Here is a 144179-nt window from a genome sequence, read left to right as displayed (position 1 = left end):
TTTCCTTTGCCTATACAAACGATCTTTCCTTTTGCTATACAAACGATCATTCCTTTGGCTATACAAACGATCTTCCCTTTAGCTACACAAACGATCTGTCCTTTAGCTATACAACCGATCTTTCCTTTGGCTATACAAACGATCTTTCCTTTAGCTATACAAACGATTTTCCCTTTGGCTATACAAACGATCTTCCCTTGAGCTATCCAAACGATCTCTCCTTTAGCTATACAAACGATCCTTCTTTTGGCTATAGAAACGACCTTTCAGTTAGCTATACAAACGATCTTTCCTTTAGCTATACAAACGATCTTTCGGTTACCTATTCAAACGATCTTTGCTTTGGCTATACAAACGATCTTTCCTTTAGCTATACAAACGATCTTTCGTTTACCTATTCAAACGATATTTCCTTTGGCTATACAAACGATCTTTCATTTTACTATACTAACGATCTTTTCGTTGGCTATAGAAACGATCTTCCCTTTAGCTATACAAACGATCTTTCCTTTAGCTATATAAACGATCTTTCCTTTGGGTATACAAGCGATCATTCCTTTAGCTATACAAACGATCTTTCGTTTGGGTATACAAACGATCTTTCATTTAGCTATACAAACGATCATTCCTGTAGCTATACAAACGATATTTCCTTTGGCTATACAAACGATCTTTCCTTTCGCTATACAAACGATCTTTCCTTTGGCTATACAAACGATCTTCCCTTTAGGTATAGAAACGGTCTTTCGTTTGTCTATGCAAACGATCTTTCCTTTGGCTATACAAACGATCTTCCCTTTAGCTATACGAATGAGCTTTCCTTTGGCTATACAAACGATCTTTAATTTGGCTATACAAACGATCTTCCCTTTACCTATTCAAACGATCTATCTTTTGGCTATGCAAACGATCTTTCCTTCACCTATTCAAACGTTCTTTCCTTTGGCTACACAAACGATCTTTCCTTCAGCTATTCAAACGATCTTTCGTTTGGCTATACAAACGACCTTTCCTTTAGCTATACAAACGATCTTTCCTTTAGCTATACAAACGATCTTTCCTTCAGCTATTCAAACGATCTTTCGTTTGGCTATACAAACGACCTTTCCTTTAGCTATACAAACGATCTTTCGTTTACCTATTCAAACGATATTTCCTTTGGCTATAGAAACGATCTTCCCTGTATCTAAAGAAACGATCTTTCCTTTGCCTATACAAACGATCTTTCCTTTAGCTATACAAACGATCTTTCCTTTGGCAATACAAACGATCTTTCCTTTAGCTATCCAAACGATCTTTCCTGTGGCTATACAAACGATCTTTCATTTAGCTATACAAACGATCTTTCATTTAGCTATACAAACGATCTTTACTTTGGCTATACAAACGATCTTTCCTTTAGCTATACAAACGATCTTTCCTTTAGCTATACAAACGAACTTTCCTTTGGCTATACAAACGATCTTTCCTTTAGCTATACAGACGATCTTTTCTGTAGCTATACAAACGATCTTTCCTTTGGCTATACAAACGATCTTTCCTTTGGCTATACAGACGATCTTTCATGTAGCTATACAAACGATCTTTCCTTTGGCTATACAAACGATCTTCCCTTTAGCTATACGAACGATCTTTCCTTTAGCTATACAAACGATCTTTCGTTTACCTATTCAAACGATCTTTCCTTTGGTTATACAAACGATCTTCCCTTTATCAGATGGAGTCTCAAGTCAGAAGTGAGATGAGACTTTCTCAAGATCAGGATAGACATGCACATACCCCATACATCCAAATTTTCATGACAAGTTAAGGCCTGGAATACTCCAAAGGGACACATGACATGTCGCTTAGTGGAATTAGCTAATGATTTACTCCAGTAATGTTTTCTGAATGCTGCACCTTGTTGTATCACCTGTTTCAACATAACTATAAGATATATACAAACTATGACATTTTAATCCTGAGCAATGCCAGGTATCTCTGCTAGTCAAGCATAAACTCTGGTTTTGAGATTTGTGAGTGAAATTGGTTGGTACAAATCATGCATAAGCCCTTCATATATATATATATATATATATATATATATATGTATATATATATATATGTATATATATATATATATATATATATATATAGCATGGTATAGTTATAAACTGGGCAAATCTTAACCATATTTATATTGGAAGTTGTCACTTGCAAATGTGTATGATTTAGTAACATATACCATGCTTTTGCTAATTATTTTAGGTACCTATGTAACAATGAGCAGCTGGATACTCTCTCAACCCTCCTAACCCTAACCCAATGGGGCATCCGTGTTGTAACAGCTGGAGGTTGAGAAGACTGTGATAGTACTCTGCTGGTACTTACTTTCAGCGAAATAGACTGAAGCTCAGGGATACAATGAACCATCTGCTCCAGGAATGGAACCATAGTTTCATGATGCACCCTGAATACTCTGAAAAACAGGTCTGCTCAGTCAAGCGTGGCTTGCCAACAACAGCATATCTTGATGAACAAGCAAACTAATTAAAGAAAATAAAGAGAAACAACAAAGAGAAATAATTATTATAAACTTTATTTCATTAGAGTCAATGGTAACAAATGATAATGAGATGAATATGAAATGAGTTTATAATCTAAATATGTTTTGTGTTTCCAAATTGGTAAATAGAAAGACATTTTTTAAAGAAGTTATATATATATATATTTATTTAATATACAGTAGTATTTTGTCTCCATGGTCAGCATTTTAAAAAAGTGTTAGTAAACAAGTATGCATATAGTTGAGGAGGGGTTGAGTGTGAAAGATCTCTCTCCTTTTTTTAAATTGATTGTTATCTGCCTGTCCCCATAATCAACAGCTGAAAAATCTGGGAATTACAAGGATGGCAACTTGCATTTAACTTATCCTTTCTTTATTAGGTTCTTTCTTTCTTTTTCTTTTTGTTTGTGGAGAGGTGGGATGGTGAAAGTTCAAATTGATAAATCTAGGACCTCCTTGGTCTAAACTGAAATTTGTTGAGAAGGATGATGAGGGAATAAACAGAAAAAAAATTTACACTAAAATTGCAAATCAATAATAATTTCTAATTTAAGCAACAAGACCGGCAATTTTGTGAGGAGAACTGTTTGTCGATACCACAGACCCCCATATTTAACTGGTGATTTATTCTACCAGCCCTAAAAGGATGAATTGCAAAGGTGACCTTGGTGGGATTTGAACTCGAAATGTGAAAAGCCAGAATGAATAGTGAGGATATTTTATCTGACACTAATGATTCTACCAATCCATCTTATAAAACTGAAAGAAAATTTTTCCTTCCAGATTCAGTTTCAATATATTAAGTTGAATTTGAACCCAAACCAAAGATTTCCGATTCTGCATTACGATTATGACTCAGTTCCATTAATTCAGGGTTTCAAGCTTGAAACTGCTGCCACAACTTATTTTTCCATCCATGTTAAATACAAATCTGGAAATTACAATAATTATTTCTAATTTAGGCCCAAAGCCAGCAGTTTGAGGAAAGGAAATTAGTTGATACCACCAACCCCAGAACTTGGTTGGTACTTTATTTCATAGACCTTAAAATGATTAAAGTCAAAGTTGCCCATGGCAGTATTTGAACTCAGAATGAAATAATGATTCTGCCAGTTTGTTGCTATTTTGATAATTTTGATAATTCTGCCATTCCAGTTAAACAAAAATACCAAGTTACAAATTTAGGGTAAAAAGAAGTGTCAGTTACACAAAGGACAACTGAGCTACTTGGGGTTTGTTGAGCAGAGGATGTTAAGTAACATAACCGAAACCATATGGCAAAGTATCTAATAATAATAATAATAATGGTTTCAAATTTTGGCACAAGGTCAGCAATTTCGGGGAAGTGAGTAGGTCAATTACATTCAAACCCCAGTGTTCAACTGGTACTTATCTTATTGACCCTAAAAGGATGAAAGGCAAAGATGACCTTGATGGAATTTGAACTCAGAACATAAAGATGGACAAAATCTTGCTAAGCATTTTGTCTGGCATGCTAACGAGTCTGTTAACTCGAGAGGAATGTTTAGCAATTGCTTAATAAGATGGAACAATCAGGAGTGTCTCAGAGTTTGTTGTTCTATTGACAAGTTTTTTTTTTTGTGTGTGTTTTGCTATGTTTGGAACATCATTAAAGTGGGCAACACAGAACAGTAGCAAATATATTCCAAATATTTCGGGCAAACGAATATGCCTGTCTCTCAATCTCTATAAAAAGTAACATTTCACTGTGTAGTCTCCAAGTTCAATAATTGAAGGGCTTCGGATATATAAGAGCTGGTCTCAATTGCTGTTACTATTCCAACAACAAATGCTTTCTCAAGAATCACACTGGCGTGTTCTGTGGGAATAGAGAAAAAGACCAAACGACATAAGCAGATAAATACACATAAATAAAAATAGAAATAGCTAAGAGTTGAAAATCAACACAACTAGATATGATATAAATAATAATATTCCAGTTATTGTCCAATCTACATTGAAACACTGAGGTAGAAATAAAGGCACTGGCAACGACCTAGCTTAGAGAAATGACATGTGTAGAAATTGGATTAATCTTTTGGAAGAAAGGTATATCCACAATAAAGCCAGTGATCAATCTTTATGCATTACTGGTACAGGATTCAACTGTCAATCTCTTTTCTTCCCACTCCAGGAAGTAAAAAAAGGTAAAATCTGAATAATAAGATTTGTAAGATTTGAACTTGACTTGCTAGAAATATCAACAATATCTCTTTCAAATCATACCCTACCATAAAAAAAAACAGAAGGATATATTAGATAATGTAAAACAAAAGGCACTCTAATATTTCCATCAGTCTACCATTTTAGACTAGTATTTTAGTTATCAACACTGGAAGGACAAAAGGCAAAGTTAACCTTGGTGGGATTTGAAGCCAGAACTAAGTGTCTGATGCTCTTAAACTCTGCCAATTTCCTAAATAGAACATGGAGCAGTGAAGACTGACAGTAAATACTATTGAGTTCAATTCTTGTTTTCCAATCTGTGCCTTCAAGTTATCTTCAGTAGCTCAGAACTGAAAAATATTTGCTTGAGTGGTTGGCGTTAGGAAGGGCATCCAGCTGTAGAAACTCTGCCAAATTAGATTGGAGCCTGGTGTTGCCATCCGGTTTCACCAGTCCTCAGTCAAATCGTCCAACCCATGCTAGCATGGAAAGCGGACGTTAAACGATGATGATGATGATGATGTGAGACAACAAAAGGACATAGTTCCTTGACCTACTAAACATAATAGTGAAATTCTCCTTCCAACCACACCCAATTGTCTTAACAAAAGAAGTGACAGGCATAAGACAATATCTTAGATATACCAAAAGAAAGGATGGCTCCAAGTGAAATATCTTTAATTACTGGCTTTAATGACCTGCAGCCATAGCAGAAGTAGCTTGAAAGAAATTAAATGCACAAGTGCTTATATTAAACACATAGAAAAGCAAATATGAACTTTACCTTGACAGAGTGCCACAAATTCAGCTAAATTCCTCAGAGCACTTATAACAATATCTGGACTGTCATCACCAAGACACTGAACTAACACAGGTACATATTGGGAACCATTCCTGTACAAAAAAAGGGGAGGGAGGAAGAAATAAGTATAAAAGACTATAAAGGGAAGGTGAGACAGGTAAAATATAAGTGGGGTGATGGAGTGACAGTGATGAAAAATTGAGATGTGGGTAGGTGAAAAGAGGAGTGGGATTGGGTGATAAAAAAGGGGTTAAGAAAATGGCAGTGACAATTTCAGGATTGGTAGGGATTTCAGTATTGAGGGATGTGGCCTTGTGTCTATTGAGCAGTTAAAAAGTATAAAAGAGGGATAGAGATAGGTGTCTTGTTGTGGAAGAGATTCATGGATAACCTGGTTGAAAAAGAGAGAAAGTGAGAGATGGGACTGAGAACCAAGCCTTGGTGAACTTGTGCACTAAATTCATCACTGTGTTCATGGTTAACATTTACCTCACAGCACTCCTGTACATGGTCTGTACAGCTTTTATCTATCCCTAGCTTCTTGTAATTCTTTGATTCTTAAAATAACTTCCAAAATGCGTAATTCTTTAAAATGTCCCCCAGTGTGGGCCGACCAAATGAAGAAAAGGAGCACTTTTAGGATATTCTTCTGCAGGCTACCTCAAAGATGAGTGACATTGACCTCATCTTTTTGGGTGGGATTCCAATGAGCATGTCAGGCAGCAGCCTGGTGTCTTCCATGGAATTGGTTTCCGAAACAAAGCGGGGACAATGCTATAGGAGTTCTGTGATGTGAATAACCTATTGATCTGCAACACCAACTTCAGGAAGCCTGCCAGCCACCAGATGACCTACCAATGAGGGAGGTGGCAGCGGGAAGCATGGTTGCTCCTAAATTCAAAGACCTTCGCTGGAGAAGAATGTAACCCCAACATAGACTAGTCATCAGTGACTTTAGATTCCTGGCCAGAAGGATGCCAAGAAGCAGACCAATCTGGAAAAGAAGGATTTGGAAGGACCCTTCACATGGTCAGAGATTTTGTCAATGGTGTTCCTCAGGTCTTTCAACACCTTGCTCCCTTGATGCAGCCAGGATTCATGAAGAACCAGCTTGCATCCCAAAATGTGTGTGTGTGTGTGTGCAAATCTTTACATAAATAAGAACACAAATGGTGGGGGGTTGAGATACACTATGGCTGTTTCAGACACATTTTTTATTAATGAATAGACCGATTACCTCATGATAAAACAAAACAAAAAAGTTTTCTTCAGGTGAATTAAAAACTTTGAATTTAAAATTTGTTTGAGAAAAATTATCAAGATATAGAATGTTGACCCTCTCATTTTGGCAATAATTGAGAGAGTGCAGTTGCACTGAAGCATAGCCAGCTATCCTATGAGTAAGTGTTGTGAACCTGTTAATAAAGACACTCCTTATTCATATTAAAGAGATGGTGAGAGATCAAGCTTAAGAGAAAGAAGAATAGGGGTGAAGTAGGGGAGACTATCAGTGCAGAATAGCAAAGATTACTAGTGTCAAACTGCGAGATTACAGACTCTCAGAATGGGATCATTTAGAATAATGAACACTTACATACATGTACCTATACAATGTCCATAAATTGTATATGTATATTTATGTATGTGTGTGTATATATACATATATACACACACACACACATATACACACACACTTGTGTTTGTGCACATGATGGCATGTGTGTGTGTGTATATCATCACAATTTGAAAGAGAGTGAGAGGGAAGGAAGGAGAGAGAGAGAGAGAAAGATAGAGAGGAAGAGAGAGAGAAAAATTTAAGAAACTAGAATCTTTTTCTTACGAAGGGTTCTGACGGATACTTCTCATCACCATGGAATAGGCATAGCTGCGACACTCATCATTTAGGTCAGCCATCAGTCTCTTCAAATCAGCCTGGTAAAGAGAACAATCAAATTTTCATAATAATAATAATAATCCTTTCTACGATAGGCAGGAGGTTTGAAACTTTTTGGGGAGGGAGATATGCTGTGATTGAGAAGACCCAGCAACTAAAGTGAGATCCCACTAGCTGAAGGATTGTTCAGGCTCCATGTTTGTGTTGGCAGGGTTTCTAAGGCTGGACGCCCTTCCTAACGTCAAAATATGTATGAGAATATATTTTACACTGACTATTATATGTATATATATGTAGTCTGTATTTGACTGTTAGCATTTATAGTGAATATATTTTACAAAACTAACTATTACATCTACATACATCCAATCCATGTAAATGTGGATTTAAAATGACTACAATGAAGATGATATGGCTGCTATTTCAATATATTTTACATTATTAACTGTTACATATGTAGCAATAATAAATAAATGATAAATGAAAAATACAAATATAAAAGCAATAAGGAAATGAAATTATAATAATGTTCTGTTACCTGGAAATTATCTAAGATGTTAACTTTTCTCTTAGACGCTTCATCTAAATCTTGAAGAACTCCTAAAATTTCTGTAGAGAAGAAAAATATTTAATAATTCAACGAATGGTCAAAACAGGTAGAACTTTAACTATTATTCAATATTATCAACAATTAATTTGCATATTACATAAAGGGTTAAATACGTAAAAACTACAGTCAATAATTCGTTATCAGCAAGCAAATCATTTTATTACCCACAAATTCATAATCACAGTTTTACATTCAATCCTAGTACTTGGTATATTGAGAAAGGATTTTCTACTAAAAGACCTGAGCAAAATTTGGTAAAAACTTGTGTGTGTGTGTGTGTGTGTGAGAGAGTGAGAGAGAGAGAGAGAGAGAGAGAGAGAGAGAGAGAGAGAGAGTGAATCAGAAATGTTCCATAAGATCACTCTCTGTGTAAAGGAGACGACGCTGATAACAATGATTGTTTCTAATTTAAACTAGTATTTTAAGGGATTGGGGTCAGATCTGTTATATCCTGAAAGGATAAATGGCAAAGTTGACTTTGGCAGGATTTGAACTCAGAACATGTACTAGAAGAAATATACAAACAGCAGTTTGTTTAATGATTCAGACAATTAAGTGAGATTTCATTAGTTAAATAAAACGTCTCGACTTTGGTTGGTGAGATAGGAGTATGTTGGTCTCTTAATGAGTACTCAGTCTCTTTATGGCGTGAATCTTTATTGACATAGGTAAAATTTTGTTGTTAGAAAGGTAAAAGGGAGTGGGGGGGGGGTCATTAAAAGGGTCAACATTTATTCAGCCAGGAGTTTGATGCTAAAGGATAATTTTATGGTTAGAAAAAAAAAAAAAAAAAAAAGGTGTGATTACCAGCTTTGGGAGAGTCTTTTGAAAGTCTAGCAAAGAACGGTGCCAACTGATTGAAGCTCCACAGTGAGTTTGTTTGCATATTTACAAGAGGTGGTGTAACTGATGTTTCAGTCTCATCAGCCTCTCCAGTACCCTTGGTCAGTTGTCGTGGCAGAGAAAGTCCAGCCAAGAGAGACTTCAGTACAGATAAGTCTGGATAATAGTTTGACACAACACTGAAAACAAAAAAAAAAAATTTAAATATATAAGAGAAAAAAAAAGCATAAAATATAAATCAATTTAAATTTCTCTTCCTTGATTTTCCTGACAAGAATTCTAATTGATGTTAATGATTTTTCTTCTCATTACACATAATTTCAATTGATTAAAAGTTCTTTGTGATTCACTACTTGTCAACTTTACTATATGTTCTTCATACAGAAGATATCTCTTGGAAATTTTCCCTCAATGTCCATTTTCCATGCTGGCATGGGTTGAATGGCTTTGATCAGAGCTGGTAATCAGGAAGGCGGCATCAGGTTCCAGGTCTGATTTGGCTTGGTCTTTACAACTGGATGCCCTTCCTAACACCAGCCACTGTGCCATTGGGTGTGCCACTGGGTGCTTTTAGCATGGCACCGACACAAGTGCGTTTTATGTGGAGCTAGCACAGGGCTCCTGTAGGCCAATCCTTTTCATCAGGTAGAGTAGTATTAACATGCTGACTGAAATTTAACCAGACATCTTTTATTGACCAGGCAAACATGATAATTATTACACTATACGGTCTCACAATTTCCTTCATCTAAAATTAACCCATTAGCTGCGAGAATAACCTTTTGTTTTTGATTTAGCTGAAACTTTAAGGGTTAGTTGAAACACCAGTTACATTGATTTGAAACCAGAAATGTTATTCCTTTTTATTCAGTAATCAAAAGTATATGTTCGTCTTTTACAGCAGTGAAAATAAAAAGAAAAGGCAATATGGTACATTTTATGGTAATTATTATTGAAAAAATGCTCCTTTATTATATATTTCATATACTATGAGTTAGTAGTCACAACAGCAACAGATTATTTTTTATGATAATCCACAAAACACGAGATACATAATCCAATATCACATTTTTCACATTCAGCTCGAGTTTTTTATTTTCTTAACATGGCAGGTAGGGATTTGGAGGGAGATTTGGCTACTATTTTTAAAAGGTTGAATAACTTTCATGGAGGTTCCCTCATTAGCTTGTTGTGGATATAATTGCTTTACTCCAGGTCAGACCTAGGCTTCGAGACATTTCAGAGCTAAATTTGTATTCTAAAACAGTAATGGGACTCAAAAAAGATTTAACTATTATTGGTCAAGCAACCATTTGAGAATCCCTTTTTGGTTCAATATGTGTAACATTATACAATACTGCACTGGTGACACAACAGAAACACATCTCCAGACATCAACAATGAAACAGTTATTGGTACTCAAGCATGAAAGGGTGCCTCTACATGGTCACCTTGAAAATAACAGCAGCCAAATCTTACTTATGCAACACCGTACTGTCTTTAAAAAATATACACTGAATAATAAATCCATAAATACGATATGCCTGAAAAAGAAATGGAACATCTTTGATCAGAGTTCTAGAAGTGAGCACGGCAGCTAAATAACAACAACAACCACATCTTTTATGACTGTGGTTGTTGTTATTTAGCTGCCGTGCTCACTTCTAGAACTCTGATCAAAGATGTTCCATTTCTTTTTCAGGCATATCGTATTTATGGATTTATTATTCAGTGTATATTTTTTATGAATGTGTCAATGATATGCCTCTATTTCCATCAAATCACACTACGATCTTTAAAAAATGAAGAACACATTTGATAATGTAATTCTAGGTACCTCTAAAAGATTAAAAACTGGTAAGCAGATAGTCTTGGTTGGAGATCTACTCAACCAGGACTGACCTGTGGCCAAACAACCATCAATAAATTAAAAAATTTGTTACTTATCTGGATCTTGATTATTTTCAAATTGGATTGCTATATACAGACAATGTAGAGACACATAAGGTGAACACTGACCTGAGAAGTTCAATATATTTCTGCAAAATATGAACAGCTCTGTTTGGTTCATGAAGCACAAATCTTTGTAGAAACTGGATGAACTTGACAATAATAGAAGATAGATTCTTGTATTCTTGGCCATGGTTCTGTATATATAATAAAATAGAATGAGATGAAGAATGCAGGATATTTCAAATGAGTTAGACGTTTCAGGAAGGTAGCGGCAAGAGTTGATTAAATCAACCCCAGTACCCAACTACCCGTTACTTCAAAAAGTAGGTAGATGTAGTTCACCGAAATATGCAACCAGTAATGGAAGCAAATAGACACTGGATAGAACTGGCCTCCGTCTTCAGGGTGGAGAGATATAAATTAAAACCTAACACTTCCATTATTGTTTGCATATTTTGGTGAACTACATCCACCAACATTATGAAGTAAGTCTGAGATCCCAGAAACAGCTGTCAGACTTATAGCACCATACCTTCTCCCCTTTAATTTTCTGTGTCTTTCTACTCTGTGTAAGTTCATTTCCAGTCTTCTATGAAAATGTTTCTGGCCATGGGGAAATGTAATCTTGCTTGGAAGCAGGTGAGAATTGATGAGAGGAAGGGCATCCATCAAATAGAATCTGCTTCAAGAGATTGCATCTAACCCATGCATGGAAAAGTGGAGATGATGATGATGATGTATATGGTAATAACATTGAAAGAAGATAATATACATATGTAAATGTGTGTCTGCATCTCAGTTTTATGTTTACAGTGGTCTAAGTACTGTTGTTGTTGTGCACGTCCCATAATTTTGTGGTTCAACAAATATGCATCAATAAAATAACTATTGGATCAATATGATTGACTAAAACCCTTGAAAGTGGTGCCCCAGAATGGGTGTGGCAAAAAGACTGAAACTGGTGAAAGAATAAACTATGTGTGTGTATCTTTTCCTGTCCTCATTGTCATTTAATGCCTACTTTCCATGCTGATGTGGGGTGGAAGTTCAGAAGGATCTGATTAGCCAGAGGATGGCATTAAGCCCAATATCTGCTTTGACTAGGTCACTTCGGTTGGATGCCCTTCCTAATGCTTACATCTTTACAAGAATGTACTGGGTGCTTTTGACATCTTCAGGAGTTGATAAAATAAAGTACTAATAAAGTACTGGGGTGATGGTATACACACACACACACACACACACGATCATAAAATCCTCGTGGTTTAAGCTAACCTTGATGAGAGAGAAATATGCTTCCAAGACATCATCCAATGCTGTGTGCTCTTTACGGAATATGTGTGGCTCAAGAAACTCCAACAAACCAAGGACATATGAGAAGAGAAGCAGATAATTACGACTTCTCATTTCTCCAATCGTGAAATGAGTTTTACCCTGAAGGAGTGCAGCAATGAGGGGCAGCTGCCTGGAAAAAGTAGACAAAAACATGTTATATATACAAGGAAGATAGTACAAAAGAAGAAAAAACCAAACTATCAGTAAACAAAAGCAGAGAAGAAAAAAGATGATATTCAAACAATCTTTAGGTCAATCTTGACCAAGCTGACCTATGAACTGACAATCCAGCTATCCCTATTCTGTTTTTTTTTTTCTGTGTGTGTAATTAAGGATACATTAACCGATGAGTACTTTTATTGTTATAATTATTTAAACCCAATTTTGAAGACTACATCACCTAATGTGAGCTTTCATTACACAATAGTATGATTTTAGAGAGATTTACCTGCTATTGCTAGCCAAGTATAAGAAACACATCATAAAGATTCATTCACTTGCTCTAAGATTCAATGTCTAAAATTGGTAACATTAGAAATAAAAACAATTTTATTGTCTTTATTAAGTTAACCTGTTCATAACTATTGTTAATGAAATTCACTGTGTTTCATTAAAAGATGGCCTCAACAGTCAAAAATAGAAATAAAAAAGTAGAACTATAATGGTTTCAGAAAAATTTCAGTGTATAGTGTCACCTTCAGGTAACTACAGTGGATACAAGAGCAACACAATAAACAAACCTCAGAATAAGAAGAGGGTGTTCAGCAGCTAATTTCCTGCTAGCATTGTTAGCATCATACATTCTGTTTTCAGCTGCTTTACCTGGTAAAGCATTTCCAAGGGCAGAGAGCAGACGATGAGATATGTGGTCCAGCTAGAGAGAAGAAAATAACTTATAGAGCAACAAAAATAACGGTAATAATTGTTTCTGACAAAAGCACAAGGCCTGAAATTTGGAGGCGGGAGGGGGAATTGTCAATATTATTGACCCCAGTACTTGACTGGTACTTCATTTCATCAATCCTGAAGGATGAAACTTGACCATGGCACAATTTGAATTCAGAATGAAAAGGGCCATAGAACAGATTCTGTGGAGCATTTTGTCTAATGCCATAAAAATTCTGACAATCCACTATCCTAATAATAATAATAATGGTTTCAAATTTTTCCACAAGGGCAGCAGTTTTGGGGAAAAGGATGAGTCAATTACATTGATTGGTACATATTTTATTGACCTCTAAAAGGATGAAAGGCAAAGTCGACCTCGGTGGAGTTTGAACTCAGAACATAGCAACAGGTGAAATACCGCTTAATGGATTGTCCAGCGCACTAACCATTCTGCCAGCCTGCCACCTTTTCTACTGTAGACTTAGTCGCCTAGGTAGCAGAAGCTATCAACTACTTCTAGTTTCTCCCCCTGGCATGTGATGGAATCAGTTTTCTGTACATCTTCAGTGTTTATTGCCCCTGTGCATCTGCCACACACAAAGACTATCTTCCTGGTTAACCTTCCTCTGATATTGCCGCACCTTTCATGTGTCCATAGCTTACACCAGGTACATTGTATGGAGTTTCTACCCTCGCCTTTTCTACAGATCGAGCAGGGCCATCTACCTGAAGGGGTTTATGATTTGACAGCCTTCCTACTTACTAAGACTTTGGTTTTTGCTAGGTTAATCTTAAGGCCCTTTGATTCTAGACCTTGCTTCCACACCCTAAACTTCATCTCCAGTTCTGGCAGTGACTCGGCTATTAGAGCAAGGTCATCAGCATAGAGGAGCTCCCAGGCGCAGCCTGTCTTGGACTTCTCTGTTTGTGATGGATCTGTAAATATAATTAGAGTCCAGGTATGGACTTTGCTAGGAAGCATCATCATCATCATCACCAGGCTGGTGATGATGATAATGAGCAGCAGCAGCAGCAACGATGATCAGACTTAATGACAACCACATCTTTCAACTTTGTCGTCTCTTTTGTGAGCTACCAACACCAAAGCCGCTGCCACCTGCTGTCCTGCAATTTGAACTCAAAACGTCTACTCCTATCTTACTGTCTTATTTTGGTCATAACAAGTAGACTTCTTTCTCAATGTTCTGCTGACACAGACCTGTGAGAGTGATTGGCAAACCAAGACAGCTTCTTAAATGTATAAATAATTAAATATACTAAAGAATAAAAGTGAAAAAAAACCCCCCAAGTTGAGGGCAGCGTAACTTACCTGACTGGCACATTTTTGTGTGGTTTGTACATCTCCTAACAGTAAACTGGTGTCTTGTAACCAGCTGAGAAGGTAAGGATACTGTAGGTATAGCTCCAGCAGAGTATGTTGGTACAAGTTTGAGAGTGAACTGGAAATGGACATAAAGGCAGAAGAAACAGGTGAGAGATGGATAAACAAACAGAAGATTCACGTCAATATAATATATATATATATATATATATATATATATATATCATTAACCACATATACATTGATATTTCGTCATTTTTGTGGTCTGTTAACATCATGTACCCACCAGGGTTGAAAGCAAGTCACCTAGCCAGCCCATGACTTACATGCTCATGGCGTGTTAAAACAAGTACTGGCATGCTCAGAAATTGCATACCTAAGAGAAAATTTACATATGAAATAAAAGCAGCCCTAGTATAATAAATATTAGTCATCGGCCACGTCAGCGATTTTGATTTATAGAAATAATTAACACTAATCAACCAAGAAAGAAAAAATAACCAGGAGGAGAGAGGATTTGCTTACCTGGAACTGAGAGCATATTTTTCCGTGTGTCTCACCAAACCCTTCAACTTCGTATCACTGTTGCTGAGACAATTCTTCACTAACTCAATACGACAATTGATCACTGATGCAGAGTCATTGGAGACTTTCTGATCAGAAACGTCTTCTCCTTCTTCTGTCTCCTGCAGACAAGATTCACTCGCCTCCTGCACAACATAGTCCACAACTGTACAGATTTGCTCAAGTCTCAACCCAAGAACATCATCTGAAGTGAAACTCTGAATAAAAAGAAAACAAAAAGAAAAATAACATTTTTCAATTTATGGAACAATAATTAATTAAAAGAAAACAATTTTTGAAAGTTATATCAAATTATCAGAAAAGAAAGAAATAATGTCAAATGTACACTTTGAAACTGTAATGTGAAAAATGATTAGTCTTGTAAATGTTACTTTATTTTTATATAAAGTATCCGTCATGTACTGGAGTGAAATAAATTTACTAACACTTTAAACAATTATTATTATTATTATTAAGGAAGCCAACTGGCAGAATCCTTTGCATGCCGGATGAAATATTTAGCAGCATTTCTTTTGGTTTTATGTTCTGAGTTTAAATACCACAGAAGATGACTTTGTCTTTCATCTTTCTGGGGTCAATAAAATAGGTCCCAGTTGAGAACTGGGACTCATGTAATTGACTACCCCAACAATTGCTGGCTTTGTGCCAAAATTTGAAACTATTATTATTACTTCTGCCTCAGTGAAGGTGGAGGTATTGCTTACAGCTGTGGTTTGAGGGGGTGAGGAGCCGACTGGTAGTGAAAAGACAAGAAAGGTAATATGTGCCAATATTTCCCTCAAGTGACTAGTCACTAAAAAGTGCCATTTACGGAGGAGTGATGGAGGGCTGGGTATTAGAGGAATGGGATATGGAGAATGCTTGATGGGGCAGAATGAATTGCAAGTATAACCAGAATGCTTTCAGGGCATCATTTATGCTGTGGTGGGCAGGTCTTCTCAAGCCACAGCAAATAGCCAATCATCTCAGTCATTTGTCATCTTCTCTGCGAGGCTCAGTATCCAGAGATCAGGTCCCACTACTTCTCTGACGTCTTCCTGGCCCTCCCTATTCCACAAGTTCCTTCCACTGTCCTCATCCACATGCATCACATACTTCCGTAGACAAGAGTGAAGTTGATTCAGTTGAAGATTCCAGTCAACACAAAATAGAATAAAGGGGTGTAAAAGTACCAACCTTTTGACCTTTTCTTTCTTGTCCTTGCCACAACTTTGGAATGTGAATACAGGCCCAAAGGAAGTCTAGCACAGAGGTCGGGTCATGCCTGCAACAGAAAACAATACAGAAAACATACACATACACTAAATATGTGTGTGTGTGTGTGTGTGTGTATACATATGCATATAATATATATATATATATATATATATATACACACACACACACACAAATATATATATACACATACAATGTGTGTGTGTGTAGGTGTATCTTTTATCTTTCTTTTACCTGTTTCAGTCATTAGACTGCGACGTTGCTGGGGCACCACCTTGAATTTTTAGTCGAATGAATCAACCCCAGTACTTATTTCTGGTACTTATTTTATTGGTCTCTTTTGCCAAAATGCTAAGTTACAGAGGCATAAACACACCAACACAGACACACATATAGATATATATATATACATATATATACAATGGGCTTATTTCAGTTTCCATCTACCAAATCTACTCATAAAGCTTTGGTCAGCCTGAGGCTCTTAGTAGATGACACTTGCGCAAGGTGCCATGCAATGGGACTGAACTCAGAACCATGTGGTTGGGAAACAAGCTTCTTACCACACAGCTACTACTGCACCTATATATATATATATATATATATATTGTATGCTTCAATCAACACCCACTCTCCCACTCATTACATATATAGAAGTAGAGGTATAAAAAGAATGACAGACTTATGCTGAGATAGTGAAAGACAGATGTACAAGAGTGAGAGACAGCAACACTAAGAGAGGGAACAGTTAAGGGACAATTAAAGGAGTCGGTTATCAAATAAGAAGATCACAGAAAAGGAATGTAAAAGGTGGAACCCCCCCCCCCCCCCACAAAATAGGTGACTTACTTGATGTGTTCGTCAGTCTGCAACAGGTAAGTGATACACCTGTGTAAGGTACCCCAGTGGCTTTGGTGAGTAAGCAGAGCCAAAAGGTATGCCTGCTGTTGACGGGGACGACCTTTAAAGGATTCCTTCACCATGCTGTTGCTTAGGTGACCATCAGAGTAGTTGCTATGCACCGAGTTCATGTCGTTGGTGGTAGATGGCAGCATCTTAGATGATGATGATGATGATGATGATTCGGATTGTTGTTGTTTGGTAAATAGCAGCAACATCTGCAGGTCTGGAGCATTGTGGATGACTTCAGGATCAATGAGTTCCAACCAGTCAACAAACAGCCATGCAGCTGATGATGGCACTGCCAATCTGGGATAGATATTTAAGGGGATAATGTGGGATTAAAACTTGTCACTGCAAATCTGGAGATTATATTTAAGGATAGCACAAATAAGGATCCCAACAAAAGTTAGCCTTTCATTCAGAAAATATAGTTTAACTTACCCCAACTGATTGTCTTTCAACATTCTGCAGGCAACTTTGGTTATGGAACACATCTTCTGAGTTTTTATTTGATTCTTCATACAACATTCAACAACAGACTCAAACAATGGATCTTTCTCTAAACCAAGTTTTTTGAAATCTAGTCAAAAGAAAGCAAGTGAAAATATATATCAAAATCAACCCCATTCTGAGACAGAAGATTACTTTTTGTATAATCAGGTCCCTCACATGCCGACCCCTACACACTCTCCATGTTGTCACATGTCTACTATAGACCTCCATTCCAATTTCTCTCACCATCTCTAAACATCTTCCCTCACACTCGTGAAACACCCTTCTCTATTCCCTCTCTACCACTTATAGTCAGCCCAAATGTACCTTGCAGGGTATGACCCAATACATCTCCAACACCTATTTCTCTTTCTCTCCCTCTCATTTTGTCTCTCTTCTTTGTTTTTCTCCTGGGGTAGATAAGTATTTCCTCTATAGTAAGACACCTACCTCTATCCCTCTATTATACTTTAACCCCCTCAACCGGCACAAGTCACTTCCCTCAGTATCACACCCCCTCCCAGCTAAGGGGTGCAAGTTACTCGGTGACTCTGCTGGTGCTGGTACCACATAAAAAGCACCCAGTACACTCTGCAAAGTGGTTGGCATTAAAAAAGGCATCCAGCCATAAAAACAATGATAAGCAGACAACACAGCCTGGTGCAGTTCTCTGGCTTGCCAGCTTCTGCCAAACCATCCAGCCTATGTCAGCATGGAAGAAGAATATTAAATGATGATGATGATGATGATGATGATGATGAGAAGGAGGATAAGCAATCATCCAATCACCAGTTTGCTTGAGACTCTATTTTAAATTTTTCATCTCATTATCAAAATACTCACCTGATACAGTTTTATCTTCTTCAAGTTCTTTGTTAGAATTGAAGATCTTTGAAGCTACGGTTTGTATTTCTGATGCTCCTGCATGTTGCTTGGAAGAATGGTGACAGTAAGATACCATGTACTGATTAACTACAGCTGCTACTGGAGATCTGTGACCTTTACATAAAGACCAGAGTTGTTCCATCATTTGTCTTAAAGAGTCCTGTAGTTGTCGCTGCAAAGTAAGAAACAAAGAGAGGATGAAACCAATAAACTGTCCACAGTTTGTCTACCCGATGTGAAAGGCCTCTCCGAAAAGATACAAAAGATATGCAGTCCATATGACATCAGGACAGTATTCAAGAGTAATACAACACTTCACAAATATCTCCTTCAAGTAAAACCACCAATAGAAGAGAATATGACCAAAGACTGCATGTACTCCATCCCATGCAGCTGTGGTAGGTTATACAAGGGTGAAACATGCCACCTCCTTAAAATAAGGGTAGAGGAACATTGCAAAGCTGTGTCACGGGGGAGATATTGATAAATCAGGTATAGCTGATCATGTATGGAAAAAGGGAGACCACCTCCCCTTGTGGGATGAAGTTAAAATAACAGACAGAGAACACCACTGGAAAATACGAAAACTAAAAGAAGCAGCACATATGCTAGGACACAACAACCTCCTAAGCAGACCGAGTGCAGATATGAACAACATATGGGAACCGGTATTAAGGAAGGATAGGAGAATATTAGATTTATAAGCCCTAAAATTCACTCCATAATTGCCCACAGCATTCAGTGGTTATGCATAAGGCGTAATGGTTAAGAGCATGGGCTAATAACCCCAAGATTCCAGACAGTGACCTAAATGATGAATGATGATGATGTTGGTGATGATGATGACGACGACAACATCAAAAAATACCTTAGGAATGAGAACCCAGGTTCGAAATTTCCCCAAGACACCTGATGAAGGCTGGAGGGCATATCAGCCGAAACATATTAACAACAAACAAGATGAGGACAAATATACATAATGTACATTGTACATAATTCCTCATCTCTTAAATATAGAACTGTGTTCTTCCTTATTTCAGTCAATTAGGGTCTAATTTGGTTGCCTCTTCTAGCAACTTGAATGACCACACAGGTTCCCTAAATGGCTCTTTATCCAAAATTAAATGTCAACTACGGTAAGTTGAAGTAAAAATCTTGAATGAGAGGCACAACAAATTCAAGACTTAGGTTGCCATGCCAACCTTTGACCTTAAAATTCATATACCAATAATTTTTCACTTCAAACAATTATCCAGAATGCTTCTTGAATTTACAGTAAATTAAACAAACCCAACAAATAAATGATAAAAATTAATGCAATCACCTGATCCCTTACCTGTTTTGCAATGAGCAGCTTCAGTAAAGGGCAAGCTTTGGTTGCTGATTTCAACATCTGTTCAACAAATACTTCTTGTTGAGGAGAGTTCAATATCTGAAAACAAAAAAGAAAAAGGAAGGAATTTGCAACTAAATATTTCACTGGTTTTATTCTTTCAATACAAACCTGCCAAAGACCATCTATAAGTTCCTACTTATCAAAGCACCCACAACTGCCAATATAAAAATCTTGTGATTAAAATAAAGCTGTGATGTAAGATCTCAGTCAATAAACATATATCAAATTGTGTTTCAAACACGAATGCGAGCAATAATTCTTATTTTTTTAAAATTATCTATTTTGCTGCTAAACCTAAGCAAATTTTTTATCATTTTAAGCTGTGAATTTGGGTTTGAGATGAATGGTCATGATAGTGTCAAAATGAACACATGCACACACACACAGAAATATACCATGGTACCTTGAGTGAGTGTCTTCTACGAGAGCCTTGTGAGTGGATTTGGTAGAAAACTGAAAGCTCATATACATATTTGTGCCTTGTGAAATGAAGATTTTTTGTGGCATAAACTGCGATCCCACCGACCTGCCAGGTATGATAAACAATAGCATTGGATGGCAACAGAGAATCATGAGAATCCATGCAAACCACATGACTGAATTATGATGAAGATGATAACAAAAATTTGAAGCCATTGTTGGTATTCTCCACTGAAGACTGTATATTGCTGATGAGCAGATACCATGATGAGTGTTATCCAGGATACAGTGGAAAAGTGAACCACTGAATTTGGTTAAAAAGAGACGATGAGCAATAGCTAGAAGAATATTGAGTGAAACCAAGAAACCAGTTGATCTCACAAGTATCAAGTTTGGTGAGGTTGAGTAAAATAATTTAGCATTGTGTTCGTTGAATATTTTATGGTATCTGTGTGTACGTAAAAAGAACTTATTCCTCACTTCCTTCAAAAAGAATGTAAACAACTTAAGTACAATTTATGTAATAACATGTTCCATGAACAGATGAACAATGTAATTCCTAATGACATTGTATCATATAGGAAGTTAAGAGTTAATGACCAGTTGAATGTTTCAATTTTGTCAAATTTGCTCTGACATGAACGATAAACACAAACCATTCTGTAGGTTATCATCAATCATTATAAAAATATATATTTTCTTTATCTACACACACATACACACAAACATATATATACACATCTATGCACGTACGACACACACACACACACACACACACACATGTAGCAATGTAATGCAACAGAATGCTGCTTACAGTATACAATTCCCATATAATTCTATGAGCATAGACCAAACTCTGTAGGCATTTGTTTCTGAATTACTACAGAAAATGCTGTTTGAAATCTTTATTTGGCTAGAAAGTACCAGTAATTAGAAGAACTCACTACTTACCAAGCTAAGGGCCTTTGTGATATTTAATGCCACTTCATTGCTAGATGTCAAACTCTGAGGAGAAATGGAGAATGTGAAGAATGTGACAAAATGTTACAAATTGAGAAACTGTCACTTACAGAAATACCACAAAGATGAAGTAAATATTTACAAAATATAAAAAGATTTAAACAAAAACACGAATATACCAAGGAAATGATGACAAAAGGTGAGTCTTAGATCTTTAATGTAAATTCATGTAAAAAGGTTCCACAAACTTCCTCCACCCCAAATAAATAATGATGATATTTCTTCCAAATTTTGGCACAAATCTAATAATTTTAGGAGGGGACAATTAAATACATGCCCAATAAACACACACAAATTTATATATGTGTGTACATGAATGGTCTTATGTGCCCATGAGGTTAGATATGTGTATCTGTGTGTATGCACATATAGAACTATGAATGTACTGAGATATGTAAGTTCATACTTTTACAATAATTTGCTTTTGTACTTTTATTTCAATTTTATGAATTTACAACTTATTCTTCTATATTTTCAACATTTTAAAGGATCTTGTGACACATTTTTGTTTGTTCCCATCATATTATTGTATTTTATTCACTATTATTCAATCATTTCTATTTATTTTAAATTATTTTAGTTTACAAAATATCCCTGATTTTTTTCCTCTTATTTTATCTTATTTTAATTTATAATTTTGTGTGACCACCTAATTTAGTGAGGCGTCAGCTTACTGCATTTAGCCAAAGAGAGGGTAAGAGGTTGTTGAACAAATGAACAAACGGAACTATAAATTATGGACAGTAACTTAACGAATTAAAGAAACCACACCTCTTTTTGAGAATGCAGCAAAGACATGTGATTGACTGTTTGAAAAACTTTTTAACTACTTCTCCTCAGTTTGTAACTCAATTGTACATTCTTTGTCCTATAACATTTGATACACAATGCTAAATCAATTTCGATAAGAAGCAGTTGTGTACCTGATGTGGAGACAGATTATCCCCATATTTGCTGGATTTTCTACTTCACAAACACATGTACAGAACCGTGACTATCCATATATTCCATATATTTATTTATTGCATACTGTTCAACGGAAGTTGCTATTGAATTCAGAGTTGTGTGGCATTTGTCATCTTGTCAAAATTGATTCTATTCATTTTGGAAAAGGATGAAGGGAATCATACATTTTTATTAATAAATGTTATTCTGAGCTGAAAATTCTGCTGAGAATGAGACATTGCCTGTCATCCTTTCAGGGTCAATAAAATAATTACCAGTCAGATACTGGGGTTGATGTAACCAACTTCCCTTCCCCTCAAAAACTACTAGCCCTGTGCCAAAATCTGAAACTGGTATCATTAAGTTCTCACCAGTTCTTGGAAATTTATAAAAACAAAGATTACCTTTAATATTTTTTGGTACTGTCCAGCAGCCAAAGAGTTACTGTTCACAGGACTTGAAAGGAATAGCTAAAAATAGAATGAAATGAAAGGTCATTTGTAAGAAGTGGGGTAAGTTACAGAAGAAGGTTATGTGGTAAGTGACACGGTGAAGTTGGGACAGAAGAAATGGCAAAAAAAAAAATGGAAATAAAGCGAAAACCAAAAAAAGGATGTTGAGAAGTAGAAAGGGAAAGAATGGCAATTGAGGTGTTGATGAGGCAAAAGTACAGCGAAATGTAAGGATATTAATCAATGAAGAATGGGTAAGAGGGAAATGAAAAGTTGAAAGATAGAAAGGATCCGAATTTAAAATGGTCATACACATTTCAGGGATAGAACGATCAATAGATAGATCCCTCAGCAATCTATCTTCTAGTCCTGAGTTCATCAGCTCTATATTATGTTCATTAAAAAGATACTTAACTCACAAATGACACTGTCAACCGAGATGTAAAGGGGTACCACAAACAAAGCACAACCTACCTCTCTAAACAGTAGCAACAGTGCTGTACAATTGGATAAGTGGTTCATTAGATTGCAGTGCTGCTAAGGTAAACTTCCATTGTGGATCTGGAGAAGCTACACCAGTATTCAGGTGTGGCACTTTGTGTTTTACAATTGTTTCGGTGCCAATCTGCCTTGCTTTTGGAACTAGATTGTGATTACCAGAGATTAAATGTGCAATGGTTGTAAAACAAACTTGTAGCAATACGTAATAAGAGTTGATGAAAAGAATATTATCCCAAGTCAGTTTATCATAATATATTTATTGCTATTTTAGAGAGAAAAATACAAAATGTGTCAGTCCAATAGAACAAAAAGAGAAAGACCAGCACGGTGCATTCCAGTAGGTTCATCTGGGTCTCACAATGCATGTGGGTGCACAGACCACCAAAATGTTAAACTTATATTATCAGTCATTCCCTTGACTATAACGAAATCATGTAATTGGTAGTATGTGATGTCTTCAATGAAAAGTGTGTTTCATAAATGTGACAATTGTCCAGATTTATCAGTTCTAAAAGATTCGAGGCAGTGGGGATTAAAGAAACACACCTTCCAAGTGTGTTTCAATGGCCATAAAATCTAACTGGTAACAGCAATAGAGCTGAAATTTTCAGAAACTACCCCTCTCGTGGATACTAACAAATTGTGTAAATTTAAAGAAAATCTAAGAACCTTTGTGATAGTTGAAATTCCCTGGAATGACCCTAATGGAATCAGTTAGAGAAAGCATTTTGTTTGCAGTCATGCTTCATCACTTATGACTCTATCAATTTCTATTGCCTTTACTTGTCAATATCATCAGCTGACTGACCACTAACACAATCCAGTCTGTCTGAGTGCTTGTCCAACTCTTTTCCACTACTTATTTGCTATTCTTTTTATAAGCTGTAATCAACGTACTCAAAGCATGACTGATTTTCAATCAACAATTTTGGATTTGTTTGAATTTTTACTGACATCAGTCAAAGAATATGAGATGTAGTTGTTGAGCATCGTTGCTTAGGTTTCTCTTGACACCAACACATTTGTAAGCTGCTTTGATCTGATTCCAAATATTACTACAAGACCCTTGGTCAGTTTGTTGCTGACATGAAAAAACTACAGGTTACATCTTTTCATATTAGGAAACCAAAAAGTTCCAAGTTTGAATCACAGCATAAATCTGGCTACAGAGACTGTTTTCAGTTGAACTCACAAAGTACATTGAGGCAATAACTACCCAGGTGGTTCAAATGTTTGTTAAAGTAATGGTGAACTCAAAAAGGAATATTAGAAAAGGAAGGAAGGCAGAGAAGAGAGAAAGGGTGAAAGCAAGAAGGAAAGGAAAGAAAAAGAAAGAGTGAAAAGGAAGAAAGAAAGAGAGAAAAGATAAAGAAAAGAAGAAAGGATTGAATAAAGGAGGTAAATAAGAGGTTTATATACTAACTTGTTGCAGATATGTTACCATATCTTTAATCTCGGTAGAAAGTGATACTTGACCAGTTTTTGGTGGAGGAGTCCACTCTGATGACTTAGACTCTTCATAGTCCATTGCAAAATCATCTGATCAATGAAAATAAAAACAACAACAACAGTTCACCAGATAATAAAATTAACAAAACAATTACCAGGCAATAAATGACACAAACACAGACGTCCATGCAAAGCACATATTCTTACATTTATTGATCCTGAAAGGATGATAGTCAAAGTGCCCTCACCTTGTGACGATATATGTGTCTCCATGTATATCTATTCAATGCCAGTGAACAGTTGGAAAGAAATCAGCTGACTAAATTTCCCCCACCATCAAGTACTTGATTGATACTTTATTTTATTGGCCGGGGAGGGGAGGGGGATGAAAACAAAATTGATCCTGGTGAAATTTAAACTCAGAATGTAAAGACTAAGAAGAAATACTACAATACATTTTATCTGATGCTTTAATGACTCCATCATTACGATGATGATGATGAGTCCCCTTGTGCCCAGTTTTCCTCTCAGCACACATGAACTCTGCTGTCTATTCACACTAACACTGCACATCCAGTGGAGCATGCTCACTTCATTTCTAGTTTTTGCAGGTCTTCTGCATTCACTCACACATGCAGGTTTGTCACTGCATGTCACTGCATTGGTACTAAGCAGGTAATGCTTCAATGTGGGGAGTCACAGAATGAAGGACTTTACTTGGAAGTAAGGGTTGGCATCAAGAAGGGCACCAAGCCATAGAAAACTGCCTCAAGAAGCCCCATCCGACCCATGGGGGGAGCAGATGAAAAAAATGGACGGGGTGATGATGATTCATTGCTGTTTCTCTGAATTTCTCCCTTGTATACATTCGTTCAAGTAACAGAAATAAATGAATGCACAAAAGTGGGGAAACTCAGAGTAGTGAAGGAGTGACACACCAGTTTGTGCAGCTAAATATATACACATATAGTGTGTGAGTGGGTGTTTTGTTTACAAATGGTAGGAAAACATATTCAATACATGTTTATAGAGTTTCCTTATGACGGAGTACAGTCAACATTAATTTTGTAATAAATTTTACTTCTTTATTTAAAGCTGAGGTGTCTCACTGTCATTATTTGGAGTTTCCCATTTCTAGTTTATGGAGTCACTGTGGAAAACAGGAGAGAGGAGGAGGGGGAGAGGGGGGGAGAGAGAGAGAGAGAGGTACATGAATTGACTGACCTTCTTCATTAGTTGTGGAAGGACTGTTTTCTTTGAGCATCTTGAGAAATATATGACCTCCCTCAGCACCACGAGTGTGTTGGATATCAATGAGCTGCGCTAGGTAACACTTGTCAACACCGGCCTGATCAAGGACCAAGCAATCCATCTTGACAGCGTGGTCAAGATACTTGAGCAGTTTTGTCATGCTGGACACAGGAATACCAAATGATTGCACAAACAAGAAGAGCTGAGCAGGGTCAAGGTCTTGAAGCGCTGCAGACACAGAGAAAAAGAGGATGGTAAATGTTGATGTTTACACACAGAGACACACATGAAGGAGAAAAGAAAGAGGAGATACAAAAGAGAGTAGGAGACAAAAGGAAAAGGGAGAGAAGCGATAAGAGAGTAGGAAGAAAAGACAAGAAAAGAAAGGAGGAAACACAAACAAAAAAAAAGGAGGATGAAAACTAAAAAGAAAGAAACAAAGGCAGAAATAGGAAAAAAATAATAGAGAAGAGGAGGAGATGGCATGAGAGATGACCATTAAGAACATCAAAGTGAAGATGAAGCAACTGACCAGCATCAATAAGTCTCTCGATGCTGGACCTAATCATACGTAGTTTCAACCAGTCTGGGAGTAAAAGAGCCTCTTCTGAAGTGTCAAGGAGGAAGGCATTAGGTGGGCTACCTTCTTCAGGGAACCAAATCTTGAGTAATTCTTCGTAATATGTTTCTCCATCTGATAACAAAATGGCAACAGATTAGCTTAATCTTATATTTATACAAACACACACACACACAACTAGATATTTTGTGCTGAATTATTGGCTGAAAATACAGGCTTGTCTGACCATTATATTATCAAAGGATTGAAACTAATAGTAAATTACATTAAATTTACATATAGGCATAGCTTTCTGGTAAGATGATTGCTTCCCAACCGAACTCAAGACCATGTGGTAACAAAAACAGAACCCTGCCTCTACACAGCCAAGCCTTATTGAGATGAAAACAGTAAATAGGAAGTGAAAAAAGAAAGAGGGAGGGCCATACCTTTAGGTGGCCCATATGTCAGCAAAATTATCATGGCATGTACCACCAGCACAAGCATTGTTGCCGAGTCCCCAGACTCCCACTGAAGTATGATTTGATCCTGAGTGTTAGACTGTTGGAGGAAGCAAACAAACATTCAATTAGTTACAGAAACATGCATTGAGGTTATGATGAAACGAAAGAAGGAAGGAAGGAGGGGGGGATGTCTCCTCCCCTTCATACAAGGAATACTTTGGCTCATAATGCTGCAGGATCAGGGCTGACCTGGGGCTAATATTACCAGAAAGAAAGAAATTTGTACGTATGTAGATGATTAAAGCAATACAATTACTACTTATTGTCTTCAGACAAACGAACGGCATAATTAACAACCAGGATTTGAATGCAGATCATAAACATGCGACTAGACACCACAAAGTACACTGTCCCCTTCATTCCCCAAGATATTTTTTTAATAATTTTTTAATTGTTACTGACTATTTTAATGTAGCCATGTTGGAGCATAGCATTAAAAATATTTCAGTCAATTATATCAACCACAGTAATTTGCCTGGTACTTATTTCATTAACCCTTTAAGCATTTCGATAACTCCCTTACATGTAATGCTCATCCATTCAAATAGCTTTCAGATTTCAAGGATGTGATTGCTTACTTTTATAATGACATTGCTGGGTAGTTGCAAGAGGTCTGATTTAGTTAGTCTGAACACAAAACAGGTAAAATATTTGGGCCTAATATGGCCAGTTTGAATGCTAAAGGGTTAATCTCCGAAGCTACAAATATAAAATAACTGTTAGGAGGTAATTATATTCTTGCATATTTCTGCCTCCATGAGGCCCAATGCTCAAATGGTAAATCTTATGTGCCAGCAGCACAGGTGCCAGTCAGACGGCACTGGTATCAGCCACGACTATGATTTCACTTGGCTCAACAGGTCTTCAAAAGCACAGCATATCGCTCAACATCTGAAGGGGTGTTTTTAATGGACCAGTTACTCAACACTGGCATTGGCCACGACTACAATCTCCCTTGGCTTGACGGGTCTTCTCAAGCACTATATATATATGTGTATATATTTACAATTTCCCATTATCTTCCCCCACCAATCCCCTCCTTTCAGTGCCTTCTCTCTCCTGTGTTGTTCTCCCTCGTTAGCACCTCACCCTCATCACATACCTACCACAACCCCGGCCTCTCTCCTGTATTCCATTCCATCATTTGTCTTGGTCACCTTTATCCACCCCCACCCCACCTTGTTCAAACCTCTGCATCACCCTGCTTATTCTCACCACTCCCAATGTTCCTTAAGGACATGTCTCCACATCTCCACCACCATCATCTCTCACTATTGCTCCCTTTACCTTACTCTGTAAACCATCTTTTCTTTTTCAATTGGAGTATTCATGCATCTACTCTACAACAGGACACCTATCCTTGTTCCTCCATACCTCTAATCTCTCATCAACTCACACAAAGTATATGTGTGCGTGTGTTATATGAGAAGCTTCTGCACAGTTTCCAACTACCAGAATGATGATGATAATAATGGTGGAAATGATAATAACTGAAGAGCTGATGATGGTGAATAAAACAACGATAATAAAGAAGAGAATGACGAAGAAAACAAGATGTCTGTTGTGTGTTCTCACCCAATCGTAAGCATCTTTATCTGGTTCTTTTGCTCTGCGAATATATTTGGTATAAAGAGAGAGAACTGCAGTTAACGTTCGGTTTGCCAGTTCTGGTCTGTCGCTTTCAGGAGGCACCACATGACTCATCACAGTTGTGCGTTCAACAATCAGCTGTGCAACTTCCTACAGGTACAAAAATGCAGAGTTAAACACACCAATATCTCCGAAGCAACTTTCTGCTGCAACGTTACCTGCAATTTTTTCATACATGTATTAAAATAAACTAACAAAAATAGAAATAAACTAACTGAAATCTTTTTGTGATCAAATGAATAAGGAATCATTAAGGAATCAGATTTACTGATTTTTGGAAATGTTAACCAATTTGAAAGTTGTGACATCCATACTATTTTTTCACAGGAATCATGAGGTGTGTTTGTATAACAGAAATAGATACAGCCGAAAATTTAATCAGGTTTCATCAATCATTTTCCACACTTTTTATTTTAATTTAAAAATTTTTTTTATTTATTTATTTTTTAAAATTTTTTTTTTTGTTATTGTAGAAACACTTCTTAACAAATAAATGACTAAATTCAGTTGCTGAAACATCAACCACATCAAATGCACTAATCTGGATTGAGGAGACCTGAAAAAAAACCCCAAAAACAATAGAGAATAAACATTCTACCTCTATGTGTAGATGATTAAAAATTATTTATAACTTTGACCCTTTTGTGTTCCAATATTTCTGTTGGAATATTCTGCTTTTGTTTCAATTCATTTTTAAAATACAGAAAAATATAGTAAAATAACTGTCTTCATCAAGATGATGTTAGGAACATAATTTCATAAAATTTTGATAGAAGGTTTTAATTAAGATAAATTTAAAATGAAAAGTTTGCATCAGAGGATCATGATGGGTTTCAGAGAGAGAGAGAGAGAGGGAGAGAGAGACAAAGAGAGAGAGAGAGAGAGAGAGAGAGAGAGAGAGAGAGAGAGAGAGAGAGAGAGAGATATGGGGGGAGGGGAAAGAAGAGCAATTACTTACAAATGCCAGGTCATCTAAATTCTGTAAACTGACATCTTTAACATGACGGTCTAAGAAGATGACATACGCACTGACCAGAGTTGGATCAGTTTCAACACGACAGGCCTGGAAATACAGAATTAGCATAGGTCAACAAGTTCAAAACAAGGATTGATGGTAGAGTGGTCAAGTGATGGTAAGTTAAAAATGCAGGGACATATTGATTGTAAAAATGTGACAGGTAGCTTCAATATTGATACTTCACAGATAAAACTGAATTGACAGAGTTGGTAGAGCATCAGATGGAATGTTTTGTGCTATTTATTCCAGCTCTCTGAGGTTTGAGTTCAAATCATAGTGAGGTAAATTTTGCTTTGACTCTTGTGGTGTTGATAAAGTGTAGGTGCCACTTAAAAGCACCCAGTCTACACTGTAAAATGGTTGGCGCTTGGAAGGGCATCCAGCTGTAAAAACCTTGCCAAAACTGACCTCGCTTGTGCTTGTGCCATGTAAAAAGCACTAAGTCCATTCTACTGAGTGGTCGGTGTTAGGAAGGGCATCCAGCTGCAGTTGTCTTACCAGAAATATAGTATCAAGGGTGCTTTTCCCTGATACAAACCCAAACTGCATCTTGCCTAAACTAACTCTCTCCCTGATTAGTTGGGCTATGGCCCTCTCCATGACTTTCATCACCTGATCCAAAAATTTGATACCTCTACAATTATTCCTATCTAATGTGTCACCTTTACCTTTGTAGCAGTTGACTATGGTACAGCTACACTTGTCATTGGGTATGATTCCTTCATGTATCACCTGGTTGACTATACGGGTGACTAGACTATAGCCTACACCGCCAGATATTTTAAGCATCTCTACAGTGATTCCTGAGGGGCTGGGAGCTTCCCATGTATATATATATATATATATATATACATACACACATATATATATTTGTGTGTCTGTCTGTCTGTCTCCCCGCTATTGCTTGACAACCGATTCTGGTGTGTTTATGTCCCCGTAACTTAATGGTCTGGCAAAACAGACTGATAGAATAAGTATTAGGCTTACAAAGAATAAGTCTTGGGGGCGGTTTCATCAACTAAAACCCTTTAAGGCAGTGCTCCAGCAAAGCCGTAGTCAAATGACTGAAACAAGAAAAGAATATGGTAACCTACCTGTACATGGCCAAAATCAACTTCGTGGCCTCGTGCTGGACTGAGAAACGATGGACAATGGTAAATGAGACCTACAAACTGATTGAACAAGATTGGACCAGTCCAATGCAGTGGACCAAGCAAGTGGAAAGAAAAGTATGTGGGGCTCAACAAAATGAGATGCACCCTAAAAGGAAACTTACCTTTCGAATTGCATAGCAGGCCTGGGTTCGGAGAGAATCAAACAAAGGCAAACTAGGGAGATAGAGAAGTAACCACTTATGTTGTGGAATCAACTTCAGAAACTGTTCCTCTTGTTCATCCACTTTGATGGGTTCAATCTCAGATGGAGGAATGTGAGACATCGACACAACAAGTGACAGACCCTGTTAATGAATCAGATAATGAGTCAAATAAATAAGCAAACAAACAAACAAAAAAAATTCCAAGTAACAAACTAGAGAAATAAAAATTTTCAGTTTTTTTATATTTAATCATGATCAATCATCCTCATTTAGTTTCTGCTTTCCTTGCAGGCATGGGTTGGATTGTTTAACTGAAACTGGTAAGCCAAAGAAGCTGCACCAGGTTCCAATTTGATCTGACATGGTTTCTATGGCAGGTACTCTTCCTAACACCAGCCACTCCAAGAGTGTAATGGGTGCTTTTTATATACCACTAGCATGGGTGCCAGTTACATGATACCGGCATCAGCCACACCTATGATTTCACTTTGCTTGACAAGTCTTCTCAAGCATGGTATATTGCTAACGGTCTCGGTCACTTAGCATTGGCTCCGTGAGGCCCAATGTCCAAAGGGTGCTTTTCACATGACACTGGTATGGATGCCTGTCATGTGACACCAGCATCAGTCAAGATCATGCTTTCACTCGGCTTGACGGATCTTCTCAAGCACAGTATGCCACCAAAGGTCTTGGTCACTTGTCATTGCCTCCATGAGGCCCAACGTTTGAAGATCATGCTAGAATGAAGGTGGTCTTTCCAGGATATTATCAGTCAATGGTCTGAAGCTCATAGCTTTCATTACAACCGTAGGATAGCTAAGTTTGCTTGTTGATGGACATATATATTTGTGTGTATGTATGGCTGAGAGGCTTGCTTCCTAAGCATCTGGTATTGGGTTCAATTCCAAGGCATGGAACCATGGACAAGTGTTTTCTATTTGACAACAGCTATATGAGTGGATTAGATAACCAGAAAATGAAAGCTTATCAGGCTATAGGATGCAATGTTGTTTGTTTCCAATCTTTTGTGAAAAAACAATGTAAGGCCATCAAGGCTGTAGAAATACCTGCTTCAACAAATTCCATCTGGCCCATGGAAGCATAGAAAATTGGATGTTAAAATGGTGAATTTGAATGAAGGTTTTCTGTTTAAACTTACCTGACTTAACAATATCATTATTGCTTTGAGAAGCAACACCTACCTTGATAGCCAGACTTCGACTTGAAGCTTGACTGGAAGATAGTCTCTTGAAAAAATAGTCCATAACTTCAAAAGTGGTGGTGCTATCACTTGATGGACTGTGCACCAGCATTTGGAGTTTGGCCAGTAGCTGTTCTTGTTTCTTCATTTTCTGAAAAACAGAAAGTATACGGACATTAGCAAAGCATCCTGGCATTGCCCGGGTGTTATGACCTACAACCACATTGTATTATTTGTTCCTTTCTTATAGGCAGAATCAGCACAGCTACTATATAGTGAACTGGATTACTGGTGGAATGAATATTTTATATTTGTTTAAAAGTGAAGGGGGAGGGGTACAATTTGAATGGGTTTTCATGAAAGTGCTTTCAGTTCTTAAGAAGGATCACAAAATTATGTAGCTTGCACCCCTTTTCCAGGTAGAGATGATAATGGTGAACCAGCGGGTTATGAATGAAGTAGCTCATTCTCTGCAGATTAATCATGGTTCTGCCTATCAAATTATCCATGATGAGACTGTGCAAGATGGGTGCTAAGACGGCTTCCTGCAAAGCACAAGCACAAACATCTTGAAGTCTGCCAATGTTTACTCGATTGCTACAAGAATGAGGGCGAGGAAACTTTGAGCAGAATAGTCAGAGGGGATGAAATGTGGGTCCATCATTATGAGGCAGAATCCAAAAGACAGAGTATGGAGTGGAAACATCCTGGCTCGCCAGTGACAAAGAAATTCAAGATTCAGTCTTCCATGGGAAAGGTGTTGCTAACCCTTTTTTGGGACTCAAAAGGGCCTATACTGGAAGACTACCTGGAAAAGGGGTCTACGATCAACAGTGCAAGATACAGTGCTTTGCTGGCCAACAAACTGAAGCCAACAATTTGCACCAAATGCCGAAGCCTATTGTTGGAGAAAGTTCTATGTTGTATGACGATGCATGCCCACACATGCCCAGACCATTGAAACCATTAACTAATTGGGTTGTGAGGTGCTGGAACACCGTGCCTACAGCCTAGATCTTGCTCGCTTCTGACTATCATATCTTTGGACTACTCAAAGATGATTTACGAGGTTGTTGGTTTCCTATGGATGAAGATGCAAAGGAAGCGATGCATAAATGATTGCACAATCAACCAAAAACCTTCTTCTTGGAGGGAATACACAAGCTTGTGGACCGCTGGACCAAGCGCATCGAAGGAGACTATATAGAAAAATGATGTACTTGTTTATCCTCTGCTTTTGTGGAAATACATTGAAAAAACAAGAGTACGCATAATTTTTGACTCTCTCTCATGTATATATATGTATGTGCATATATATATATATATATATATATATATATATATATATATATATATATATATATATACATATACATATATATTTACAGTTGTGGCCAAAAGTTTGGAACATAGACCTGTAAGTTAGAATTTTTATATTAAATGCCCAAATATATACATTGTATATGTTTGAATTGAATTGTACTTGGGTATAACAATTTTAATTTTTTTTAAATGTTCCAAACTTTTGGCCACAACTGTATATATGATAAACTTCCTACAGTTTCCATCTACCAAATCCACTTGGCCAAGGTGCCACTAAACCATGAATCTGTGAAGCAAACTCCTTAATCATACAACCATACTTGCACCTATATAAACAGAATAAAAGTATATTCTTATAAACACTAAATACTGACCCGCTTTTTCTGTTTCTCAGCTTCGAAATCTGCATCGTCATCTTCTGTAGAGTCTTGTGGATCGTGAAGCAGAAACTCACACAAACATTGCACTGGGAGAACATCCAGTGATCCTTCATTGGATTCTACCAACTCAGCCAGCCATGGCATAGATTGTGTAGTACCCTGCATCAGAATTTGTTAAGCAGTTATTAAAGAACATTAAAAAATATAGTATGTCTACTTCAGCATGGTTTCTACAGTTGGATGCCCTTCCTAATGCCAACTACTTTACCAAATGCTGTTTAGGATGCTGCTTTTGTGACAATGACACATGGGGTTGCCCAGTAACTAATCGTCCTCCAAACAAAGAAAAAGACCCCTTGACTGAGTGAGGTTGTAGTAGAGAGGGAAGTGGCTCAACACCAGGTGTTGAGAGGCTAACGTGTAATAGAGGGGACAGGTACAGGAGGGATACGTGTGTGGTTTAGAAGTAGCTGGAAAGTAGACAATGGTGGTGATAAGATGTTATGCATACTCTCAGGATACAAGAAGGTTAGTACAAGAGAGAATGTGGTCAGAGAATCGAAAAGTGGGGGAATAAGAGTTCATTAGAATTAGTGTAGAATGGCAAATGGTTGGAGATGGGGTACAGGTGAACGTAATGAATGAAACAAGGGTGGAGGTGTGGTCAATAGTCCAATATAAAAAAAAACAAAAACCCAGTTCCCAGTCTATATATAGAATATTTAAAATTATACCGCTGTCAAAACAATTTAAAATTTAAAAGACACATGGAAACATAATGTAGAAGTCAAAATAAAAACACTGTTCTGATATTATTTACCTGACGTTGAATTATGTCGAGCAGGAAGTCTGGGTTACGACTTCGGCACAACCGCTGACCAATTTTCAGATTCTGGTTCAAAGTCACGAGCTGCTCAATGACAGTAGAAGGAGGTTTACGTAAAGATCCTCTGTAAAGAACAACAGTGGGAATGGGATGATAACGTTACTATAGCTGTCATATACATGTGATGCTGCATATATACTTTCGTAAGTACATAAGCACACACACACACACACACACACACACACACAAAAAGGTGGGTGTGAGGAACACGTAGCTTTCAGGAGAGAGGGGGTAGGTGGCTTTTCTGCTGTCCCTCACAAAGAAACACTCACACACAGACACACATATATATACATACACATGTCTACTGTACACTATTTTAAACTTGTGATTACCTGTATGTACATTTGTAAATTTGTGTGTGTGTGTGTCACATCCTGTAACTGTCTGTCTCTCTACTTTTGTGGCTTAATTACACCTGACTCATACTAAAATTTATATATTGACATAGGATTGGGGATAGGAATGAGAGCAGAACTAAAACAGGAACTGAACAGGGAATGGAATAAGACATGAAACAGTGCAATGGAAATGGGAACTGGAAATGACCCCTGCTTTTCCAGGTATTACCAGGTAATTCAGTTAGTTACATATATTGTTTAAATGCACATTGTGTATCCTTCACTGATGTATATCAGCAAAGGATGTAAACATTAGCAAGAAAGCCCAAAAGAGAAAGAGAAATGCTTTCTGAATGAAGTCACTTGTGATATTTGTCTCACATGTAATACAGCCCTTCTCTTGTTATTTATCATCATCATCATCGTTTAATGTCCGTCTTCCATGCTGGCACAGGTGGGACAGCATGACAGGAACCAGCCAGTCAAGCAGAAGACTACATCAGGCTTCTGTGACTGTTTTGACATGGTTTTTACAGCTAGATGCCCTTCTTAACACCAACCACCCGACAGAGTGGACTGAGTGCTTTTTATGTGGCATGAGCACCGGCAAGGTCAGTTTTGGCCTGGTTTTTACAGCTGGAAGGGCCTTCCAAATGCCACCCACTTCACAGAAATACAAATGAACTAGTGGTTGGCACACTGAAAACCTATAATCAATGGCATTACTGTTCATCGATTGGGATATAAAAGTATTTAAAATTAAGTAACATATCGATAAAAGAATGAATCCAATGATGGGACGAATCAAAAATGGAAGGAAGGAAGAAAGAGGATAATTAAGAAGGGAACGAACACTTGAAGGAATCAATAGACACGAATAAATAAATGAAACAAAGAAAAGTACAAAAGAACAGAGGAATAAAAATTGAAATGTGGAACTTACGAGACATCCATAGTGGTGAGCTGAGATAGCAGCAAACTGTTTGACTCTGTGATAGTAATTTTACTGGTAGCAGCAGCTAAATGAGACTCAAATTCAAGTATCTCATGTTTCTCTTTTTCATAGAGCTGTAACAACATTATAACACATGTTAGAATACACTTATGTAATTGGCAGTGAGTCCCCTATCTCTCTCTCTCTCTATTTCTGTTCACTAATCCTTCAAAAAAAGATAACTTGGATCTTATTAGATTTATCTTCCTTGGTTACTGTATTAGTATTGCTAACATAATTACTGCGAATATACACATGAAAAATTTGTTTTAATTTTATTTTAATTTAGCAAGGATCATCCGATGCTGGGCTACACTGAGGAAATGACAAGAGACTGGAAGATGTGACGATTTGCTGTATTTGATAAGACACATCAAGCTAAGTAAAATGACTGTCTTCCAAACATACAGGCTTATCCTTTGCAGGTACCAGTGCCACTGCAGTGTAAATGCACCTGTGATGAAGACATGTAAAAAGCACCCAGCGCATTATTAAGTGGTTGGCGTTAGGAAGGGCATCCAGCTATAAAAACTATTCCACAACAGACTGTTGGAGTCCAGATAGCTCCCTGCTAGCCAGCTGTTAGTTTAATATCACCAACTAGTTTTCAGTCGCTTTTAGAATTTAGGTGTCCATGCTGTTGTAAATACACGATCCTGGTTTCCAACTTGTGGATAACTACCTAGTTTCCTCTCACCAAAAAACCCCCAACAATGATGGAGTTTTTTGATGATAAATCAAAGATTAAACAAACCTGCTTTTCATGGTTTTTGATCTCTTCAATATGTTTCTCTTCAGTGGCTGTTGTTGGAGGTGGAAATTTGTAATTGCTGGAAATGAGTTAACAAAAGGGGAAATATTCAAGACAATATTTAACTGTACAAATTGTAATTATTCAATGGCACTGAATAGATATACATGGAGACAGTATCTGGTCCTTAAGTTCCTCTTCACTGCTATAAAGAACCAAATTGCTCTCAACAGTGGCAAAAAAAAAAAAAAACCCACTGGAGAAACCAGCCAAAGATTTCATTACCTTCATGCGTTCAGGATAGCAGATCTGTTTGAAGAAGAAACTTTCTGAGTGATGAAAAACAGAAAGGCTATTGGGAGATGGCTGCAGATTTACCAGGGTGCCAAGGGCTTTTTCCCATTCCAGTTACAAAGACACTGGATATTATCATATGGTGTGAAAGAAAGTAGTAAATCTAGTTGAGTTAATGATTCCTCTTGAAGGTAACATGGACACCACACAGACTTGAAAGTTCAACCGTTATAAAAACCTCCTTACTAATTTTATTATAAAATCGAGAAATAGATGAGCTATATCTATGAATAGTAAGAGCTAGCAAGAAGAGGTATGAGAATATATCAACTATATAGTAAGAGAATCTGATCATATGAATAGTAAAGCCATGGTTAATATAAAAAATTTTTAAATGCAAAAATAACCAATGCATCCACTGTAAAGCAGAAGGAGCCACCTGTCCTTGTTAGGGCAAAGTTAGTTTGTTACTCAAAATTCATGCAAAATAAAAATAAAGCCTGCAATTCAGCTACTGTTCTTGTCAACTTGCCTGAAAATAAAAAATCTGAAACCTGCTACTGTGAAAATCCAAGCATACTATCAGAACGCAAAAACCTTGTCAATTTACTTTAAGAAATAATAATCTAAATTCTGCAAATCTTAATACTGAATTAAAGTTTAAAAGCAAACAAAAAAACTTCAGAAGTTCTTACAACTTTGGTCATCGTAACGCTTTGTTTTCATTTGTTTAATAAAAATTCCTCCTTGGATAATGATTTTGCTTTCATTTGGTGATAGACGACTATCATGCAGAAAATGCCAGCTTCTAAATCCTGTTTTCTGATTAGGTGAAAATCATTAAACTTTAAACCTCAGTAATATTTTTCTGCAATAAGTATGTATGTATGTGCATATGTATGTATGTATGTATGTATGTATGTATGTATATATATATATATATATATATATATATATATATATATATATATATATATGTATGTATGTATGTATGTATGTATGTATGTATGTATGTGTGTGTGTGTATTTATGATGGAGAGCAGAAAAGAGTTCATTTGTCATCAATTATCAACTTGCTTCCTCGCTACATATTCGTCACACCTTTGTTTCCCTTCATGAACACACACACACAAACACACTCTCACCACAACTGAAAAAACGTTTTAAGGCCAAATTGCCTCTTAACAGATTAGTCTTGTGAGCCCCATCTTCTGCTTCCTTTGTTTGAGATGGTGTTTAAGGTCCAGATGCCCTTCTTGTTATCAACTTTTACCTCTTAAAACATGCAGATACACAGTGTATCTCTTCTAAAACTGGGCTGCACACATCGCATTCGCTGTTGTTGCTTTCCCTATTTGTGTAGATAAGAAAAATGAAAAGAAAAGGAAGAACAACTTACTTGGTCATTGCCATTTCCATTAAACATTTCAAAATAGGGTAATTCTCCCAGGCAGTTTGTCCTAAACAGAAAACAAAATTAAAGATAATACACAACAATTTCAGCAGATCACTGACAGAAATCCCAGAAAATCCATGAGGTCAACTGCAAAAGATCTCCATGAATCAGAAAGAATGATCGGAAATGTTGTCCATGAAGACATCCAGTACAAGTTTTAGATGATGGAGAGTGGTCAATCCATGTCAAAAAAAAAAACAAAGGAAAATCATTTGCTCAGATCTAAAAGGTTATCAAAAATGACCAACAATCTTTCACTACTATAAACAGAAGGGATGCCATTTCAGCTAAATCTATATTAAATTGGAGTTTATCATGAACTTACAGACTAAACTGCTCACCATACTGCTTCTTTGGAGGTTTTCTATTTCCCAAGTTGACACCCATAGTTCTCTGAGACAAAACTACAGACTAATGAAACAAATGACTCACCAAAAGTACTGGGATTGAATGCCACAATGATAAGCAACATATTCCAAGCTTTCCAGTAAAGTGCAGATATGGCCAGAGTTGGTGGAGTATATCTGTTGAAAAAGAGTGAATTAAGGTACAAGAAAGGAATATAGAAAATTATAAAATATAGATCTTGGAAATCAACAAATTGAATTTAACAATTTTATCAGTCTTTATTATAGTGTTATATTTCTTCTTGAATTTCTTGGTAGCCTGACATACATACACATGTATAATGCTATAAACAGTTATGCAGAATATATGCAAATAGCATTAAGAAACTGATAGAGGAAAAATACAGTATTAGTCAAGATTAATAACTTGATTTATTCAGACAAGTGTCAGAGGTGGACATATTTTATGACTTATGATCTCATCAGTGACACAGATGTTTTCATATTTGCTAAAGTAGTGATACGAGAATCATTAAGTAAACATACAAAATTATATTAAAGATATTTTACAAACATAACTAAACAGATTTGTTCCTGTTATTCTCTTAAGCTTACTTGTAGAGCTTGATGCAGTCCTCTGGTTTGCCAGCTCCTATCAAATTGTCCAATCCATGTTAGCATGAAAAATGGACATTAAATGATGATGCTGGTGAAAATTTATATAAATTTTTACTTTCCATTTAGCACTATCAACACCTGGTACCTTACTAGGAACACGTTTTGAATGCAATAGTGGTTTCTTATCACTTTCCTTCGTGCTTTTTCGTTTACAAAACATCATTTTTTTGGCTAGATACAGACCAGTTCACGACACCATCTTATATATTCTAAATATAAATGCCAGAACAAATACTACAAAGTATTTTGTTAAACTTGCGAACAATTACATCCCAGCCTCCCGTCTCAATGTTATCCAAGGGAAAGGCAAAAGGGGCCGATACAGCTTGGCACTAGTGACACTGCAACTCATTTCTACAGCCGAGTGAACTGGAACAACATGAAATAAAGTGTCTTGCTCAAGAATTGACCTCACTACCTCATGATTGTGAGCCCAACACTCTAACCACTGAGCGATTCATTTAACATTATCATTTTTTGTCTGCTTTTTCTCTTCTGTTAAAGGTTGGATGAGAGCCAGTGAGGCAGCAAGATGCCAGTCTTCTAACTAACTTGTACCTGCTTTTCATGTAAGGTATTTTCATTCCACAGGCCTTCATACACAAAGAAACATTTTTTATGTTTTCCGTGAAGTTTTCACTGGTCCAGCTAGTGAATGATTAAAAGAAGAAACATAAATAGACATAACCAGTTAACAAGTAATAAATAAATCCAAGTCTCACCCTTTTGGTAAAACAATGTTCTCAGGATGTCGATAGGCACAAAGATTCATTAGAGCATCAACAAATTCTAGACGAGTGACTCGAAGAACTTCAACACCTGAAAAGTGAAAAACAAATGTTGAAAGAACAATAAGGTATAACAAAATAAGTAATGACACCATGAAAACAAAAGTGGATATAGTGTTCTTTAGCTCCATGTCTTCTCTGACTGAGCAGACAAATCAGTTTTGATCAAAGGCACTCTAGCGATGACAATTCCAAATTTTTGTACATCTACAAATACATTTTCCATGTCATTATTTCTTCCTTTTGAAAGACTGTAAGGTTAACTTATATTTTTTTTTTTTGGGGGGGGGGAGGGTTAAATTTAGCTATTTATACTGGATAGGGAGGTAACAATGTAGTGTAACTAGGATTGCACAATACAATGTCTCCTTTTAAGACAGCAGAATGTGATTTGGCTGCTATTTCTAGCAAGTGGAGTACCGACATAATGCATCTGAAACTGCATCCAAAATGCATCCTCCTTTATGGTGTTGCTGTTTCACCCCAGGAAAGCACTAATCTAAAAAAGACCTGTACATTCACACACACAGACACATACACATATACCCACATAGCTAGAATGAGAACTGGTTGGAGAAAGTCCAGGGAGCTACTATCACTGCTGGCAACAAAGAACGAAGGGTAGATTATATGATGCTTATATTAGACCTGCAATGCTGCATGGAAGTGAGAGATGGGCCTTAAATGTAGAGGACTTGAAAAGTAAGAAAGAAAATGAAGTCAGCATGCTCTGATGGATGTGCATTGTGAGCATGCATGAAATAATTAGGACAAAAGCTGGATATAAAAGGAATCAGAAGTTGTGTTCAAGAAAAAAGACTGTGCTGTATAGAGACATGATGTGTATGGGTGAAAACAACTGTATAGAGAAGTGCCAATCACTAAATGTGGCTCGAACTTGCAGCAGAAGAAGACCCCAGGAAGACATGAAATGAAGTGGTTAAGGCCAACCTCAGAACTCTGAACTACAGGGAGGAAATGACAAAAGGCCAGATCGCTGGCAATACAAGGTTCTCAAAAAGACCAGGCTTCGTCAGCAAGACTGGAAGTGCTATGTATTGTGTGCTTCACACACACGTTACAGTGACTCATTCCCTCCTCCCATGCATTAGGCCTACCTCTTCTCCCACCCAGGCTCCTACAGAATACCCAGCCATATCATCCTTCTCTCCTGTCCTTCATCCCTGACAACTGTATCAACCCCACTACTCCAGCTGCTTGCCCTGCACCCACCCACTCTCTTTTCTATCCCCTTGTCTCCCCAACTTGTGCCTCTGCTCATCTACCCTTCAACACAACCTACTTTGGCAGTTTTCCTCTTCATCCTTTCATTCTTTGTCACATCCTATCTGGCAAACTGATTCTTCAACCTACTTAGTGTCTTGTGAGGCCACCTCAGAATCTCTCCCAGCTCTTATTCCTCATTTTCTCTTTCTTTCTCCTTCCCCTATTAGATGTGAGTAGCCATGCAGATCCTCTACAAGAACCTACACTGCCCCCCCCCCCCTCCCCGCAGGGTTTATAGTTATGTCTGCTGCATGGCAAGCTCCATAGTGCAGTGACAAGAATAAAGCACCCAATCCACACTGTAAAGTGACTGCAAGGACTGCATCAAATCCTGTCGAACTGCCAAACCATGCCAGCATGGAGCAGGGATGATGATGATGATGATGATACATACAAACATACACACTCACATGCATCTATACATATGTTTGTGAGTCTTTACTTCTGTGTGTCTCCACACTGACACCATTTGATTGACAGCATCTTCTCAAAACAATATTCTCTGCAGCTCAGTGATTTCAACTTGTGAAGAATAAAAAAAATATCTTGCTTGAAAAACAGTGAGGTGACAGGAAGGTTCTGCTGCTGACTACTGAGACAATAGATTTCTTCCCATCCGGACCAGCAGAGGAAAAGCAGACATAAAAGGGATGAGAAACAAAGCAATATATGTAGAGAGACAAAAAGTGAGTCACTGTAATTGACAGCTTCGACATGGGTTCAAGTTGAGATAAAAAGAGATAATGCAGTGAGCCCCTACATGCAAGGATCTGACCACAAGACCAACAAACAACCATTGCCAAATACTGGTCATATGACTTAAGTAAAAGAAAAGATTAAAAAATTGTGTGTCAATTGAAATGTGAAAACAGAATTTTATGTTTCCTACCTTCCAGTCGAATCATAGCAGCTCTTTTGATCAATTGGTCAGCTAATTCAACAGCATCTGCAGAGCTGAGAGAAAGTTCTCGAGACAAACCTATGACGAGGACACGCATTAGTGTATCTTCAAGAACAGGGACTTCAGAAGCAATGCGGAGCATTAAGCTGTGGAAAGAGAGAGAGAGAGAGATAATTGTTAAGATAGGAATAATTGAGTACAAAGAAGATGCATAAATGGATGTCTAGTGTTTGAACAAATTGTTTCCAAGTGTGAAAGTGAAGAGGCACACATGAGTGAACTAGAGACAGAGAGACAGAGAGATGGTGAGTGTGTGTGTGTGTGTGTGTGGACTACACACACATATGTCTACCTAAATCTGACTTTCTATGCTCACAGCATAAGAGATGTTTTGATTATTACCCATAAAAGTATGGTAGATATTAAAACAATGATAGTGGTGGTGGTGGTGATGAGGTTAATGACTAAAATAAATCAATTGCAAAATCACAGTTAACACACCAAGCTTTAGAGAGATTTTATCTGGCAAAAAGGATCCTCATTCACCTCTACTGAAGCTCCCCAATCAGATGCACTTTTCCATGCTTCCAGCAGAAAATTAAACACCACACACACAATTGAAATGCTTAATAACAAGAAAGAGGGAAAAAAAAGACAAAAAACAATCCAATGAAAAATATATCACAAATTTTTTTAAGACCAGTGGACGAAAATCTTACTAGAAAAAAAAAAAAACAATGGCTGACAACAGGAAGAGCATCTTGTCATAGAATACTGCCTCAATCAGTCTTGTCCACTCCATACTAGCACAGAAAAAGTATATGAAATGATAATGAAGATGAAAGAAGAGTTCATATTGTGTGTGTGTGTGTGTGTGTGTGTGTGTGTGTGTGTGTGTGTGAGAGTGAAAGAAGTAGTTTACAGTGATGCCTGCTTTTACAGAACTATTACTTCATCGCATGTGTGTTGTTGACACAGTGCTTAACCGGAAAAAGACTTTGCTATAAAAGAAGCATACTCTTACCAAAAATAGGGTTAGGTCGGAAAAATGGGTCAATCGATTGTTGCAAATACTACTTACGCACGGTCAGACTCCAGGGGCCAGTTGTCTTTGTTGTGGTAATGCTCAGTACTTTCCATAAACAAGACTTTATGTAAACTGAAATCAAATGAGATCTTCATAATAATAGGAAAACAAGACTAAAGAGCCGCAACATGGCCATGTTGGAATGTTAGCGATTCATTACCAAATACATGGCATCCCAAAAATCTTATTCATGCACTGCACAAGGAGACAGGGAACCACTTTAATATTTCAAAGCCAATTTTAAAATATATTACGGTATTCCTTTTCTATATACTCTTAGCTAAAAACTTCTTGGTTGTACCCTGACATGGCACAAAACCAAACTGCATCTTATCTGATTCTCTTCCTAATCAATTCTGCAAATACATTTTCTGTTACTTTTACAATCAAATCAATCAGTTTGATATGTCTGTAGTTGGTTCTTTATAAAACATCCTTAACTGCTGTAGTAGTTGACTGTTGATGGCTATAACCAATCAGTTGGTATGATACCTATGTATCATACTTGATAGATTATGTGAGAGATTAGCTTGAGTCTTAATTGCCACATATCTTCAGCATCTCAATGGAATTGTAACTTTCTCCCATCTTCATGTCCTTCATGGCCACTCTGACCATATAACTGTCCACTTCAACAGCTGGTTCCCTCTATAAGTAGTTCTTCTTCTTCTCACAACATTTTCAAGCCTAAGATGACCAAAGTGGAATTTGATTTCAGAAGGCAAAGCATCAGAACAAAAAACACAAACCATTTGTTTGATGTTCTAACAACAAGAACAACAATAATAATAGTTTTTTGATTTAGGCACAAGACCAGCAGGTCTTAAAGTGCTGGAACAGGTCGTATAAGGCCTTTCCACTGATTCTGCCATTCCACCACCCACCAATTCAATAATACCAACCCACTCCCATCCTAATCATAATAATGCTTTCTACTATGGACACAAGGCTTAAAATTTTTTTTTTTGGGGGGGGGGGGGGCTACTCGATTACATTGACCCTAGTGTGTCACTAGTACTTATTTTATCGACCCTGAAAGAATGAAAAGCAGAGTCAACCTCAGTAGAATTTGAACTCAGACAAAATGCCACTAAGCATTCTGCTAGTCATGCTAACAATTCTGCCATCTAACCACCCTAGTTACAACAACAAAAGATAAAATTATGCAAGAGTTCTGAATTCAAGGATAAAAAAGCAGTCATTACCAGTGAACATATTCATGTGGTTTCATTTCAACTATACTTGGTACAACAGTGTGAAGCCACCACACACTGTCTCGTTGAATAAGTGTTACCTGCTGCTGATATTGGTGAAGAATTTCCAAATCTGAAAATTATAAATGAAAAAAAAAAAAAAAAAAAATACCAAAGACATCATCATCATCATCATCATCATTCTTATATCCACTTTCTGCCACATTCAGTAATTTGGTGTAGATGAATGGCTTGTAACTGGATGAGTTTAGCGAAGAATTAAGCATAGATGTAGTTCAAGGCTCAGTCCACAGTTCCCCCCTATTTATTATAGACCTACAGGCCATCATAGAAGAATTCAAGACTAGATGCCCTTGGGAACACGTATATGCTGATGACCTAGCTCTCATAGCTGAATCTATAAGAAAATTAGAGAGGAAATTCTGAGCATGGAAGCCTTAGCAAAGGTTCTAGTCAGTAAGAAAGAAGATAGGAGTCTGATATCTTCAGGGAAATAGCCTTGCTCACTATGAAGTAATGAAATAGGTATAAATTCCATAAACTGTACCCAATGTAAACGATAGACATGCAAGAAATGTAGTGGAATCAAAGGTAGACTAGCAGAGAACTTAAGCTTTGCATATTAAAGATGCACTAGAGTAGTATGTATTAAGAACATACCAGAAATAGATGATTTTGAATTCTAGGATGACTCACTAGAAATATGCTGTGTCTAGGGAGAGTCATACTGTCTTAATAATGCCTTATTATCTAACACACTCACTGATTTGATTTCCACTCATTTATTATTTATATTTTTGCTTTCAAAGCTGTTGTTGCTTTTGCAACCTTGTCAATCATCCTATTTTTCAGTGTAATAACTTTACTAACCTTTACGATCACCACGGGCCAAATTGCCAAAAGCTTCTCTCACTGAAGGTGTGATTCCGACCAAGATGGTCAAAGTGATAAGATCAGTTATTGCCAAAACATACCGCTCCTAAGAAAAAAAAAATTATATATATATATATATATATATATATGAGGTACTTTTGGTGAAGCATTTAAAGAGATTTGTGTAAGGCTGGAACAACGAAAGAATCACAAGCTAAACTACAAAAGGGAAAAGAAAAAACAAATGATACAGTGATCAGATATATCTGCTGAACATTAGCTCACTCGCTCCCTCCCTCAAATCAGCATTGCCTGAACAGGTGCACAGTGTGCCCCACGTCAGGTATCAAAGTGATCACAGAGCAATGGGAAATGAAATATTTTGTTCAGAGACACAACGCACCGCCCAGTCTAGGAATTGAAACCAGGATGTCACAGTTGTCACTGCAACACCCTAACCATCATATATACAGGGTGTCCCAAAAATAAGGCAACCAAAGTTTCGGGCTTTAATAACTATCAATAAATGTGATAAGATATGAAAAATATACATCATTATAAAAGCTTAGTGTGTCTTCTTTTTCTTTAAGACTAAATAAACTCAGATATATAAATTAGATAATGGCTAGAGACTGAAACATAATTATAATCTTCCACAAAGGAGGTGAAAGTAATACAGTTTTAGCAAAAAGCTTAAGATTAACAGAACAGTCTGGAAAATTGTCAAGAAATTTCAAGAGACTGGTTCCACCAGTGATTGAACTGGACGTGAGTGAAAAAGAAGTGCGCAGACACCTCAGAGAAAACGTATGGTGATATTCTCATTATTCTGTCAGAAAACTGGCTGCCACAGCAAAAATAAGCTGACCATCAATGCATTGAGTGCTGAAGGAGGATCTCAAGACCTACTCCTACAAGATGATCTGCCATCATGAGCTCACACAAGTTTATAAGGCCATGAGACTGGAGAGAAGTCATCTTATCTTGTGTCAGGTAGCTGAAGGCATGGGCCCAATTTGTTTTGGCAAATTGGAAAAAGTTGGTTGCCCTAATTAATTAGGTAAGGAGAGAGAGAGTTTTAATTAAAACTTTATTACAAGTTTTATTCAGTTGTTACACCCTATTCTCCCCATTCTGAAGTTCCATGCCTCCCACAAAATATCCTTCCTCACACTAGTGGAGCATATACCCCTGTTTGAGAAACACTGCAGAGTAGATGGAAACTGTATAGAAGCCCATCATACACAAGTACATCTGAGTAAATTGATGCATACAAGGGAGTTAACTATCTAGAGAGACATAACTCTGATAAACTTGGCTATTCGATAATAATAGTGGTTCATAAGATGAGCAGCAGACCAAGAACAGAGGTTAACATAATTAATACCATTGAAGGTAGTGCCGTACATGACTTCTGTATAGAAATATTGAAACCAGTAAGAGAATAATGGAATAAAAGAATACTTACTTTAAATGCTTGATCCATATCAAGAAATTTAGTCTCAGTTCGTTTTTGCATCAGACCCAAACAGAAAGCCACAAAGTTCAAATCATGCCTCAATGAACGAACTATTTCCCTAAATAGAGCCCTTAATGCTCTTAGGTAGTCTTCTTTATTAACCAACAGGTCCTGGAAGATTTCAGCAAGGATCTGTAGGAGAGATATGCAAAAGACATTAGGAACATCAGATGAGGAGGAGAGAAAAAACAAAATAGTGATATTAGTAACAAAGATAATGATTGTGATGATATTGGTGCTGATGATGGGAATTGTGGTGGTGGTGATGTTGGCTAGGATGATGCTGATGTTGATTACAGTGGTGACAGTAATGATGCTGTTGGCTATGGCAACGGTAGTGATGGTGATGGTGGTGATCACGAAGAAGATAACAGGCAGTGGTGAGTTGGTGTCCAGCTCAGGTCAGACTTGATCAAGCAAACACATCCCATCTTTCACGGACTTTTGTTGTTCTTTTGGAAGTATTATGGCTGTCATTTAATGTAAGTATGACAGCTACTTGATTCAGGTTCAGCAAACACAGAAGCTCCTGGTGGTGATGATGATGATGATGTTAAAATCAGCCGTGACCGAGCAGACGTAGGAGTCTAAGATACTGCAACCTTATCTCACTCCGTCACCTCAGACACAGTGCAACCAGCATGGAATATAGACATGACGATGACGACGATTATGACGATACTTACTCTAGCAGATGTTTCTGGAGAACTTTGACATATTACACCAAGTAAAGCCATGTTGTTAGGGTTACGAGCACTGGACAACTCATTGTAGATGGTCTGGGTTAATATCATACGTAAATTTTCAGAGTTTTGGGAGAGAAGTTCTCTGTAATTATATCAAAAAAAAAAAAAAAAAAGAAATATAATTATTTCAAACATTGGCACAGTATTATGGAGTGATTACAGTCAGGCAAATTAACCCCAGTGTACTTTATCCCTTTTACTGATTTCAACCATCAGGCTATGATTATGTTGGAACTTAAATTTCAAGGGCTTAATTGATCATATCAACCCTGCAATGATTATTTCAGTCTGGTACTTATTTTATATTTCATTGATCTACATTCATCAAACAGCCAAGTCACATCGTTTGGTTCAACAATAACTTTATATCAATAAAAACAGAGACAAACACACACACAAGAAACCTCTACACAAATATTACCCATTTCAGAATTAGAATCCTAATTATGCAATGTCAATGTATGGTATAATGTACACCACAAAATCACCATGAACCAAAAACCCCTAAAAAGGTTTAACTCTAAAGAACTATCAATGACTTGTAGGTATATGGTATTTCGTTATGCAACTACAATATACTATAAAGTATATTAAATGTTTTTTATGAGTCAACACCACATCCTGCTGTTTTAGCAGTGCACTTTACATTATTTTGTTAAGGTTATTTCTACAGATATAAATTATAGCCAGCACTGATTTTTTGCTACAATATTTCATATCAAGATGTAAACATTGAGACTGAAGATAAAAATGAGTAATGAGTGTATATGCCATATTTCAGGGGTTTTTTGCCCCTTCATCAGCACCCATCTAACCCATTCTTGCCTCTGAACACATTGCTTACATAGCCACCGCATACAGCAGTGTTAAGCTATTGGATTTACCAATTTACATATGAAACACATTCCTGGAGATGCTACGTAAATATTAATGATTTGTAGGTACGTGGTATTTTGTTATGCAACCATACAATATAAATAATATACTGTATAAATAATGTAAAAAGCACTGCTAATGCAGTAGAACATGGGGTTGACTTATAAACATTTAATATACAAGGTGTCCCAAAAGTCGCTGAGAGATTTCAATTTTCAATAGCTAAATCATGAGTGCAACACTAACCACTTGGCCACACATTTTATCCACTCAGACATGTCCTGGGTAACATGTACTGAATTAAGCACAAATTTTTTAAAAAATAAAAATAAATTATTTTCATTTTTGCCACACAAATTCTCACAAATCAGAAACTCAAAAAGTGAGAACTACTACGTAAATTGTTTTATATTTTACCAAACTCCTTCAAAATCATAATATTAAAAAGAATTGAAAAACACAGGCAACTGGAGCCTCTACTTGGTGTCTCAACTTGTAAATAGCAGTCAAGTGTCCCTCAAACCAGACCCAAAGAGCCTGTTGAATGATGTGTTCTTGGGTTTCCTTCACGTAGGAAAAAGACAAGTCATGGATGGAAAACCTCTGACTGTAGGTCCATAAGTGGGCTCAATCAGAAGTGTTTTAGGGATATGCCACAAGAACTCATAACAAATATAATCAGGGAATGAGTTAATGAAAAGAAAAAGTCTTACCGCAGACTTGAAAGGTAATGGTTAATTAGAGGTTTAGTTTTCAGTCGAATTTTGGTTAGTTGAACAATAGTCTCCACATCCATGGAAGATGATTGGTCACAATTGAGACAGACAGAAAGTAGAAGGTCTTGAGCTGATCTAGACAACTGTAATGGGAGAAAATGTAAAAATATTTTTTAGTCATATTTCACAAAGGATAACAGATTAAATTACAAACTGTTTAAGTTTAGCAAAACCTTTGGGATTCCATCAAGAGTTAAGTCAAAACTCTTCATGGAATCCCATCTCTTGTCTGCTGGGGCTTAGTTTTGTCTTTTTCACAGTAGTGACAAACCAGATGTGACACCTCTCATAACAGAAAGCTGTTGCTGTATTTTTTTACCAAACCAGCCACTCTGAAGAGTGCAGTCTTAAGATAATCACCTGATTATTAAATATACTGTGTAACTGATTGGTAAGATCAGTTGAAATGGATCTAGAATATTATATATATCTTAATATAGCCTCTTCCATATGTAGCCATCAGCACTTCTTTATACATCTGTCCTCATCCATCCACATGACAATACCAGTACAATCTCACCTGCACACCCCATAAGATGCTTCTTATACCCAATTTTTATCAACATATTTGTGCTTTGTCATATATGCATGCTGACATTTTAATCTAGCAAAGCATGAAAATTCACACAACCAACCTTTGGATTTTGTAGCCACATTTCTAGACGCTGTGCTGCAGTAAGACGGATCTCCCCAGAACCACAAGTGACTGTCATAAGCCGGATTAGGTTGCGTGTTGAACCATCCATTGGCTGACGTTTGTTCAGTTGTTCTCTCACAATTTCAAGGACATCTGATTCTATCATCTCTTGCTGGTAAACGTATCTAAGGTAAAAAGCAAAGAAGTTGGAAAATGAAAATAAAAAAAATATATCCCAGGGGAACTAATCACAGTCTGCATCAACGAAAAATTTAGTAAAGTTTTGCAAATTTGAACATGGTTGTATGTCATGGGCAGACAAGAGTTTTAAGCAAAGCCTTTCACCAAAGACAGAAAAGAAAAGATTTCTCTCCAAACAAAAGATTAGCTGGAATTTTCAATACTCACATTCTGTCTCAGCATATAAACTTAACCAAATTTGAAAACTTTGTAAATATCTATGAGAATATCTTCATCTGTACTACTCATAATTATGTGACAGATAATTTGCCATTTAATGAAAAGAATACACAAAATGGAGAAATATAACTGCATTCTAAAAATATCTGAGATGTCTTGCATTCACACTTCACTAACAACCTTAAATAGAGATGAAACCTTCACATTAGAGTCTAAACTGGAAATAAAATGCACACAAATGAATACCTAGAACAAGGTCAAAGATCAAGATGAAAATCACACACACATCAATACCTTAATAAGGTTAAATACTACGACACCAAGGTCAAAGTTACAGACATACCTTCAAAGCTCAAAGTTTAATGTCTTACTATAAGTCGAAACCAATCACATTTCTCACCTGCGGGTTATCGGAGAGTTATCAGCATCCCAGAAGCCAGATTTGAAGCTGTCACTATCAATACTTTTGTCTTCTTCTTCACACACACTCAATGATGGACTTGCTGAGGAGGGGGGAAAACATATTAATAGATTGCTTAATTATTAATTTACATTTGTTTTGTGATAATTTAAGGTATTGTGCTGTTGTTTCTGATGAAAAATTGCATCAGATTTATTCTGCATTTGTTTACTTTTAAAATTAAGAAATACAAAGTTACACAAAAAAAAAAAAAAAACAGAATTAAAGGGAAAATTATGAAACATAAAAAACAATGCTTAAATGTCTGAGGTAAGAACAAGATTACAACTTTGTGTGACCATCACTGATATAAAGTGCTGTAGCATGGTCTTAAACCTGATAGCTAAAATAAAGTGAAGAACTAATTAACTTCACTTTTACAGAGGAGAAATACTTCAATATTTATATTAACACTACATATTGATCTGTTCGATCTTTCATTGTCAAATGATCGATTGAATCTGTCACCCGGTTTAACACCACCATCAGGTCTTTGGGTGCAAGCATTTGAAGATACCTTTCTCTCCCCAACCAGATTTACAGGCCCTGAGGCAGGACTGTGGGCACTGCCCTTCCTCCTGTTGAAGTGGAAAAAAGTTGAAGAACCATGTGGTTGGGAAGCAAACTTCGTACCACACAGCCATACTTGAGCATTCTAAAGTAAAAAAAAATGAATCATTTTTTATCTTTGATGCTTTCTACAAAGTCAACTTGATATTCGTTTGTAAAGTAACTTACAACTTCCAGACTGTTCTCCAGATTTTGAACCTTCAATATTTGACAATAATCTGTTTTTTGTGGGAGTCTTTGTGTTAAATGCTGTGAGTATATTATCGACAAATGTTTTGCACTCTTCTTTGTCCACCCAGTTATGTTCACCGAGGGAGTCTTCTACATAAACCTGAACAGACAAAAAAAAAAAAATCAAAATAAATTTAGTGAAAAATAAGTAAATCTGAGAAGCTAAGATTTTCTTCTAAAGAACATTTTTTTTTTGATAAAATGCTATTTCAGTAGAATAGTCTGAGCATTTAGAAAATTGAATGTGCCTCAACTGGAATAGATAAACCACTATTTCATTTAGAGAGAAAAACAAAGCATGGAATAAATAGATGTTATGATTTTTCAGACAGAAGGCTTTCATTTTTTACCCTGTTTGTGAAGGGTCAAAAGGCACATGATAGCCTCTATCTGTACCCTTGACCTGCTGGAAATAGCAATCAAATCTTCTTCAAATCACACCCTAACATCTTAAAAAATGAAGGACTCATTGGTCAATGAAGTCCGAGACATGAAAAGATGACCACAGCTGAGTGTCTCTGATCATAAGTCTGCATGGTTAGGACTCAACAACAACAACAATAACCGATTGGTCATTGACATAGAGAGACTATACATTCATCACTAAAGCTTGATAAAACAGTAGTGACCAATGCAGCTGACCAATGTTAGCTATTTTCAGCCAATGTCCTGGTCAACAATATTCCGGTGTATTCGTCTGGACATGGTGAAGTGAAAAAATCAATGCTACAGTTTGAACCATTGAGGCTTTGGCTGGAAGGCTGACACGTCATCACCATCCTCAGCTGTATGATCACCATTATTGGTCAAAGGTCAGCAGATCATAAACTCATCAAGTCATATCACTACCCTTATTGGAGTGGTCTTCAACTCACCAAACTGTGTCATCAATGTTGTGGGGGGTCAGTACTTCACTGACCCACCCAGCGGCAGCAGCAGCCACCATTGCCACCACCAAACTGTTGTTTCAAGCCATTTTAGTTGATTATATTGACACCTGTGCTTTGTTAAGATTTTATAAACCGTCAGAGGTTTATAAAGGCAAAGCTGACCTGAATGGAACTGAAATTCAGAATAGAGAGAGACCTTACCAGATTTTCTTCTCGGAGGTTCTCTGCCAATGCTGCCAACTCACCCCCATCACACTATCTGTCTTTCCATTCTATGATGGGTAGATAAGTGTGCAATACAACATATTGTCACCCCTCTCGACTGAGCTACCAACAAGGGAGACATGACATGTTAGAAATAGCAGCTAAATCTCCTCTAAAAATTACAGCTTAACATCTTTAAAAAAAAAAAGGATACTGGGGTAACATAGTTCAAGGTACACTACAGCTGAAAAAAAAAGTGGGATAACCCTGGCTGGAATAGATTTTGAGCACCAGTCCATTTGATCAGGGAATAACGAAAGAGCTAAACAACAATAATTCCTTTTCCTCTCAATTTTGTATAATCTTATCTGTATAATCCAACATCCTCAGTGATTTGACGTTACCACTTCCAGAAGTTATTTTATCCCCCAATAAGCTAAAAAGACTGCCAAAAAGTCAATGTTCACAGTAGAAATGCTGGGCCCAGTTTACCTTGACAAAATCATCTGGCCAGTTGTCATCTTCGCTGTAAGCTGCCATCAAAATGTTACATGCTAGAACTGAAACCAATGGATTGCCTTTTGCTTTGAAATTGATGGACACATCACGCTTTAACAAACTGCAGAAAGCCTGAAAATATAAATAAATACAAAAATGAATGTGTAATTTTTCTTTGGGTTTTTTTTTCTTTTTCTTTTTGAAGAAAAAAACTGAAGGGAAAAATACAAATGACATTCAACTAAATTCTATCATTCAATAATAGCTGTAAAATAGTGTGTGGAGTTGTGTCTCTTTATGACAAAAAAGGTACCTTAGTCATTTACTAAATATAGAATTCAATAAAATAAGTACTAGATTCAATACAACCAATTAAACACGTGAAGACAGTACTCTAAGATGGCCATAGAACAACGACTAAAACCAGTAAAAGAATAAGAGAATATTCCAGAAGAGATTAACCTTTTGCTTTTTCTCACCAAAAGATAAACGAAGTAAGCCAAGTGTGTCTCTTCGTGTTAACTCACCTCTGTCACAAGTTCACTGAGAAAGATACTTGGTTTTACTCTGACCAGGTATATTAAGCTGAGGTAGAGGCACGGATCTGGTTTGGATCGGTTAGCACGGAGAGATTTAACTGCGCCACAGAGTAGTCCATCCACCCTCTCCATATCACTGTCAAGAGCATCTTGAACTTCTGTGAGAAAGTCAGCAGCATCCACTGAAAGCAAAGATGTTAGAAAGAATTAAATTAGGTCAAAATGTTGGTCATAATTACTGCTCGTTACCATCGGCGTCTTCATCGTTTTCTACATAAATTTTCAGCTCACAGCTAGCATCACCATACAGGAGCCTCTATATAGGCACTCAACATACTAGAAACAGCAACTAAATCTCCTTCAGCACAAACCTTACTATCTATATCTATAAAATTCACTGTGTGTGTGTGAGTGTTTCCTCTATGTACAGCCAAACTGCTGGATCAATCAGTACCAAATTTGGCATGAAGGTTTTCCATTACTTGGGGAAGGTTTGCGGGGGGGGGGGGGGGGGTCAAATTTTGGCCCATGTCCATACCCTCCATGGTAATCTTTCGTTACGAGAGCAGAAATTGAAAGAGAGTCAAAAGTGAAAGATGGAAGTGTGTGTGTGAGAGAGAGAGAGAGAGAGAGAGAGTGAGTGCCACTTACGCATACATAACAACACACATCTTCAATCAATCTCTCTCTCTCTCTCTCACACACACACACACACGTACAAAAAAGATGTACGCATATGTATTTATGTATGTACATGTATATGAAAGATAGTGTGTGTGTGTGAGAGAGTGTGAGTGCCACTTATATATGCATGACAACACACACCTTCATTCACACACACACACACACACACACAAAAGAGATGTATGCATGTACGTGTATATGAAAGATGTGTATGAAAGAGAGAGAGAGTGAGTGCCACTTACACATACATGCAATAAATATACATGACAACATACTTCCTACCTGGCCAGCCCCTGTCAACTGTCCCCCCATGCATGTATGGAAGATGGACATTAAACAATGATGATGATGACGATGAAAGAGGAAAAGGCAATATCTAAAAGGTACTGACCTTCAATGGCAGATTCTTCATATAATGGCACTTGGACAATGGAAGAAGTTTTTTTATCCAAATCTGAAGGACGTCCAAGAGGTGTGAAAGTAGCACCAAGGAGTTTTGGTTTTTTAGCCAAGCTAACTGGCACTGCTGCACCGGGTTCACGCTTTCGGTCTGGATTTGACAAGCTTGATTTCTTTCCAGCACTGCTGGAACATACTCTGAGCTCAGTTTCAGATGAAGACTTGCTCTGTTTACCTAAAGCTATGAAATCTCCTGGTGGAGGGAGGGCTGAAAATAGATAAATAAAACGTTTGTCATTTAATAAAACAATGATAATATTTTGTAAAATAATGTCATATATATATTTATGTCAAAGCCAACAGGAAGCGGTCCAGCTTCCTAGGGCTAAATAGCAGTAGTATATTCCCTTATTGGGACTGTCACGTTAAGTCGACAGTATACAACTACTTTATATATATATATATAGTTTTCAATGTGTGTGTTTGCAACATAAGCTGTATTATTGTGATCACCTTGGGAAAGAGTTTTTCTTACATAACACTAATTGGCTGATAACATTATGCAGAAAATACAGAAATATACAAAACTTAAGCATTTCTCAGATCTCTTCTCTCCACCTACCCTCTTCCCCCAAGATCGATTCTTCCTCAATACACATTACTTTTCAGCACCCGCGTACGTACGTACGTACGTATTCATGCATGCATGTATACATACACATGAGGGGAGGGGCTGAAAAGTTCATGGCTTTAGAGTTATCGTGAAAGGTCCGGCTGGAGGCAGAACCTTCCAAGTTCTTTTACAGGGCTTAGAAAAACTGAAAGACCACAGCAATAAGTGTGTGGATCTGAGAGGGGAATATGTTGAATAAAATCATCACGAACTGATCCTCCTGTATTTTCTTTTACATATAATATATACATACACACACACACACACACACACATATATATATATATATATATATATATATAGGTAATCTTCAAGTTTAGGGGGATAAAAAATAAATAAAAATATTCAATTGAAGTAACTGAACGTCTTACCAGTATTCTCCGTACATCTCTGTTTATAAATAAATCACACGCGTGATTTGATTGACGTTAGGATTAGGGTGTGATTTATTTACAAACAGCTAGAAGAAAACGGATAATACTGGTAAGTCGTTCAGTTATTTCCCTTGAATATTTTTTTTTATCCCCCTAAACTTGAAGATTACCATATATATATATATATATATATATATATATATATATATATATATATATATATATATATAATGCATGTCAACTTACGCAGAAATACAGCAATATAAAATCACATGTGGACCCTTATGTTTACATGTATAACTATAAATATGTATAACTATAAATGCAAATATCAATTAAACAGGATGAAAGAGTCCGCTCGAATATTCTGCAATAAAGTTGATGATATGATTTTAATATTCGGAGCTTGAGACATAGTCATAAAAAACAGAGCTTGTTTATAAAGCTTACAAGCTGAAATGTCTACACTTCAATATGCAATCATAACATTTTAGTTTATGAATGATAGTTTTCACACTTTAAATGTTATGAACTCACCAGGATGGGGACGGGGGAAATAGTGAAAAACACAGAAACGAATAAAGTTATATATTGTGAATATATATTTCAAGATAAGTATCACAGAAAAACAAACTAATGAAGAATTTCAGGACAACAATTACCTTTGCTTTTGCCCCTTTTGCTGCTACCAGGCTTCATTGTCTGTTAATAAAGTGATTTTCACAAGAAGAAGAAAAAAAACTCCTAGCTATATATATATATAAATATATTTATATATATACAGGGAGAAAGAGAGAAGGAGAGAGATTAAATAATTAATGATGCATATACGACAATCTGTGTTTGAGGAAGAAGAAATATCTTTTCTACGTTAAGAAGCATCAATTGAGAAATAAGAGTTTCGTTTTAAGGGACATAATTGTTGTCACGGCTTAAACATCGGTGAAGCAGCAAAATAGTTGAATATCGAAATCTAATGTCAGAATTTAATTACAGAAGTGTGACGAAAGAACTCTGGCCGAAATATGATTAATGTAATGTAATGTAATATAAAGCTGAAGCAAATTAACACCAAATATACAGTGCGTGTGTTTTTATTGGCTAAACTGGCAATATGACCATCCCCAAATACAACAGTTTTTGGAAATAATATAATTGTTGCTGTTGTTTAGCCGGAAGTGAAAGTAAACAATTAACCATTTTGATTGAACAAGCTATGATCAAAGACGTTCTGTCCGTGACTTTCTGTTTACCCCCAAATGAAGTCTATAGGATTTACATGAAGACCGTAGACGTTACTTATTTGATTTGATGTGGATGTAACGGCTGTTGTTAGCAAGGTCGATCGACCACGCTGAGGTTATCTCGTGTATTTCCAAGTTTATTGTTGTGGTTAACATTCAGTTTGCAGTCATAAAATGGTGAAAGTAAATTGTCTTCAAAAAATGAAATCATACTGCGATAGAAATCGGAAGTGACAACTGTGGCTCCCCGTCAATTTGTGTAAACAATGAATGTGACATAACCCAATATTTATAATTACGTATATTTAATACAGCATGAAGGTAGCGAGCTGGCAGAATCGTTAAGTATGCCGGGCGAAATGCTATGCGGTAGTTCGTCTGCCGCTACGTTTTGAGTTTTAATTCCACCGAGGTCGACTTTGCCCTTCGTTCTTTCGGGGTCGATAAATTAAGTACCAGTCAAGTACTAGGGTCGATGTAATCGACTATCCCCCTCCCCCAAAATTCCAGGCCTTGTGCCTATAGTAGAAAGGATATTTGATACAGCTTTAAAACCGTACATATATTTTATATAAGATGAAAACGATGACATTTACGGGAAAGTATGACAGTGATGCATGGAATGAGATTTGGGAATAGTTTCACACGATGTCTAAACTCTAAATTTGTTTCGCCACTCATGCTCATGAAGATATCATCCGGCGATCTTTCGGTACGAGTTCCTAATTATCGGCCTTTTCCAAAGATCGCCCTATCGCCCTTTTCCGTAACACCCGCACGATCTTCACATGGGAGTTTTAAGCAGTTGGCGAAAAGACGGCGCACCAGCAACAGTCCCTCTTCCAACATGAAACAGCTTTTGGTTTTTCACCACCAACTTCGTGCATCTAAATCTGAGTTATATCGGCTCTCGATTTGGCACCTCTTGAACAGCCTATTTTATTTATGCTAACTTCGCTCCGTGAAATTCTGGTTGACATCAGCCATAACTTTGCTTCATAAGGAACAGCATAGTTTCGTTTAAGCTAGCTCCGTTTCCTACTAGCTTATGACGACTTCCAACTGAATCTATTGTTCAAACATACATACAGGCTTCACTCTTTTTACTTGTTAACTCTTGTAATAATTTAATAAATTGAATAATTTGTTTAAAAACTGTCTTCTGATATTCCATTATACATGCTTCTTAAAAGTACATTTACTGGACTTTTTCACGAATACTTCCATGCTTTAAATTAGTGACCACTCTCATCAAACCTGCAATAGATCATGGAACTAAAACCAATTGGTTTTAGTTCCATGATCTGGTTTTTGACATGCATAATGAAAATGCAGACACGTTTCAGTATTGTTAAACTTTCGCAGTGAAAAGTTCAGGTATTGTCTATATTTCGCTGAGGAGCTCTAATAAGCCTGAAACATGTCAGTATCCGCCACCATTCTTGCCAAAGTTAATGTAGACATATTTAATATAGTGAGCATCAAAAATCTAATCGGAAATATTTATGGAGTGAAGAAAAGGCGACATTAGTTTTTCACTTTCTCCCTCCGGACTCAGAAGCCCTAAAAATGGTCATAGGTGCAGCCTTCCTTTTATGACTAAGCCATTAAAAAAAAAAAGATCTTTTCTCCTTTGATAGATTCAGCCATCAGCTACCACAGAATCTTATTTATATGTATTTGTCGCATTAGTGTGTCAGATGAAATAAATATTTATAAATTTAATTACATTACACAATTAAACGGATTAAAAATACTCAAATGAGCACAAAATTATCTTTATAAAATAAAATTGATAAAATACTTTTTTAATTAACATCAGAAACATAAGTAATTGTTTATCAAGTTGCGTTATTTCATTTTTTTCTGAAGTCGAGAATCCATAGAAAAAAACAAAAGAGAGAAAGAAAGAAGGATTGTTATGTCACGCTATTTGAGGCTGATCGATCACCCTTTCTCTTGAAAAGGCTATCATGAAATAGTGAGTAGCTGCTGAGAATGCAGATAAAGAGTGGGAGAAGATAAAAAGATGTAAAAACGAGTGAAGGAAAAGGAAGGTTAAAAAACTCGGAGATAAAGAAAGAGATTTGGCAGAACGGGGTTAAAAAAGGAAATATTAAGGTCTTGTGAGATATTGAGAGAGAGAGAGAGAGAGACTAATGTAGAGTATGTTGGAGAGATCGCGATTAGCAGTATGAGGAGAAAGAAGGGTTAAAAGGAAAGAGTTTTAAAAAAGGAGAAAGGAGGATTTAAGAAGATATGGAAAAAGGAGGAGGAAGAATTTAATAAGAAAAACAGAAAGGGAATATAAGAAAAAGGAGTGAACGAGTTAAATAAAAGAATAGTTGTCAGATGAGAATGAGCAAGGGAGAGAAAGAGAGAGAAAAGTTAAAAAAAAACAGGACGAGTTGTTAGATAAAAACATGGAGAGTAAACAATTAAAAACGAAAGGTGTGAAATTCATAAGAGAGGAGGTGTTTAAAGAAAGGAGGGAAGATTGCTTTTTGATAGAAAGAGCTAATGTTACTGTTTTGTCCTAAGTCGACCTGAACGAACAGGTTTTGATTTGGGATTTCCAACAAATATCATGTTTTCTTTTCTAGACCAAAATATTGAACGTATCCTTCCCTTTTAAGGCAACAGGGTGTGATCTGAGGATGATTTTTTTATTGGCATTTCTAGGAGGTTAGGCGACCACACAACGAATCCTACCATTACAATGAAAGGTATGACGAAGATAAGAAATCGTATAAACAAGAAAAGAGGATACATTAGAAGAGAGAAAGAGTAAGTACGAGAGGAAGAAGCATTGGAGAGAAAGAAGCTATATTGAAAGAAAATGATAATGCACTTGTGTGTGCATAAAGGAGAAAAGATTTCAAGCGGAACAGGAGTGGAAGAAAGAGTGAGATTAAAGAGAGTTGGGGGAAAGCGATAAAATGAAAAAAAGCGAGAGTGAGGAAGAACTGTTCCTAAGCAGAGGAGTAGTGGGAGGAAGAGTAGGAGTAAGGTACAGTAAAGAGAGAGAGAGTGTGTGTGTAAAGAAAAAGGAAAAGAGGGAACAGGTTTGAGAGAGAGGGTGGCAGCTCAGTTTTAATCTTGATTAAATCGGAAATCAGCCCAGTTTGCAAAATGTCAACAATTGCGACCACTCTTGCTGTGGTTGGCTTCACAACAAACGTTTGAAACGAAGGAAAAGCCACCAACCATTTCTACCTTTCCTTGCTCTACACAAAAGAAAAACAATCTAAATATTACATCAGGGATCTTTACATACCTAGCAGTTCAGTTATTTCTCTGCTTCACTTATTTTTTCAGCTTGCCCACCCGGACTATTTGTTCTATGAAAAAATAAATCATACTATTATTTGATGTTCGAACCCCGATCGTGGGGTTTAATCATACCGTCAGTCATAATAAATGATTTGTTTAAATTAATTACCTGTGCGAGAGAAAATAAAATATTTTCGAAACCACCTGAAAGGCAATTCTTACTTTAATTGGGACCATTCAACCGCTTCGCCTTATTTTCATTAAATATATTTTTATCAACATTACCCACCAAAAAGTATAATTGAACGTTGTTGTTGTTCCTGTTATACTTTACTATTATAAATCGCTAACTTTACTACAGAAGCAACAAGGAAATCGTTTAAAAAAATCTACCAAATTGTTTTCTATTTCTCAATACGTCTGTCTATCTACCACTCAATATATTTAATTGATATAAAAGTCGGAAATTATACCAAGGTAAGTGCTAAACCCCTTCTGTATCAGTCTTATTTCAATGCAGTTTAAGAAATTTATAAAATTGCTCAATATATATTAGATATTGTTTTAAAAAATTAATCAGCGATGTGATTTTATGATTTTGTTTTATTTCTGCACCGTTGTTAAACTAGTTGCTTATCTCACTTTGATACAGATCAAATGCTTGCCAACTATGACCATCTCATCGATTTTTATTTTCAAGTAATCTCTTCCTCAGACTACAATAGCCAACATGTCTTATTCTTTTTATGGGCAGTTTACCTGCTATCGATAGCAGGTCGAGTAGTCACGTAGGGAAAGGACGGCTCTGATTGAGCAAACCGATGAGGTCATATGATTAGAGACATTCCAGCGATGACCTTCCTGTCATACAATTGGTAGGACATTGTTTAATGTATCCCTTTTTTTAAGACACAAGGGTGATGCAATTTGAGGGATTTTTGCCTGCAATTTCTAGCTGATTGAACGACCACCTAGACTCTAGGTCCCAGAGGCTTCCTCGTTGACTCATTAACTTAGTTTCCGTCCTGCTCGGTTGGTCAAAGAAACGAGAGTAGAAATATATTCTTGGTTGATGGTTTGTTTCATCGGTTCAGCAGAGGTGCCAACACCCAGCCTTCACCAGAAGGACCATATATGACAAAAAGAAGGAAAAAACCCTATTAAATATAAGCCCCGTCCCAAAGGGCTAGCAATAGGACGGGGTGACCTTATCACTTTGTTTTTGTTATTTGAAAACATTTTGTTCGCTAAATAAAAAAAACTAAAAAAAACTCGGTGTGTGTGCATATCAAAAGCGGAAGGAAATCCGTACAGATGTGTTGTGATAAGATGGGATTTTCTGTTATAGTGAAGGTGTGGTTCGCGTGTGTGTGTGTGCATATATAGATATATGCACACACACACACACACACACACACATACTATATATATATATATATATATATATATATATATATATATATATATATACACATATACTATATATATATATATATATATATATATATATATATATATACACATAAAAATCAAAATAAGCAAAACGGATTTTAAAGATTGCTTATTTTGATTTTTTGATCACCTTGCTTTTAGAATGGTTTTTGGATAATACCATACTATATTCTGGTGCCTAAACATAAGTACCATATTCAATTTTGAATCTAAATCTAAATCTATATACACACATACTATATATATATATATATATATATATATATATATATATATATACTACATATATATATATACTACATATATATATATACTATATATATATATATATATATATATATATATATATACTACATATATATATATACTACATATATATATATACTATATATATATATATATATATATATATATATATATATATATATACTACATATATATATATATACTACATATATATATATACTACATATATATATATACTATATATATATATATATATATATATATATATATATACTACATATATATATATACTATATATATATATATATATATATATATATATATATATATATATATATATATATATATATATATACTACATATATATATATATACTACATATATATATATATACTACATATATATATATATACTACATATATATATATATACTACATATATATATATATACTACATATATATATATATACTACATATATATATATATATACTACATATATATATATATATACTACATATATATATATATATACTACATATATATATATATATACTACATATATATATATATACTACATATATATATATATATGTATACATATATATATATACATACATATATATATATACTACATATATCTATATATGTATACATATATATATATACATACATATATATATATACATACATATATATATATATATATATATATATATATATATATATATATATATATATATATATATATATATTGTAGTTTCAGCTGAGAGCTGCGGCCATGCTGATTGCACCGCCGTTTTGCTACACTGTCATTACTGAGAGCCTCCTCCAATATGTGGCACTTGGTGAGGAATAGCGTTTGATGTAGATACCCTCATTTGCACCTCTTGCTGTGAGGTAGGTTCATCTGGGACTCTCGACAGGAAGAGGTCTAGTCTTGATTTAAAACTGCCTACATCCACATTGTGCAGGTTCCTCAGGCTCTTTGAGAGAATATTAAAAAACTGTGGGCCCCTGAAACCCAGGTTGTTGCAGTAACTGTTCCTGAGGCGCAATGGTGTTGCTGGGATCTTTGGCCCTATGCAGTGTCGTCCCGTTCTGGCATTGGTGTAGCTTTCAGTCCCAAAATTTGGCCCATTTCCTTCCAGGATCTTCCAGATGTATATTACTGCATACCTCTCCCGCCTTCGCTCCAGGGAGTAGAGTCTTAGCTGTTTCAGCCTTTCCCAGTAGCTGAGGAGTTGCAAAGAGACAATCTTCTTTGTGAATCTTCGTTGGATTACTTCAAGGTCCGTTGGATTACTTCAAGCACCATCTGAACGTGGTCGATGCCAATGTCACCTGACTGGCTCCCTTGCTGGTGGCATTGTAAAAAAGCACCCACTACACTCTCGGAGTGGTTGGCGTTAGGAAGGGCATCCAGCTGTAGAAACTTTGCCAGATCAGATTGAAGCCTGGTGCAACCTTCTGGCTTGCCAGCCCCCAGTCAAACTGTCCAACCCATGCCAGCATGGAAATTGGATGTTAAACTACGATGATGATGATGATGATGATGATGATGATATATATATGTATATATATATATATGTGTGTATATATATACATATATGTATATCTATATATATATATATATATATATATATATATATATACTTTATTTAAAAGCAAACCCTAACCCTAACCCTAAAGCATATTACTCTACCTCTGGTATTTGAGTACTCTTTTTTCCACCTTGTTGCACATTTCATGTGCTTACTCCGGTATATATATATATATATATATATATATATATATATATATATATATATATATATATATATATACATACACGTATATGTATATATCTATAAATACAAGTTATCTGATGGATGTCTGTTTGTGTCAAATTGCCGTCTACACTTGTTAACAAATTTTCATGAAACTTTGCGAACATGTTCAAATAACATCCAGTTTGTTACTAGGCTCATTGAAGGTTAATAAAAATCTATAACTGGATGGCTAGGGCCCCTAGGAGGGGTCTACATATATCACCAATATATTTTCCTTTAACAGCCAACGGAAATAACCCATTCATTTTACTTTGATCACCCTAAACACTACCAACCTCAAAGTTAATGACCAAAGGATGAAAATTGACAACAGGTGGATCGTGCCTTACAACCCATTGCTGTCTAAAACCTTGCAGGCCCATATTAATTTTGAGTCATGTAACTCTATAAAATGTTTCAAATATGTATGTAAATACATCAATTAGGGCTCAGATATGGTAGTTTTGGGACTTGAACAAGAGGACAGGCAGGCAGAGGAAATTCAGCAATTTAAGATGGGCAGGTATATTTCCTCTAACGAGGGCTTCGGAATCCAATCTCTCTGTACATCTTGAAACTGGCCATGCAATGGGACTGAACCTGGAATCATGTGGTTGGTAAGCAAGCTACTTACCACACAGCCATGCCTGCACCTATATGAATATTATATATATATATATATATATATATATATATATATATATATATATATATATATATATATGTGTGTGTGTGTGTGTGTATTATGTGTATATGTATGTATATTATGTGTATATATATATGTATGTATATTATGTGTGTTTATATATATTTGTGTATATATATATTTGTGTATATATGTATACTATGTGTGTATATATATATATTATGTATATGTATATATTATGTATATATTATGTATATTGTAAATATTATATATATTATATATGCATATATATGTGGAGGCGTAATGGCCAGGTGGTTGGGGCAGCGGTCGTAGGATCGCAGTTTCGATTCCCAGACCAGGCGTTGTGTTTATTGAGGATAGTGGCGAACCCTGCTGTACTTTTTCACCACATCTTTCTCTCACTCTTTTTTTCCTGTTTTTGTTGTACCTATATTTCAAAGGTCCAGCCTTGTTACACTCTGTGTCACACTAAATCTCCCTGAGAAATACATCAAGGTCACACATGTCTGTGGAGTACTCAGCCACTTGCACATTAATTTCACGTGCAGGCTGTTTCGTTGATCGGATCAACTGGAACCCTCGTCGTTGAAACGACGGAGTGTCACGACGTATATATATTCCTTTTTCTTTTATTTGTTTAAGTCATTTAACTGCAGCCATGCAAATATGTAGATATATTTATGCGTGCGTGTGTCTATGTATATATATATGATATCTATATATGTTGTTTTTAGTTGGGCTATCAGGCTGTAATGTGCCTGAGTAGAAACGTCTGCTGGTGCACAACCTATCAGCGAGAGACAACCGCGAGTAGAACTGTGTGGACGCAATAACCTAATTGTTTGTTATCTATTCGACACCTTAGTAGATGTAATAAGGTTGAATCTAATCAATAAAGGATAAGTAATAGAAGAATGTACGTTACTATTCCCAATGTAAGGATGGTACATGATCAAAGAAAATCAGGAACATTAAGGCAAGATCAACAAATCTTGACCTTACAAGGCATTCTCGATTTCATTATCAGTAAAACTGTCCTAGCTTGCGTTTAAAATTATTGATATTTTGTGTGGCTTTGAGATCTTCAGGCAAACCATTGTATGCAGAACATGCAACAAAATTCAATATGTTCTCCAATCTATTTAGAATAATCCTATCGATGAATAATCTATTCGGATTTCTATTTTCTCTACCGTTTACTTCGAAGTTGCTAGTTTTCCTGGATAAGAACAACACATACATATCAAGTTGGCGTTCATGAGAAAATAACGATAGCTTTTTCGCATTGATTTGAAAGGTGTGAATGAGTGAGTAAGAGAGAGAGAGAGAGAGATCTAGTGGAAAGATATGTGTGGACTTCAGCCCCTCATTCAACTCGTTCTTGGGATAAACCGTCATGGGAAATACCGTACTATTCTTTTGTATTATTAGTGGTCGGGTAAGGTGGCGAGCTGGCAGAAACGTTAGCGTGCCGGTTGAAATGCTTGGCAGTATTTCGTCTGCCGCTACGTTCTAAGTTCAAATTCCGCCGAGGTCGACTTTGCCTTTCATCCTTTCGGGGTCGATTAAATAAATACCAGTTACGCACTGGGGTCGATATAATCGACTTAATCCGTTTGTCTGTCCTTGTTTGTCCACTCTGTGTGTAGCCCCTTGTGGGCAGTAAAGAAATAGGTATTTCGTCTGTCTTTATGTTCTGAGTTCAAATTCCGCCGAGGTCGACTTTTGCCTTTCATCCTTTCGGGGTCAATAAATTAAGTACCAGTTGCGTACTGGGTCGATCTTATCGACTGGCTCCCTCCCACAAAATTTCGGGCCTTGTGCCTAGAGTAAAAAAGAATTATTAGTAGTCATGTTTACTGTGCGACTATTATTATTCTGAAATACTGACAGTAACATTCGCGGTCTCTGTATTCGAAAATGGGGGATTCTGTAAAAAGAAAAAACAAAAAAAACAAAACAAAGGGGGTGTGGTCCACATTCTTTACATCCACCGCAGTATTTAGTTGCAGTCCTTTATGTTTTGAGTTCAAATCCTTTCACAGTTTGCTTTGTCTATATTCCTTCTGGAGGTCAATATAATAAAATACAAGTGAAGTACTGCCTTATATAAAGAATCCAAGATATAGAACCGACAGAGAGTCGGGAAAATGCCTTGTGGTGTTTAGCTACAGCTCTTTACATTCTGGGTTCAAATCCCTACAAAATCTACTTTGCGTTTCATTCCTCTGAGATCGAACTGCTGTACCCTTCTCTTTCCCTATGGGACATGGAAAGCTATTCTAAAATTCCTCTGGTGTAATGACATACTAGTCAAGTACTGCGGCGGATGTTTGTGTGTGTGCATTTGTGCTCATGTAAAGCAGCCAAGATATGAATGGAGTTATAATAGAAGACCAGGCAGAGGCTACCTTTCTGGCTTGTCGGCAGTGGTTGAATTCAAAAGCGTGCAACAGCGTCATTAAGAGAAAATATGACATAGAAATTTAGGTTGGTGTTCTAACATTTGTGCAAAATGATATGACACTTCACATTACACAAACTATTCAAACCAGTGAGAGAGCCTCAACAGAAATAACAGCCAAATCTGCCTCAAACACCACCTCACCATCTTTAAAAAATGAAATGACATTGCATAATATTCTCATGGGTACATTGTCTACGTCTGCCAGGGTGAGGTAAGACAGGATGATCACTGCTAGAATAACTCTGAATATAGTGCTGTATGGTCAGGGCAGATCTTGGTCTAAATAGGACAACACGAAACGACACACTGGATAAATTGTCTTGGAATAAAAGACAAGATTGTCACGGCTAGAATGCCTTTTCATAGTGGGTCCGTCTGTTTTCTCAACCATTTTCGTTTTCTATAGCAAATGGAATATAATATATAATCGATTTAATTGACCTTGGTATATTATTGCTACTTATTTTTAGTGATATCCATATCAGTGAAATAGGTAAGAGCAATATACTGTACATATATTTATGGATGAATGTATTGAATATATACGTGAATTTGAGAACATGCTTTGAGCTGCAGATTAGTTATAGTTCAGTTCAGTCCATTATCACTGAAGATTTGGGTATGAGATGCGTGTCTGCTAAGTTTGTGCCAAAACTGTTTTCAGCTGACCAAAAAGACACTTGAGTTTCAGTTGCACAAGATTTCCTTTGATTGTGTCGAGAACAATGAAAACTTTTTGAAAACTTTGCATAGGCATCTGAGCAGGTATCACCAAGCTTTTGGCAAAATTTGATGCAGATTCTCTGTTCAGCTTTCTCCGTCATGGTCAATGCGATGATCACATGTTACACACGTTCCTTCCAAGCACTGCTGAAAGCAGTGGAAGTGAGCTAGAACATCAAAACTTACATCTACAAAGTGTACTCGACCATATTTATTGTTGTTATGTGTTTCATTTCCTTAACATCAATAATTTCATTCATATTCTAACATATTTCTACTACATGTTAGCAACATTTCTACATGTTTTTGCCATTTGATGCAAATGTCTCCATATTTCTGGGCAGAAGTAGCTCTTCACAATTAAGCCATTTGGAAGAAACAACATTATACAAATATATTATGTGGTGAAAATTTTTCCAAATGTTTCTGCTACTTCATAGTAACAGCTCTACTTCATAGTAACACCACTTTCCCATACATTTGTCACTTCTAAAAGAAAAAAGAAAAAGAAAAGTGGGTTGTGGGGTATCCTTGAATTTACACCATTAGTTTCATTTACCTGAAATATTCAGATGCAGATGGAAATCCATTGTAGACTAAAATGTTCTTTTGTTGCTGTGGATTCATTTAGTACTTTGTACTGCATTTCTAATTGTTTCTCATGTTAATTTTTTTCTTTTTTCAATATATTAAAATTCTTTGTTGCTATTGTTAATTTTTAAATAATTCTGTTGTTTTTTAAGATGATGATTGTGTGTGTGTGTGTGTGTGTGTGTGTGTGTGTGTGTGTGTGTGTGTGTGTGTGTGTGTGTGTGTGTGTGTGTGTGTGTGTGTGTGTGTGTGTGTGTGAGAGAGAGAGAGAGAGAGAGATGATTCTGTTTAGGCATTGTGATACAAATAACCAATTGTTTGAACTAGATATTCATAAACCTTAGAATAAGTGAGTCCAGTGTAATATTAATTATCAAATGACAAGGGAACAAAAATTTCATAAGCAACTTCATTAGCTTACAGCTGTTTCTAAGAAGCAGTGCACTCTGAGCTGAATGCTTGTGCAAGAACCTTAGAGTTCCCTTGAGTTTATTTTGGAAAGCATTGAAATACATAGAAATGATTATCTTCAGAAATAAGTTATATACTATACTCTACACTGCATCAAGTTCTTTTTCTCCTATTCAATAATCCCAATGGATACATTTATACACACCTTTGGATATATTTGCCTATACATATTGTATGTATGTATAAATATATGCATACACATGTGTATAAATCTGCTTAAAGTGTTATAATCCTATTTCTGTCAAGGTTTTCTACTTTCAACAATTCCTATAAAGTAGTAACAATGTAAGCTACACCTCACGATTAGTCCAACCTTGGTTTGTTTCTATTTAGTGTGTCCAGTATTAATTTAAAATAAAGTTTTGAACATTGTTTTATTATTACTTGGTAGTTAGACTGATCTTGGCTCTGTGGGATTTCTCGATTGGTTCTAGGAAGTGGTTCTTTCTCTCTGACAATATCGCATATGGCTATACTATGTGTACTTATGTTTTTCTCATCCCATTTTCCCCCATTCTTTTTGCTTATAAACCTTCACTCATTTTGTAATTTGCCTTTGTAAGGCCCCTTCAGCTGTTGCCCTTGTAGCAAATAAATGAAATCATCATTATTATTGATGTGGAATTAATTGCTGGCCTTGTGCCTAAATTAGAAATTATTCTTACCATTATCATTTGCTTTGCTCTGAGAATTCTCAATGTTTTGCTCTGAGAATTCTCAATGTTTTGCAAGTGTAACTAAAAGAATTTTCCTTTTCGATATTATTTCAAGCAGAGACTGTTATCAAATATTTTTGAAAGTCTATTCTGTACTGGGATTAGGCAACAAGGCTGTTTTTTTGTTTTTTTAATTTTCTTTTCTTTTACTGTATAACTGTAATGCAAAAATGGTTTCTCATTTTTTTCTGGATACACTCCCAAAACAAATAATATTGAGTAAACAGCTACCAAAAACAAACTAAAATCAAAACATGTTAATGAACCAACAAAAACAAAGCAAGTGGCCATCTATCTGGTAGACTTGCAAGGCCCCTCTTCCAAAATTTACTTGTCTGTGATGAAAAATACTTCTCCAGTACTGTTCTGACCTCATCTACAGAATTCATATTTTTTGTGTCCAAATGATTTTGAAGACTGCGGAATAAATGATAATCTGATGGGGCAGTGTCTGACAAATATGATGGGTGGGGCATCGTTTCCCATTCAAACTGCTCCAGCCTTTGGAATGTCATCCTTGCTGTATGTGGCCAAGTATTTTCTTGATGGAAGAACACCTTTCTTCTTGAAACCAAAGATGGTCGTTTTTCATCTAGTACTGACTTAAACCGCTCAAATTGCTTGCAGTAGATCTCTTTTGTTATTGTTTGACACTTTATCCAACATGATTCTGACCATCTGGATGTTGTGTAGGAGGCAGCAAACCATTTGTGAAAGACACATGTGATAGTCTGACGTTGTAGCCTGGAAGAGATTTGCCTCTCTTCCATCAAAATCTATAGAAGGAGCCTCAATAGGGTTGCTAAATCTGCCAGCAGAAATAGCATCCAAACTGATGACTTTTATATCAGTCAATACAGCCTGATCAATACAGCCATAGTCAATATGGCTTATAGTTGATAAAGCCATTGTTGATATGGCCATAGTTGATACAACTGCATATTAACATAACCTGCTGTTGATATAGATCATGGTTGATATGGCCATGATCGATACAGACCAGAGGTTGATGTAGCTCATCTCAGAGGCCAGCTTATGTTGCTGGACAATTAAATAGACCAACATTGACAAGTTTCAGTAAAACTCTTGCCACTAGTTCATATAAGAGAACAAGACTGGACATGTTTCCAGAAAAATTATCCTAGTGACGTGATTAAAGCAATGGACACGCACAACATCATATCGTTGTTATGTAAACAAAGTAGAGTGTTACTTTGGTTCAAGAATTGATTGTCAATGAGTGATTGCTAAATGATTTCACCAGCCAATTTCTGTTAATGTTCAAGTGAGTTTTAATCCCCCACTCCTTACTTAATGATAAGTATCAGCTGGTGGAGTTTACCACAGAATGGTTAAGTTTCTAATTTTTTTAACTCATAGTTTCTCAAAGGTCATGTCATCTATGTTGGACAACCTTCTCCCTCAATAATTTTACTAAGCAATTTGTCAATTTGTCTGTCATGGGTGGAGGATAAATTGCTATATTTAGTAAAATTAAAATGGTTTCTAACTTTTTAAACTTATCAAATATCAGAGTGAAGAAAGAAAAATTCCATGGAGTCAGAATCTATACTTGTCTTTTCATTAATAAACTCAGAATGTAAAAAGCTGGAAGGAAAACTGCAAAGCAATTTTTCTGAAGCAATAATAATGACTCTTTTCCATTTCCAGTGAATTACTAATAAATTATTTTAAGACACCATCTTCGAATTAACAGATGACAATATATTTAATACTTGGAACATTAAGTAACTAAAGTAGTACCAAACATTGGGGTGAGAAGAAAATAATATTAGTTGATGATGAATATTTTTTTTTTTTTTTTTTTTTTTTTTTGGTAAATGTAGGAGAGAAATCCAAAGATTTGCTCTTATTGGAGTTCATTACATTAAGTCCAGTTTCAATTTAGCTTAGGCTTAAATTTAAATCCTGCATTGTGAGATTCATAAGGCAGTAAGCCTCAGTGAGTGTAATTGATTTGTGACAGTTCCTTCTGCTTCTAGTGATTTTGTGCATTTGAGGTTTTCCTGGAATTTCTGAGGCCATGTGTTTTTGGGCCAGCCTTGCCCCATTTTCTTTCTTCCAGTGTCTACATCATTACAGTTTTTGTATGTTGAAGGATTTGCAGATGCAAAATATGACTTGCCAGGAGAAACCAATGCAATGCCTGGGATTTACTTTGCAAAAGAATTTCTTTATTTGTGACTCTGTATTGCTAAATGACTTTAAGGATCTTTCATTGCTGGAATGTTTTTGAAATCCCTTATAGATGGATGATTGTTAGTTATTGTAAGATTTTTACAAAACTGGCTTACTAACCTGATACCACCTTCCTCCATTTTCAGCTAGTAAAGGTGCATGGCTCAGTGGTTAGAGCATTGGCTTCACAGTCATGAGGTAGTGAATTCAATTCCTGGACTGGGGTGTGTGTTGTGTTCTTGAGTTGCAGCACCACTGGTGCCAAGCTGTATCAGCCTTTGCCCTTCCCTTGGATAACATTGGTTCCATGGAGAGGGGAGGCTGGTATGCAGGGGTGGACTGCTGGTCTTCCATAAACAACCTTACCCGGACTTGTGCCTCGGAAGGTAACTTTCCAGGTGAAGTCCCTTAGTCATTCATAACCAAAGGAGCTTTTTTTTTTTACCCTTTTACCCATTTTCAACTATGTTTGGGACCAGCTATGACTGAGTCCAGCCAGTTACTGATGAATAAATGACGGAAATGCTAAATAAATATACAGCAATTAATATTTTTGGATGTGTAAAAGAGAGTTTTGAGGTACCTGTTGCATAATGAATTATAGTTAATTAGATGAATGATTAGGATATTAAAATCCTTAAATTAGGATCAGATATGTGGTGAAAGAATTTTACTCATTGGTTGCTATTTTATATCATATATATTTTATATATCATATACATTTTATATCATATATATTATATATCATTTATCAGTTAATGAAAGAAAAAAAAACTAGTCATTAGTTGATATTCTTGATCTGCCTGTTAGTGTAGCAAAGTTTATAAAGAGAGCATTGGATCTTTGTGCTGTTATCCATTCCCAGTTGAAGTATATTCACTTCTTTTATGCTACTTGTTCTCCTGAGTAAACCATCTCTCATTGTCTCTACTTCTACCTTTCAGCAATTGTTTCTTTGCAAATAATATGGTTTTGTTTCCTTTTTGTCTTTTTTTTCTGAATATCTTTCTGGTTTTCATTCTACACTTTCTTTCAATTCTTCTTTTTTATTTGTCTATTTTTTTATTTTTTGCTATCTTTTCTTTCTTTTTGTTCTGATTCCTCTTTTGTCATTGATATTTTGGTTTTTAACATATTACATTTTATTAGAACATTTAAATACAAAGAAATGGGGGAAAGAAGAGAGAAAAGAAAAGAAAGAAAAGGTAAAAAAGGGAAGAGCAAGCAGTGGAAGGTGGAGGGGAGGGGGTGATGGGCCACAAATGCAAGAACAATTGGGGGCTCAGCTGCACTCCGTGGTAATGTTTTCTCTGTGCTTTTTACATTTTGTTTTTTGTTTTTTCTCCCCCTTTTACTTTATATATATTTCAAAACCTTTCTTTTTTCTATCCCTGTCTTTCTATATTGGACCATGTCTGTTTTTTTTTTTTTAGGGTCTGATATTCAGTGGTTATTTACAAGATTACCCCTAATATTAGTAACACTCTCTGGGTATTGTACCTTCTCAATCCTATTCTGTACATATACTATTTTATCCTTATACCCTGCTCGGGCTAGTACTGGGTTGTAATATTTAGCATACATGTTAAATATCTGTTCATCCTTGGATAGTCTGGATATTCTGTTTTTTGACCCTTCTCAGGACACTTCGCAGTATATGTTCTGGAGGGTTAGATCTGCAGCTCACATATTTTAAGTTTTCATTTTGCTTATGGAATAGTTAGAACTTTCTGTTGTTGAGGCTAAGCTTTACATCCACGAATTTTACAACTTTATGATTTTTTTTTTTAAATTTTTATTTCCAATCCAAAGTTCCTAAAAAATTTAAAAAGTTTTTTTCTGACATTTTTCTATTTCTACATTACTACATTTTGTACTGTAACAAATGTGTTGTCTCTATTTGCTGACATTTACCAATGGTTTCCCCTATTGTGCTGATAAGTCCTTTTTCTACCATTAATAAAACTGTTGAGCTACACACACATGCACAAACACACTTGCTGGTTTTAGTCATTCGGGTACTTCTTGCAAGTGTTTAGTTGATTATATCGATCCCAGTATGTAGTATGAGGTGGTATCAAAATGTTCTTGGGCTAGTTCTGTAGCACGCCAACAGATGGCAGCACATGGTTGCATGCACAGTGAGAACTAGCAGTGACCTTCGTGAGGGAGTGTGCTGAGTGACATCGCTGTGTTTACTTTGCATGTTATGAAATTTGTCTTTTTGTGATCCTGTGTCTGCTGTAGTCTGTGATTTTTCCATGGACAGGAAGCTGGAACAAAAAGCCAACGTGAAATTTTGCGCTAAAGTTGGGAAATCTGCTTCATTGACATTGAGCATGTTTTGGCAAGATTACAGCAACGAAACAGCAGTCATCACAATGGAAGAGGCCTTTATCTCCATGACCAAAGAAGGAAGGCACCACAGAGCTGCAACTCAGTCAAGAGCATGCTCATTGTTTTTTTTTTGACATCTGTGGTACTGTGCATGAAGAATTCATCCCCACTGGGCCGGACCATCGATTGAGAGTTCTACTGTGATGTTTTGAAGTATCTGAGAGAGAACATTTGATGAAAGTAGTTGGATCTGTGGAGCCTGGAGAATTGGATTTTTTGACAATGCACCCTGTCACTGAGATCTCCTTACTTGTAAGTTTCTCACCAAAAGCAACATGGTATCACTTTCACACCTGTCCTATTTGCAAGATTTAGCACCTGTAAACTTCAATCTCTTCTCCAAGATGAAAATACAGCTTAAAGGTTTCTGTTGTTAAGATCCAGAGTGAATTGCAGAAGGTCCTTGACTTGCTTTTGGAAAATGACGTGAAGGCCAGATTCCAAAAATGGCAGGAACACCGGGACTGGTGTATTGCTGCACAAGGTGACTATTTTGGAGGAGATGATGTTAAAATTTAGGTAAACAAGTTGGTTTTTTATTAACTAGTCTTGGAACTTTAATACCACTCCATATGTATCTGAAATTTATCTTTCTCAACCTCAGAAAGTTGACAGACAAGGATGTAATCAGGTACAAAATCAAAAAATTTGTCCATTACTCAGTAGCACAGCCGTGGCTATATGATAAAAAGTTTGCTTCTGAACCACATGGTTCTGGGTTCAATCCCATTTCATGACACCTTGAGCAATTGTCTCCTTCTATAAGCCTTGGACCACCCAAAGCCTCTTGAGTGGATTTGGTAGATGGAAACTGAAAGAAGTCTGTTGTATATATGTGTGTGTGTTGTATCTGTGTTTGTCCCCCACTACAACTTGACAACTGGTGTTCATGTGTTTATATCCCATACTTTAACAGTCTGGCAAAAGAGACCAACAGAATAAAAAAAAAGTACTGGAGTCAATTCATTTGTCTAAAAACACTTCAAGGTGGTGCCCCAGGCTGACCATAGTCTAATGACTAAAACAAATGAAAGATTATATATATATATATATATATATATATATATATATATATATATTATTGAAATTGTTATATTATTGAAGCTGAAACTGAGAGTTTGTCTCATAACTCCAGTCTCATATCTCTGTGATATCCACGAGAAAATTTTCCAACTTGGTATTGGTTGTGCTGATCTCTGATTGTGGAGGGAATGTGTAGAAGGGGTAGACCCAGAAAGATGGGTGAAGTGATGAGAAAGGACCTTCAGACTTTAGGCCTCACAGAGGAGATGACAAGGGACCAAGATTTCTGGCAGTTTGCTGTGCTTGAGAAGATATGTCAGGCTAAATAAAATCATGGCCATCCATACATATAGGAATGGAAAAGGCAAATAAAAACTATATATGTTGCATAGCCAAACAGTGTATGATTACCTTTGAGTTGTTTGTATATATCATTGCATGAAGACAAGTAAATGATTCAACAATTCAGCCACAGTCTGAATGGTAGGTAAAAAAAAAATAAATAAATAAATAAATAAAATCAAATGACCAATGAGATCAATTGTTAGTAAGCAAGTAGCCATAAAAGGCAAAAGAGTGGGTGTTTTTACAGATGGTAGTTTACCAAAGGTGAAAAAGGCTATGCAGTAGGGAGGGAGAGGTGGGGAGGGCAAAAGAGAATGAGGGATAAGAGAGTCTGGAGGTGGGGGCAGTAAAATCATTAACTTTGGCCTGGAAGAGATAATAGAAGATATACAAAATTGAGTGAACATTAAGCTGCAGTGATAGTGTGCAACGGCTAAGATAGGTAATTTATAGTAACATTCTGAACAAAAGAGTAATAAATGATAGGAATAGAACTGCTCGAAAAAGTACATAAACATAAAAAAAAACAATGAAAAATAAGACATGATCAAAAATTAGGCCAGTGGAAATAATAATGTAAAAAATGTTGCGGTTGGGTGAGAGGGGAGATATATAAAAAGAAGATAAAATGGTAAGCAGGATGAATATATAAAAATTGCATACTACATCTAAAATTCATGAAGTTGACTTTCAAATGCATAAATATATATATATATATATATATATATATATATATATCATCATCATCATCATCATCATCATCGTTTAACGTCCGCTTTCCATGCTAGCATGGGTTGGACGATTTGACTGAGGACTGGTGAACCAGATGGCTACACCAGGCTCCAATCTGATCTGGCAGAGTTTCTACAGCTGGATGCCCTTCCTAACGCCAACCACTCCGAGAGTGTAGTGGATGCTTTTTACGTGCTAGTCACACGGTACTGGCAATATATATATATATATATATATATATATATATATAATGAATAAACATTTAAATGCCATCCTCAGAAGATTACACGAGAAACAAGTCAATGTCAACAAAGAAAACTGTAGTTCAAAAGACTTCGAGCATCACACTTTTAGGCTGTGTAATATCAGCAGAAGGAGTTAAACCTGCAAAAGAACTCACAGAATCAGGGCATTAAATCAGCTGAAAAATGCCGAGGAACTGTGATCCTTTCTTGGACTAATCAGTTACTTTGGACAATTCATTTCAAATTTCAGTGAGAAAACAAATAGCATGCAGAAACTAATTACTGCTGATCATTTTCAGTGGATAGCTAAGTTCCAACTTGAACATCAGGTTCAGCATTGAGTGTTCTTTCAAACAGGCTAACAAGGATCACATACAATGCGCACCTTTTGTACCAACAACTGACTTTGAAGTCTCCCTGCTGATTTTCTCTTTGATAGTTTTGTAATAACTATTCGGAGAATTTCACTCTTGATGCTGTGTGTTTGAGGAGAGATGTTTGCCCAGTACTCATGCCATAGTTCACTTAACCACCTTACATTAGGGTTGTGATGTTTGTTTACATTCCAGATACTTCCCCAGAATGATTCCAAATGGCCCTGGGAAGGGGCATTTTTTACTTTAACTGTCTGGCTATTCATGGAGTAGTATAATGCCTGCAGATTCAGTGCAAACTTGTTGTTGATTGTTCTCTGTGTTGGTTCTCTTCTGTAACAAAGTTTCCCACTGCTCACAGCTCATGTTTAAAGACAATTAGTTTACTCTTCAGTGTTTCTTGCCAACAGTCCCTGTAGAGCCTGGATAATTTACAATAGAGTTGTAGCTGGTGGTGTGTGAACTTTCTATTGTCCTTGCAGTCCAGTTATCCAACATTTTCCCTTAGCCTGTTCATCTCTCTTTTCAGGGAATTCATCCATGCTGATTGTTTCAGCTTTTCAATGTGGTCAATTTTTTTCACATGGCCAGACAATTAAAGTCAAAAGGGAGAAATAACTGTAACCTGGAACATGATTGAGAGCCACCACATGTGTCTATAGTGTTCATAGCCCAGAACTCTGGTTGTGTGTTTGTCTGGAAATACCTTATCCCCTACCAAAACCTAAAATGCATATCTATATACATGTGTGTGTGTATGTGTGTATTCGGCACATTTGAGTACACACAATCTAATGATACAAACGTGTGTGTTAGGATCTCACACAGATAACGAGCTAAACTAAGATTATCAATGCAATGAATAAACAAAAACTCACTCAAGTGGTCTTTAATTAAAAAAAAAAAACAAACTCCAAGAAGGTCAGCTGATAGAATTTGTTGGAAAATATAAATGATGCAGAAATAGTAGGTTTGTTTTTATAACCATCTGGTGAAAGCAATAGGCATTTTTCAATTTCATTTGATTCCTTTAGCAAAGTATATTCCACTCAGCTATGCTTTAGAACACAACATATGTGCATGTTGTACATGTTCTATCATCGGTGTATTATTTAACATATGTGTAGGATTATGTCCCAACAAACACAACACATGTATATGGACGTGTGTGTATTCGTATTTGTTCTTGCATATATTATATATTCATTATATGACATAATGTGTACGTATATGTTTTGTGTATGTGTGCAGTTACGTTACAAATACATTACATGCATATGTACATATCAGTATGTGTATGTGTTCTCTTATATATATATATACATACATATATATATATATATATATATATATATATATATATATATATATATATATATATATATATATATATATATAACATATATTTGTGTTTATGTGCACTGAAGTCCCATCAGATATAAACTCATTTATATATTTGAATATGCTGTTTATTATATTATGTATTATATATGTGTACATGCAAATATATGTTTGTGTCTATAGTGCGGTTACGTCCCAACGTAGTACATGTTTATACATGTGTTTATAAATGTATGTTTCTGCATATTTTTATGTTTACTTACGTTCCAACAGACACATGTAAATCTGTGTTGGTAAATTTTCTTCCCTATGTGTATTTATATAACGTGTAATATCTGTGCTTCTGAAAAATACACGCATTTGTATCACAACACCCATGTTTATATAGGTAGGCGTATGGTATAAATATATGTGTGTATAATATATGAATGTATGAACATGTGTAAATTACTCCTACATATGTACTCTGTATGTATGTGTGTACGTATGTATGTATATAAAGGGGTATATCCTTTCTTTTTCCTTCCTCATTTTGCTCGAAGTCCAATCTTTTCTTATCGCTGCCTTCTCTTTCTACATTTCTTTTTATCTGAGTATAATTTATAAAACGAGGTTTATCCAAACCAATTTCCAATCCATTCCTTCTCTCACTTCTCTCTGTACACACACAAACACACATACATCGTTGACAGGGTGTTGATTATTAAAAAAAAGTATCAAACACTTATAATATACAAATTTGTAGTCCCCCTGGGATTAGTTAAGTGATGTAGACACCTGACGAGAACCCCGATAAGGTTCGAAAATCGTCTAAGGTTGTTCCTAATTTTTTCCAATCTACAGAGAAATGTTTGTATTTCTCCTACGTAGGTTCACAAATAAATGGTCCTATATAACCTGTCGCATTGTAAAGCATGTATCATCACTGGACTTTGCTAGAAATGGCAGACAGATCTCTCTTCACTTACACCTTTCTGTCTTTAAAACAAAGGAACAATACATTATTGTATCGTATACCCTATATACACTTTTCACGTATAAAAGACTGGGGTGAGATCATGCTCGAAGACCCTCGATTGTAAGTTTGCTCCTTCAGGGCTGATCTGGGACAAAACAACCACCACCACCACCATTACTGTCTTTCTCACCAACGTTACCTATTACCTCTTTTGCTACCACAAATGTCTGTTAAAACTACCACTTCAAATTCTAGCGATATTGCTACCAATAATGCTGATACTAAACAGTACTACTGTTATTTTTATTAGTGTCAACACTGCCATCAACACCACCTCCACCATATTTATCTTTATCACCAACGTTACCATTGACACACTCCACCGCCACCGCCACAATATTACCTTCGCATCTCTCGCAAACCCCCAGAACGTTCGAGTTCTTCCTTATATATTTTTCCACTTGCATCGTCGAGTGCTGAAGATCGAAACCACCGTTTCCATAACTCCTCCCACCGTTTCTTATTCTTCTCATTCTCCTCCTCTGGTACTTCACCTCCTTCCTACTCCTTCTCCTCCCGTGGTTTTTCCCTTCCTTCTTTTTTTTCCTCACTCATCTTCTTGGTGCTTCTCCCTTGTCTTTCTTCTTTCCCCCCTCCTCCTCCCCTTCCTCCCACTGCTCACTGTTGCTGTCGTTTCCATTCAACCAAGCTGCAAAACCGATTTTCGACCAGAAGAACCAACTTCGTTTTCACGGCACTCACAAAACGCCTGCTGTCTGCTCCATTGGCTTTCCGTATTCTTGGGGCTGAAAAAACTGTCTATGCTCTTACTCACAGCCACAAACACGCATGCAGACACCTGCAGCATGCATAGCTTGTTGCGTATATAATTTTACATCAAATCTACAAACACCACTCACACCCTGTACATAGTCATTCGCATTCACGTCTATATGGACACTCGAGACACACACAGACGGGTGGCATCCGTAATCACACAGCATATGCATGTTATACGGTCATCATACACACAGATACAATAGACACAAACGCACATAACCACCCACCGACACGCAAACAAAATTACTCTCTCTCTCTCGCACACACACACACACGCATACATGTTGACGTCACCTACCCACGTAGAAGCAGTGATGCCGTTTACATAGTCACATGTACACGTACACACATACGCACTCACATACGTGTACATACAAATCTACATTAACATAGTCCAACATAAACCCATATTGGCATGCACGTATATACACATACGAAAAATCCCATACACATATGCATACACACAATAGCACATTGATGCCAACTACATAATCACACATGAATCACAGATATATACACACATACACAAATCTGGATTAACGCTAGCCACATAGTTATACACACACATCTACATACATAAACTCATGTGCACACACCTATATACACGTTGATGTCACATAGTTATACATGTACAACCACAACTTCCTTAGCCCTCTCATATTATATACACCAATAAACATAGTCTCGCAGACTAGGCTGATGGAGATCCACAAGGACTTGCCATCCTGGAAGTTTTTTGCTTCTTTGCGGTCAACCTGACAACCCAGTAAGATGTCTTCAATTCTTTCTATTTTTCCACCCTTTTTTATCAGACAGCATGTTATCGATTATTATTGATGGTTGAAAGTGGCCAGAAAATAACAACTTCCCAGTTCTTTAGCTCCTCATTCCTCTAAGAAAAATCTTCAATCATTTCATATATATATATATATATATACACACACAGACACACACACACACACACATATACACGCGTGCGAGTTGTCCAAGTGACCATAACTCAGAGAAAAGGTGTACTCGTATATCTGTCAATAGAGTGGGTTCTATTGACAGATATATGAGTATATACATGTGTATATATATATATATATATATATATATATATCACTAAATGTGACTAGGATGTTAAACACCTACATTGCTAGAAATACAAGCTAAAATGCTCTGATGCTGTAGTTAACACACATGAATGAAAACACACTAACAGGGACCTGAATTGTCCAAAAAATGCTGATTGAGAATTTTTCAGACAATTGGGGCCCCTATTAGTGTATGTTTTCATTCATGTGTATCGATGCAGCAGTAGAACATTTTAAACTTTTTTTTCTAGCAATATAGGTGTTTCTTAACATCCTAGTCACATTTAGTAACAATAATAATTCTCCTTTTTGGTGAAACATTGCAACCTGCTGTTTATATTAATTTTATATGTATATATGTATGTAAGTATGTATGTGTGTATGTATGTATGTATGTATGAATGAATGAATGTATGTATGTATTCTAGAAGTGTAGATAATTTTAATAAATCAAAGATATATGTTGTATGGTATTTGATATACCTGTATTTCTTTCTCTCTCAACAGACATACCAGGCTCTTTGGGTTGTACTAGTCCCCTCCCCCTAACACACATATGCATTACAGTTAGTTATGGCTGGCCAGACAGTTACCATAGGTTTCGCACCTGTTATGCTCTTAGCAATATTGGCAACTCATCAGACCTGCTAGGCGGAGGCACATAGTCTCAGATTTTTTGGAGTTTGCTTTTTTTGAACTTATGAACAATTGACTGATATATTCATAAAATCTTATTTTGCGAATTGTGTGTAACACCAGTTAAATCAATGCTGTTATTCTGTATAACTCGCGTCCTTTGCAAACTGTTGCAAATATATTTACAAGTATGACACATGTACTAATCTGAGGCACTGCCAGTGCCTCTCTTCTCCATACTTACCTCAACTCCAGCCTTGTGTCATAGGAATCTTTCTATTTTCACCCCCATCTGTCGCTCTTGTGACAAGGGGAGATTGTCAAAACTGTCCAATGCTACTGGATAGTATGGGTGTATGCAATGTATGTTTGTTTATGTTTGTATATATGTCTGTGTGTGTATATCTATATATATTTATTAGCTCACACATACATAATTGATAGAAGGTACAAAATGACTCAAAAGCACTTTCCAAGTTAGATATTGCATCTATCATTTGCTCACCATGCCTTTCTCTCTCTCTCTCTTTCTATCTGTCTGTCTCTCTATGTATGTGTGTACATATATATATGCATATATATATATGTACATATATATAGATAGATAGATAGATAGATATACAGATGTATAATGTTTGTGTGTATGTGTGTTTATAATACAAACATGGTAGTGACATTTGTATCATATACACAAATGCAAATCTGTTTTTTATTGATATGAGATTTATATCAATATAAATCTTGCATTCAAAACAGCTGGAAAGCTATATGTATCTACTCTGTTTCATGCTTATAGTTTTATTTGGAAAAAAAAAATGTTCTGGCTTTATCTATGTTGTCTTGTGGGTTTTTTTGTTTTGTTTTCTCATCATTATTTGAATCCTTCCTCTGAGAAAGGAGCTCATTTTAAACAAAGATACAAAGCTCCATTGTTTGGATGTAGATAAAAACAAATTCACATTTTAAGCGTGACAAAAGTCTTGCAAATTTTTACTGTTCCACTTATTGATTGTATTTGCAATGTGCAAATTGGCTGCTTGATTTCTTTTTCTGCAAACCCTAGCTTATCCAGACTGTCACTTAGGCAAATGCATTGGTGTGCTTATGTCGAGACATATCAATGTGGTACTTCATTGTTTTGAGTTTAAACTGTAACCAGATTCAGATGTTCACTTTCTTCAATGCACGTTCATTAAAATTAAGGACCACTAATATTTTAAGATCGATTCTAAATGGACTCTATATTGTCTCTATACACATCATCCTTTGATAAAGCAAAATGAAAAGAAAAGCAGAAGAAGGAAACGCAGTTGTCTTGTGCTGAGATGAAATTGGCGAAGGAGCATGAAGTGCCTCCATATGCGAAATTTGTTGAAAAGTGGGTGAAAATGGTGAGGATGCCACGAGTGAATGAATGGGTCCCATTCTCAGTGTGCAGAGACTGGTTTTTAAATATGTCCATCATTGTCTATGGGGAAGAAAGAAAACTCATGGATGCAAAACTCTTTAATTTTCTTATTAACAAAGAGTGCTTTCAATGGAAACAAATTTCTCTGATATTTTCGTTGGGTATCCGGTATTTGTCAGATTAAAAGCCACAGCCTTACGTGGATGGTTCTACTTTTGTGTATACTATCTTTTTTCTCATTTCATTTGAAATCTGCATCTGTCCCCATACAATTCTTATAAACTGTCCTCGCATCTGTCGCCTCCTTTACTGGCTGCATATGTTATCAAATTCCAGCGTTCACTCTGATATTGACAGCAACAGCTGGATGCCTAAACTTCCCATCCATCTTCTTTCCTGCAGTCTCTCTCTTTCTCTCATTTATTTGACAAACCAGCTTTATTTTACTTTCAAATGAATGCAAATAATGGGTCCTGTTTAAATATATATCTTTCATTTTTATGAGACAAAGTGGGTGTTAAACACAATTTATCTGGGTTGTGATTTTTAATTTTGCCATTCCTGATATATCTTGAACTGAGATGGGGAAGGTGTGATATGAGGGAGATTTGGCTGTTGTTTTTGGCAGGTAGAGCAAACACTCCTTCCCATTGACTGATTCATATTGGATTTGGTGAACTTGAAGGCATTCCTGTCATGATCAGCCTGTCTGTTTTTTTTTTCCAGACAGAGTGTCTAAAATCATATTGTATGGTGAGAAATATTTAGCTGCTATTTTAGACAAGTCAAAAGAGCTTGATCTGATTTTGTTGAAGATAATAATCTTTGGAGACGCTAAAGATAATCACAACATATTGCTTTTGTGTTACTGATTTCTTCAACGCTTCTATGAACCTGACGAGATGTTATCACTCCCAACCACTGTGTATGTGTGTGTGTGGTGATTGCTCCATCTTCACAGATGACTGCTGTCTGCTTGTGCTTCCTTGTTGTCAGTAGCATTTCTGACGCTCTGTCCATGACCTCTCAGACAACTGTTCAGTCTTGTTGCTGACCTGCATGGTCACAAATGTAACTTACTGTGTGCTTCCAGCTGGTTAGGTCTACACATGTTGCCACTCTTCCAATGCCATATAACTTACAGTGAGTAGAATGATCAATGAAGTCATCATAAAGAGAATCTATATTTACTGAATTACCATGAGAAATGCTTGTGCAAGAGAAATACCACTCTCTGAGACTCAGCGATTAGTACCTAGTGACCAGTAATCATGTGGAATTGGAGATTTTACATCAGTGTCCCTTTCCCAGAAGGTTCTTATGACAACAGTTAGGGTCCCTCACTCCTGGTGGGTTTACTGCATGCTCTAACACCAACCAAGAGGTTTTTTGTCTCAATGCATTCAAATGAATTGTCATTACATATGCTAGTTAATCCATAACTGGGACTCTGACAGGTGCTATGGAGTTAAACGCAAATTCCGACATGTTTTGGTTATTTCTCCAAAAACAATGTTGCTACACTCAAAATAGGCATTATGGTTGGATGATAATTATTATGATTATTAGAATTACTATTAATAGAAGGTAAAAGACTTGCTATATTGTCAGCGTTTTGATCAGTTATAGAATTTAAACCTTGTTCCAAATGATTATCAATAACGTTGATTTCACTATACATATTATCAGTTCTACAACTATTCATAGATTTAGAATTTAGATATTCTCTAATTCCCTGTTTATTTTGTGCTGCAATAATCTCAGCTAAATTTCTCGTGCTTGAATATGATGGTTGTTGATTCAGGACCATTCCATCGATCTAAATGCACATCAGCATTACATTGTCCAATGTACAAAATCTTTATCGGTCAACATTTCGTAGTGAGTTCATTGACCATTTAAAGCAGTGGGGTGTGAGTCTCGCTGGTCTGGTTGTTATTGTTTTTGTGGTGAGTGACCACGTTTGGCGATATTCAAAGTGAACCATGCAAATTGTATTTTCCTCTTGTATCTGTTGTTATTGGTGGTCAACTCTCCACTCCGTGTAAGGACAGATTGCACAGACTTAGGATGAAAGGCATTCCACTCATGACCATCCCCTTCTTTTACTTGGTGTAGTGTGCAGCAGAGTCGAACAACGACATTGTAAACTTAATATGTTGTGTCCCTAAAGCTCTCTCTCTCTCTCTCTCCCATTCTCTCTCTCTCTCTTTCTCTCTCTCTCTCCATTCTCTCTCTTAATGTAGTGGTGTGTAGATGTGTGTATAAATCTGTGTGTGCTTATCTTGACGATTTCGTTGCACACTCCCTTTCCATATGTTCTCTGCTGTTCTTCTTGCTGCTGCTAAAATTGCGTTACTTCGTTACCATGGTGATCAAAACACCACCATCTGATTCTCTCTTCCCTTTATCATCATCATCATCGTAGTCAAGGTGTGGTGATTGGAAGGATTAACTCTTACGTAATGCACACATGCATGCGTGTGTGTGTGTGCATGCTTGTGTGACAACGTTAATAAATTATGAGTTGTCATTCGGCCTTCGTAACATCGCTTACCTCCTCTCCTCACTACACACACACACACACACACACACACACACACAATCACTCATATAAACCTACAGGACATATATAATTGAATGTCCTCTGCTCATATTTCCAACATAAAGTTGCCTCCATATCGATACTATAAATCTACGCTGTATAAACATTATGCACTTTTTAAAAGCATCATATTGAATAAATATGTGTGTATGCGTGTGTGTGTAAATATACATATGTATTTATGTATGTGTATGTATATATATATATATATATATATATATATATATATGTATATATAAATATATATGCATGTATACATATATGTATGTATGTGTACATAATATATAATTATAAGCATGTTTGTGGGTGTATATATAGATATATTTGCATCCATAATAGATATACATATGTGTTTGCACATGCGCGCGTGCACACAGTCACGTCCACACATTCCAGCTGTTTCTTCAGTTATAGCGAAATTGTTAATTGTATCTATTATAAGAGTTTACGTAATTGTGTTGTGAAATTTTTTTTTTTTCATCCTATTCATTTTATAAAAAAAACATCTTTGAATAATCTTCATTGAATAAAACCTAATTTTCATTCATTCGTGAACGTTTCGTTTTCAAAATTGCGATCGTCTATAAAACCTAACTATACTCTCTCTCTCTCTCTCTCCATCGTGTTTACTTTCCCATGCTTCTGTTGTTGAGTTTGATAATGATGTCATCTCTTCGTCTCAGATATCAAAATGACAACAGTTAACTCCACTTCCAGTCTTGCACAGTATATTGTTGATGCTGGTCTTGTTTTAAGCACATTTAATATTTTCGTTGCCTTAGTGATCAACGTAGTCCATGAATGAAGGCTGTCACTTCTATTTATTCGTCAGAAATAGTGCTTGGGCATCTACGGCTGCATTGACATATTTATGCACACTCCTTATTTAGTCTCAAACATGTTCCAGTCATACACATGACCATCTCGTCTTTTTAGTGTATCTCGGGCCTACACTATGTGCATGTTGTATCTGTTTTTCTTTTTTTTTTTTTTTTAAAGATGGTGGAATGTGATTTGCAAGAGATTAGGCTGTTTATGGCCAACTGGCCAAGTGACCAGGTAGAGTTAGGCCTATAAATGTGTGTGAGAGAGAGAGGGGCAGGGGCATTTATTTCGATGTGTTTATCAGAAAAAGCTGTTAACTTCCTTTCCTATAAATATATTGCATAAACTACACACACACACCACATATTGTGTATACTTTACTGTATGGAAAAGTACTTTACTGTATGGAAAAGTACTTTACTGTATGGGAAAGTACTTTACTGTATGGGAAAGTACTTTACTGTATGGGAAAGTACTTTACTGTATGGGAAAGTACTTTACTGTATGGGAAAGTACTTTACTGTATGGGAAAGTACTTTACTGTATGGGAAAGTACTTTACTGTATGGGAAAGTACTTTACTGTATGGGAAAGTACTTTACTGTATGTACTTTACTGTATGTACTTTACTGTATGTACTTTACTGTATGTACTTTACTGTATGTACTTTACTGTATGTACTTTACTGTATGTACTTTACTGTATGGGAAAGTACTTTACTGTATGGGAAAGTACTTTACTGTATGGGAAAGTACTTTACTGTATGGGAAAGTACTTTACTGTATGGGAAAGTACTTTACTGTATGGGAAAGTACTTTACTGTATGGGAAAGTACTTTGCTGTATGGGAAAGTACTTTGCTGTATGGGAAAGTACTTTGCTGTATGGGAAAGTGCTTTGCTGTATGGGAAAGTGCTTTGCTGCATGGGAAAGTGCTTTGCTGCATGGGAAAGTGCTTTGCTGTATGGGAAAGTACTTTACTGTATGGGAAAGTACTTTACTGTATGGGAAAGTACTTTGCTGTATGGGAAAGTACTTTACTGTATGGGAAAGTACTTTACTGTATGGGAAAGTACTTTACTGTATGGGAAAGTACTTTGCTGTATGGGAAAGTACTTTGCTGTATGGGAAAGTACTTTGCTGTATGGGAAAGTACTTTGCTGCATGGGAAAGTGCTTTGCTGTATGGGAACGTGCTTTGCTGTATGGGAAAGTGCTTTGCTGTATGGGAAAGTGCTTTGCTGTATGGGAAAGTGCTTTGCTGCATGGGAAAGTGCTTTGCTGCATGGGAAAGTGCTTTGCTGCATGGGAAAGTGCTTTGCTGCATGGGAAAGTGCTTTGCTGCATGGGAAAGTGCTTTGCTGCAAGGGAAAGTGCTTTGCTGTACGGGAAGGTCCTTTACTGTACGGGAAGGTCCTTTACTGTATGGGAAAATGCAATATTGCTAAGTTGGCAAATCTCTGCCAAGCGTTCCTACACTGGATGGCAGTTGTGACACTTGTCACGCCTCAGATGACAGAGAAATTATTAAAGATGAACTAATTTACTATGCAGAAGAGAGATTTCTCTACGTTTATAGTTTAATAAACATGGTTTTCAACTCGTTTTACAAATCTCTCCCGACTGATTCGACTTTGCTTTTCATCTTTCAGGAATCAATAAAATAATCACCATTAAGTACTGAGCTTTGTATATAACTTCATCTCCTTTGGACACATTTGTGGCTTTGTGTCTGTGTCAGAAATCATTATGTTGTTCTTGTTGCTGTTTCATCCTTAGGTCAACTCAGATGTTTGGTCAAAGGTCTCTGTCTTGAATGCCTCCCCCCCTCTGCCCTTTTTTTTTTTTGGCATGCACAGTATATCTACATTATCTCATGTTAATGTGTTTTTATTTTTTTAGATAATTTTTGCTTTTATCATATTTGTGAGAAAAGAACAGCATTGATGAGTGGGAGTATCTTCAAACTAAAGACATTGCCTAAATACTTGCAATAAACATGGACCCCCCCTAAAGGCACCCGAGGTGTCAGGTGGTTACGTTAACCTGGGTGGTAGGGTAGATTTGCAAGAGATTTGGGGTACTATTTGTGGCAGGCTGGAAACCACCTAGAAGCTCACTTGTTGACTTGTAGAAAAACACTAAAATGGTAGAGTGGTAGAAACAGTTGCTGTGTTAGAGTTTAAATGTAGAGCCCCTCTAGTGCATGGTTACATTTCAAAGTTCAAATTCTGCCAAAGTTGACTTTACCTGTTATTCATCTGGATTGATGAACTAAATCTCTAAATATACGTTGGAGTTGATTCCATTTACTTTTAAATTTATGTCTGTTTGCCTGAGTTAGAAATCTCTCAAACAATTGAGTGATCTGTCGTATGACAATCATTGCATTCTGCTGAGGTTGGGGCAAGAGCATATGATGCTGTTGAGGAGATGCTTGGTGTGAGCAAAGAACAATTGCATAGTCTGTTCTGGAAGACTTTCAGGTCAGTAATTTTGGACAACTTTTAGAAATCCCTGACTTGTGTTACTTGGGTGGGAGGACATTACCAGTTTCAGCTAAACTTTAATGGTATGTGTATAATGTGCACAGAGTAATTATTATTATTATTATTATTAGAGTATAAAAAATAATGCTTTGCTGTATTTGTTCAATTCTTGCTGAGGTCAACTGGGCCTTTTATCTTTCTGGGATTGATGAAATAAAGTACCAATCCAGTATTGGGGTTGATACGATTGACAAACTCTGCTCTCTTCAAAATTGCTGGTCTTGTACCTAAATTAGAAATCATTGTTATAATTAACCCTTTAGCATTTAAACTGGCCATATCCAGTCAAAGTAATCTACCTGTTTTATCTTCAAACTGGCCAGATCCAGCCTCTCACACCTACCCTACAATATTATTCTAAAAATAAACAATTGTGTCATTGAAATCTCAAAGCTATAAAAGCTAATTCACGACTAATTCAAAACATTGTAAATAAATAATCATTACATTTGACAGAATAATCCGAATGCTGAAGGGTGAAAAGTGGTGACATAAGAATTAGCAAAACATTAAATGAAATGTTTGATACATCAGTTTTGAACCTCCAGGAACCCCCGAAAGCAAAATGCTCCCCCTCAACCCCGCTCTTTTTTCTTCCCTTACATCCCTGTGGGATTAGTTGACTGTTCTCCTCCTGTGAGGATGTTGTGAGGTTAAATTCTGTTTGAATTGACTTCACTTTTCATCTTTTCTAAAATAGAAAAAAAAGAAAATCTATTCAAATTCTTGTTCAATTTAATCAACTTTTCCTTCTCACCTCTTCGTTGATCTTGTAGCAATATTAAATTATTGTTGTTGCTGCAGTTATTATTAACTCCTAATCCATATGTATCTTTCGATGGAGTAGAAAGAGAAATAAATTGAGAGAGAAAGATTGTGTGGGAGTGACAAAGAAAGTGTGTGTGTGTGTGTGTGTGTGTGTGTGTGTGTGTGTGTGTGTGTGTGTGTGTGTGTGTGTGTGTGTGTGAGAGAGAGAGAGAGAAAGATCTGAAGAAAAATCTTTGACTGAAAGAAATCATTAAAACTGACTGATGACATATTAGATTAACAGTAACGAAGACTAAAGCCACAATCACAGGCTGCATAGAGATTGATGTGATTTCAGTTTCATAATGGAAAATACTCATGTAAATGCTGTTGCTACTGACAGTGGTGATGATGATGATGATGGTTGCCGCATGTTACATATGTTACTGACAATTTTGCTTTCATGTGTCGTTAATTACCATTTTTATAACAGCCAAACTTCAAGTTAGCTACAATCCTACAAAATCATAGATTGGTAAATATCTGTGCTGGAATTTATGTAATTATTTAGCAAGGGGGGGGGGTCAACTTTGATCCAAGATGTTTGCCCATCCTGTATATTTTTCTCTTTTTTGATATAATGCATTATCCAACATCTTTTTCTTAAGATGTTAAAGTGTGATTTTGAGGGAAATTTGGCTGCCATATCTAACGACTTAAAGTGTCATTATTGGTTTTGGATGGTTATAGTTGTTGTTTCTGTTGAGCCTCAGATGAGCCCTAATTCAGTTGAGACAAGTGTTTCCCATCTAATAAATACTCTTCATTTAAATGCATTATAAAAAAATTTTAAATCAATGAATTCGACAAAGCTGGCAAGAGTAAGTTATCTTCTGATAACAGATTATTGGTTGTTGTTCGATGTAGATTCAGCTGTTATTTCTAGTAGATCAAAAGATTATGTAGAGGCTTGCTCATTTTCTAAGTATACATTTTAATGTCTGTCATAGTGGCTACAAGAAAGAATTTTCTTGAAAAGTCAATAGTTTTATTGTACCTGTTTGCTATTGCTAATTTTGTTTCATAAATAATTCACTAGGAACATCAGAATTTTTCTCTTTTTGATTTTTAGTAAAAGAGACACATAAAGTGTGGACATTACATAAATATATTAATAGAGTTTTATGTTTACAAAGGCTTTTGTTACTAGTCAAGACGTGTGAATTGATGTTCCATATGACATTTGGTTTTATATACATACATACATATATATATATATATATATATATATATATATATATATATATATCATTATTTGCCACTTTTCCTATGCTGGCAGGGGTTGGACTGCCCACATATATTAGTAACAGACTCAGCTCTGTATGACTTACACTTTCATGAGCATATCAGTCAGGAGAAAAATGAAAGACAAATTCACGATGGTTTCTAGATGTTAGGCCTCTCTTTGTCAGCTCAAGTCATGGAGTGTTAATGATGTGGAAGTAAACCGGCTATTTTCTTAGTTCTTAGACCCACATACTCACACAGGATGTTGGTAGGATGCTGGCACAAAAACAGGGCTGAGGTCACTGACCTCATCAGACTACTTGTCCTGGATACTCTAAAGAACATCCTCCACCCCCACCCCCACTGCTCAGCACATTGATAATCTCAGAAAATTTTTCAACTCACTAAATACCATGTGAGACCCTACCACATATCTATTGTGTAAGCAGAAGATTCCCCTGAGATGTTTTCCCTTTAACCAAATTGTGGAAATTCATAATCAACATCACTTCTCTATCTGTGTCATCATCATCATTGTCATCACTTGATGTTCGTTTTTCCATGCTGGCATGTTTTGGACAGTTTGAAAGGTTCCGTTTTGGCTTGGTTTCTACAGCTTGATATGCTTCCTAATGCCAACCACATTACAGAGTGTGCTGGGTGCTTTTTATGTGGTACTTTGGTTTTAGGATACCAATTCTGTTATGGTGGGCAGGTCTTCTTGAATACAACAATGTGCTACATATCTTAGTCCTCCTTTATCTCCCTCCCTTGTAAGGCCTAGCATTTTGAGATTGGCCTTCAATACTTTTTCCCATCTCTTCCTGGGTCTCCTTCCCTCTTCCACAACTTGCCTCCATTTTAAATAACCAGAATCTGTTTATGCAACCATCCTAACTATTCTTCTCTCAATACCTTAGTGCTCTGTCACACGTGTACACTGACATTGCACATCCAGTGGAGCATACTAGCTTCATTCCTCTCTAGTTTTCATATATACAGGAAAAGAATTTGATTTACAAGAATTTATCAATATTTTTAAATGGTAAGCTCTATTTTTGTAAACCCTTTCAAATACCTTTTTTTAAAATTTTTTTGTCTTTTATCTTTCTTTTCAAAAAAGTGAAAAACTGAAGAAAAAAAGACTAATTCTTATTTTGGGAATATCTTCAAGTATTTTATCTATTATCTATTTTTACCTACTCTTCTAAATCCTTATATAATGTAATTTATTTTCTGGTGTGCTCTACACTCATAGAGGAACAACGTTTCTGAAACTGCTGTCTATGGATGTAGAGAGAGTAGGTACTGAAATTAAATTATCAAAAATAAAGAAAAAGAAATATGTTATTTTGTAATTATTTTACTCTGAAAAGTGAATGAAAGAACAGCATAGAGCTTTCCAGCAAAGTTTCCTTTGCAATGAGTAAATAACAGCCACTGGAAAAGGAATTACATATACAGCAGAGAGACTGCCCTCTGGATGGTTTTCTGCTAATTGCTAAATGATAGTGACACATTTGATTCCCAATTTGTGTATTTTTTCTGATGTGTCTAATTTTTCTGTGTATCCTTTATTTATCTAGTAGTACTCACTTGCTCAGTAAATATTTCTTTGACCATAATTATTTTTTTTTAATTGTTTTAATGTATTGGTCATGGTTTCTTGCACAACTGCTTCTTTCAGTGTCGTTGATATCAACATCAGGTCTCATATTAATCATCCTGTATCATGGAAACAGTTGTATTTCAGTTTCATATATTTTCCTTCTGAGGCCAATTGACAATTAAATCAGCTGAAATATGCAGACAGTTATATAAATGGACTCTAATGTTGTTACACCCCAAATTATTGTTTTACAACCGTGGTTCTCAATCGCTTTTATCCTTATGGACTCCTTTGATTCCTATTTTACTTGGGTGGACCTTCATAACCTGTTGATGTTTAACCCTTTAGCATTTAATCTAACCATATCCAGTCCATATATTCTACTTGTTTTATGCTTAAACTAGCCAGAACTGGCCTCTCAAACCTACCTTCCAATGCCACCATAAAAATAAGCAATCACATCATCAAAATCTCAAAGCTATGAAATAATGCAGGATTCAAAATAATGTGAATAAATAAACATTAAAGTTGACAGGATAATTTCAGTATTAAAGGGTTAAAAAATCCTTTTATATTTATAGAATTGAATATTATTAGGAATTGTATAAAAAAAAAGAATTGTTGAAAAATAATGTGTTCTGTAAAATTGTAACTGATTTTATGGACTCCCAAGGGTCATACGGACCTTGGTTGAAATACACTGGTTTACAAGCATAGAGACGGTGGATTGGTAGTGGAGCATTGGATAAAATATTTTGTGATAATCCCCTCCCTATGTGCTCTGTGTTCAAATCCAGTCCAGGTTCATTTTTGCCTTTAATCTCTTGATAAAGTTTGGTGTGCTAATATAGTTAACTGTAACTGGCATCACAGTTTGTAGCTGTTACTTATATCAGAAACCATTGTTGTTGTTGTTGGGTGTTAGCATTAGTGGAGCATTAACCCAAAGGCTGAGCAATGCAGTCTTAATTTTAACCTGTGGTTTCGAGTTCAAATATCACCTTTGTTCCTCAGTTTCATAGTGGAGTTGTAAAATTATTGAAGTAGCAGACTAAGATGTCTTGTATTTAGTTGCATAACCTTTGCTTTTTGAGTTCAAATTCTGTTAATGTTCACTTTTATTTCTATCATCCCAAGGTCGATGAAAGGGCCAGTCAGTCTCATCAACTATGCCCCCTCCCCCAACATGTGACTTTGTACCAGGCCACTGCAAGATATTGTTGTTGTTTTTATTATCATCTAAGGCGGTGAGTTGGCAGAATTGTTAGTGGCATTTTATGTCTTTATGTTCTGAGTTATAATTCTGCCAAGGTCAACTTTACCATTCATCCTTTAGGGGTTGATATAATAAGTAATATATGTGCACTGGGATCAATGTAATTGACTAGCCCCCTCCCTCAAAATTTTCGATCTTGTACCTATATTAGAAGAGATTATTATTAAAGAGAATATCTTAATGTATTGCTGATTCATCACTTGGGGTAACATCTTCAGATTGACCAAATGAACACCAATCTTTCACTGTCAACTCTGTTTCTTCTGGTTGAGAATTAATCGCTTTACCTTGCAGCACTGCACTACTCTCTCTCTCTCTCTCTCTCTCTCTCTCTCTCTCTCTCTCTCTCTCTCTCTCTCCTCTCTCTCTCTCTCTCTCTCTCTCTTTTCCCTCTTTATGTATTACTTTTTTTGTCTGTCTTTGCCTACCTCTCTCTCTTACATTCTCACAGATTGGAAAGAGGGAATGGTGAATAATTATAAATAATTTACTGTTTATTGGAAGAGTGCCAGTCAACTTTATGGTTGTGTGGGTGAAGATATTTTACAGGTCACTCAGTCCAAAGGAGGTTGTTTATTTGTTTGTGTGTATGTATTCAGGTTGTACAGAAATGATTGCTTTTGGCTTTTTTCTCTTACCATAAAACCATTTTTGAGTCTAAAGCAAGTTGAATACACACATTCATGTAATCATGTAAAGTGTGTTTGTGTGCCTGCCTGTCTGCATGCACATTCTTGTGTACAATTATGACAACTTGTCTCATTGTTTTTCATACATTTTGAATTCCTATTATGACAACCACTAAATTATTTTGTTTCATCCGAGTACCTTGTTGATAGGGTCTCTATTTTTTGTGTAAGGAAGAAAAACAGTTGAAGTACAAAAAAGGATATGTATTTGCTATTTATTTCCCAAGTGACTCAAAACATGTTTAGAGAATTCCTTTCTATCCATTTCCATACATTCTGATGGACTTTTTATAATAACATCAGGAATTGACTTTTTCTCCATATTGACGATGCACAATATACAAAATCAGACTGTTGGAACTTCTTGTGATTTATATCCTAGTTCTTGCCTCTTCAGTTATTGTTACAACTGTATTTTGAGGGTTACTAAGGCTTCATCCTAAATTCTAACAGATAAGTGAATGAAAATATAGTTTAGTTGGTAGCCAAAAGCTTACTGAATCTCTTGATACCCCATATGTCAAAAATGGCAACTCAGTTTTGAAATGCATAAGGAATAACACACACACACACACACACACACACACACACACACAAACTCTCTTTTATATATATAAGATAACTGGATCTGATAAGACAAGACTTCTCAGCCAGACTTGAGTCTTGGACACTTTTGGCAAGGAGGGACAAAGAAAAGCTAAAATAGCAAAAATTGAGGAAGCTCGTGATGTGTTCTGGGTGGGCAGAAAATAACACAAATAGTTTCATACAATGGTTTGAATTTTATTGGCTGTAGTGGTTTGGGAGTAGAATCCTTTGTCTCGAGACAGATAAGATATCAAGTAACAAGTGTTAATTGAAAGGAAACTGTCAGGATGGGGGGGGGGGGGGTAAAGTGTAGAGGGGTGAAGAAGGCGCATTTATGGTTTTCTGGAGTTAATTAAATAAACAGAATTTATCTGCTTAATCAGTTGATGTGATGACAAGCAAGTCTGATCACCTGATCCAAATATCTCTAATCATGTGTTTCAAATTAAGATTAATACTGTCTTGACAAAAAACAACAAGCATGTTTCATTTCAAAACATGCTAACTTTCATTGTGTGTGTGTGTGTGTGTGTGTGTGTGTGTGTGTGTGTGTGTGTGTGTGTGCATGCATACATATGTGTCTGTATGTGATTTTTCTTTATTTCATCAGCAGAAAGAGTTGTCATTTCTATTTCTTCCATGTAATAATAGTAATTGTTTCCAATTTAAGGACAAGGCCAGCAATTTCAAGGATGTGGGAATATTTGATTAAATTAACCCCAACACGTGACTGGTATTTTATTAAGTTCAGAAAAATGAAAAGCAGAGTTGATTTAAGTGAGATTTAAATTCAAAATGTAGAGATCCGGAACAAATTACCAGAAGGGATTGTCTCCTGTGCTCCAACAATTTTGTCAATCTACTTCCCTCCTTAAATAATCATGATAATGTTGATTTCTAACTTCTGCATGGCTGCAAATTTAGGAAGGAATGTTGGTGAGTATATAATCTCCAGTAAATGTCTGAATTTGTCATGCTTGGAATCACTGAGAATGCTGAAGAGTCTCACGAAAGGGAAAGACAAATCTGAAGGAGGGTGCTGTATTGATATTCTCTCAATCAATTAGGTGCCTTAATTTCAGTTTTGTGGGTGGGGTAGAAAAAACAGAATATGTAATAAGCTGTGTAAAAGATCATTATCATCATTTAATGGTCATTCTCCATGCTGGCATGGGTGGGATGGTTTGACAGGAGCAGGCCAGGCTGGAGAGGTGCTTGGACTCCATTTGTCTGTTTTGGTATGGTGTCTATGGCTGGGTGCCCTTCCTAATGCCAACCACTCTGCAGAGTGTGGACTGGGTGCTTTTAATGTGGCACTGGCATGGGTGTTTTACATGGCAGTGGCATAGGCACTTTTATATGATCCTGGAATGAGTGTTTTTACGTGGCACCATGGGTACTTTTACATGGCATTGACACATGTGCTTTTACGTGGCACCGACATCTGTGAACCCACACCACTAGGACTTCTCAGCTGAGAGAAGGATGTAGAGGACAATTCTGATCACAGGAAATAGAGGAGTCTTCAGGTTAAGGAATGCATTCAAGTGGGTAGGAACAAAAGATTGAATATGTCATCAGTCTTCCCCTTACAGGTCATCAGTGTACAGAAGCTTAATATCATCTCTATTGACTGTTTCTGATGTCTATATATGTGTGCATGAAGAGTAGAAACCAGCTCTGTCTCGTCTCACTCATTTCCACACAATTCTTTTTTAGTTCTGCTACATTTCTTTCTCTCCCTCTTTCCTTTTTCCTTCATTCCTTCCATTCTTTATGTTTCTTGTGACAATTTCTCTTTCGTCTGCTTCCTATTTTGTTCTGCTTTATTTTCATTGTAAATTCTTCCCTTGCTTTTTAAATTCTTAATATCAAATAATTAACAGGACAAATAATTAATAGAATAAAAAAACCCATCTTTACTTATGTTTCTGTAAGTTTCAGATGCATTTTATCGCATTGCTGCCATCCATTTTTTTGCATTTGTTGATATTATAGTGTTCTAGTGAAGTTAGTTGACTGGAAGATTTCATGAGTACATATGTAGACTTGTGCATTGTTTTGGGTCTTGTTAAAATTGCACCAGTTTTGTTTCTTTTTAGTATCTGCTGGTGTTACCCGAAAGATTTTGTTCTACTCTTTAGTTTCCAGGGTCATTGCACACAGTCTCAGTCAGATTAGTAACCAGTAAACAATACTAAGTGCTTTTTAATCATGCTATTTAGAAACCACTTGTTGTCATGTAACATTAAAACACAGGATTATCCTCGCTATATTAATGACTTAAATAGCATTGTAATAATAATTGCAATCTTGATGTTACAAAGAATAGAAATTATATGAATCTTTTCCTTCCTCCCACATACTCTGTGTGTTTGCATACGTGTCTGTGTGGACTTAATATCTACTTTTCTATGTAGTGTATTTGCGATAGAAATACAATCCAACCTGAAACTATTCAATCCAAATCCATTTTTTTAATACCTTTTTCTTGTGTTTATTGTTTAATCAAAAACCCAAACAAAAGAGGTACTATGTGAGTTTTATTTGCATGCCACTTGCCTAGCAGGTATATACAACAAAGACCATACTTGCCTTGCTCTCCTCTGGTTGTTGCATGTCCTCTCAAGTTTGACACTTGTTACACATTCTGTATAACTCAAAGGTCATATAGAGGAATAATAAAAAAAAAATCCACTTTATGATCTCTCATATGATATTACTGATTGTAGGGCTTGCTAAAGACTAACTCTATAGCACAGTGATATTGAAGCTTATTAACCCAACTTGTCAAAATTTTAGTTTCTGTAATAATTATGTTATTGGAGTATATATATGTATTTTGGTTTTAGGTAAACACTTAGAGATAGGTTTTTTTTATAACATGACATTGCAGGGAGATTTTTTTTCCAAGACCCATCAACTATTACCTAAAACCTTGAGTACTTCACAGGTTTGCTAGCACAGTTACACTAGATAAGTGATACATTATCATGCGATATCTGCATTGATTGAAACAACTTAACAGTCAGCAATTATGTGATGTCTAATGTCTATCTGGATCTCTGGTGTCCAACCATCTAGGAGTCTGTAATCATGTGATGTCTTTTTTTGTGTGTGTGAGGAGCACTAAGTCAGACAAGTGTCAACTATATCTAAGAAAAGTAGTTTCTTGACTTGCTAGAAAAACCACCCTAATCATACCCATACCATTACAATTCTGCATTATGTCTATAAGTTGATCAACCGCATAGAGTCTACATCCTTACGTGTTATTGCTGTGTTGAATGCAAGCTATTGTTTGTGTTGTGTGTGTCTTGATAAATAATTATACCTGTTACGTCTCTCAAAGCATTCGCCATAGCTTGCTGAAAGATAGCTCTTGCTGTTTTTGTACCATGTGGTAGATGCAGCCATCTCAATAAGTCAAGTGGGGTACGAACAGTCATTATTTCCTGGGCCTCATCTAATATTTCAATTTGATAGTATGTTCCAACCAAATCAATTTTTGCAAAATATTTCATACATGCTAACTTGGAGGGGTGATTAGGATTATATGTTTGCTATACTTGACTGTATGTATGTATGAGAAAGGTTTGTTTTATGTAAGTGTATATATATATAGACTATAGCTTCATGTGTGTATAGGTGTAGATTACAAGTTTTTATGTGTTGTATTGGTGTATATGTTTCAATAAATCCTCAAGTGGTCATGATCAAGTTATGAACTGATGATTATTGTTTTATTTCAACATCTATTGGAATATCTCAGACACTTCCTCTTCAGACATTATGCAATCTCCAAAGAGAGAGAAAGAGAGAGAGAGAGAGAGAGAGAGAGAGAGAGAGAGAGAGAGAGAGAGAGAGAGAGACATGCACACATTTAAAAAATCTTTTATCTTTGGATATTCACACTTCACTTATTAAATACCTTGAGTAATCATTAATTAATATTCTCTATCCACCACAGTTATTATTTGCTGTCTAGCTCTATCCAGTTCTTTCAAGGAGGTGAGGTGAAGGAGGAGCAGACATTATTGTTTTTTTTTTATATTTTGCTTTGTGTTCTGACCATTTTTTTTTTATCTTTTCTTTATTTTGTCTCCCAGTGGTAATACAAAAGTATATTTTCAGAGAATGTTATTATTGTTGTTGCTGTTAGGTGGGATAATTGATGCTGTGTTAACCAAGACTATTTTTTGCAATTTGTTCTTGTATTACCTCCTCATTGATTATTGCACTTGTGGCAAATAATTATTAATTTTGGGCAGTTGATTGGTAAAATCATTCTAGCATCAGACAAAATGTCTTGAGACCTCATTTGTACCAGTTTTTTACATTCTGTTCAACTTCTGCCAAGGTTGATTTTTGCCTTTCACCCTTTGGAGTTAATAAGATAAAGCATTGGTCAAGTTCTGTGGTCAGTGATATCAACTTATCTCATCCTCTCAAGATTGCTGGCCTTGTACCTAAATGAGAAATTATTATTATTATTATTTGTAGCTCCATATCTATGTTATTAGAAGTAACAATAATGCTGAAAGGTATATGAGGGTAGCATGTATGTTCTGGTGAAATGGCCCAGCTTACTCTCAATATTCAACTGTAGGCTGTAGATGGAAACTAGGAGAGAAAGGGAGATATAGAAAGACAGAGTGAACCTAGTGTGTATTGGCCTTCTCTTGTTTGCCTTAGGTGGCTGTTCCCCCTATTAGGACTTTAAAAAAATGACATCCTTGAAAATTATTCTTTTGGACCATTTCGATATTTTTATTATCTTCTCCCACATTGTGTAACTTGCCTTGTCCTCATCTTATGGTCAATAAAGAAATTATATGATAAATCATTATTATAATAAAAAAATAAAAAAAGAATTGTTTCAGTAATTTTATTTTTATTATATGCTTTTCACTACACAACTGACTTCAGCAGTGAGCCTTGAGTATGGTCAGTTTTTGTTTTCTATTGCCTGTACTTATGTATGAGTTCTACTAACAGGACAAACTTGATTGCAATATTTCATGGTAATTTCTTTGATAAGCTCAAGGCTATACCTTTTTATTGACTGGTTAACTTATATATTTGAGCAGTGCTCAAACTCTAGTTTCATGACATTATTTAGAGTTGTTATCAAATTATCCAAACAGTGGGTTATTTGGAAATCTAGAATCATTGTTTGTAAGAGTATTAAAAAAATTTTGGTATAATTTGCAGCAAATTTCTGTTAGAGGATGTAACAAGGGCTCTCATGTTGCAGCTCCCTTTCAAGACATTAAACATGAAGCCTAGATTGCATAGATACCACCCATTTGTTTCCCATGCTATCAACTATTTCTCTTCATCTCTACTAAATTCTATACAGTCTCTGTCATCTTAATTCAGATAAACACATATCACAAATGCATAGCTAAAATATTGTACAGTTTGATTTACTTTTTGTGACCAAAATCCATGAATCAGATTGTATTTACCAAACTGACTCTGGCTTGGACATTCTTCTACAATCCTCATCATCATTGCAAAACTTCAGACATATCATCAAAATGGTTGGATAACAAACTGAAGTGTGTGTGGGGGGGGGGGGGAGAGAGGTTTCTTTGATTACAACCTTCTACAATATATTAAAGATTTTTTTTTTTAAATGAGCCAATGAATAAACTTTTATGCTGTCCTTCAGTCTTCTAGAAATAGTAACCAAATCACCTTTAAATAACAGGCTACTCTCTTAAAAGGAAAACATTGTGAGTATAGGTCTACTGGATCAAGACTAACCTGGAGCTAAAGAACAACAGCTAATAAGTTATAGTTTGTGAAACATGGGGTTTTCTTCCACAAAGCATGTGTGGTGTATTGGATTTCCAGCTTCCCATATACTCAGCTATATTCATAGAATAGGCTAAGGGTGTTGAACATATAAGTGTTTGTTCTAAGCCCAGAATCAGTTAACTTCATATCACTGGCTGAGTTTGAAGAATTCTTTGGGTGATTTCTAACCATTTCACATTATAGGTATGTTAAAGCAAGGTTGACTGACAATATAATAGGGAAACAGGTAGGGGTAAAAACCCTTTTGGTCTCGAATGATCATGGGATTGCACCTAGAAAGTTCCCTTCCAAGATACAAATCCAGGCAAGGTTGTTTATGGAGGACCAGCAATCGCCCATGCATGCCAGCCTCCCCTCTCCACACCACCGATGTTGTCCGAGGGAAAAGGCAAAAGGGGCCAGTATAGCTTGGCACCAGTGAGGTTGCAACTCGTTTCTACAGCTGAGTGAACTGGAGCAGCATGAAATAAAGTGTCTTGCTCAAGAACACAACACAGCCTGGTCCAGGAATCGAACTCACTACCTCATGATTGTGAGCCTGATGCTCTTACCACTGAGTCATGTGCCTTCACTGACAGTATATAGCAGTAGCAACAACAACAAAAGCTTTATAGCCACTCTCCTCTATATCAGATGTTCTAACAACAACTCTTTGAAGTGCTTAAATCACAAGGAGAAATATGTTTTTGTGAAATTTATCAACATTTCAACAATGCAGGGCCTAAAAGTCTGAAAATGATGCTTCCAATTGGTGAAAAAGTGTTAAAGACAAATGAAAGAACAAAAGACAATGTCTTTGCTTGTTTGTCTCCATAGTAAATTTCAGAAAAATAATTATTTGAACTTAGACAACTATCATTTTAAAATAAAGTAATTAAAATATAACGAACAAAACAAAATAACAAATTCCATTATGTGTAATTACTCTTAATGTCTCAAGTTTTATTTGAAACTACTCACTAAAACTTTGTCTGCAAATACATTCTTTTAATTATTTTAATGAGATTTTTAAGTTGAAATTGTAACAATTTCTCAACTTGCCATTCTTTTGAGTCACATTGACTCCTGGTAATAATTATTCTGAAAGCTTGCTTTACATCTATATTGCAGTAATCAAGCATGTTTTTCCTTGGTATTATTTTTTTTTTTTAACATTGAATCAAGTTGGTGTAGACGATGGCCTTGTGGTTGAGAAGTTCACTTCATAATCACATTGTTCTAAGTTGGATCCACTTTGCAATATCTTCGACAGATATTTGGGTTAACTCATGACTGGAATGTGATAAAAGGAACTTGTGAGAAATCCTGTGTGTGTGATATCTTTTACACATTGGCAAAATAAAAAAAATAAAAAATGAAAAAAAACAGTGCTTTTTGAATATAAAAAAAAAGTGGTGATATTTGTTGTGTGTCAGGTGATCTCTTGCTGCTCTAACCACCATAAATGTAGTGAAGCAATGGTTGGCCTTGTTGGAAACCTGCAATCACGATATTAAATGTTATTCAGTAATCACAATATTTAAATGTCTTGCATTATTGTCTTTCATCAATCATTACTTTTCCAGATAGGATTTGGAAGCTGTTTTTATCGTGAGTTAGACAAACTTGGACAGAGTTAGATTTACATGATTTGCTACATTGTGGTGGTGGTAGCAGGAGGAGGCAGTACGAATGGAGTTTGAGTTCATGATTCATGTATGTGGTTAACAGTTGGACATACCTGACAGAGTGCTTGTGTATTATACCATATTGCAACAAGGAGGTCTCTATGTTGTCATTCAACCTGCCAGAATCAGCAGCCAAATTTTCAAATCGTAAATCTATCCTTGTTAAATGAAGAAGGCTACATTTGACAATGATGTAGTTCCTGATGTACAAACAGACAGGATGATTGTGGTTGGAGCATCTTTGGTCACTGGTCTGCTCAAACAGAGTTGACCTAGTGCTAAACAACGTTAATCAATGAACAATAAGATAAAGAAGAGAAGTATATCTGGCAATGAAGATGAATTACAAGTAGAATGATAAATTGGCCAACCCTATGCCATATTTGATTTGAGCCAGGTTGAAAAACTATTTTGGAAAATATAAACAACAGAATTGTATATATGTTTATTTATGTTTGGCATAAAACAGAGATTGTACCCGTGAGCCACAGTTTCATTCTGCCAGCACTTCAGTCATCTTTACAAATCAGTAGGTTTGGAGAACTCATCCTTCCAGAGTAACAACATTGTGACTGGTAGCGTCACTGTACAAGGCTTATACGGCTCTCACCAACCACTTGTCTATGCCTAGTTTCTGCATTGACCACCAGATAAGGGATCAGGGGACCCTGTCAAAGGCTTTCTCCAAGTCAACAAAAACCAGGTACAGATGTTTATCTTTGGCTAGGTATGTCTCCTGCAGCTGCCTTACCAGAAATATAGCATCAGTGGTGCTTCTGCCTGGCACAAAACCAAACTGCGTCTCATCTAAACTGACTCTCTCCCTAATTAGTTGGGCCTCTCCGCAACTCTCATCTCCTGATCCAACAATTTGATACCTCTGTAATTATTTCTAAGGCATCACCTTTACCTTTGTAGCAGTTGACTATGCTGCTGCTACAGCAGTCATTGGGTATGACTTCTTCATTAATCACCTGATTTACAATATGAGTGACTAGACCATAACCCACACCACCAGATATTTTAAGCATCTCAGTGGTGATTCTTGAGGAGCTGAGGGGCTTTCTCTGTCTTCATATCCTTAATTGCTTTATCTACTAGGGTACTGTTGATTCAGGTAGCTGGTCCCTCAATTGGATAATAAAATATCTTTATCATTCTTAATTTATTTGTCTCTATTTCTATTTTTATCTTTTGCAGGTAAGTCAAAGTGGTTTTGAAATCCATTTGGTAAGTCAGCCATTTTCAGTTTTCCTCAACTCTGATCTCTTTCCATTCATCCAGCCTCTCCTCTCACTGCTTTCAGAGATTTTCTGTATTTAATGAAAACTGACACGAACGTTTAATATACTGATTTGGTTTCACTGAATGTTCCACTGTGTCCAACCATAAATCTGGCAACAGTTCATCACTCAATAAGAATAATGCATGATATATAACATTTCCTTGCTGTGAACAGGAGTTACCTTTTCTTGAAAATTTAATTAACCACTGCTTATACTATTTACTACAGGTGGAGGTGTGTATTCTTGCAGCTGTTGTTATTGCTGCTGTTGTTACCTCTGTTAGCTTATTTAGTACATACATATATATATATATATATATATGTAAATATTGCTTGGTCTTTATATATTATTCATAGCATAAATGTGTGTGTGCTTGTCTTTGTGTTTGTGACTCCCACAAAATAAGTACATTATTCCTTTCCCAGCTTCTTTTAATGGTGATTGTTGCAGCTAGTGAATAAATACTTCCCAGAAATGGATATTTTTGATACTGGAATTACAATATTCATTAATGATAATTTTTTGTTCATATCAACTGCCAGAAAATTAAAATGTATAACCAACTACGTGGTTCTAAGTCCAGTCCCACTGTGTGACACCTTGGGTGAGTGTCTTCTACTATAGCCTCAGGTTGACCAAAGCCTTGTGAGTAGATCTGGGAGACGGAAACTGAAAGAAGCCCATCATATATATATATATATATATATATCAGTGTTTGTCCCACCCCCCAACATTTGACAACTGGTGCTGGTGTGTTTATGTCCCTGTAACTTAGTGATTTGGCAAAAAAAACCGATAGAATGAATATGATGCTTATAAAAAAAATAAGTACTGGGATTGATACATTTGCCTAAAGATTCTTCAGTGCTCTTTAGCTCCAAGTTGCTTCTGATCAAGCAAACCTATCATAAAAGTGATTCTGGCTATGACCATCTTATCTTTTCTTTTTTAGATAGAGAGCATTATCAACATGTTCTTTTCTTAAACAGCAAAGCGTTGTTTGAGGAGGATTGCTTGCTCTTTCTACCTAGTTTAGCAGCCATATAGAAGTTTCTTCATCTCCTTGTATTATTTGTCTTTTATCAGATCTACTTTTACTTCTGTGTGTTCCTATGTCACATTCTGTGGATATTTCTAGTTGCCAATCTATATTGAATTGTTGGCACTGATGCAAATAGCTACATTAACAATGTATGATGTGTTACTACATGTAACTACAACAACAAATTGTAAATTGATGTTGTTGCAAAAGACTATCTTTATGAACACTTATGTAAGAATGTGGCAATGGTGCATGGCTGTGAAATGGGGGTAAGACAGATAGGGGTGGTACTGTAGAGTAGAAATTTCAAAAAGTGTTGATATTCCATGGCAAGCAAATATGGGACCAAAACTACTAATGATTGACAATTATTACTGATGAATGACAATTATTACTGATGAATGATAATTATTATTGTTGTTTGATGATTATTACTGGACATTGCTGTCTGTTACTCATGATTGTCAGTAATGTTTTTGAACAAAGGAATTGTCTGGTTTTTCTGGATGTAGTGTTATTGTGTGGTATGAATGTCTTTGGCTTGATGTGTGCATGAAAAATTACTCTTTGATAAATTCTGGGTTAATTCTAATTTTATAGATCTATGATGAAATGTGTTCTAACTATATACATTACATCTTTACTTTTTTAGACATTTTGTTTTCTTTTTTAGACATTTTGTTTTCTTTTTTAGACATTTAGGGCTAGTGTATTTTTTTAGTTAGTTGAACGTGATTTAAAAGTATTTCAGCTGCTGTTTCTAGACAGTCAAGCATCCATGCAAGGGCTTTCTTGCTGGTTTGTGTTGTTAATGTTGTCATTAGTGTTACCCTGGTGAAGTAGACTTGTGACCAGCATTCTGAGACCACCCCAGCCTTTTACAGACATAGTATCTCTCACAGCTTTTTGAACAGGCACATCATTTCCCTACATGTCATTGGAAGCGAGTAACAGGGCTGGCATGAAAAGAGTGCCTATCCATAAAACTCTGTCTCAGAAAGTCCTACACTACCCATGAGAATTGAAACTGTATTCTTGAGTTAACTTATTTATCGATATCATATTCCATGTACATACGAATATTTGGTTACAGGAGTCCAATGGACCAATTATCAGTTTATTGCATGAACAATGGAATGCATACATCATTCAGATGGAACAAACATCAAATAACAATTTTATTTGAAAGCATTAGCTAATACCAAAAGTGCATTGCAGTCATTTTGCATCCTATGTAGAGCCCATATGCAAGGTACTACGTACTCCTTTCATTGCATGCACACACCTATGCTAACAAGGAAGCTGTAAATATGAGCCAACAAGGATATAAATAGTTGTTCAACCCTGTTAGAAATAATAGCCAAATCTCCCTTAAATCACACTCTATTAAAAACGATGAATGTACTGTCTGGAAAAAAAAAATCAAAGATGGGACAGTTACAACAAGAATACTTTAGGTCAAAGGTCTGCTCGGTCTAAACTGACCTCAGGCTATTACAACTAGATTTAGAATTCTTATTAGTTGCCCTCTACAGGGAAAATTTAGCTTCTGAAAAGGAGATAACCAGGCCCTAGTTGGAGATAGGGAAGGGGACTCTTAAGACCTTGTATTTAGAGGAGATGGCCAACAACTGTTTATTTAAGCAAAAATTCACTTGCCACTCTGCATATAACAGAACTCCCTCCCATCACAGTCAGCCATGTTTTTGTAGGTTTCTTTTTCTTTTCTTTCTTTTTTTGTAAAATGTATTTGTGTTTGTTTGAGATAGTTACTGTTGCCCCTTCAATAGGGCAGGGTTATTAGCGGGTGTGGAGTAGGGGAGGATGTGTGAAGAATGGATAAAAGGAATGACACCTGTAAATGTGTAGCAATCAACTAGAAAAAAAGTTTACATTCCCTTGCTACCATTTACAGGAGTAAGTCTGACCCCTTAGCTAATTCTCTTCTCTTGCTCATCCCTTTCCCCCTCACTTTTGAAATTGTGGTAGGTGGAGGGGTTGGAGTATCAGAGAGACAATGGTGGTTGTGAGAGGGTAGTATCTGAAAGGATGGATTTACTTGCTTTTGTTTTGATGGAGTGGAGCGTGGTGGTAGGTTGTAGCAATGGACTGAACTACTCAACTAATACATGGTCGCCAACATACATGATGATACGAACCCATTTTTTCAAGAAGGGAGAGGGGCTGCATCACACTTCCTCCCACTCCAGCTATACTTACCCCCTCCATAGTGTAGACAAAGCCCATAGGTAATTAGCAGGTGAGTCAGAAGTAAATTTACTGAGATTTATTTTATTGGCTCCTTCACTCCATCCCTCCCAAACACTGACCATCTCCTTCACCCTCTGACCATCATTCTATCCAAACACTGATGTGGCATTTCACTCTTTCCTTCCCATTGGGGTGTGGATGTGGAGGGGTTGTGTTCAGTCCTTAATAATTTTTGGCCATAAACCAGGGTCATGTCTTTTGGTCATATAACATTCTTTTATTATTATATTTAAAACTAGCAGAGATACCCGGCATTGCTCAGGATTAAAATGGCATAGAATATCTTGTTAAACGTGACAAAAATGTTTCACTATGTTCAGTATTTACTATCATTCATTTGTTCTGAATTCAAATCATACCAAAGTAGACTTAGTCTTTGGTGTGTGTGTGTGTGTTTTGCTATTCATAAGCATGAGTGTTTTTTTTAAATATATCTTTACGGTAAAGGAAGGAGGCAAGTCTGTTGAGTCTGAACGAGACCTGTAGTTATGGACTTGCAGTCCCAACTAACCGCCTCATACACAAGGAGGCCTGTATGTGACCACACTATCTGCTAAATAGCAGCCAAATCTGTCCCAAGTCACAACCTGGTGTCTCAAAAATTGCAGTGATATGGATAATGTAATGATGGGTGTACACTGGATAATTGGTCACCTGATTTCACACCACCCCCTTGTCTTTGGATGCTTTTAGTAGATTCTATTCTTTCTGTTGCATGTTATTGTGGCCAGGTCTTCAATCTAAGGATAATCTTTGATCTGAGAGTAACTCCATTTTGTCCTCCCACCTATTACAGATGCCTTGAGATTGGTAATGATACTGTCCTTCCTTTTCTGAGTGATAAAAGAAAAATAATTTTCAGAAGTAGTTCTGAATGCACTTAATGAAAAAATAAAGATGAGACAGTCTTCACAAGAACATCTTTGATCACCATTTTGCTTGATTAATCGAGGTTGACCTGGGCTTTAGCTCATAAAACAGAGTGTATAGTTATTGTATCTTTTGTTTTTCCTACTGTGCAGTCACAGTTCCCATAAAGTACTAACAATGTTTATTCATTATTACTAATTTGGTTATTAATAGTCAATCATCTTGCTTTGTTCAAGTCAATATTGCTTCCATCAATCATTTCATATGAAGTGGCAAGAAAGTCCTGCCATTAGAGATTCATAAAATATAAAGAGATCTATGTCTGTTTGTCAGTTTACCTACCAATCAATATATCTGTATATCAATCTATCTAACCAGCTTTCAATCAGCCTCTCTGTCTCTCTGCTTGACTGTCTGTCAAAATCTATGTATCTCAGTCCACTATCCTAGTCAATCTATCTAACAATCAATCTATGTTTGTTGATCATGCGATCTGAAGAAACACCAACCTTTGAAATGAAATGTTCCCAAATCAATGTCTTGTTTATTCTACCTTTCATTTGGTTTTCAGACTTATCTGGGACTACATTATCATGCAATGTGTCCTTTCCTTTTAAGCTGAGATTTTGACTGTGGATTCTTGTAGCTTGTGTGTGTGTGTGAGAGAGAGAAAGAGGGAGAGAGAAGACTTGTTGATAGATTTGTAATGCACAAACAAGAGGCCAAATTCTGCAACAATTATTGTTTTGTATTTTGGTGTAAGGCTGGTACTTGTCCAGTTGGAAGTGTCTATTTGTTGTCATAAATACAAAACCCAAATAAATACTAGCTTCATGTATAGATTTATGCTCAACTCAATTTATGCCAACCACAAACATCAAGTTAACATCAATTAAGCAATGACACACATCATTACAACACAATTCTGCTTTTTTACTTGTCTCTCTCTATCTCTCTCCGAGACCTTGAATACTATAAAACACCCATGCATTAAAATAGCTGTGAAAAATAATCTTTTCTGCTAGCTTACCTGTGTTAACGATTCTACTCACATTTGATATATTCAGTTAAATTATACTTCTCCTGCTGTGCTAACCAATTCCAGCATTTAGGCCGTTCCAAAATACACTGCATTGTAAAAGGTATTCAACTACACACAGCTATCATATTCCAATCTGAAAGATCAATCCCAAAATGACAATATATGCATGCTGTGTTCTTAAGACAAACAAGATCAAAAGCATATCAGTTTGACTGTATAACTCTACCATAATTATTTCACTACAGCACTTTACCCACACCTACACAACAGCAACCACTGCAAATGACATAATTGGTAGAGCAGTTTATGCCTTACCAATCTACCAAAATAGATATAAAATTAGACATCTTTCACTCAGATTAAGTTTGACATCAAATAACTTCACATGAAATACTCTCTGTTTCTGTCTCTCTCTTTATATATGTTTTATATTAACATAAATGATTCTCATACGTGAAAACGTTTTTAATGTTTATAACACATTAACATCTTCAAACATATCTAGTCTTGCTGTTGAAGAAGAATATTGGATTATATTCAGTTTTATTACAAAATGATTTTCCAATCATTAAAAGTATGTCAGCTCTGATCAATTTGTCTTTTTATTCCTGTGATAGAGTATATGTTACCTAATGCAGCCTTCCTTTTTGTTGGTGCTTAAAATGTCAATTCAACTGGAATTAAATCGACAAATGATCAAAAACATTCAAGTCATAAGCCTCTGTCTTATTTTCAACCGTGGCATATTGGGAACAACGTTTTCCGATATTTACTTCCTTTATTAAGACACACATGGTTACCCAACCTGAGGGAAGTGCAAGAAAAGGAGAGAGAGTGGGAGGTGGCAGGATAGAGATGGTGGCAAAATGCTGGGCATACTCACAAGGAACGAGGATCAGAATATAAATGGGATGGTTGAGTCGAGGAAGAGAGAGATGTATAGATGGTGGTATATATATGTGTATATATATATGTGTGTATGTGTATATACATGTACATATATATATATATGTATATTCCTGTTGTAATGGTGCAATAACAAGTGAGAAAATATTTTTGGAATGATGGGGAATATGTTGATGGTCAATAGTCAACAAAATCAATAGGAAAACTTTTGTAGTTGAGCCCCACCAGATGATAGTATTGTCTAATGCCTGGGGATGGGGATGGGGCAGAAGCTAATAAAGAAGAGACAAAAATGTAAAGTAGAGGCATGCAAAACAAAATTGCTGTTGCCATGGTGAATTTTAAAGTGAAGATAAATGAATAATAAAACCAAATGTAATCAGCAAATAACCCCCAAAATAATCTTGTAAATTTATAAATAAATATAACACTGAATTATAATCTTGTTGGGGCAGAGACTTTTCTGTAAGTGTAATATGTAAAAATAAGTTTGTGTTAGGAGTGGTGTTAGGGTTAGGGGTCAGGGTTTTTACTGAATGTGTGCTAATCTCTTTGAAAACAAACATTTTGCTGTATCTTTGGGCGGGGGGGGGGATACAAAACGAAAACAGATACAAAAATGAAAGAAACAAATAATAATAATAATAATAATCCTTTCCACTGAAGGCAGAAGGCTTGAGATTTTACTTCTTTCCTCATTGCTTCCTGCAACTCATCTAAAATCTTCTGATCTTCCTCACTCGTCGGTGCCAGTTGTCCCCTCCTCGTTGGTAGCACTATTATTATTTTTTCCTTCAGATTCTTCTTTGGTTCGAGATGCATCTCTGGTGTTGTTGTTTCTCTTCCCCACTGCCTGGTCTGTCCTTCCCCAGTTCTTTTGTGATCTCTTCTGCTTCCAATTCTGTCGTCCACTTTCTTCTCCTAACAGCATTAGCTTCATCAATTAATCTCTGCTCAGTCACTTTAAACATTATTATTATTATTATTTATTGTCGTTGTACAACTTCTAATGCTGGAGATGTACTATGGTGTCAGCTGTTCACTGCCAGTGAACTAAGGTAACACCTCTTATTTTTCGAGCACCATCTGGAATATTCGGACAATTCCAAGCAGTGCTGTTTTCTGCAAGTGTTCCACCCTTATTGCAGCCCCTATTTGTTCCATGTACTTCTCAAGATTGTTGCTCACTGTTCCCAGGGCTCCGACAATTATTGGTACTACTACCACCTTTTTCATCGACTACAACTGCTTAACCTCCCAAGCTAACCTGTCATATCTTTCGACTTTTCTTTCTTCCTTATCGCATACCTTGTTGTCAGTTGGGCATGCTATATCTATGATCCAGCATTGTTTGCTTTCTTTTTCAATTAACACTATAGTAGTAGTAGTAGTAGTAGTAGTAGTAGTACCCTTGTAAAAAGTTATTGTATTCTTAGTAACATTCGTGTTGAAGTTAAGTTTATAGGTGACATTGTTCCAAACTGCTGTGAGGGTTATCAAGTTACCACTAACTTTGTACCATTCTGTTGTGTGTGCTGCCTAGCTGCCCTATTCACCAGATCAATAATTCCAACTGTAATACAAGTCTGCTGTGTGGGAGGGCGACTAATTGTGGGGTAGATGGGTGGGGGTGGGGGGGTTCTTTTCAGTTCACTTTTGTTCAGACTCATTTTTGGGGTTTGTTTTGATGGTCTTATATAATTAACATGACTTTATACATACTTGCTTATATATATATATATATATATATATATATACACACACACATATATATAAATACATACACACATATATATATATACACACATATATATACATACTTATATATATATACATATACACACATATATATATAAATATATGTGTGTGTATGTATGTATATATAACAAATTAGAAGCAGTATTAGTAATGTAAACATTATCGATCGCACATACACAATGTTTGTATTTTGTTCATTCACCAAATTCATGGTGAGATAGTGTTTGGTGAGAGACTCCTTTGTGACACTGGATGTTAAAATACCTGAAGGTCAAAGACCAAATGAGACAACTTGCCTCAGAACAAATCAAAAATGGTGGATACTGGTACTTCACCATTATTGTGCCCTTATCCACACCATGCACCTGGTTCTTTATTTCTCAGCGTTCTTGTGAAATAGAATCTTGCCTCTGTTTCTATTCTGAATTGCACTTCAGCTGTGCCATATTTTTTTCCATGGGTAATGTGGGTCTTGTGTTCTCACACATACCAAAGCACTTGTGTATTTGTATCTTAGTTACAATGCAATTTTGTTCTAGGGCAGTGGTGCATAACTTTGCGTCTTGGAGTGTTTTGTATTACATCAGGTGGAGAGGGAAAACCTGTTTAATTGTGAAAATTTAATGTCCTGGCCATAACAAAGTCTCAGAAAAAGCAATTGAGATATGATGATCTAAAGTGTAAAATACAATGACTGTGGTTATTGAAAAAAGGTGATTATTATATTGTTATTGTCGGAGCTTTGGGTTGAAGAGATTGAAGAGATTGGGGTAAAGACAGAGCTTTTGAAGAAAATACTTTTGCTTGGAACTGCATGACTCTTCAAGAGATCTGAAGGGAAAGCATTGCCTTATTCCACTGGCTGCAGACAGCTGACACCTTGTTACGTTCTCCAGCAAAGTTTCTGTGTTAAACATAAATAATAATAATAATTATACAGACATGTATGTGATCATGTATACACATATACGCAGAATACATTCCCAGCAACCTATCATCAGCTGTTGGTGTTAGTAATCCAGAGCAAAAGAAACAGAAGATTAACTCCTCTATCTTTCTAATCCACCTGAAATCTAACTCGTTAATTCCTGACATATTTTTAATGAGTCTCTCCTTCTTTTTCCCCCTCATATATTATTCATATATTTTGATATCAGCTGTTTTACCAAAACTGCCATTATCACTCTCATATCTTTTGAAAATTGATTTTCCTTTTTATATATTTTTACTTTTGCTTTTTAGTTTATTGAGTAAAAATGAAGTTTTCCAAAATTGGAGTTTTATCACAAAGCTTTCTCTTCTTTCTTTTTTCTCTTTCTTTATATATTCTGAGACTGTAATTTTCTAAAAATTCTAGTTTTGCTGGTTGACGAAACCTAATCAGTGCAGGTTATAAAATTATTCACATTTAAATTATTTTGCATATTGCTATTTTACTAGTGTACTACTCGTTAAAAGTAACGAGGCTTATGTCTGCCTCGGAAATTCTTAAAGGGTTTCCTTCAAACCTTGCTTCAGTTTTTTTCTTGTGTTTCATTTTGCCTTCTTGTTAATCTTTTCCCCCAACTCATTTCATTACATCTTCTTTTCCTCTCTCTATATTTCCTTTGCCTTTTTCTCTCACTGACAATCTTCCTTTTTTTCATTCCCAACATCTCTCTCTCTCTCTCTCATGTATGAATTTCCTTCTTCTCTCTCACTCTTTCTCTATTACCCTGTTATTCTATCCTATTCACTCTCCAACTCTCCCTCTCTATTATAGAGTTTTCTTGCCTTTCTTTCTCTCTTACTTGTGCTTTCTCTCCCTCATTCTTTATTCCATTCCTCCCTATATTTTACTGTCTGCTCGTCAACCCTTTTTTATGGTTGTACCTGTTATAAACCTGGGATACATAGAACCAAGACAGTCATATAGTAATGGCTATTAATTCTTCTCACGGAGTAGACTGCAATATGTGTAACTACCAGTAAAGTAAATCCAAAAACCTGGTCTTCAGCAATCCAGCAGTACTAGTAATAATGTCCACCAGTATTTGGCTGTTGCCTTTGTCTCCATATCGCAAATGCTTCAGATTGTGAGATCAGTGTTGATTGAAAGATAAAAAGAACAGACCAAAATACCAACTGGGATTGTTATTGTCTTTCATGTTCTTGGATTCTTTGATATTGATTCATTGAAGCCAGCTCTGATCCAACTTATTTTATGATCAAACTTATTCTATCCATAACTCTCCTATTTTTTTGCTCTAGCCTAATTCAATGTGTCCTTTTTTTTTAAGATGGTAGAGTGTGATCTGAGGGATATTTGGCTGTTGTGTCTTGTAGGATGCTTGACCACTCAAATGAGTGGTTTCCAACCTTTTAACAATGCAACCCATTTCGACTAATCAGTTTTCCTGTGTGGACCCCTTTTTTAGTATATTCCAGTGAGGCTTAGTTAACATTTCATCCTCTTTCAGTGTGTGTGTGTGTATTTAAGCATATATTTCCTCTTCTTCCATTCTTCCACCATTAACACAATCATTACAGAGAGAGAGTCTATCCAATCCAGTCCAACAAGAAATAGTGGGTTTTTTTCAATTAGTTAAATTGTAGCCTCCTCCCTCTTTCTGTCCCCTTTTTTTATTTCTAATACACTGCAATCCTCATTCTGCTTTCTCTTTCTCCCCCCCCCCCGATTCCCCTCTTACTCTCTCTTTCTTTCTCTGGATTAGTGATTTTCTGTGCACCTTGTTACTATCATTACAATCATCATCATCGTCATCATCATCATCATTGTCATCATAGCTTTGTTACAACCATCAACATCATCTTAGCATAATCTGCATCATCAACTCCATCATCATCATCATCATCACCACCAGCAACAATCATCATCATCATCAACACAATATCCTTATCAGTAACAGCGTAACTGGCCTACATATGTATATATAATCATTAACGATATTGTTAATTAATCTTCTGGTCACTGTAACCAGGTGAAGGTTACAACAGTATTGAGATCAGATGAAATCCAATCAGATTAGGATTTTATTTGGCAGTCAGGGCTTCACCTCCTCTCACCTTGCTCTCTCTCTCTCTTCACTTAGATTCTGGTGATATTGCTGCTTCACCTTCCTACAGCATTCACTCATGCAACTGTTATTTTTTAAATCCAGGTCAGAACTGATTGAACTGTGTGCAAATCCATTTGCCACTAGGGGACAATGCCACACATTCAAATATGCCTCCGAAAACCAATTGAGTCTAATGACTGTGAGAAATGTTATCATGTAACTGTTGGCCAAACCAAGTTATATGGAGATGCAGTCAACCACACAGCTAGTTGGCAGCCGACAGATCCTTTGCTATTACGACCTGAGGACTATTGCATGTTCTGACAATATGGTGGTTAATTGAATTGAGAGCAGAAGGATGAGGGCAATCTATATCATGAAAATGGTTGAATACACTGAAGTCATATCATATTGTAATAGTTATTTGTTAAGTCCCAGGTCAACCTCAGTTGAGTAGTCTTATGGTTAGTCATTCCAACCATGACTATCTTATATTTTATTCAAACAGTGCATCTTGGAATACATTATCCAATGTGTCACACGGTATTTTTGTTCTTGCTTTTTTTTTTAATCTGTAGAGTGTGATTTGAGGGAAATTTGGCTGTTATTTCTAGCCACTTGAGTGACCAGTTAAAGGTTCCTTTACTGGTTTGTAACAACTGATCTAAGTCTGTTGTGTGTTATTGAGAAGACAATTTAGAAACCACAGAAGCAACAACAACAGATAATGCTTTGTATTCTGGGAGATTAAACTAATTAACCTATTTTGAGATCTATTCTAGGAGTGATAGATTTTTGCATGGAAAGATTATTTGTGTGTGTACACACACACATCATCATCTCATCATTTAACATCCACCTTCCATGCTGGCAAGGGTTGGATGGTTTGACAGGAGCTGGTAAGCCAGAGGACTGTGCCAAGCTCTACTGTTTACTTTGTCATGGTCTCTATGGCTGGATGCCCTTCTTAATGCCAACCACTTTATTGAGTGGACCGGGTGCTTTTTACATGGCACCAGCACTAGCAAGGTCACCAAGTAAGTTGCAAGACAAAAATCCCTTAACTGAGAATGGGAGCAGAATTGAGGGAGATAGCTTTGTACCAGAAGATGAGAGGTTAGTGTATGGCAGAGGGATAGAAACAGGTATCATACTATAAGTTCCTGGAAGACAGTGTCACTCCTGGAAATGTGGAGAAAATTTATCAGCTTTGGCATGAGGATCATTGGAGGACAATCAATGATTTTACTGATGTTGTTGGTCTGTCGTATGCCTGAGCACCATGCAAGCAATCTTAACATCTGAATTGAACCAGCGGCATGTCTCTGCCAAATTTGCTCCCTGCCTGACCACAGAAAGAACATGCCATTGAGGACCCATCCTTCATGTCGAGGATCATCATCAGTGACAAGAGTTGGGTCTATGAGTGCGACCCTGAGACAAAGCAGCAATCGTCACAATGGAAGACCCCTTAAGCTCCATGACCGAAGAATGCATGACAGTGCCACTGCTCAATCAAGAGTGTGTTCATCATTTTTTTCAACATCCGCAGTATTGTGCATCAAGAATTTGCCCCCCCCCTTCCCTGGGCCAGACCATCAATCGAGAGTTCTACTGTGATGTTTTGAAGTGTTTGAAGGCAAAACATTAGGTGAAAGCAACCGGATCTGTGGAGTGCAAGGAATTGAATTTTTCCTGATAACAATGTCACTGAGCTTTTCTCACTGATGAGTTTCTTGCCAAAAACAACATGGTATCACTTCCACACCCACCCTTTTCACCTGATTTAGCATCTGTGGACTTCCATCTTTTCCCCAAGATGAAAGTGCAGCTCAGAGGTCACCGTTTTAACACTGTTGTCCAAATCCAGAGCAATTGGAGAAGCTCTTTGATTCATTTGTAGAAAAAGACTTCCAGGCCAGATTCCAAAAGTGACAGGAATACTGGGACTGGTGTATCGCTGTGCTCGGTGACTATTTTGAAAGAGATGATGCTATAACTTTGGTAAATAAGTTATTTTGTTTTTTTATTAAACATAATTAAGTCCAGGAACTTTTGAGAATTACCTTCACGTCAGCCTGATTGCTTGAACCCTAGTTGACTTTCACCTTTTTAACTCATAGACTTTCTCTAGGGTTCAGGTCAGGTGAATTATTTGGCCCACTGATGTGAGGATTAGTAAACCAAGCAGTGGTTGGTTTGACATTCTGTGCAGGCGTTGAATCCTCTTAAAATCGGAATTCAGCAGCATCAAACAGCTTGTTGGTTGCTTCAAGAGGTTTTGATAAACCATTGTGTTGATTGTGATTCAGATTAAACACAATGGTCCAGTACATGCGTATAACATTGCACCCAAACTGTCACTGACTGGAACTTCGAATCGCTGAGGTTGAAGAGTTTGGAGGAGGGCTGCAGAGGCACAGAACTAGGATTTTTATGCATCTAGGGCTACATTATTCAGTGCCTCACACACACCATTTTATAGATGGTAGTCTGTAATCTGAGAGAGATTTGGCTACAGTGTTTTTCTTTTTTTCATATTAAGCAAACATTCTCTTCTTGGTTTGACCCTGGTTGGTTCTGAGCAAAGAAAATACCCGATCCAACTGTATCAAGCAGTTATCTTATCTTTCTGTATCCTCAACTTTTAAATGGTTACATTCCTATTGTATATTGTTTCATAATACTGTGTACATTTTTTTTTTTTGTTCTTAGGTCAGTAAGTGTTATTTCTTATTTGATTCTGTGTAGAAATCAACGGTAATAACTACTATTCCCTTCAAACTTTGACCTGGACCTATTTTCCATTACATTTCACACAGATTCAGTTTGCTGAGTTGCTGAAGCAGAAATATCATTATAGCAAATATTCTGCTCAATACCACAGATTTGCTTATCAGATGCTTGACCTTAACCACTTGAACATGGTTGACAATATGTACAACTCTAATTATGAACAGGAGTAGTGGGGGAGCATCATAGCCATGCGTTGAGAGGGATTGTTTGGGGATTTAAATAAATGTAACAAAAGCAAAGTTTGAAAGAAATATTAGCCATTTTCCATACATATTCTAAGGGAAGCCAATAACAGTTGCTACCCAAGGACAACAATAATCTATTACACAGAGTAAGCCAGATGCATACAAGTTGACCAACCTTATTCAATAATTAGATTTCTTTTTTTTCTATACTTTTTTGGTTGCAAATTCATAAATGAAGAATATTCTTTCTTTCTTTCTTTCTTTCTGCCGATTGTCTCAAGGTCTTCTTCAGATCCCGTATAATTAGCCGCATCATCTCATCATCTTTTTGTAAACAAGCATCAGCATCATTAAAGTGCTCACTGTTGTCCTACTGATATCTCTCTCTCTTTAAAACTTGAAATTCCAAGTAATTTCATCACTCCTTACTTCTATTGTACTTCTACTCTGTGTGTGTGTGTGTGTGTGTGTGTGTACGTGTGTGTGTGTGTGTGCATGTGTGTACGTGTGTGTGTGTGTGTGTGTGTGTGTGTGTGTCTCTCTCTCTCTCTCTCACATACACCATATCTCTGAATGTGTGTGTACCTACCTCTATTTACAGCTCTCTCTCTACTCATTTCTCCTTCCCTCCCTTCTTCCCCTCTCTATCTATTTTCACTTCTCTCTTTCCAAGTCTATCTTTATATCCATTTGTGTATACCTAACTCTCTCTTTCTCTCTCGGGTCTGTTTCCATGTCTCTCTAATAATATCGTCTGCCTGTATATCTTATTCGTTTTTTACTACTCCCTGTCTCTCTTTCTTCCTCCCCCTCTCTCTCTGTATGTATATATATATATATATATACACACACACACACACACTATCCTTATTTTCTTCACTTTCTTTTCTTTCTCCCACTCTTATGCTCTCTCTCTCTCTCTCTCTCTCTCTTTCTTTCATACATTCTCTCTCTGAATGGTGTATTTTCATTCCTTCCTTTTCCTACTTTCTCTTCAGTTGTGTCGTTAATAAAGTCAATACAGAAATATAGATCTGATCGATTAGCTCTGTCCCACCACACACAGAGACACCTATCTACCCAACGGAAAGATGGAGTTAAACTGTAATGTCGTTGTTCGCTATCGAGCTTATTACTGCTACTCCCACTACCACCACCACTGCCACCACCACCACCACCAACACCACCACTCCCACTACCACCACCACTCCTACCACTATTTCATCTGATAAACTGAAAATGCCTCCCTTTCATGTAACATGTGGTTCATTTTGGTATCATATCTGCAAAACTGACTGCATTTGGTGTGTGCATGTAATGCAATGGTGTCAATATGCCAATAGTGATGCTGTTGATGATGAAAGTGTGTGTAGAATATGTTAATGGTGATGATGATGCTGTGTTCATATGATGATGATGATGTACATGTGTGTCTGGGTATAATAGTAATGTCAGTAATGATGGTGTTGATGGTGACACAAATGCAAACATATAATCAGTGGTTGTGTGTGTATCTGTCTGTTTGTCTGTCTGATAACGAAGGCAGCTATTCACAATATAAAACCAAAAAATAAAAATTCAGTTGCCACTAATTGAAACTGAGATGGTGCAGGGTAGCACCTACATTGCTAGAAATAAGAGTTAAAAAAACCCTGAGAGCCACAAGGAAGCACATATTCATTCACTGACAGGGGAGATAACCACCCCACAGAAAACAAGATCACTCTACTAGTCTCGTTTTGCTTAAAATTAAATCTCATCTGTGGTGACGATTCCATCACTGGATGGTTTGGCTAGATCCTGCCTGTCAGTACATAAGTATTTACTTACCATATGAATCAATGGCTGACTCAGCAACAGACCCTCACTGTTTTCATTCCATTCCATCCACATTTATGTTATGAATTTTTTTTTTTTTTTTTTGCGGTTCGTTTCAATCACTGTTGGTAATGACCATATAAGGAAGACAGAATAAATAAAATCAGCAAAAACATGCCATCCATTGTTTGTCACTAATGAAGAATACATTACATCCGCTTGCATTGGAGACCAAGAGAGAGATTGATCTGGTTGTTAGAGAAACCTGGGCCATGATTTGTTGGGGGAGTATCTGACTTGTCTGTCAATAAAGGTGATGGATCGCTCTATAATGTGTGTGTGTGTGTGTGTGTGTGTGTGTGTGCACATTGCAATTGTTTTTTTATGGTAGTCAGAATAATGGAAAGCCTTCAGAGTCCTTCCCTTAGTCAAGGTTCTGACACGACCAATGTTCATTTTGAGGGCTTCGAAGAAAACCCGAGCAAAGTTCTCAGAAGGAAGAACTGGTTAGAGTGGTTAGTGAAGGGAATAAATGGGGGACACACACACACTATGAATAACAAAACAAGAAGAGTGGGTCACAAGTGCTTGAGCAGATGTGACGTGAGACTAACCAAAATGAGTTGAGGCAACTGTACCAGCTGCAGAGAAAGTAGAGAGAAGAGACAGGACATCTGTAAGTTAAAGATATTGTTGTTGTCTTCATTATTGAAATCCTTTGTAGTTTATCTTAGGGTATTCCCAGTCAGCTCCATCACCCATTGGCAATTTTGTTTCTATATCAGTCAGTGTTTTTTGCTAATTGTTCAGCATTTTTAATATTTTTTTTTCACTTTCTCCACATTTGTTTTGATTATATTAAATCAGATCTACTTTTGGTGTGATTTTGTGTATTTTTGGTGCCTAAGTAGTAATAAGATGAGATATGTAAACAATATATGTATGTGAGCATTCTTTTTTCCTGGAACATATGGCAACCATCAATGATATGCAATGAACAGTAGAGATGTAGATTCCACCAGCTGAATGCATGTAACTAATCTAAAAGAGTAGTAACTACAAATAAAAAAAATAAATAAAACTGGTCAATGTGGACTTTTTAATTTTTACCATAGCCAACTTCTCAAATGCCAGTATCACAATAGAATATTGTGTAAAGTGGTTGAATGATATAAAGGGCAGCCAGTTCTAAGAATTATAGTCCCCTCCTCCACAATAACAAAGATGGCCAGTTCTCACCATTGCTGTTAACCAATCCAACCCATTCCTAAGCCATTGCTATTCCTACACTGGTCAAATATCAGCCCTTTAAAGCATTTGATTATGCATTCAAAAGGGTTGGGAGTTGAAGTAGGGAAGCATAATTTCATATTTTGAAAAGGATGGAAGAGAGAAACTAGATGGAAAATCTTTGGTAAAATGTTTCAAAGAAAGAAAGAATCCTAGTGAAATCTTTTTTTACAAACTACACAACAACTATAACAGTCCAATTGATGAATAATAATCCTGTTAAAGCTGTTATCAGTATTTTAGTATTAATCCATTTGAGATATAAAACTTTCCATAACTATATCCATAAATAAATGAAATTTCCCTCAAATTATAGAAACAGTCCAACTGAAAATTTAATTAGCTTTAATGAAACATTTGCAATATTCAATAAGTTCATTTAGATGTACATACATGCACTGAAAAAATAATCCACAACAAAAAATAGAAATCAACTTTTAATTAGTATTTTCAATAAATATAATTAATTCAAGCAAGTGTACCAATTTCCCATTCAGAAATAGGTTTTGTATCCATTGAAAAGAAATTCATATTTTTATCGATCGATCAGCCAAGGCAAAGTTGTTAGAGCAAGGAATAAGACTGTCTTGCAATATTCAATCCATCCTGTGCCTGAGTCTAAATTCTACAGACGTCAACTTTGCACTTTTATCTTTTCAGGGTTAATAAATAAAACGAATCAACCCCAGTACTTATCCTTTTTAAGGCCTCTTGCTTATTCTATTAATCTCTTTTGCCAAACCGCTAAGTACAAGATGTAAACACACCAATATCAGTTGTCACGTGGTACCGGAGGACAAATGCGGACACAAAGATACATACACATAAATAAAAAAGAAGATACCATAGCTTTAGAATTGTAATGAATTTCAAATCAAGAGGACACTTGGCAACCAAAGACTCAACTTTGTACTTTTGTGTAAGATATCCTCAAGATATCACACTGATATTATTTGATATTGTTCTAGAGAACATTTCATTTTTCAACTTTTCTTCTTTAATGGTGGTGGTGGGGTGTCTTTATTGTTAAAACTGAATACAAAATTAATTAGATTTGGATGTAGAATAACTTATTGAATAATTTATTTATGATCAGAACTGTGAAGCCTAAAATAAAAAAGAAATATGGAAAATAATTCTTTCTACTACATGTACAAAGCCTGAATATTTTGAAGTAGGATCTAATTGATTACATTGACCCCAGCGTTCAACTGATACTTATTTTTATCAACCCCCAAAAGATGAAAGGCAAGGTCAGCCTTGGCAGAATTTGAACTCAGAACATAAATCTGGAAGAAATGCTGTGAAGCATTTTGTCCTGTGTGCTAATGATTCTGCAAGTTCGCTGCCTTAAGAAAAGCGAAGAGGATGAAGAGAAATATGAATTACTTTTAGGAACATTTTCATTATTTCCTATCCGATATTTATGAGATGTTGTGTACTAATATTGGCCAATCCACTTTCGTTATTGACCTTAATCCAGCAAGTTCAATAACTTCATTAAGTCTTACATCACATTTGCTAGAACTTTATTATCTTCACAAACCAACAAGGGAACCAGTATGTGATCATTCAGCCTGCAGAAGTAACAATCAAATTCCCTCACTGCATCCTACCATTCTAAAGAGAAACTGGGATGGTCACAACTGGGATGGTCACAACTGGAATGGCTCTGGTCATAGGTCTCTTCAGTCAAGGATGACCTTGAGCTAAACAACAACATCAACAATAACTGAACATTCAATTGCAAAATGGGTTTTCACTTTCAACCTTAGATACAAGAGATAGATACAATGTTCAGATCCAAAGGGATAGATACAAGGTTCAAATCCCTTTATTGATCATATTTCTCTTGTCTGTCTTATACAAAATTCTTACAATATCCTGTTAAATCTATGACTGATGGGAAATACCCAGGCCCACTTTAATTAATAGTAAAGTTGATACTAATGGATTTGATGAGCCAAGAAATAAAGGTGGCTAATTGGCAGAACCATTACAATATTGGCCAAAAGGCTTTACAGTATTTATTCCAGCTCTCTGCAGTCTGAGTCGAAATGCTACTGAGATGACCTTTGCCCTTCGTCCTTTTGGAGTCAATGAAATAAAATACCAGTCCAGAACGGTACGTTGGTGGAATGGTTAGAGTTGGGCAAAATGCTTTGTAGGATTAATGTTATTACATTCTGTTGCAAGCACTGGGTCATGTCTTTTGTTTGAGAATTATACCCTTCTTTCTCCTCACCAAGTCTCTGGGGCCATGGAAAGTAAAGGGTCATGGGAACTACCCTTCTTTCCTTGACCAAGCAGTAAAGAAGTAATTCAATTTCATCTGAAGTGAAGTGAAAAGAGAAAAACATTCTCTAAATGGTTAATTCTGGTTTGCTCTTTGGTAACCATAGAGACAACTCCAGATATGTTTCACTCAGACCTCTTCACTCAAATATAGTGTACTGATACTTGCCAGACTTTAGAATGACTGAAGAGTTGGAGTGAATAAACATTGGCAGGTAAATATGTGAGAATTTAAATGAATGACTGCAGGAAAATTAGTCAAGGACCATCTTCTGCATGGAAAATGCTTATTTAAGCCATATTTAATGGGTGTTTCTTTTTTCTTTTGCAACTGTCTTATATTTTAATTATTTTAATTATTTTAATTATTTCAGATAGGTCCTTGTAATAGCTGGCACCCTTTAAATCTATGTTTCTGTCTCTATTTCCATCCTGATGTCTGCTGTAGTGACTAAAATCCTATCAAATGCCTGCTTTTTATTTTCATTTGCAGATGACAAACAACACGACTGCTCTCTTCCCCGAAGCAATACCTTCAAACATTTCTAGTGTCCCTCTTACTATGTTCGTTAGCACAGTGGCAGCAGCAGCAAAGACAACCACCACAACCTCCACCACAACAGCAGCAGCAGCAGCAGCAACAACAACGACTACAACAGCAGCATCAGCAACAACAACAATAGCAGCAGCAGTAGCAGTAGCTGCAGCAGCATCCGTACCAGCTGTGCTACCAAACTTCAATGCAACAACAACCAGTGTTACCCCAGAAAGAATGAGCACCCCCGATTCCCTTATAAGCAACACCACTGACAACGTCACTCGGTTACAGCCATTAATCTTTCTCCAGACAACTGCTGCTCAAGGAATCGCAGGCACGTTTGCCTTTGCATCTATTTTAATTACTGTTTATCAGGTAAGCCGAACTAACCCCTTCATTTCCTTACGTGTGCCCCTTTTCAATTATATCATCAACATCATCATCATCATCATCATCATCATTTTTATGTCAGCTTTTCCCATCAGTGAACTGAAATTTCTTCAGACAACAAAGGCGTTCTCTGATGTTGGTTCTTTCTTGTTTTGAAGTCAGGCAATTTATTCCACTTTGCACATTGAACCATCAAGTGGGACATTTTGGGAGATAGTAGCGAAAAATCACCAATGCTCAATCAGTATCACTGCAACGATATGCAGAAACAAACACATGCACATTCACACACATGCTTGCATGTGCATTCCCGCCCCATAAGTAATTGGTGAATCACAGGCCATAGTACAAGACAGTATGCTGTGAGACTGAATTCAAAACCTCATGCAAATTTTTCTAACTACACATCTATGGCTGTCCTTGTGTTATAATAATCATTGTTATCATTTTAAATTGTAGTTGCTAGAGTGGAGGAAAGAATGCTTTGTGATATTTGTTCTGGTTCTCTGTACTCTGAGTTCAAATACCATCAACTACCCTGTCAGAGCCAATAAATGAAGTCCATTGATGGATTCCTCTCTCTCTCTCTCTCCCCCCCCCCCTCCCCCCTCTCTCTCTCCTTCCCCCTCTCTCTCTCCTCCCTCTCTCAGAAATCAACTCACATGGCTCTGGTCAACCCGAGGCTATAGTTGAAGACACTTGCCCTAGGTACCATACAGTGGGACTGAACTCAGAACCATGTGGTTAAGAAGCAAGCTTCTTACCACACAGTCACACCTGTTTATAATATCAAGTTAATATTTATAATTTAGTGGTATCGTCTTACATAAATTTTCTGATACAGTTATTTACATACTAAAGGAGATAAGAAGTGATTCTAGAAAGATAGGAACCAGCAAAACAGGTGTGGACCTTGGAAGCCTAATCCCAAGTAATTCATTAAGGAGGGCAGTAACTACCAAAAGGAATTGATACTGAGGGGGAAAGTCTTGTCAGAAGCCACCTTTCTAATGTTGGAGGCTTGATGATATAAGGGACCCGTTCAAGCCTGTGAAAAAATTGGTGATGGGGAGGGGGGGGTTAGTTGTGAAATGTTGGAACATAAGTGTAAAGGGTAGTACATCATCATCGCAAATGTATAGACGTGTGAGTTCAAGTCTCATGCATATGGAAAAACCCATTTTTAACATAGGTGCAAGCATGGCTGTGTGGTAAGAAGCTTGCTTCCCAACCACATGGTTCCAAGTTCAGTCCCACTGCATGGCACCTTGGGGAAGTGTCTTCTACGATAGCTTTGGGCTGACCAAGGCCTTGTGAGTGGATTTGGTAGGTGGAAACTGAAAGAAGCCCGTCATATATTTATATATGTATATATAAAACAAATGATAAAAACGAACAATAAAAACGAACCATAAAAACGAACCATAAAAACGAACCATAAAAACGAACCATAAAAACGAACGATATATATATATATATATATATATATATATATATATATATATATATATATACCTACCAAACCACTCACAAGTAAAAAACAAAAGATAAAAAAGATATGTGACCAGATAACTAGGACCATGAAAGAATGTGAGATGCTTTAAGATCCATTGAAACCATGGAAACCGGAAAAGAAAGGACATAAAATGATAACAACAACTGTGTGTGTAATGAGGAAGACAGAGGGAGAGAGAGAGAGAAAGAAATTTAAAATCACATTGTTAAATGGCTACTGTGATTAGAATGAGGAAATTGTGTTGGTATAAATTGAGAACAATTCACTTGCAAAACAAGTTAAATTATGAAATGTATATTAATATGTATGATGTTCATAATTAAGATGATGATGATGATAATAATATGTATGTATGTGTGTCCGTGTGTTTATGTATACCTGTGTGTATTCATTCATTCAAGTCCAACTTGTTTGACAAGTTACTTGATCTGAAATCATGTGCGTAAATAGAATCCGTCCCAACTTTTGAAAGTAGCTATTTAAAACAGACACACATATATATCATTATCACCTTTTATTTTACTTTGTCATAGCATTATTTGTGTGTGTGTGAGAGAGAGAGAAATAATGACTATATGTGTGTGTGTATGTATGAATGAATGAGGAATAATTATATATATATATATATCCATTATAGCCAATCTTGCCAATTGGTTTTGTATTAGGGGTTCAAAATGATGTTAGGTAACAACCCAATTATGAATACTTGTGCTCTTCAGAATTGGCTGTTATGGAAGCAAATATGGCAGCTGCTCTCTATTGTTGGAGGTGAAGACACATCCAACTTGTGGTTGCTATAGAAAAAGACGATGAAATGAATTAAGCAAGGGTTAAGTTAAGAGTTTTGTACAAGTGATTCAAACCAAATGTGTTTCTTCAGAACCAAATGCAACAACCATAAGTCCTCTTTCAGCATCCTGGAGAGATGAAAGGTCACAACACTAGCCAAACCTGTTTGGTTGCTAAAAGAAAGCATTATGGAATACAACAAAAAGTGGAAGATATTAGAGAAATGCAAGACTTACTTCAATAGCAGCAGGAAGTGCAGATTATGCCTAGCTGAGAAGAGAGCCATATTAAAGAACTCTCAACGGCCAGGCATCTGTCTACACAGCAGAAGTGAAATTTTTAGTCCCTACCCACATGAAAGGAAGTATATTTTATCATACCCATGTGCTCCATAACTGCCAGTTCCCTAACTTTGGCTCTTTCCCTACCAATACCTGGGAACCTGATAAAGAGTTTAACCAAAACATACACAAACATACTTACAGGCACATACATACCTGAACATGGGTGGACATCCATTCAATATCCTCATATTGTAACCTTACACAAATATTCCAAAGAATTTAGCCAAAACATAATCAAAATATACACAAACGAACACACAGGTAATTATGCAACCTTTGGGCATCGCCCACCCTGAGAAACGCTACACATCTGCTTCCACACATCCCAACCATACAAGAATACCAACCCTTAATCCATACATGCATTTCTCATATGCACTCTTCCAGGCAGCTCTTCTTGCCTTGCAACACCTCAGGGGCCCAGTTTTGGTACCAAGGGACATAACTCTTAACCATTGCTCAGTTTGTTTTATCATCTTTTTTCATAGCAACCACAAACCAGATATGTCTTTTCACCTCCAACAGTAGAGAGCAGTTGCTATCTTTTGTTCCATAACTGCCAACTCTGAAGAGCACAGGGTTACATAATCAGGATGTTACCTAACATCCTGTTGAACCATTAGTGCAAAACTGATTGGAGATAAATAATAGAAAATGGAATGAATAAATAATAGAAAATGGAATGAATGGTGTTCTTTATTTAAAATCACTACAGTTGGTTTGACATATTTTTACACTTGTAGTACATACATTGGTGATATCATTATCATACATCCAAGGTGTAAATGCGCGTCTTCTGACAATTATTTAAGTAAGTCTCTCGTTAAGATACTACTGTCATTTCACTCCATGTGAGAATAAATATATATAAATGAACTGGTCTGTTGAGTGTTGTCCTTGTCTGACCCCAGGCCTACACTGATCTAGCAAACCTTTGATCAAGACATGATCATTCCAGCATTTTCTATATCTAAATCTACACTATTCAATATATTTCCTTTTCTTTTAAGACTGTATGGTGTAATTCGAGAGAGATTTAGCTGCTGTTTCTTGATCAAATGACTGAGGTTTCATGGGTTGATTAACTTTATTTTGTATAAGAGAGCAGTGTTACAGAGTCTGAACTATTAATCCCTTGGCTGGTCTTCTAATATCTTACAATGTTTTTTGGATCAATTCAGTATTGGCACAATCTTTAGTTTGTTACTAGTTCTGTATTGATCTCATTTACTGATGGTTTGGTAGAATCAGTTGAGCAACAAACAAAATGCATAGTGATATCTTGTAGCATCCATTTATATTGTGGATTTGAACCTCATCAAGGTCAATTTCACTTTTCGTCCAGCTTGTTAAAATAAAGTAGCCATTAACTCCTGGAGTCAACTAGATATACCTGTTCTTTTCTCTCTAGCTCTGACTTTGTGCCTATGTCTGGAATCAATATATTGATTTCCATGTTAATTTATGTTCTACATTGAAGGCTGTGTTAAAATATGAAAATCTATCCAAAAACTGCAGCTGTTTTACAACCAATACATAAGCTGATTATTGACAGCCATTAGGGACAAATATTGTGTGCATGGACAAACAGTGTCTCAGTGCACAAAGTTGATTTCTACTGTACTTGGCAGTCGATGTCAGCTTACAACCAGGATACTACACTGGAAAATATATATTCCTTTGATCTGAAAGCTTAAGGTGCATGTACATATTCTAGATTTCAATTAGAACAAGGTTGTGGTACAATATAGCAGGAAAGGAACAAGTTGAGGAGGCATTGCATGGTTGTTTGGTCTAAAGAAATAATGAATTTGTTGCTAAAGGGGATTTTGTTCCTTCTTTTGTTCTCTGCACCACTTTGCCCACTGGAAACACAGTTTGTGGATTCAGTTAATAAATTCCCTTTCATCTCCCTCCCAGTCTCATCACTTGTCTTTCTGTTTTTTCATTTCAGATATATCTCCACTTACGTTACTATTCTTGTCCCAATGAACAACTATGGATTGTACGTATCCTCTTCATTGTTCCTATCTACTCCTTTGACTCCTTCCTCAGTCTTATGTTCTTCAATAATGACAGCTATTATGTCTACGTAGACAGTATAAAGTATTGTTATGAAGGTGAGTTTTTTTTTCTTTCATGTTTATTAAATTATGTGATTCATTTTGATTGAAGCGTCTTTTTGTTTGCCTTCCTTGTTTCTTTATTATTATTGTTATTTGGGATCTGTGTTTCTTGATTTAAAGTTTTGCTTTTCTATATGTAAATTCAACTTAAAATACAGGCTTGTGTGGAGACGTGTCCACACAAAGAGTAACAATGGAATCAATCTTCACTTTTGAAGTGGCATATATGTACCCTGTGTGTGTGTGAATACCTGTCATGGCTATCCCTCAAGGTTGAGGATGATGGTCTTTTTTTTTGTTTTGTTTTTTATAGTTATTGATGGATTCTGAGATGATTGATGAGTACAATTCTTACTTGGAAGTTTCTTCTACAAGTGGGACAGGTTGTTCCAGATAGAAAGATCCTTTCTGGGGTGTTGTCTGTCCTTTCTGCATCTCCTCCTTTCTTCTTGTTCACCATTCCCACTTGTCTCAAAAGTTATTAGTCCCTCTTTGATGATGGATCTTCTTCATTTATCCAAATTTTGGTCTGGGGCTGATGGAGTTGATTTGAAGGCTTCACCCGGTTTTCCATCTGGTCCTGCAGCTTTGTTATTTTTTAAGCCTTTCAGGGCTTCTCTGACTTAAAGTCAAGGATTTGCTGAGGGAATGTTCCATTGATTGTTTTAGGATGTTGTTTATTACATGTTGGTCAAAGTTGACAGGTCGGTTCAGCAAATCCACCTGGCACCGATAGCAACATCAAATTTAAAGATGGGATTAATGGGTTTACCATCTTTTCGGGAGGAATCACACATCAAAGGATCAAAGATGACCTTACTAGCATTGGTATCTGTTGAATTCCATGAGCTTTTTTTTTCCCTCCACCATTAAATTTTTTTAGGTATCAAGTGATTCTTTGAATGGCAGCTTTGCATTCTCAGGACTTTTTCTTCCTTTTTCCAGACTGTTGATCCTTTTGTAGATCAGTGAGGCATTCCTTTTATTGTCGATGAGTTGTTGATGTTGTTCTCATTTTTGTTGAAGCAGTCTTCATATTTCCTGGTCTTGAAACCAAGTGTTTCTTTGCTGGTGGTGATGATAGAGTTTTTCAACTTGTTCCAGTGTTCTTCAACAGTCTGTGGTGAATTTTGGGGTAGATGTTCTTGGGGATATTGCTGGAATTTCTTGCTGCTATTCTGATTTTGGTGTTTCCTTTTTCATCAACTCTTTCATTTTCATAGAGGAGGAGATGAGATGAGGGTCTGTGGTCTGTCCAACATCCATTTGCACCTCTGATGGCTCAGGTCTTCAGCACGTCTTGAGTCTTCAGTCACAGGATCATATAATGACATAGTCAATCAGGTGCCAGTGTTTTCAGCATGGATGTTACTATGAAGTTCTGTACTTGTTTTTCTGATCAAATAAGGTGTTGGTAATCACCATATCATGCTTAGCACATTTACCAATTCCTTATTTTTTGATCGTTCCAGCCTAGAGCCTGTGATCTTTTCTGACTCTGGCATTAAATTCACCAAGTTGTACCATCTCGTCTTCTATGTATTTGTAGCATTCTGGAACTTCTGTTGTCGTGCAGCAAGGTTCAAGTACCATAATAGGTGTCTCTATGTTTCTCTTCAGAATATCCTGTCACAAATATCAGCTTTTCTCTCACACATTCTCTTCTTTTTTTAAAAAAAAAAAAGGAAAGATACACTAAGGAATGTAATCTAAGTTACCAATTGGGATGGTCATATCTGAAAATGCTTTTGATATGATTACTGGTTCAGTGGTTCCAGCTATATACACATACCGTCTCTAAACAGCAGTAGATCCTACTACAGTTTTATCTCATTATCCAATGTCACTCAACCTGCAAGAAATAGCAGCCAATCATTTATTTTCCTAACTAATTTTCTACATCAACTTTGCAAGTTATTGTGAAGTCTGCTTTGCTGTGATCAGTTGGACAAAATGACTAAATCTTTTCTGGATTTGTCTCCTTTGTATTGCTGGAATATTTAGATATTAACCATTCACTAATATTATTGCACCTCTCTCTTTTCGTCTCTCCTTCTCTTTCACTTTTAGACATTTTTCCCTGTTGCACTCCTTTTGTCTCTCTTGCTTTCCTCCACTTCTCTTCTTTCTCCACTTCTCCTGACTCTTTTTATCTATTTCCCCCTCTTTCATCTCTCTCTTTCCTTTACTCACTTTACTCCTCTCTATCCATTTTTTATCTTTTTCTAATTCTATTCACTCTTTTCAAGGTCATTTTCTTTTCTCCTCATACTCACTCCTCCTCCTCCCTTTCTAATTCACTGTATCTCTCTTTCACTCACTCCACTTTTCTCTCTCTCTCTCAGCTTCATTTACCATATCCTTCTCAAACCTCATCCCAATACTATATAAGCTAATCACTCAATTCAATAAAACCACTTCTGCTGTACAACATTTCCATCTTTCCATCTGACTTAACACTGATATTTTTGCCACTTGCTCTGTCTGACATTAAACATCTCACCCCCCCCCCCCCCAACTGCTCTCTCTTTCTCTTTCTCTCTCTCTCTCTCTCTCTCTCTCTCTCTCTCTCTCTCTCTCTCTCTCTCTCTCTTTCCTTGCTTAAATGAATCACAAAGAAAAAAATTTCCTCCACAATACTCTGAACAAATCCACTAAGAATCTCTTAAATGGGCTGATTGGACAAGAGTAACAGGGATGGAGGCTGACTGGTGTGGTTTACCTTGATATACCTACACTCCACAATGCAACACTATATCCCTATTTCTCACAGTTTTTCATCCACAGTGTGTTGGTGTTCTCTTTGTCTTCAATGCCAGAATTGCAACATCAGAAACTTTAAAGACACTGTGTTCTTCATTTGAACATTTCCATTTCTGAACCCTGTACGTCCCATACTTAGCTCTGGACAGAGTATTGGAAACTGCTTGTCTTCACATTCCTTGTATTTTCTCTATGTTATATATACTTGTAAGTCCTGGTGTTTTTGTGATGTATTTGTCTATTGTTATTATTACTGTTATTATTATTATTATTATTATTATTATTATTATTATTAAGGCAGCGAGCTGGCAGAATCGTTAGAATCGAAAAAATGCTTAGTAACCATTTGGCTGTCTTTACAACCTGGGTTCAAATTCAGCTGAGGCTGATTTTGCCTTTCATTCTCTTTTGGGGTTGATGAATTCAGTACCCATGAAACACTGGGCTTGATGTTATCGACTAGTGCCCCTCACCACAAATTTCAGGCCTTCTGCCTTTAGTAGAAAGCATTATCATTATTATCATTATTATTATTATCATTATTATCATTATTATTATTATTATTATTATTATAAGTTTTCTCTCTTTTTTTTACTAATTTCCAGCTTTTGTCATTTACAATTTCCTGAGCCTCTGTTATGAGTACCTTGGTGGTGAGAGCTCTATTATGTCTGAAATCCGAGGAAAACCAATCCAGTGAGTATCATTTAATATGTCTGTTTATGGATTAAGGCTTTGTTTAGGGAAATTTAGTCAGTGTGTCCAAACTGACTGATCTCGTAATGTTTTTATGATCTAATACTGACTGAAGCAGGGTGTGTAAGGTGTGGTTGAGTTCAATATCAGGTAACTTTTCACTCTATTGTACGATTTCAGTTCAATCACCTGCTTTTAAATTCACCTTGTTTCTATGGGAAAAATCTTTTCCTGCATCTCTGTTGCTATCATCACTGATTAAAGCAATTTGTTGTTTCCCCTCTGCCACCACCATTACTAACATTCCTACCTGCACCACTCTACATGTGCTACCACCACCACCACCACCACCACAACTAGTATTACTGTCATCCACCACAGCCAGTAGTACTATTCTTACCAACGGCAATAAATGCCACTATCACCTCAACCATAACTACTATTACCACTAATACTAACACCACACCCACTGTCACCTCCTTGCTTTCATCACAACCACTATCACCCTCTTTGCTAATTCTCCCTCCCATACCATGATCATCACCACCACCACACTATTAAGCAGTCAATCATTTATGTCTCAGCTACGTTACATGAGATATCAATTAATAGACACTCCTTCTCCTATCCTTTCTATGGTGGTGGCCAGGTTAGAGATGTATTTGTGTTTTGTATTGATTTTACTCATGGCGGATGGAGTGGAAAGAAGAAAGTATAAGTTGGGGAAAGAGAGAGTGGCGGGGGGGACACCTAAATAAAACTTTTATAAATGGTCAGTGGACTGTGATGGTAGGCAATTAAAGGAATGATTTTTCTCTTTTTCAGGTGAGGGAATATGTGTGTGGGAGTAGAGAATAGTTTTCCTACATGTTGTGTTGGGGAATTGTTTTGACTGTGTTTGAGTTTAATCTTTCTCATTAAAGTTGTTTCATACTTCCTTGTTACTTATTCATGTTTATGTTCAGAGAGAGAGAGAGAGAGAGAAAGTGTGTGTGTGGATAGATAGATAGATAGATAGAAAGATACATACATACATACAAAATTACAAATACAACAGGAATAGGTATGGTGTGTATGTGTGTGTGTTCGTCATGGTTGTTGTTTCGATTCAGGTCAGAGATCTTTCTGCTGACCGGTCAAGGTTCCAGCAATGAGAATCTCACTTTTTGTATACCGAGGACTATTTTGTCCTAGAAGTTACCCCATTGCCTCAGGAATTCTATGATTTGAGGGAGATGTGGTTTCTATTTATAACAGGCTCAGCAACACTGGAGAAGCTGCCTCGTTGCCTCATGAGTTCCGTATGTCTTTGTGTGCAAATTTTCATGTGTGTGTGTGTGTGTGTGTGTGTGTGTGTGTGTGTGTGTGTGTGTGTGTGTGTGTGTGTGTGTGTGTGTGTGTGTGAGAGTAGATTAATCACAGCCTGTGCTGTTTGCTTTTGCTACTTATTTTTCTCTCTTGTTAAGTTTATGTGTGTATGTCTATTAATCTTTGCATATGTTTATGTTCTATATAGATAAATTAGTGTATGTATGCACAATACCACCAGTAAGTTTGAACTATGCATAAAGTCCTTTCGATTTCTTAGTTGATCTCCCATTTGGGGAGGAATTTGAACCATCAGTGTAGACACAGGCTTTCAAAGACCAGTTTACTCTTCCACGCATTTGAAATGAGTTGTTTTTCTGTTTCAGGTCAAGCTGGATGTGGTGTACCTGCTGCCTGGCTGGTCGACAGTACACTATAGGTTTTCTGCGCTTTTGTAAGCAAGTAAGTCTTTTTTTCTTTTTTCACTTCAGTTATGCAGAAGATATTACACCATAACCATCATCACAGCCACCATCAACACTCATACCGTGGCCACCAACCCTATACCACCTCTACCACTACTGCAATCATCACTATCACTGTCATAAACACTGCTACTACTTCTACTACCATCATCATCACTGCTACTACCACTACTTCTATCTCTGATACCACCACCCTAAGGGGTTTCTAAAACTGAAATCCTAAATAAATTTTACTCTTCTCTTGACAAGTCAACAAGTAACCTGTACATGACTGCTGGATGTAGCAGTTATATTTCCCTTGAATCACAGCCTGTCATCTTAGATAAAGAATCATACATTAAACTCATTTGCTATCTGGCATTGATGCCATTAACCAACATATTAAATGGGACTGGATGTGGATATAACTGCTATCATAAAACAATCAACCATCTCTTGTATATAGATGATCTCTAGTTGTATACAGCAAATGATAACTGGAAACACTACTTCAGATAGTGCATAGATTTACCAAAGAAACCAATATGAGATTCAGCTTTGAAAAATGTGCCAATGGAACCTTGAAGAGGGGACTAAGTAAGAACAGCCATATAATACTTGATAAAGAAACTGAAAGAAAAACTAGATCAAACCCAGGCATACAAATACTTAAGAATCAATAAACTAGCTAGAGTACAACATGCACAAATTAAAGAAAATGTAAACAATGAATATTATATACAAATTAGCTTAATACTTAAAAATACAGCTAAATGCTAAACATAAAGCAATAGACATTAATACTTCAGCGGCCCCAGTTATGATTTATAATATTCCTAACTGGATACTAAAAGAATTAGCAAAGCTAAACAGGAAAACAAGAAAAATGATGACTTCATTTAGAATACACCACCCAAAATCCAATATAGAAAGGTTATCACTACCAGAACTAGAGAAGAAATTCAGGTCTGGATTCAAGGTCTGGATTTAAGGTCTAGAATCAAAGGGCCTTAGAGTTAAACTTGCAAAAACCAAAGTCTTAATAAGTAGGAAGGCAGACAGATCACAAATGCCTTCAGGTAGAAGGCCCTGCTCGATCTGTAGAGAAGTCGTAGGTAGAAACTCTATAAGATGTAGCCAGTGTAAGCTATGGACACATAAGAGGTGCAACAATATTAGAGGAAGGTTAACAGGGAAGATAGTTTTTGTGTGTGGAAGGTGCACAGGTACAATAAACACCAAAAATGTACAGAAAATAGATTCCATAACATGCCAGGGGTGAAAACTAGAAGTAGTCAGTAGCTTCCGTTACCTAGGTGACTGAGTCAGTAGCGGGGATGGATGCTCTAAGAGTGTAGCTGCTAGAATAAGAATAGCCTAGGAAAAGTTCAGAGAGCTCCTACCCCTGCTGGTAACAAAGGGCCTCTCACTCAGAGTGTATGATGCCTGTGTGCGAACAGTTTAAAGACCTATGAAATGCTGCCAGGCATTTTACTCAGCATGCTTACAATTCTGCTAGCTCACTGCCTTTATAAATATATTATGATTAAGTAAATAAAAACAATATCTTTTCTTTGCTCCCCTCTGTATATTACAATAAAACAAAGATATTACAATCTGCAGTATGATCTTCGAATGTTACAGTAATAAGTGATGGCATTGGCACTCTAAGAATAGCAACACACCATTTCTCTGAGTTATAGAAGAGGTCTTTTATTGTTGTTCAAGAGAAGAGAGAGAGAGAGAGAGACAGAGCAGCTTCTATAATTATATAATTAGAATGCATCAACTGATAAACAGTAGAAATACATCTGAAACTAGTCTAAATAGATTTTATTTACTTCATTGTGAGAGGATGGTTATAAATCAATAGATTTGTTGAAAGGAAGATAGATTCGACAGTCTGCTCATCTGTTAACTTGTAAAGTAGCTTAGATGTAATATATGAGAGATAGCAACGATGATGAGGGAGATGACGAGGAGGAAGGCGAATGGAGGAAGGGAGGAAAGCAAGGAGTCATCTATCATTTCCCCAAAGGTAGGGAGGAGCGGTGGTGGTGGCAGCAGCGGTGGTGGTGGTGAGGAGCAGCAGCACTGGGAAGCGTCAGTTCACTCAAAATCTAGCAAAGATATAGGATCAGAAACATCTACAACTACATATATATCTAATATATCTATTCTTTATTTCAGACAGTAGGGTGTGATTGAGGGACATTTAACTACTATATCGAGCAGACTGAGTGACTGCATTAGTGGCTGTTATTATTAGTGTTGCTTAATCTCTTGATCATCCCCGATCGTGAATTCAGTACATGAACATATAACAATTTCACTTCTCTCATTTTAGAGTTCATTATCTGTGTATAAAATGTTTATTTTATTGTTGTTCTGTTCCAGGCTACTTTACAGTTTTGTATCATCAAACCTGTTATGGCTGTTATTACTTTGATTCTACAGTCTTTTGGACTCTACAAGGACGGTAACTTTTCGTAAGTTGTCTTTTTATTTTTCTCAGTATCTGTCTGTTTGTTTTTCTGTTTGTATCTGTGTCTGCCAAACTTTTTTTTACCTTCCAATACACTGGGTGAAGAGAATTTATTTTGTGGCACACCAAATAAAAATCACAACAAAATTGAATATACTTTATTAGTATGAATAAAAATAAATAAATTCTTATTATAGCAACAATAAAATGACATTGTTTTATGAACATATATGTAATATAATACAATAATAATGTTTTTAATGAGAAGGATACAATTGATTTTGAGAAAGAATTTTGTCAAAACGCGGCTCTAAATTAGATAAGCAAATATGTAACTCCTCATCTACCATCTGTAATCATTCCTGTTTTTCCGACTTTGTTTCCATAAGCGCAGAGAAAGCTAATTCGCAAAGATACAATGATCCAAAGGGCAACAGAGATTTAATGACTGTAGCAGCTAATCAAGGATATTGGCTCTAAAGCAAAATCCGAAATTCTGACAATTCTGGCACAGAAAATGAGGCTTTGTGCACAGGATTGTTTTTCAAGTCTCTTAAATTTTCTTCTATTAATGTTAATGGCAGGTGTGTACTGTCGTATCTTGCAAAAGGATTAATGACCCACTCATACATTTAGTAATCAAGTGATGGAAAATACTTAGAAAATGATACAGAAAGGTTTTCTACTGTTTTCTGCACTCCTGACAAAATTTTCAATTTGTTTGGAAAAGCCCCTATGCCTGGGAAGTAATCAAGCTGCGAGTTCTTAACTTCCCTTATCCACAGTTCTAACGTGTTGGTGAAAGACTTTAATTTACTTGTAATTGTAATTAACATTTTCACTCGCTCCTTACAAACTCAAATTTAATCACTCCAAATCGGAGTGAAATTTTGTTCCCTTGAGATGTTTCTTCAGTTGTGGAAAGAGGTGAAAATCGGAAGGGGCTAAGTTAGGAGAGTGAAATGGGCGGTCTACCAATCCAAAGCCCAAAGTCTACTATTTTCCATAGTGCTTCATGTGTTCTGGTGCATTGTCCTACAGAAACAGGATACCACAGCTCAGCTTTCCACAGCGTTTCTGCTTCAAAGCTTCATGCAGTTTGTCCAACAGAGACATCTATTATTCTGCATTGCTGGTGCGTCCCTTTGGCAGATATTTTATGCAGAGTACTCTTTCTTTGTCCCATTCCACTTTCTCATGATGAGAGTGCCTTGACAGTTTGTTCCATTGTTAACCCTTCTGCTTTTAAGATCTTTTGTTATTGCTCTCTACCAGGTTTCCTTTGGTCGACCACATCTTCTTTTACCTTGTGGAACCTATATATATATATATATATAAAGATCTTAATTGACTAAAAATTATGAATTATGTAAAAAAGAATCTTTTAAAACAGACTGACACAAATAATTTTTTATATAATTAATAATTTTAAGGAAATCTTCCTTCAATTATCATGACTGTATCAAGAATTTCCTGTGAAACTCTTCCTCAGCTTTTGTCTACTCAATTTCACTCAGAAGGCTTTAGTCAACCTGAGGCTGTATAGAAAAAGATGCTTGCCCAGGGTTCTGTTCTATGCCAGGAGATCAAACCACCCAGTGTTGCACAATTGTAAAGTAAACTTCTTAACCGTAACACAATTTCCAATCATATGTTTTGCTCTTTTTATAATAACATGAGATCTGTCTCAAATTTTCAATCTAATTGTTTGTGTTTTTCACTCTTCCAGACCAGCTAGTGGTTACTTGTATATTACAATCATTTATAATATTTCAATAACATTGGCACTTTACGGCTTGTTCCTGTTTTACTTTGCTACCAAAGAACTATTGAGTCCATTTGAACCTGTCTTGAAATTCTTTACTGTTAAATCAGTAATCTTTCTGTCTTTCTGGCAAGGTAAGTTACCATTTGGCTCTTCACCTCTTTTGTTTCCAGCCACTATTTTTATCAGACTTTCAACAATTTATCTCTCTAATCTTTCCACTCTCATCGTTCTACTGAAATACGCCATCCTTGTGTTTCATTCAATTTAGAAAATAGAATTTTGAGAGAATTAGAAAAACAAATAATAAAATAACTGGTTTTACATTGTTATTTACCTGACGTTATGAACCTTGTTAAACAAAGGTTCTCACATAAAATTATAATGGGTTAGTTTAAGTTTGAAACCCTTCAAAGCAGTTTTCTTGAATGATGGAATCGGAGATGGTCTTGGGAAGATATAAGAAGGGTTAACTGTAAATTTTATCTCACTTAAGAATATTTCATTTATTTTTGTATTTTGTGTATTGTTGTTTCATTTTTCATTTCAATAATAATTATGATTTATGACGATGATGATTTGGTGAAAATCATTTTTTCTTTTCTTTTTCGTTAATGGCTTAGTCAAAGGAGGAAGGGTAGTGTCTAAAACCAGAATCTTTGAAACTAGGGAGGTGGAGGGAGAAAGACACTATGGCTTTTAGGTCACCACAGAAGGAGACAGTGTAAATAACGATACTGGATTACCCTCAAACTAGAGACATGATCTGAATGCTTACAAAGATGAGTTCTCTTCTAAAAACTCTAAAATCCGAGATGATGGACAGATTGGATTATGTCACTTGTCCAAGGTGCTGTGATGGGAGGTCAAACTCTGTGTGGGTCTCCATTGCAATGAAAGAAGATGGCAACCTAGCAGTGGTTACCTGTGTACAGTGTGCAACATGCAGTGAATAGAAGACACTAAATCCAATGGCAAAATCGATTGAAACAATTGAGAAACTCAAGGCTGCCGCTTCTGATTATGAAGCAGTGCTTTTAACTTCACAGCCATAATCTACATCAACTTTTTTATCTCACAATTATTTACCTTTGTTTCTCTTAGTTTCTGATTTTGTTTCAGCCATTACAGCTAAAACCATGTTATAGCATCACCTCCATGTGTTTGGAATTTTTAGTGCATTTGATAATAACCTAAGATTAATAAGTCTAGGACTAATGAAACAGTACGATCTTCATTTATCAGGAAAAAAACAAAACAAAGCAACTATGATTAATTATTCACTTTCTCTTTTACCCGTTCTTCATATTCAGGAGTGGTTCTTGCTGTTTTTGAAAAGGCTGATTTGATCAGTCCGATCTTCTCTGAAGACGGTATCCTTAAAGCGGGCGTCGGCACAGTGTCAGCTGGCTGGCAGAACTTTCTCATCTGCATTGAGATGGTATTCGCCGCCATTGCACTGCGCTTTGCATTCCCACACATGATCTACAGTTCTGGCCCCTCATCAACTCATGGTCGCACGGTGTCGCTACAGAGCATTTCGAGCAGCCTGAAGGAGACGATGAATCCACGCGACATTATGCAGGATGCAATACACAACTTCCACCCACAGTATCAGCAGTATACTCAACAAGGGATGAAGATCCCACACGAAGAAGAGGGCACTGAGCCCAGCTGGCCCTATGATCAGCAGTATCCATATCAACAGCAGACTCCTTATCCGAATGGGGCCATCCCAACTTCCAGGCCGCTGCCACCGACCGGAGCCACTCCAAACAAGATGAAATTCAATGAAAAAACTACACTTTTGAGCTCAGACGATGAATTTCAGTGATGACAAGGCAACTGACTTGACAACTTTACATTTCAAACCAATAATGACGAGAACCAAACTGTCAAGACCAAACAGTTTGTTTTTTACTGGGGTTGTACGTTAGAGTTTGTTTTTTCTCTTCAGTAACTTTGGAATCAGTGAAGTTCCAAACGTGAGTGATACAGATGTGGAAATAAAGAAAATGTTTAACAAAAATTTAGAAAAATTACAAAAAATTGATGAGGTCCATTACAAAGAGCGAATTTTGAAAGAAAACAAATGCCTAAATATTAGGACGCCTGCTCTTACTCCCTATTTTTAAGCTGCTGTTGCTGGTACAGTCAAATACAGATGTCTTCTTTTCTTTTTTCCTCTTCTTATAAGTTCACTTTCTTTCTCCAGTATTCTGATCTCATAACGACCCACAATCCTCAGTTGCTTTAACAAACTAAACATATCACAACTACACATTATTTTATGCAGTTCGCTTCTACATTTTATTTTCTCTCTTTCACAAGTTTTCTAACTATAATCTGTCCTTCTGTTAATCTATCCATATTTCATCTCTACTTTCCTGTACCTATCTAGCTAGTTCTATAGCTAATTAACCCTCTGTATATTTGACTAAGTTGGTAGCTAACTATCTATCTTTTTAGCTTCTCAGCTAGATAGGAAACTACTTACCTATCTATTTACCTTTCTATCTGCATTTATCTATATCAAACTATCCACCTACTAACCTATAGAGTTGATTACCCATATATCTGAATAGCTAATTTACTTATCATATTAATCTTGCTAGCTACCTAGCATGCTGATTTCTACTTGTCTATATTTATATATATATATATATATATATATATATATATATATATATATATATATATATATATATATGATGGTGATGATATATATGCATCTATCTATTTATCTGTCTATCTTTAAGTAGCTAGCCAGCTAGCTAGTTACCTACCTACCTACCTACCTATCACCTACCTACCTCTCTAACTAGCTATCAATATCTATTTACCTACTTATCTATCAAGCTGACAACTATCTAAATAGCTTCCTAGCTAGCTAACTTCCTACTTACCTATTTTAGAATCATACTATCTAGTTAGCTAAACCCCCCCCCCCTCTCTCTCTATATATATATACATATATATATACACTTCATACCGTAGACTTAATGATTTAGATACAAAGAAGATGATTCCTTCAGGAAAAGATTGTCATTAAAGGAAGATGAAAGAAAACTAAGTCCTTCCCATAACTGTAAACTTCTTTAGAACAGCAGGCTAATTCATTCCACTTCATAACTTTTTTCACTTCTCTATTTGCTGAAGTAAACCATTTCCAATTTCCTTTAGTCCTAATGATCCACTTGTAAATCTAGTTATTCGACTATCTGGCTATGTATCTACTTAGCTATCTTGCTAAATAGATAGCTATCCAAATACACCATTAACGCTATAGTATTGGCATGAATTTGAAAAATATAAACCCCCAAATTTTATTTTATTCTGTTGGTTAACAATTAAGCTGGAAATATTTAATGCTCATTAATAATTAATGATAATAATGATTAAATAGTTTAACTTAGTTAATCTTTCTTTTCTACTTGTAAATGTCAGCTGGATCGGAATTAAAACAAAGCCCTATCCACACACTCACATAAACACAAAGGCATCTCATCTCATCTCGTATTGTATCATGCTTGATAAATCATTTTTTAAAAAGCCTAGCCTTGATGCTGAGACTTTCTATTCATAAAGCAAATCAAATAAACATAACAAGTGAGTTACTTTAAGTTTCAGTCTCTCAGCTCCTTTGAATCTTGTGTCCCCATTTTTATGATAATTAGGAAAAGAATTGCGAAGTATTTTCCTTTAAAACTTCTGCGGCTGTTAAATTGGATAACTCTTCAATAGTAACGGGTCATTCTTTGACTGTCAATTGTTTTAATCTTGAAGAAATTGAAAAAAAGGTTTTGTTTAATTGAGGAAATACAAATGTGTAACTTCAATGAGTTAAATGAGTTTAATTCATCAATTCATATTATGTGGGGAATGTAAAAAGAGTGGAGGAAAGGGAAGATAGATAGATATTACAAAAGGTAAATTACAGGAATAAGAAGGAGGTTGGAAAAGGAAATTGGGCAAATATGATTTTAGTCATGTAAAGGTGGTTTATCTCAGTTACATAAAAGTAGCTGTTCAAAGTGCTTGCATCTCTTGAACATCTCTGATCTGGTGTTTAGCAAATGCAAGCCCTTTGTAAAGCATCTAGTACAGAACTGAGGGAATCTACATTTACTGGACAAAACCACATAGATGCATGCAAAGCCATCTATAATTCACTTTTTCTATCTTTCCTCCTCTTTTTACTCTCCTTCTAACTTAGTTTTTTTGGGTTTTTTCTCATGTCATCTATCTCATCCTCCTTTATGTTCCACCACACTCATATTACACATTTGTCTTCCCTTGATTTTAAAGAAAAAAACAATGTTTTTGTTTTTTTTTCTCCAATTTCACCATGATTAAAACCACTGACACTCAAAGGGCATTAACTTACTAATAATAGCAAAGAATTATCCACTTTAGTAGAAGCTGGAGTTTTAAAGGTAAAACTTCTTTTAAAACTTTTCATAAAACTATGGAAATATCAGGCTTGAAAGAGCAGTGTGAAGGTAGCCCACATGTGTATGTGTCTATTTTATTTAAGTATATATATATATATATATATGTATATGTAGATAGATAGATAGATAGATACTTGTATCAGCATGTATGTACAAAGCAAGATGGAGAAAAGAGCACTTGAATAACGAAGTATAGAGTTTAAATGAAACTGGAAAACTTCAGAAATTGTTACTCCATGTTTCACGTTACTGATTGTCAGAGAGAAGGAAACTTTCAGAACAATACAATGTGTTGTTTTAAAAGTTCACTTCTGTTTTATCATGGTTATGTGAAACACAAATAACAGTTTGTAAAGTTTTTCAACTCCAATAAAATTGTGTCTGTGTGTGTGTGTGTGTGTGCACGCATGCATGCACACACAGACACACACATACATATGGAGAGAAAATATTTGTAAAATGTAAAACAAATTCTTTGTAGCTTTTGGGTTGCCTTTTTTTTTTGTTGTTATTGTTGTTTAATTTATTACCTTTACCCCTGCCACCAATTAATGATTCTGACCAAATTTTGTTGAATGATGCAGAACGTTGCATCGAAAACCAGCTGGCAAAGAATCCACCTGGGGTTAAACTAGTAGTAACATTCACCTGCCACTTTAATGTGGCGACTCACTCTACTGTTTAGTATACGTTACTACTCTATCTCTTCTTGAGATTTTATAACTTGCTACTTTGCAAATCAG

The 144179-nt window shown here is 36.3% G+C and overlaps 2 protein-coding genes across 3 annotated transcripts; one reads left to right on the top strand and one right to left on the bottom strand.

Moving 5' to 3' along the window:
* Positions 1 to 2562: 2562 nt before the first annotated feature.
* On the bottom strand, positions 2563 to 57208 carry LOC106880421 (integrator complex subunit 1). Its single transcript, XM_014930336.3, has 46 exons — positions 56942 to 57208; positions 55225 to 55500; positions 54138 to 54331; positions 53605 to 53742; positions 51956 to 52118; positions 51158 to 51260; positions 50336 to 50522; positions 49638 to 49783; positions 47989 to 48130; positions 47252 to 47434; positions 45781 to 45889; positions 44902 to 45022; positions 43691 to 43768; positions 42598 to 42755; positions 40356 to 40452; positions 39041 to 39132; positions 38552 to 38612; positions 36862 to 36937; positions 36057 to 36181; positions 34707 to 34836; positions 33881 to 34045; positions 32185 to 32334; positions 30941 to 31123; positions 29605 to 29709; positions 28572 to 28736; positions 26922 to 27033; positions 26446 to 26607; positions 25887 to 26141; positions 24637 to 24752; positions 22665 to 22730; positions 21247 to 21300; positions 19816 to 19911; positions 18438 to 18651; positions 17544 to 17682; positions 17049 to 17408; positions 16161 to 16248; positions 14925 to 15181; positions 14388 to 14517; positions 12910 to 13043; positions 12110 to 12299; positions 10901 to 11028; positions 8846 to 9060; positions 7967 to 8037; positions 7375 to 7466; positions 5517 to 5626; positions 2563 to 4385 (listed from the first exon to the last, which is right to left on the bottom strand). Exons 1-46 carry the CDS (start codon positions 56976 to 56978, stop codon positions 4270 to 4272), a joined length of 6489 nt encoding a protein of 2162 aa, XP_014785822.2. The 5' UTR covers positions 56979 to 57208; the 3' UTR covers positions 2563 to 4269.
* Positions 57209 to 60645: 3437 nt separating this feature from the next.
* On the top strand, positions 60646 to 141011 carry LOC106880422 (transmembrane protein 184B). 2 transcript variants are annotated; one of them, XM_014930337.3, is made up of 9 exons: positions 80096 to 81158; positions 104381 to 104410; positions 124292 to 124711; positions 129330 to 129495; positions 132870 to 132960; positions 134655 to 134730; positions 137130 to 137221; positions 138947 to 139116; positions 140296 to 141011. In XM_014930337.3, the coding sequence occupies exons 3-9, from the start codon at positions 124292 to 124294 to the stop codon at positions 140814 to 140816; spliced, it is 1536 nt and encodes a 511-aa protein (XP_014785823.1). In that variant the 5' UTR covers positions 80096 to 81158; positions 104381 to 104410; the 3' UTR covers positions 140817 to 141011. The 2 variants fall into 2 exon arrangements, with proteins under 2 accessions (XP_014785824.1, XP_014785823.1); XM_014930338.3 differs by lacking the exons at positions 80096 to 81158; positions 104381 to 104410 and adding an exon at positions 60646 to 61273.
* The last annotated feature ends 3168 nt before the right edge of the window (positions 141012 to 144179 follow it).

This window comes from Octopus bimaculoides, chromosome 22 (genome assembly GCF_046866305.1).
Source record: "Octopus bimaculoides isolate indiv1 chromosome 22, ASM4686630v1, whole genome shotgun sequence".
Classification (NCBI taxonomy): Eukaryota; Metazoa; Mollusca; class Cephalopoda; order Octopoda; family Octopodidae; genus Octopus; species Octopus bimaculoides.
Note: the sequence above shows the minus strand (reverse complement) of the source record. Positions and strands in the feature narration are given on the sequence as shown.

What these genes read in the sequence shown, in the direction of transcription:
- LOC106880421 (XM_014930336.3), bottom strand. Translation starts at nt 56,978, where the DNA reads ATGAAGCCTGGTAGCAGCAAAAGGGGCAAAAGCAAAG. An exon ending in GGCCAGATGATTTTGTCAAG is followed by an intron (nt 52,119 to 53,604) that starts GTAAACTGGGCC and finishes TTGTCTGTTCAG; the next exon opens with GTTTATGTAGAAGACTCCCT. An exon ending in GGCCCGTGGTGATCGTAAAG is followed by an intron (nt 45,023 to 45,780) that starts GTTAGTAAAGTT and finishes TATAATTTTCAG; the next exon opens with ATTTGGAAATTCTTCACCAA.
- LOC106880422 (XM_014930338.3), top strand. Translation starts at nt 124,292, where the DNA reads ATGACAAACAACACGACTGCTCTCTTCCCCGAAGCAATACCTTCAAAC. An exon ending in TATAAAGTATTGTTATGAAG is followed by an intron (nt 129,496 to 132,869) that starts GTGAGTTTTTTT and finishes ACTAATTTCCAG; the next exon opens with CTTTTGTCATTTACAATTTC. An exon ending in ATCCGAGGAAAACCAATCCA is followed by an intron (nt 132,961 to 134,654) that starts GTGAGTATCATT and finishes TTTCTGTTTCAG; the next exon opens with GTCAAGCTGGATGTGGTGTA.